The 142690-nt window shown below is 48.5% G+C and overlaps 5 protein-coding genes across 11 annotated transcripts; 2 read left to right on the top strand and 3 right to left on the bottom strand.

The window, feature by feature from the left end:
- Nucleotides 1-40044: 40044 nt before the first annotated feature.
- paqr7b (progestin and adipoQ receptor family member VII, b) lies at nucleotides 40045-51607 on the bottom strand. Of its 3 annotated transcripts, none has more exons than XM_062466592.1 (2): nucleotides 51467-51607; nucleotides 40045-43483 (listed from the first exon to the last, which is right to left on the bottom strand). In XM_062466592.1, the coding sequence occupies exon 2, from the start codon at nucleotides 43475-43477 to the stop codon at nucleotides 42419-42421; it is 1059 nt and encodes a 352-aa protein (XP_062322576.1). In that variant the 5' UTR covers nucleotides 43478-43483; nucleotides 51467-51607; the 3' UTR covers nucleotides 40045-42418. The 3 variants fall into 3 exon arrangements, with proteins under 3 accessions (XP_062322576.1, XP_062322577.1, XP_062322575.1); XM_062466593.1 differs by lacking the exon at nucleotides 51467-51607 and adding an exon at nucleotides 45276-45781; XM_062466591.1 differs by lacking the exon at nucleotides 51467-51607 and adding an exon at nucleotides 44592-45205.
- A 534-nt stretch (nucleotides 51608-52141) lies between these two features.
- On the bottom strand, nucleotides 52142-55236 carry stmn1b (stathmin 1b). Its single transcript, XM_062466590.1, has 5 exons — nucleotides 55097-55236; nucleotides 53593-53636; nucleotides 53236-53402; nucleotides 52889-53080; nucleotides 52142-52714 (listed from the first exon to the last, which is right to left on the bottom strand). The coding sequence occupies exons 2-5, from the start codon at nucleotides 53606-53608 to the stop codon at nucleotides 52655-52657; spliced, it is 435 nt and encodes a 144-aa protein (XP_062322574.1). The 5' UTR covers nucleotides 53609-53636; nucleotides 55097-55236; the 3' UTR covers nucleotides 52142-52654.
- Nucleotides 55237-61722: 6486 nt separating this feature from the next.
- Nucleotides 61723-65973, bottom strand: LOC134024132 (cAMP-dependent protein kinase inhibitor alpha-like). Of its 2 annotated transcripts, XM_062466587.1 has the most exons (3): nucleotides 65762-65973; nucleotides 63705-63922; nucleotides 61723-63012 (listed from the first exon to the last, which is right to left on the bottom strand). In XM_062466587.1, the coding sequence occupies exons 2-3, from the start codon at nucleotides 63841-63843 to the stop codon at nucleotides 62927-62929; spliced, it is 225 nt and encodes a 74-aa protein (XP_062322571.1). In that variant the 5' UTR covers nucleotides 63844-63922; nucleotides 65762-65973; the 3' UTR covers nucleotides 61723-62926. The 2 variants fall into 2 exon arrangements, with proteins under 2 accessions (XP_062322571.1, XP_062322572.1); XM_062466588.1 differs by lacking the exon at nucleotides 65762-65973 and having other exon boundaries at nucleotides 63705-65026.
- Nucleotides 65974-66493: 520 nt separating this feature from the next.
- Nucleotides 66494-75306, top strand: serinc2l (serine incorporator 2, like). The gene is made up of 10 exons (XM_062466586.1): nucleotides 66494-66673; nucleotides 68144-68305; nucleotides 68739-68926; nucleotides 69406-69485; nucleotides 69679-69816; nucleotides 70094-70263; nucleotides 70686-70776; nucleotides 71554-71704; nucleotides 72203-72415; nucleotides 73089-75306. Exons 1-10 carry the CDS (start codon nucleotides 66635-66637, stop codon nucleotides 73228-73230), a joined length of 1374 nt encoding a protein of 457 aa, XP_062322570.1. The 5' UTR covers nucleotides 66494-66634; the 3' UTR covers nucleotides 73231-75306.
- Nucleotides 75307-82913: 7607 nt separating this feature from the next.
- On the top strand, nucleotides 82914-138046 carry LOC134024130 (transcription factor HIVEP3). 4 transcript variants are annotated; one of them, XM_062466582.1, is made up of 9 exons: nucleotides 82914-83182; nucleotides 125294-127613; nucleotides 127719-127999; nucleotides 128200-130305; nucleotides 130692-130900; nucleotides 133458-133633; nucleotides 134121-134228; nucleotides 135454-136073; nucleotides 136437-138046. In XM_062466582.1, exons 2-9 carry the CDS (start codon nucleotides 125648-125650, stop codon nucleotides 137103-137105), a joined length of 6135 nt encoding a protein of 2044 aa, XP_062322566.1. In that variant the 5' UTR covers nucleotides 82914-83182; nucleotides 125294-125647; the 3' UTR covers nucleotides 137106-138046. The 4 variants fall into 4 exon arrangements, with proteins under 4 accessions (XP_062322566.1, XP_062322568.1, XP_062322569.1 ...); XM_062466584.1 differs by lacking the exon at nucleotides 82914-83182 and adding an exon at nucleotides 119943-120099; XM_062466585.1 differs by lacking the exon at nucleotides 82914-83182 and adding an exon at nucleotides 119943-120103.
- The last annotated feature ends 4644 nt before the right edge of the window (nucleotides 138047-142690 follow it).

Below are 142690 nucleotides of genomic sequence, written 5' to 3'. Positions count from 1 at the left end.
AGGGTGCGAAGGTAATACAAAAGCAGCAGGGGGAAAAGCGCACGGTGTATGTAATTGTGTTCTGTGTGAGCATGGGGCCTCTTTTGAAGAGATTTTAATAGATGCTTGTACAGGGCTTTGTTATTCCAGCTGCTACTGTTGTGCTTCCTCTGCCCAGAAAAACCTATTTTCAATGCTCCATTGAACTTTGTCTGGAGATGTCTGTTTTCTTAATGTTGACCCCCCCACTACCCTGATCATGTTCATTCCCTGCTCGAACTGGCTCAATCTCTGTGTTTAGCGAGTGAGATTCATGGGAAGGTTAAAGTGTTGCTGAATAAACGTGTTCCGATTCCCAGCACTGTATCCCCAGCCATCAGACAACAATGTACTGGATGTGGTTTGTGCTGCTGTAGTAATAACCTTGGCCTATTATCCAGAATCTACCATGAGGAGGAAGCATGTCAGAGACATTTTTCCCACAATTGGTGTACGATTGAACGAAAAAACCCATCCACCCCTCACGAAAATAAAAACAGCACAAACCACGTTGTTGTGACAACCAGGTTGTCTGAGACTGCGGTTCGAGAACGGAAACAATATCTCTAACCAGGTGATCTTCCCCAAACTTTTATTTTGAACTTATTGTGTTGAAATCCAGCGTCCAACCTGACTCCTTCAATGAAAAGACCACGGTGATAACGTTATCAAATCAGACAGCCCTGAGTTCCTCAAGGGTTTATAATATAAGCTATCCTGAAATCCCGATTTTTTATGAAATTCCTGAGTGCGCTGGCGAGGAATGGAGAGGGGCAGGAAGGGGTAATTATTTATGAATATGACCAGAGGCGTTTTGACATCCACATCTCTGCATATACTTCCAGTCTCATCAGACAGGAAGGAAACAACGAAACAGTGTTCCGGCCCGACAAGATAACAGCCTCGAGACGGCAAGCGACCAGCGTCATTGACCAGTTCAATCAGGAGAGACCTGGGATGAGTGAAAGATGTTTATTACAGAATAATAAATGTACTATGGTGTTTGGAGCTTGAACCCCACAGGGAATTATATAGATCAAAGGGCGCCTGCCCAACGCCCGAAGAAGAATCCCCCACGGAGTCCAGACACGGGTGGCGGTGGTGGCAGCCGACGACCAATCGAGCCGAAGACTGAGACAGGAACCGGGCGGCGACGGGGTGGTGGAGGGTCGCGCACTTGATAGCATGGACAAACTACACAGGGAGAGAATCATATTTAAAGGCACGGATCATGTGACACCATTAATTGATAGCGGGAGCGCTAATCGACCTGAACCCTAGTGACCGCCCGACCAGGGAACGGGGGAAGGTAGGGCGTTCTTAGCGGGGGGAGTGAGAAGTGTACACTACGATTAAGCCCGAGTGCAGAGATCGGTCTTGCCTGACTGAACTTGCGCAAGCTTCATTCCTCTCAGAGCCCTCCCGCTTGTAAACTCCACCAACGAGCACAGCGATCTCAGTCTCAGTATCTGGTCAATTCTGGAAAAACAAGGAACTGAGGTCTGAACATAAGGTCGTAGGCAGGCGATACACAGGTGAGGTTGAGTGGGGTAATATATACAACATGGTTTCATGGCGAATTTGTCTCCTGGTGCCGCTTCCAAAGGTGACCTTCCTCAGGTCACGTCTCAGGTAGTCATTTTGTGTTGATATGCTGCTGCATGCCTAACATATTTCCTGCATCGTGACCCTGGCTGGAACATTTTCCCTGCACCAAAGTCAAATCTGAATTGAATCTGCTTCCCTGCCGTCAAAGTCGATAAGTGATCTATAAATAGGCGGGTGCGTGTGTGCGTTCATGGGCGTGCGTCTGCATGTGTGATATACTGTATTGCTTGATATATGACAGATGTTTAATCAATGGGTACCATTAGAAATTAAATGCACTTTACTTATCCCAAGTACATACATTTTTTTCACACAAAATATTTGCATATTCACTCCAATGCACAATCGATACAGACTGTGAACCAGTGAGTCTTTTATGAGGATGGAAAGTAAGAATGCCAGCCCTGTGTCATCACTAAATCTTCCTTTCTCGCTGCGGTTGATAAAAAGGATCTTGGGTCGCCCTTGACCATGTTGTGAAGAACTCAGGCCTGTGTAAGTGCCGTGAAGCGCGGGTGTCATTAGGAGTTCATTACTGTTATTTGTTTTTTTGGGGGCGTGACTCCGTGCTGACTGTTAGTGACCGAACAGCAGCTGGCCAGGCTGGTGGTGAGAGCCAATCAGAGCTTAACCAGCTGTAGAAGCTGTGGGTCTGGGTCAACGCGGCCATAGAGGATTGGGGAGTCCACTAGAGAGATGAGCAGTCTCTCTCTCTCTCTCTTTCTCTGTTGGTCTGTGTCTCTCTCTCTTTTCTCCCTCTCTCTCTCCCTCTCTCTATCTCACACTGCGTCACCATCTATCTGTCTGTCTCTCTCTCTTTCTCTCCCTCTCTCTCTCCCCATCCATCCCCTCCCTCAGAGTTCATTGGCCATGGCCTGTCAACATGTGCCACAAACTCCCCTTTGGCAGTTTACATCCTGGTAGCAAACAGAGCTCAAAGCCATTTATCCGACACACATCATTATACCAACAGTCTGGTACACACAAATGGCCCTAATGGGCCATGTATAGTGGGCCTGCCTTTAGCATCCACAGTGTCTGCTGTGTCCCTGACAGACACAAGGGTATCCACCATGCAGCATGCTAAACAGTGACTGGACAGCTACGAGACGTGGGCGGGGTCTATCGCTGTATCATCCAATCGTCTCTCATCAGCCCATCCAGGATGACCCTTTGACCTAACAGACTGATAACATCGGCTGCTTGGCAGTGTCGGAGTCATAGACAGAGCGTATTTGTGAAATGATGAAAGTTTAACCATACCTCTAAATCCAACTCTAACCCCAAACTCAACCTTACCCCAACCCATGACCTGAACTCAAACTCTAAATCTCAACTCTAACCCCTAACCCTACTCATAGCCCCATTCATCAATTTAATAGGTAAGGCATCATTTTGTAAGTTGCTCAGGGTGAGTGCAAGTACTAAATTCCTAACTAGTTTTAATGTTAGGTTTGCAGGACGATAAGAAACCCTGAGCAGGTGTACAAGGGTACAAAGCCAACTCATTAATAGTCTCCTCAGTTCCTTTTCCTCCCAAAAAGCGTTCTCATCTCTAAAATATGTCCATTGCGTGCAGCACATTAATTACTCTCATTGAAACCAATTTGGGGCCGAACATTGGCAGGTCCAGATAGGACTTTGACAGTATCCAGGCATCTGATACACCTGGTTTCACTCGGCCTCACCATAGATCACAGTGCTTGGCCCGTCCCGTGGAGGCAGGGGAGGGAGGGGGAGGGAGGGAGGGGTGGTTGGGGGATGGGAGAGAGGGAGGGAGGGGAGGTTGAGGCAGGGGAGGGAGGGGGAGGGAGGGGTGGTTGGGGGATGGGAGAGAGGGGAGGTTGGGGGAGAGAGGGAGGGAGGGGAGGTTGGGGAGAGAGGGAGGGAAGGTTGAGGCAGAGAGGGAGGGGGAGGGAGGGAGGGGAGGTTAGGGGATGGGAGAGAGGGAGGGAGGGGAGGTTGAGGCAGGGGAGGGAGGGGGAGGGAGGGAGGGGTGGTTGGGGGATGGGAGAGAGGGGAGGTTGGGGGAGAGAGGGAGGGGAGGTTGAGGCAGAGAGGGAGGGGGAGGGAGGGAGGGGAGGTTGGGGGAGAGAGGGAGGGGGGTTGGGGTGTTGGACTCCTCAAATCCGTGGTGCTGAAAATAACCTCCAGCCAGATGAGAGTGAGTGAGAGTGAATTATCCGTGCCTGCTATCAGTGGTAGGGCTCTCTGGGCCTTCACAGTAGGCCAGCCTAAAATCTCTTCTCACATGGTTAGGTATGAGTGAGGACGAGGGCTGGGCGAGGGGGGGGGGTGTGGATAGACTGGAGGGGAGAGAGAGGGCTGGGCGATGGGGGGGGGGGGGTGGATAGACTGGAGGGGAGAGAGAGGGCTGGGCGATGGGGGGCGGTGGATAGACTGGAGGGGAGAGAGAGGGCTGGGCGATGGGGGGGGGGGTGTGGATAGACTGGAGGGGAGAGAGAGGGCTGGGCGATGGGGGGGGTGTGGATAGACTGGAGGGGAGAGAGATGGCTGGGCGATGGGGGGGGGTGTGGATAGACTGGAGGGGAGAGAGAAGGTCAGAATTTTGAGAATTATAAAGATTATTCTTTTAAGTGCTGTGGCCACCATGACCAAGGACAAAGAGTTGTGTTGAACATATTTAGGGAGGAGATCCAGTACCTGGCCACATGGTGCACCGAAAATAACCTGCTCCTCAACACCACTAAAACAAAGGAGCTCATCGTGGACTTCAGGAAAAAGTCTGGAGGCATGCACGACACCATCCACATCAATGGAATGGCTGTTGAGCTTGTCTCCAGTTACAAGTTCCTGGGGACCCACATCTCGGCGGACATGTCGTGGACGACCAACACCTCCAGCCTGGTCAAGAAGGCTCACCAGCGCCTCTTCTTCCTGGGGACACTGAGGAAGAATCAGCTCTCCTCGGCGATCATGGTGAACTCCTATCGGTGCGCGATAGAAAGCATCCTGACCAACTGTGTCGCAGTGTGGTATGGGAGCTGCTCTGTTGCGGAGCGCAAGGCACTGCAGCGGGTGGTGAAAACTGCCCAGCGCATTACAGGGACTCCACTACCTGCCATCGAGCACATCCAGAGGAAACGCTGTCTGCACCGAGCACGCAGCATCCTCAAGGACTCCTCTCACCCAGCCCACAGACTGTTTTCTCCACTCCCCTCAGGCAGGCGTTTCAGGTGCCTCCGGACCAGGACCAGCAGACTAAAGAACAGTTTTTTCCCCAGAGCTGTTTCTTTACTGAACTCTAACCCCCGTTGATCCACTCCCCTCATATACAGCTAACTCTCCTCTCCTACCTCACATCTGCCTTTCACTTTGTTATTTGCACTACTGGAATGTCAATTTGCACTACTGTCTGTTTATTACAGTAACAACTGTTTACTTATGAATCTTGCACTACATAACCTTAACTGGATTATGCTCATTTGCACTGCCGACTGTTATTTACAGTACCAACTGTTTACATTTGCATTTTGCACCGTACTTCTAACTGTAATATGCAATCACTTTCCACTGCACTTTTACACTTTTTTAGTATAGCTTCTGTCCATACTTTATTGCACTACACTGTATATCCTGCACTTACTGCTATTGCACTTCTGGTTAGACCTAAACTACATTTCGTTGCCTTGTACCTGTACTTGTGTAATGACAATAAAGTTGAATCTAATATTTATGTTTATGCTAATTATGATTACTAAATATTAACATTGCGGCTCATGGGATTAATCTTACGGTAATTTACCTCAATGTGTTTCCTGAGGTTGGATGTGGAGTTTTTGAATGCCAATATTTCAGTAGCTTTGGGTAAGCATAAGAGGCACTTCATCCGGTACGGATAATCTTTCACTCCAACATAAGAAAACATTTCTCGCAAATATGGCCACGGGTGTTGGTCTTCGTCACCACCCTTGTTTGTTGCGGGAGTAGCAGGTGCTTCCATTTCTGCTTCCATCATGAAATCAGTCATCGTAGAGTGGAAGTCTACTCATGTAGTCGCTCGCTAGCTAGCATCCTGGGCATCACTGGGAATCAACAAACCGCCGCTTTGAGAGCACTTGTTTGCAATTGCACATTAACGTGATCAACCAATGAATCACCTTGCAAGCTAGGACCACTGATTGGCCAAACCTGCTTGCTTGCAGTCTGTGTTCCACCAGTCCCCGACGTTAGTCTCATGATTCTTTTTTTCTTCTAAAGATAGATTTGATTTTGTAGCGAGTAACGATCAGTTTTCTTTGCAAAATGTAGTAAAGTAAAGGTGTGGATGGGGCATGGGTGGATGGGGCAGGGGGGATGGAGAAGGGGGGGATGGAGCAGGGGGGGATGGAGCAGGGGGGGATGGAGCAGGGGTGGATGGAGCAGGGGGGATGGAGCAGGGGGGGATGGAGCAGGGGTGGATGGAGCAGGGGGGGATGGAGCAGGGGGGGATGGAGCAGGGGGGGATGGAGCAGGGGGGGATGGAGCAGGGGGGATGGAGCAGGGGGGGATGGAGCAGGGGGGGATGGAGCAGGGGGGGATGGGGTGGTTAGACACTGATGTAGTGGAGGAGGAGTCCAGGCGTGTGGGACAGTGATGAAAAAGGTGGTGGAGGAAGAGAGGGTGAATTACAGGAATTAGATGAAGAGGAGGAGGAGGAGGAGGAAGAGGAGGAGGAGATGCTGAGAGGGGGAGGACTAGGGGGCGTAAACAGATGTGAGTGGAGATGGCACCTGGCAGTGCAGGAGTGTAGTATTGAATAAAGCTCCATATAACACGTCTGTCTGTGTTTGTTACGGAGAATCAGTTGGAGGAGAGGCGAGCGTGCGGCCTGGGAGGAGGGGGGGTGTGATCACACATTTGGCTAACATCCAATCCAGAGAGAAACCTGCTGCCCTGTGCATTTACTTCAACCTGATGAAGAGCTTTCTCCTTCTCTCTCTCTCTCTCTCTCTCTCTCTCTCTCTCTCTCTCTCTCTCTCTCTCTCTCTCTCTCTCTCTCTCTCTCTCTCTCTCTCTCTCTCTCTCTCTCTCTCTCTCTCTCTCTCTCTCTCTCTCTCTCTCTCTTTGTCTGTCACACCCCCCCACATATGCACACATATGCACACACGCAGACAATTGTATTATTTTTACCACCAAACGTTCTTATAGATTTCTGAGTGATTAACTACAACAGGCCAGCCCACTCCACCTTAATTAAGAGAGTTGCAATTTGTATAGTTGGGGAGAAAGTCTTTTTCTACACAGGTACTTTTCTTTTGGGGTTTCAAAAGCACCTCTTTAGCAATATGGAAAACAAAAAGGTCAGGCTACAGTGTACATTTTTAAAATCCTGGTTAGGGCTTTGGTTTGATGACCTTTAGTGAAATGTCAGGGTTGTTCATAAAAGCAATCCCAGCTGAATAAATATGCAGAGGATTCTGTCGGCCCTGGTTTGCTGTGAGCATCTTGATCTGCAACGAAAGAACCAGGAGGGCTGTGAGCCAGAGATCTGATGACACACACTCAACAAAAGGGGAATTTGTTAAACACTTTTGAAACAATTTCCGAGCGTTGGGTTCTGAAAGAACCGTTTACAGCTTCGATCAGCCTGCCCATGGGTTTTATCTTGAATCTCAGGTTCCAGAACATTCATTCAGAGAATTCTTCTATGGCTACAGAGGGTTCTTTTCAGCAGTTTGTATAGTAGAAGTAATATCTATCTGTAATATGTGACAGAAGGTTGGTGGCACAAAAATGAAGAAAAAAAAAATCAATGGTTGTATCGAAGGTTTGCTCACCAAATCAAAAAGCACTGCGAGGATGACAGTGAACTCAGCCAGTATGAATCGAGGCGGACCACATGAAAATACAATGCCCCACCTCTCCACAATGCTCAAACTCAGCTATGGGCGTCGGGTAGGGAATAGCGAGTGTCTCTATTCAAAGAGTACAGACAAAGGCTGGCTGGTCTCTGCTCAGACGGATGCCGTGTGGCATGCTGTCGTTTGTTTGAGCCTCGCTGCTGTGCCCTGAGCGTGTGCTTAAATATCTCTTCCCAGCGTAGAGTGAGGACTGTTTCTGAAGTGCCAGGTGGCAACTCGAGCAGATATAGCAGGAGACGTTGAAGTGTGTTCGCACCGCCGTGACACACACACACATTAGTGTTGTTTGCTGTTTGGGTCGTGTTTTTATTTATTTTATTTATTTTTCTGGTGGGGGCAGGTTGTCTGCATTAGTGTTGTTTGTTTTTGTTACAGTGAGAGTGTGAAAAAAATCTGAACGTGATAATTGCTACTTTTTCCTTGAAACCTTTTGAGAAGCATGTTCAGCTATTTTGCTTCAGCTGACCTGGATTTCAGGTGGTCTCTCTTCCTGTCTTTGTCTAAAAACCAGTGGTGATGTCCGCTACGTGATTGATGACGGGGCATTATTCGACGTGAGACCCTCCACCCATCAACCCCTGGCAGACCCACGGTCGAAGTCAAAGGTCACTGGGGGTATTGGCAGGGTGGGGGCAGTCAATGCAGCCCCCGCAGAGCCATCCCTCCAGACCCTGATGGTCTTCACCGCCCTCGCCTCTCACACACGTTTTAAAACCATACATCACCCCCCCACACACACACACAAACACAGGTTTGTTTTTCTATCGTAGTGGGGCCCGACCATTCACTCCCATTGAAAATGGTGTTATCTTGAACCACTAACTCTAACCCTAACCTCAACCCTTGGTGTGATTCTAACTCTAACCCTAAAACTCCTGAATGAAGCATTTCAAGCTGTGGAGCCCAGCAAAAAGGCCTCACATGGTCAGGTTTTTCATGTTTCTCCATACTTGTACATAGACATCTGGTCCCTGCAAAGGTACTTAAACAAGACCACACACAAACACATACACACACCTCTCCCCCGAAAAACGAAACCTCCCTGTACATTCAAGGACTGTCGTCCCTCCAACAGAATCAGTCGGAGACAGCGAAGTGTCCATTCTCCTGCGTTCTTGTGTCCCCTCAGTGAGCTCGGACTGGCAGGTCCTGCTGCACCAGGTTCCTTCTTAAATCCATGCATTTTTTAAGAGCTGGAGGGACACGCTCGCCTCCTCGTTCGGAACTCATTTCCAACGACTGCAGCCATATTGTAATAAGCTGGAGATAGTGCTGCAGTGGCTCTTTGTATTGATTTAAGCCAGAGCTTCCGGAGTTGTGATTCATTACAATACCTAGCAAGGCAAAAATAGAGTCTGAAAAAGTGATTCATTCCAAGGTGCGTGTGAACGCTTCTACGTTTGTGTGTGTTTCCGTGTGCGTGGTGTGAGAGTGTGCGTGTGTGTGTGTTTCTGTGGGTGTGAGAGTGAAGGTGTGTATGTGTGTGTCAGTGAATGTGTGTGTATGTACTGTTCATCTTGTGTCTCTGTCTGGCACCGTGAAACCTTCATGGTATTTGGTTATTAATGAACTTGTCATGAAATGTATGCCTGAACATTTATGAAAATAAAAGGCTGCCAATGTTATTACAGTATTCATCAGTGAAATTCTACTCTCAGCGGAGACCTTGATATTGTTTTTGTGAAATCACAGACTGCGTGTGTAACAAAAATATAACCCTCGTTCAGAGTAGCATATGAGTGAATATTGTTACTGCACCATGATTGTTGCTCATCCTACAATGCCCAGAGCACCACCATCTTCTCTAGCACACTTCCTGTTGAGAATTGGAGTGTCCATGGCATAGATTCCAGATTTGGCAATCTTTGAATTATTACAATCTGTGTCAGTTGCGAAAAACGAACTTTTTCCCCACTCAAAAACAAAAAGCTGTTGCACCAATGGCATTGGCACGAACTGCAAAACACATTAAAATCTGGTTCTCTGCTCTGTGGAAATCTAATTAGCAAGGTGCTGGAGTGTACAGACAGGGTTTCCAACACAAGTGGCGTGTTCGCTCTGGGCTCCTAGGCTTGTGATATCTGTGCAAAGATGATTCCTTTTGAGGTGAAAATAAAAAGCCTCAAATCAACTCAAACTGACAGCTCATTTAGAAATGAAAATCAGGCCCCATTGTTTTAATACTGACGTCGGAAACAATTCACTTCCTGCATTACTAGGAAAGATTCAGTTCTATGTATTCAGTTCTGTGAATCTACAGTCCCCGTTCAAAGAGGCCTTTGCAAGAAAATGTGCCCTTTTGTCATCTTGTTTTAGGCGATGATATCCAGCACATGCAAATCTTGTCCTCAGCATAAAATGAAACGCAGTGCTCTAGCAGAAACCAGCAGTACTCAAAACTACAATCAAGAGAATTATGTCATCCTTGTAAGGCTTCACGCTACATTATCTTGCTCTTTAACATATTCCTCCCCTGTCTTTCACAGTAAAAGTCCACTACATTAGTCTTGTGATATTAGTGAAGTAGTTCTTCTCTCCTGGGCAGGTGAGCTGTACGAGGGCCTGGCTGTACAACATCACACTACTAGCTCAGGGTCTGACAAGCCTGGGTGAACCCTCAGAGATGGAACCTCCTCAGAGAGGGGCTTTAAGAGCAAATGAGATTATCGCAACTATAGAATGAAGGAGGATCAATACAGGGCTGCTAATGGGCTGCGTGGACGCTGTGAAGTGGACGCTAGGGCTGAAATCAGCCCACGCCAGGCGAGAAAGCAACCGAAATGAAGAGCAACAACAAAGCCCATCCGAGGGGCCCCTCCATCTTTGGGGCGCCGACAGGGCAGTCTGGCGATGTGGCAGGCAGCGATGACAAGTGTATCTGGGCAGGCTCTCTAATGAGAGCAGGGAGCGGGCATTAGGGTTTTAATCTCAGACACAGAGCTAGAGGGACATTAGGACATGGCGGCCATGATGGAAAGTAATGGGATATTGTAATGAACTGACACAAAGTGATATTAATGGGGAAGTTGGTTGGAGAAGGAGACGTCTGAAGAAAGGGAGAGAACGGAGGGGGGGGGGGGGTCGCAGGGCGTCATGGCGACGAGACTCTTCTAGATCTACTCTCCCTCCCTAGACTAGACCAGAGGATGTGTTCTTTCCCCCTGTTTTAAAGGGCAGACGTGTGTGAGTTGACATGAGGGGACTCGGTTAGCCTTGAGTTTGTCATCATGAAACATCATTCTTCCTCGTTTGCGCTAGTTTCAGCACAGCTGTTGGGTTCAGCTGTGTTCAGTTTACTGTGTCTTGTTGGGTTTGGTTTATAACTGACCTCGCCGTGCGGTGCCCAAGGGTGAATTTGATAGTAATTGGTAGAATCACATAAAACCATTGTAGAAATGGGGGAGTAAAATCATCTACGCAAAACAGAAAACTGATTCCATTGTTTCAGTCCGCTAACGACACATCTCGGAGCCCTAGTGTCCTGACCAGATCCTACACTCTCTGTGAGTTTAGGAGTTCTCACATCTCCATCAGACACAAACAGAAAGTTGATCATCTAACTTTAATCTTATTTACTTGCACACTCAGGTTTCATCATTTATGATGAAACCTGGGAGGGAGTCTGTTGGCTGAGCGGTGAGGGAATCGGGCTAGTAATCCAAAGGTTGCCAGTTCGATTCCCGGTCATGCCAACTGACGTTGTGTCCTTGGGCAAGGCACTTCACCCTACTTGCCTCGGGGGAATGTCCCTGTACTTACTGTAAGTCGCTCTGGATAAGAGCGTCTGCTAAATGACTAAATGTAAATGTAATGTAAATGTATGAGCGTTTGGCAAAGCCGTCGGGTGCTGAAAGAGATTCCTGCCCCTCGCCTAAAAATATAACTGCTGCTGGAAGGAGAGTTGAAATGTATATTTGTGTTTTTGGATTCGTGTGGGAATTTCACAGGCGGGAAGCCAAGTGAGGCGGGAACAAGCCCTCTTGATAGTCTCCCAGGCCGTCTCTGACAAGTTCATTTGTATATAATTACTTAAGCCACCCGCCTGTGAAAAATAGACATTTGTCACCGTAACACAGACCGAGATTAACCTGTCATGGCTGTCTTTGTAGAGAACCTTGTGTTTGACAGTCGTGTCCTCGCCCCCCCCCCCTCCCCTGTTCTCCATAGCTCTACTCTACATTGGCGTGTGTTGGTGAAGGCTGTACGGTGTACACCTCCAGGCCTCTCTCTGTGGGAGGGAGGGTCTGTGTTCAGTCATATATCTCCTCCTGGCCCCTCAACACGGGTGACAACCCTCACCCACTGGCACTGGGGACGGCAGGATGTGGAAGGTCTGCTTCCCATCTCAAGGGCCCTTAGAGAAGGGAAGCCCCTACAGGGGACTTACCAGAACATACTGGGTCGTCAATGAAATATGTTCTGTCCTCTGAAGACTGGTTGCTTGGGTTACTTCCTGTTCCGAGCACATCCTGGTTCTGTTCTTTCTCTGAGGCCAGGAAGTTCTCTGTACAATAAAGGCGTTTGTTTGTATCTGAAAGGACGTCAGAGGGAATGTGTCCTGTGTCTGAATGAAGGTTCGGAAACTCAACTGAAGAACAGTTACTATGAGGATATTTACATATTTCAGACTATAGATGGTACTTTGACTCTTTATGAAAGCCCCACGGTTGCCCTGAGAGATTCCAAATGTGGTAAACGACAGCTCAAGAACACGGCTATCTATGTGAATTAAACAGATAAAGGTGTCTTGGAAGGATTTGGGCACAATTTTTTTTGTCAAATCCTCCGCCCCCATCAAGCGTGCTCTTGGGATTCTCAGGCAATAATGATAAATATGATAAGTGACTCAATGTTCTTTTCCTGGTTCTCTCTTTGCGCATTAGAATAATCGCCTCAACGCTCCAGGACAAATACTTGGTACCCATACTCTCGTCATTTCTGAGGGTAATTTATGTATTAAGTTCATTTTAAGTGAACTCTCTTTGAAAGGGTGCCAGAGACCTACTTGTTGCCCGCAGTTCTGGAAGTTTGATTGAGCACACTTACTAAGGCCTACAGTAAGTCCATACTTTGAGTAATCCTGGTCTTCATTAGGGAAATCGACTCTTAATGGACACTCAGGACAGCTATGAGTGTGATTAACACAATGGCACAAGCAGTGGGATTTCGGAGCCGCTGCCTCTGTGTAACAGCTGCCAATCTGACCCTTCGTTCCCAGGTGACAGAGAACAGCAGTGATTGTGAGAGGGAGACTAAGGTAATAGCTGAACGCCAGAGGCAGCTCCAAGAGACATCACACAAAGCACAAAGAAAATGTGAGAAACGCATCGCAGAATGGTCACTTCATATTGGATTGTTTTTTGCCTGGGTTTATTTACAGCAGAAAAACAAACAAAAAATACATTCTTCCCAGGTTTTATGCTCTTCGTCTTCACACCAAGTGTGCATTGCTACCCTTTGAAACCCTTTAGTAACCTTGGCGATAATGGTGGGGCTTCATCTTTTGTGTGACTCCACCACAACCAAGATAATTACATTAATCACAATAACGTTAGCATGTCTGACCTTGTTGTTTTGTTGCCCATATATGGCACTTAAACAAAGGCAGAGGCTGCAATTCAAATGCGTGATGCTACATACTGGTGCCTCTCAATATGAAGTGAGGGAAAGATAAGATGAAACCGCCTCACCCAATGAGAGAGAGACCGAGAAAGAGAGAGAAGGATAAGATAAGAGAGAGAGTGAGCGAGTGAGTCAACGAGATAAGATGAGTGAGCGAGCGAGCAAGCGCGCGAGATAGTGAGCGAGAGAGCATGAGAGAGAAAGAGCATCAGAGACAGAGAGACAGAGAGAAAGAGAGAGAAAGTGAAAGAGAGAGAGGAGCCTTGGAAAACGCGAGGCGCTCTGAGCTGGAGTGTTCCTACATGCTGTCATTGAAAGACGTCTGTGAATACAGAAGAGCACTCGGCATTCTCGAGACATGAAAGTGCTTCTCATGTCTGCTCACTAAGGAGAAGAAAAGAGAATGGGTCCTTTTGCCGCCATTAATCTGCTGACTCGCTCCTCTATCAAGCCCAACTGAAAGCAGCAGGCAGACACCAGGGACATTTTAACGTGACGTTAAGTGATGTTGAGGCTGTAGCTGCAATCAGCACTGATGGTGCATTGGTTCTGTGCTAAAGAGAGAACATTAGAACCCTTTTTTAATGATGCACGTCCGATAATGATATCCATTCGTCTCTCTGTGGCTCTCTTTGGAACCCAGGAGAAAGAGGAATGTGTGCTCTGGGTCATGAAGCTGCCACTGTGGTATCTATCATGGAGGACGAAATGTTCAGGAGTTACACGCAGCTGGGTCATTGGTGTCAGTCGGTTACTAGCTGATCCATTTTTCGAAGAAGCCTGCATTTTTTTTTCGGGGTGGGGGGGTGGCCGTCATGTGGCCGTAGCAAATGATCTGTCTAATTTGATCTCAGAAATGTCAACGGTATTCTCAGTTTTAGAAAGGCAGTTGGTGGGTGGATTTCAGATGTATACAGTGCACTTTTTTCCAGCAAGTTTATTCAGATTTTTGTTAAGAATTCTGCACCGGGACCAATTAGCATAAGCAGAAGGTAGTCTGTAAAACCATGGTTTGTAATAGTGGGTGTTTAGCACACCACTCACATAACTAATAGCTGAGAAACACTCCAAAATGTCTACAGCATTAACATAAGACTCAGGTCCGATCCCATGCAATATCTTCCATGCTACTCAAAATGCATACGGGCTTAAAGCTGTGTGCGTGCGTGACTTGTATAGCTATTCTTGGGGGGAACAGACGTCTCGAGTCAAATTTGAACTTGTGGGGAAATGTTCTTGTCCTGTCTAAATGTTGTTGAAGGGGTTTTAGGGTTAGTATTGCATATGGGGTTAGAAATTAGGTTTCGGGTTCAGGTTAGGTTTTTAGGCTCAGAGTCAACGTTAAGATCAGGGGTTGGGGGAAACAGGATTTTGAATGGGACTTGAGTTAGAGTTAGGGTTAGTCCCCACACGAATAACAATGCAAACTTGTGTGTGTGCGTGTTTAAATACCGTATGTGTGTCTGCGTGTGTGTGTGTGTGTCATAGGAAGTGTAATGATTTCAGCAGTCTATAAAATTATGGAAATAATAATCAAAGCAAATGTAAGTTTATAATGACTCAGTGCTTTAGTAAGATGGGCTTTCATGTAATGAACGGTTTTGTGCTGACATTTAGAGAGGGTGCACTTTACACTAATGCTGACAGCTCAGGGGGACATGCTGTTTAACGTGAATCTGCTCTTTATTTTCTCCTGACAGAAAGTCAAGTTTCAAACTCTTACCTTACCTCCTGCCACTGTCTTTTCTTTCTTTCTTTAACGAATTTTCACTTCGAAACTGATTTCTTCAACTACCCACCACTTTGTTCTGCTGCAACCTTGGCAGACACTAGCCCTGGAAATGGCACCGCAGCATGAGGCACTGCATTATGTGTTACGTAATGCCAAACAACCGGTTCCTGTCACAAACGTGGCTCTAGGACATCCTGAGCTCTGGTCATGGTGCTCAAACACCTCCAAAGCCCTGTGGCGAATCGAGGCTGTCGCTCAGCGCATATGCCTGAGGCTCGAGTCGTCTAGCTGAAGTCAGTGTGACTGGTCTCCCTCTCACACTCCTCGCTGTCCGTGCAGCATCCGTAGGTGTGGTTCATCTACTCCTACCAGAGTGTGGCTCGGAGCACACATTTCTGACCGGACCAAACCCAATTCCGACACAATAGTAATTAAGCCTGACCCCAACCTGACAGGCTTTCTGTTTTATCGTGTCCCAGCCCGACCCCTACGCAGTTGACGCGAGCCGAGGCATTGAGTTTGTGTTGCCGTGTCATGCAATTGTTGTTACCATGGCTACAGCTTACCTGTTATAGGGTGTGTGTGATGCTATATTTGCACAAAAAAAAAGTTGAATCGACATGTCAAGAAAGATCGAAATAAACCCGAATCTGAACATCATTTGCATTTTTTGGGCTCAAACCCGGACCAAAGTGTCGCTTTCTGACTGTCCCTGTTGGGCTTGGGTCAGCTAGACAGCCTCTAACTCACACCTCCAACAGTAGGTTGCAGCACAGAAACTTCCTCTCCCAGCATTGAGAAGCTGCTACTGTCACTTGTCTTGGCTGTGTGCATCATTTAAGCACCCCTTAGTATTAACCCGAAGCTGGGGCGTTGTTAGACCCTTTTTACTGGGGCACGTGCCCCAGTATAAATCTGATGTGCCCCAGTAAAATCTAAAGTTTGAGTTTTAACAATTTACTTTATTAGTCAGTCCATTTATTTGGATTAATAATCCCAGAAAAAAATAAATGCAGTGTCCGAATCAACGCTTGTAAAATCAAAGCAGTTTAACCGAAAACACAAACCGATACCCGCAGAATTCCATGTCAGCGCGCTCTTTTGTGTGCCAAATAGCCGGTGCAGCACCCACACAGCAGTCTAGGTGTCGGACTCTGCACACAAGTCAGAATTGAGGTAGGCTACGAAAACATTACAAAACTAAAGAAAGTTTCTAAATGATAGGCCTACCGATTATCGTATTTTGACTAAAACATCAAAACAGTATTACATGAAGCTAAAAAAACAGTATTTGCACTCAAATGATAGCAAAGAAAATATGCGCGCACGCATTAACTATTGATGTACCTGCCAAAGCTGATATCAAACTTGCGTCCCTGAACTGTTGTATAGTGGATTAAGCAAGGGGAGTTTCTATAGCCTAGTAGTGCATTGTGCGCAGTAAGCTTGAAAGAAAAAAAAGGGATATGAATAGGGGCCTGTGCCCCAGTAGAGCTTTATGTCTAACAACGCCTCTGACCCGAAGTCCAAACGCTTGTGGGAGAAGGTAGCCAGCATCAGACCAGCTTGTTTTTCTTCATGTTCGGTTAGCATCGTGTAGCATGGCAACAGCTCGTTTCGCCTCTACGGCGTACTGTTGCCGATGTGCCCCGACTCACCAGAAAGAGAGCAAGCCCACATGTATGTACTTACTATCACAAACTAGCTCCATCCACTTCATTTTCATGTTCAACAAAGCAATTCTTTCACTCAAGATCATGTCTCTGTGAGGGTTTGGTATGAGTTCAGTTGAAGAGGAGCAGATCTGGAGCTGGTGAATGGCGAGACCTCACAGTCTTGGGGGGGAAAAGAATGTGAATTCCTGCCCGTTTGAAAAGGCAGTGGTTGAAGTGAGTTCAGTTCAAACGATGCAGCTTGGTTTCTGGCACACCAGCGCCCCCTGTTGTTCCGGTGTCCAAGTGACTGAGGAACGGTGGAGAGACACAGAACGACTGATTCGATCAGCAGTCCAAACGCACATTTCTCTTGGGGGATATTTTTTTTCAAATGACATGAGGCAGTATATGGTGTGGAAAATAGCATTTCGTTTTTTTGCGAGCTCATAAATAAAGTTACCCCTTCCATTATGAATTTATCGTCTGTCATGTCCTCTCCAACATGAATGGTTTGACATGTCCAAAGTTCATCAAGTTCACTGGATTCGAGTGGCACAAGGCCAGTACAATTAACTGACAAAATGTGTGTTCAGTGAAAAAACATAAAATAATCCACTCCCTCAAATATTGATCTAAAACCGTATGTTAAATAAATGAATTGGTTTAATTTTAAAGGGTGTCAGTGTAACTTGCAAGTATCCAGCCCCTTAATGTTTAATGACTGTCTGGTTTTCAGAGATGAAGACAGAGGGATCTGTGCGGCAAAGAAGTCCTGTGAACGCTCCCCTTTCAGAGGAACGTCATTGAAATCATGCAGGGTCGTCCATAATTCGAGATGGTCAAAGCCATCGGTCTAGCAGTGTCCTTGACAATCAACAGCTGACACAATGGTGACACTCTCTACACCTGTCACGAGGGTCTCCTGGACTGTCCTGGTATCCAGGTATGGCCTGGGACTGTCCTGGTCTCCAGGTCTGACCAGGGACTGTCCTGGTCTCCAGGTCTGGTTTGGGACTGTCCTGGGCTCCAGGTCTGACCTGGGACTGTCCTGGTCTCCAGGTCTGACCTGGGACTGTCCTGTTCTCCAGGTCTGGTTTGGGACTGTCCCGGTCTCCAGGTCTGTCCTGGGACTGTCCCGGTCTCCAGGTCTGGCCTGGGACTGTCCTGGTCTCCAGGTCTGACCTGGGACTGTCCTGGTCTCCAGGTCTGACCTGGGACTGTCCTGGTCTCCAGGTCTGGCCTGCGACTGTCCTGGTCTCCAGGTCTGGTTTGGGACTGTCCTGGTCTCCAGGTCTGTCCTGGGACTGTCCTGGTCTCCAGGTCTGTCCTGGGACTGTCCTGGTCTCCAGGGCTGACCTGGGACTGTCCTGGTCTCCAGGTCTGACCTGGGACTGTCCTGGTCTCCAGGGCTGACCTGGGACTGTCCTGGTCTCCAGGTCTGTCCTGGGACTGTCCTGGTCTCCAGGGCTGACCTGGGACTGTCCTGGTCTCCAGGGCTGACCTGGGACTGTCCTGGTCTGGTCTGGGTTTCTCTGAGGGCTTCCAGGCTGGACTCCAGCAGATCCTCCCACTCCACATTGAGGAGAGCGCTTGGAGAGGTGGAGAAACAACACAGATTACCCGCGGCCCTGAACGTCTTAGCCTAGACTCGCCGTTCTCCAAATGTTTAATCTCCTAGTGATAAAAACATCTTATTTCCATAAGTGCCGCCCACAAGTGTGATTGCGCCCGTTCACGCCCACTGGAATACCACGAGCCTTCGTGTGTCACACTGTGTTGTATGTTTGCCCATATGGTGATGCGCTGCGCATAGCCTGCTATGGAACATTGTAGGGTGTGTGGGTGCTGGTTCTGGCAGCGTTTCCACAGCGATGCTTTTGTTTTCCTTTTCGCTTCATGTTCGCGAGTGTGTAAGCTCAGGCAAAGCAGCTCAGAAATGAGGAAAAGGGGGGAGTGAGAGCAGGATGTGAAGTTAAGCAGCTATGAGAGGACATGAAGATGGGTTTAAAGTGTTTATCGTGGGTAAAAGCTGTAAACCCAGCTAAAAAGCAGAGCTCAAACAGGGTCTGGTGTACGGATAATACTTTTATCTGTGCTTGTGGGACCAGTGGTAGGAACAGAGATTTAGTCCAGCTTCTAGTGAAAATTGTGTTGAGAGCGGTTCTGGTGTCAGTGTGTGAAGGATAATATTGTGTCTTGTTAAAATACAAACTGTTCCTTGGCACTAACCACTAAAATGCTGTTGGAACTGGGCACTTGTGATCCTTGATTATTAGCAGCCTGTATTTATATTTGTATGGCATGTTGGATAAAAGCATATGCTAAAGGAAAATACGGAAAAAAGTATCGTAGGATGGTAAAAGGCAGCCATTTTAAGGGACTATCATAGTCGCAGGGTAGGACTATGAAGCAGGTTTTGTTTTTGCTGGAAAAAAAGATGATAAATGAGCACCTCAGAGCAACAAACCCCTCCCCTTCTCTCTCCCTCCTTTCTCTCTCTCCCCTTCTCCCTCCCTCCTTTATCTCTCTCCCCTTCTCCCTCCCTCCCCCTTCCCTCCTTTCTCTCTCTCTCCCCTCTCTCCCCTCTCTCCCCTCTCTCCCTCCTTTCTCTCTCTCCCCCTCTCTCCCTCCTTTCTCTCTCTATCTGCCCTTCTCTCTCCATCCTTTCTCTCTCTCTCCCTCTCTCCTTCCTTTCTTTCTCTCTCTCTCCCCTTTCTCCCTACTTTCTCTCTCTCTCCCCCTCTCCCTCCTTTCTCTCTCTCTCTCCTCCTCTTTCCCTCCTTTCTCTCTCCCCCCTCTCTCCCTCTTCTTTCTATTTCTCTCTGTCTCTCCCTTTCTTTGTCTCCCTTCTCTCCTCTCCTTGCACCCTCTCTCTCCCCTCCCACTCTCTTCACACTCCTCCTCTCTCCCTCTCTCTTTCTTCTCTCTCTCCTCCCCTTTTGCTATCTCCATCGCTCTCTCTCTATTTCTCTGCCTCTCTCTCCCTCTTTCTAATATGGTGTGACAGCTGGTTTGGACCCTCCATCGTTCTGGGGCAAAAACTGTTTTAATCTGGTTTTGGGCCCATAATGAAATGAGCTGTTCATAGAGCCTGTAACTGCATTATTAGAGCCAGACAGAAACGGGATTTAGTGGAGACGCAAAGCCAGCAGGCAGGGACCTTGCGTGGAATGTTTACCACATTCTTTGGAGCCAGCGTACGGTGAAGAGCGGGACACACCGACCCAGTCCTCCTCTGATGAGTGCTCTCAGGAATGTGCATTTCAATTTCCCCTCCGGCCCTTCAGATCGACCGCACAGGATCAGGCTCCAGACCGAGGAGGAACGGGAGAGTGAGTGGTGGGGGTACTGCACGTACTGTACTGCACTCGACTGAACCAGTAGGACTGAAGCTATACGGCATGTCTGGGTCTGCCTGCGTGTGGGACTGTCCTCATTCACGTTGTGTGACAATGCAGAACCCAGCTTTTGGTTTTCCCTCCCATCCAACTCCCTTCTCCCCCTCCCTACCTTCCTGTTCTTCTCCCCTCCCTCGCTTCATCTTTTCCCTTGCTCTCGAGCTCGCACTTTCCCACTCCGTCTCCCCCCTCCTTCTCCCTCTTCCCCTTCCTTGATCTCCCCTCCCCCTCTTCCTCCCCCGCCTCCTTCTCCCTCGCTGTCTTCTGTCTGAACCAGCACCACCCAGGTCAAGACTCCCATCCTCTTCATGTCCTCCTCCCGTCTCAGGAAATGAAGCTTTAGAACGGCCAGCGGAGCCAGCGCACCAGACACTTCTGAAGTGCCACAGTGAGTGGACTGAAACACAGCCTTGCCATACTGAAAGGGAAAACTCAAGTCATCTGTTTTGTACTTCTCCTCTCCTCCCCCCTCCTCCACCTCAGAATGGAATATGCTCCGTGCAGGAAAAAGCCCTCCATTTCAAATGGGTTCTCCAGTGAGGTAGGTCTTCGAAAGGTTTCGAACAGAAACGGATTTCTTTGCAATGACACTTTCCAGTAACCCTTCAAAAAGCACACAAAGGGAAGAACATCTCACTGAGTCCTCATTAACTGACAGGTTGTTTAACAAACCAACACATGAACACGCTGGGGAACAAAGAATCGAGCAAACCCATATATGCATCTGTGGATATCAGATCGAGGAATTGAACCTTGCATCCATGGTCTCAAGCTTCTATTGGCATTCTTCTTCCAGTCGTCATGCTAATGTTGGGTCTCATCTCCATTGTGGACACCCATTCCATATATGTACATTATTTTGTCCCCTTCAAGAGCCTTGAGAGCTTTCAACACCAATTCACGGGAGCGAGAGTGAAGTGAGAACGGAAATATGGCCGCTGCAGTTGTGACCCCGTTCTGTGTACACGCAGGTTTACGTAAATCGACATGAATCCACCTGCTGACCCTCTGACAAAAGGGGTAATTGACGACACATTTCACCTCGAATCAACGGCCGTGATTATATTGTTTTGTGTATGACAAGCACGGATCACAGGTCAGCTTTAATCAAACCTCTTCAGCTCCTTCCTTGGCCCGGCGCTCCGCACCAACAGACAAGCTGTTTCTCTCCTCCTCGCCCGGCTCACCTTTACTTTCACCCTTCTGTTTTAACGTCGCCGCTGCACTCTCGCACGCCTCCGCAAGGACGCGGTTTGACGATAGCGCGAACGGGGACGAACACGTCCTCCCCGGTCTACTCACGTTGCCATGGAAACCTGCCCGACACAAACAAACGCGCCACAAAGCAACAGGAGGAGGGAAAAAAGAAAAGAAGCACGAAGATATTTGACCCCTTAATTCCCCTTTACAAGTTTACCCATGGTTTCTCTGTCTGCTGTTTGAATCAGCGCTTTCACATGTTCAGATGTATCAGATGTCGAAAGAATACACCTGTGGGTCTTTGTGTTGCGACGTACAAAGTAATGAACCAGGTGCACTAACACAACCACTTCAACTGCAAGTGTAAAAAGGAAAAAAAATCTGAAAGGCTAAGGTGACTCATGATGTCACAAATCCTATGTGACCTGACCTTACCAGCGCCTCTGTTCTCAAGAACCTTCTGAAACTTCTCAGAGTCGTAACTGAACGATTGCGTGACAATGATGATCTATCCTGCCATGTGTTATTGCAGACACTCCTGCCCAGCACACACACACACACACAAAACGCACACACATACAGTACACACACACGTACACACACAAAAGAAGAAGAAAAACCATTGCTATCATCTGGATCTTCCTTCCAGACTGTTCCACTGGGTCCTTGACACGCAGCACGGAAACACAGCACAGACGTTCCACCACTCAAGCACACATTACCTGTTCCGCTTGCTGTTCTATCGGCCAATAGGGGCCAGGCGTCGGGAGGAAGTCACATTAGCATTTTAATTTTGCATTTGTTGCCGTGGTCCCCGTCCAGAGTTTTTTACTGTGCAGTGCTTGTTTAATGGTCCTTGGCGAAATGAATGCACAAGTTTGTAATAAACAGAGCACTTCATTATGCAAATGAGGGCCTACATCACACCCCAGACGTATAAAAAGAGACGGAAGGATCCGGATATTATGTTAGGTGGGATTCAACACAAGACAAGACAACATCGAGGGGAAGGTTTTTATTAAATGGATTGCGTGTTTGTGTGCATCTATGTGCACATGTGTGGGTGTGTTGCCCCTTTAATATCACAGATGGCACCGACAATGAGACATGGTCTCATTATTTATCATGAATACACTATAGGCTACATTTACCTCCGACCGGTATTACAGTTTTTCTCGATTGGTTACACACATTTTCTGAATGCATACCTCATACTCTCAGAACTCTACACACAAATCACACACACACACAATGGGCAAAAACCCTCACTTCTCCTGCAAAATTAAACTTTACATTCAAAACAATGTTATTTCTTCTCAAAATGGTATTTTGTCTTCAAATGACACACACAACCCATCATATGAATCGACATTTATAAGAACCATTTGAACACTGGTGCTCAATGTAAAACCCTATCATCATAGTGATTTAGGCCTTTTTTTGTTCAGTGTTACATTTACTACAGACAGTACATACATAAGTGTGTTGTAAAATATTTGAGAATATTGTTTTTATACTCAGAACACAGAAATACACGGTAACAAATATATTTTACATATATGTACACAGTGTACATCCCAACCAACACAAAGTTGCACATACAGCAGTTTACATACAAAACAATAGTTATAGTGTATACAGTTACATTATTATTATTTTTCTTTGTATTTGCCGTAATGTTATGGCGTTATTTTCTAGGACCATGTTCATGATTTCAGTTTCCTGTTCAGGAGACAGAAGACGTTCCCGACCACCTTGGGTTGGTAATCTTTCAGTTCTGCCAAACATATAGTAAAATACTGTAAATACTGTGTAGGAATACAAAGTAGGAATACATTTTCCAAATACTACAACATACTTTATTTTTACAGTCCTACAGAACAGTCCACAGGCAATACTTTACTACTGTACTCATTGAGTACTGTATTGATATGCAGTAGGCCTACTGCAATTTTGTAGTGAGAGTAGATTTCTTACCTATTCTCATTTCGGAAAGTCCCGACGATGGATGCTACAGTGTACCTGCTCAAATTTGGCTGTACTCTTTGCCCAGCCTCCCTCATTGTTAGACCACGGTTGACTACATGGTCAACCAAAGCGGCTCGGATCTCATCAGAGATTATGGTCCTTGGCCTTCCTCATCCTCGTCCTCCCTGTCCTCCTCCTCTTACTCTCACTCCTCTGCCTCTGTTTCCAATGTTGGCATCCATTGCTCAAAAACATAAAAGGTCACCTGTTGCCCTTTTATTCTAAAGCTCTGATTGCTAATTGTAAAACTGTGTGACAGGTGTTTGTCCATGCGATGAGTCAGTGTGCGTATTTGAATGGCAGTGTGTTCTTTGTGAAAACAAAAGATTTTCTTCATGAAAATTGTGCCAAATGCAGAGAATTGTGTGTAGTGTTTTGAAAAAAGTGTGTGTTAGAACTGCAATTTGAGTGTAAAGCAGGAATTGTGCTTGTAGTTTAGCACAATTGGTTCATGGGGTTGGTGCATGAGTTACATGTTGTGGTCATTGTGTCTCAAGTACCAGTATTTGTGTGTAAACAATTGAGAAAAACTGTAACATGAAATATGACAACTGGACCCTGAGTACTGTGAGGATTGCTACTCCATGTATTTACACTGTTGTAAACAATGTTGAAGGTAAGGCAGCCATAGCTGTATGATTACGTCACATCAGTCGGGATAAAAGGCTGCTTGGAATGTCCTGCATCTGTCTACCTGATAGCACTTTTCAAGCCCTCTAAGTGCTATATTTCCTCTGCATTACTCTGATGTTTTAAGAGCTTTTTGCTCCTGCGGAAACACGTGTAAAGTCTGTCACATCAAGTCTCCCCAACAAACAGGCGCAACTCAAATACCTCTGCGTATTGCGGCCTTTGTTCCCATTCTAAACCAAAGAGGTTCATTAGATTCTGTTGTGATGCTGTGCAGGTTTCTCTTACACTGTGAGGCGGTAATATGCTACCATTCTCTTGGACAGGAAACCATTTTCATGCACGACCTAACTGACGGATAAGGACGGGACACAAACTCAGCCCATCTCCACAGACCAATCCAGACCTGAGAGCCAGCAGTCTGCTGAAACAGGCAGCACATCTCAGGCGCTAATAAGACTCGGGAAGGGAAACAAATAGACCTCTTTACAGACGAGTGAAGTACCAAACGGTAACTCCTCTTAGGCATGTTTCACAAGCCTCCACTAATGAGAACACGAACGGTAAAAAAAAAAAAAAAAGAATCAGGATGGAGAAAAACAGGTTTACCACCCTGTTGTTTTAAACGCCTCTCCAGAAGGGAAGTACAGCAAAGCCAACGGTTTTTCTCTCGGAGCCTGTAACCCCACTGTTTGATTGGGATGTAATGAGAGCTCCTCTAGGTGGATGTGTGAGTGGGGTTTACAGCGCAGTGGGGATGAATGAAACATGGCCGCTGTTTACTTCTTGAACGCGACGCTGTGAGCCACAGCCCCACCATCCCCTCCGTCAATAAAAAGCCAGGCCAGGTGTGCGCAAAATGATTCTGCGCTTGCGGTAAAATACACGAACCTAATTACATGTAAAAAAGCGCTATTTCTACGAAGCTATAACTCGTCAGGGTTCTTTTAAAGGAGTGATACGAAAATGATACATGACTGGTAATGCCTTCTGAAGGCCCATAAAAAATCTGCCATTGAGAGAGTGGGCAAACCCTAACCCATTGAGAGAGAATAGCTTGTTCATTAACAGCCATAAAAGTGCAGAGTCATCAACGATGCAGCAATAAGCCAGAATCAAAGCCAGGCCAAAAATACCGGTGATAACTTCAGCTTGATCTGTTTTCACACGTAATAACACACTAAAAAGGTCAGATTTCTTTTGAATTTGTTTATTTATTTATTCATGTGTCTGATAAATGTCACACACAAATACCGCTGTGAAATGCAAAAAAAAAACAAAGCCTTGAAGCTTAACCTTTTCAAAATCCTGTTAAATTTGCCTGAAAACGCCTAAACAGCATACCCAAAGTAAATTGAAAGCTGTTCTTGAACCATTTGGAGTACATGCATGTAAATGGTCTCTTTTGAAAGCTGACACTCTGAAGTGTTTCCCCTGTTGGACAGTAGGACAGGACCCCTGTCAGTCCTACTGGTGTTGATTAATAGAGGCTTGAACACAAGGAAATTGAAAGTTTCTAAGTCCGCCTAGATTTTGTTTTGAAAACAGAGGCCTGAAGAGGCCTAGAAGTGGTAGGTATTAGCTGGAAGGCAACATTGGACCACAGCTTGAAGCCTTACCCAATTCAACTCAAAAGTCGAATATAATACCACAATATATTCATATTTGACACATGTTTTTATAAGAGTACATCCAGGTGTTTTCTAAAAGGGCCTTTTGGAGACTCCAAAATGACCCTTTGTAACCAAGGTCAAAAATACCTAAAAAGGTATTATTTTTCATAATTGTTATCTCTAATGAAAGGTGGTACTTAGAACTATCATATATAATAGCTAAATCCCTAATTAGTATTACTGAAACACAAAAACTGAAGCATGAACACATTGGAGTGCTTTATCTGATTCCCAGGATTGGGGCACAAAGAACTCTGATTCTGTCAACCATATTGCGCAATCGACTTTTATTTTGAAGGTTCCACAGACACATACAAATGAGGTATTGGCATTTTCAGCAAGCTGTCAGCTACAAGGCTAACGAGCTAATTTCAGAGCCAGTCGAAGCCAGTTCGAGAAATTAGTTTAGAACGAGTGTGGGGGGGGGCGGGGGGGGGGGGGGGCAGGACGCACAGACCTAGTTGGCTTTAGAGGGCTGTCAACGGGGCATAGAAGCTCCTATTGGGTCAAACAAGTCAATCAAAAGGGGAGGGTTCAACGGACATTTTGATGCCTTCATATCGTAAATACTCCATTGCTAACCGGAGAAAAGAACACTTTTATGTGAACAAGTTGTTTCTTCAGTCGGCTAACTTGCATAATGAAACAAAGGATAATGGCTATTCATGAACGTAAAACATTGTATTTGGACGAATTACTTTACATGGTTAGATACTTTGAACCCTTGGGAATGTACGCAGATCAAGTTTTGATGTGTTGTTTGCATACCTGGACGACACGGAACCTTTGAGGGTAAGTAGAGACGTTTGGCTTTGTAAACAACACCAAAGTGGTGACTGGACAAAGACGTTGACTAAACTTGTTGTTGTGACTCGATCTTGAAATGGTTTACATATCTACAAGCACAAGAATCGTAGCTTTCCAATGATGTATAACATGTGTAGTAGTCTAAAAAATATATTTATTAACATTTAGTGCGTAGTAACAGGGGGAGTAGGGGGCAGTGTTTCGGTCCCGCGGGCGGGCCCGGACGAAAAACAGGTTTTAACCCTTGTGTTATCTTCGGGTCATTCTGACCCATCAGTCATTGTGACCCACCGTCGTATTGCGACAACTTTACCGCATACAAAAACAAAGTGAAGCATTTTCTTTTAACCGTCGGGTTGTCTCAGACCCCCCACATTGCAAAGGTTAAAAGAAATTATTTTTATTTGTTTTTGTATTGGGTAAAATTGGGTAAACACAACGATGGTTCGTTATGAACCTTTGGGTCATGTGACCCGAAGGGTTAAGAGGAACGTTCGAAATCTGGAATCTTAAGTCCTGCAGGATCTGTGTACGTTGTCTGTTCACCGGTATGTTTATGTCGTCCATTCACTCCCAGGTGAGCTTGACTGTTGAATCAGAAGGATGTGGGTGAGCAGCACTGGAGGACACAGAGAACAAGTTTGGGGGAAATACGGCTATTGCTTGTATCTTCTGAAGTACGAAAGTGTGCCTGCGTGTATTTGTGCCCGAGCAACGGACCCTCAATCAGGGTCAGTCCCACAGCTGCCTCTACTAACTGTAGGAGGACAATACTGCTGAAAGGTGCAATGCAAAAGCTCTGAGAATTGTAGCTCCAGGTCTACAAGCTAGGAGACCCTGTAATGTCCCTTCATATTGGGGCCGTGTGATTTCTGATCGTCAACAGACCTAGCAGACGACAACCCGGAGCTGGGACGGAAGGGTGGAGGAGGCGGGGTGAGGTGAGGTACAGCAGCCTCGCGTTGGGACGTCTGGGACTTTGTCCCTGGCTGTGGTGATGCCTGTGCCGGGCGCTGGTCTGTGTGTCTGTCCTCCATTCCGGTGCGGTTCAGTGGGCGCCTGTGCTGCCGTGGGCTGATTGATACCCCTGGTGCTGCCGGGAACAGGTTTTCTTCCCGTCTTCAAATGCTGCTGATGCAGCACTGAGAGCGATTTGAGACCCTTTAGGAAAACAGATGGTCGTCTCAAGCCTGCTCCCTCTAACTGCGCTGCCTCCCTCCCTCCTCCTGCCGTTCCCTCCATCTCCCTCACTTCCTCTTTTAATGTGTACCTGAACATGCTCCCCGTTTCCCACCTGCTCGACTGCTCTCTCTCTCTTTCTCTCCCTCTCATTCTCCCTCTTACTCTCTCTCTCTCTCTCTCTCTCTCTCTCTCTCTCTCTCTCTCTCTCTCTCTCTCTCTCTCTCTCGTCCTCTCGCTCCCGCTCTGTCTTTTTTTCCAAGCAGGCTCTCCATTTCCTTATGAGATAAGTAGCACACGGGTGATCTGTCTCTGTCCTGCCACCTGCTTCTCTTCCTGCTCTGGATGAGGAAGAGCAGCTAGGCCGATGCTTCCCGTCGCCTCCAGCATTTGTCAACACTTAATGGCATCTTCAACAGAGCCCGTGCCACACGGCCCAGGCTAGTAGGACGAGGAGTTGGCCAGGGAGGGACTGACCCTGATAAGGGTCCCGAGCATTTCAATATCTTCAAAATGGCCACATCAGACCCAGGAAATTGCGCATAAATTCAGTTGTGAAATGACTAGCGGTGTAACCATGGAAAAACTGGAGCGGACCTGAGACCCGACAGAGAAAACGTCCTCGTTTTGATTGTCGCTATCAGCTATATGTGGGGCACCCTTTGTGGAGCGAGAGTGAAGTTTGCTCTGGCTGTGTCGTTTTGGGCTCTGACAAACGACATAACTTGGTTGCTGTGTGGCCCACATGTCTGCAAGCCAGTTTCCATTGTCCTCCATCCCCAAGTCATTTGGAAAGGCTGATAATAGGTCAACCGACTTGGACAGAAACCCTGTGTGTCTTTCCAGTCATGAATCAACCATTTGCATGAATAGTCCTCATAAGATGAGGGCTGAATAGTTCAACTGAAGAGAGATTGGCTGAAAAGGCTGGCACATACATTGGCTAATGCTCAGCGGATTCGCTCTTGCACTCAGTTACGACAGCCAACAAAGCACGTCAAAATGGTTCAGTTTGTGTTTATGTAGTCCGAGCAGACTTCGCCACCTCAAAATCGATGCCCCCATAGCCGCACAGCTGCAGAATACTAAGGCTTAAAACAATAGTTTGCGTCCCCTGGTATGTTAAAGTTTCGTACTTCACAGCGCGTAGCATCAGTCACCCACTTCAGAGGCACCAAGTCAAATCCAGTTGCAACTGTACACATGAGAGAGAAGTTAACAAGTTGGATCCTGGATCAGCTGTGGAGTCCAGTAGGGAGAGAAACAGCACTTCAGGGAGGTTAACGCAGTCAGTCCTCCGGGTCGGGCAAAGCTATCACACCCGGCAGATGCATCCGCCCCCCCCCTTCATCTCTTCACCCCCCCTCGCTCTAACACCCCGTCATTAAGAGTAATTACTGGACACGAGGCCAAACAGGGCCGGATGAACGCAGATGAGCTTCTTCCGTTTGCGCCCCAAAACGAGCTCAAACACGACCTCGCTCCCTGGGGGGGTCAAAGGTCGGACGTGACACGACGAGTTCGAGGTAAACACAGGGGGAGGACTGCTTTGCGGTGTCGCGACCTGCGTGGCGGAACGCGGCCTGCCTCCCCAAAACACAACCCGCCGAAACGGGCCGCCGCTGTTGCTAGGCATCCACGGGAATGTCTGAGCGCCGAAGATGAATGTTGATTTGATCTTGAAGTTTTCATGACAACAGGTTGTTTAATTACTGCTGTTTAGAGCTTGTGAGTAAAAGAGGAAGGGGGGGCGAGGAGGCCACGGTGCATGTTTCAAGTCCACCGCACTAATAATGTCTAATGTCTGGGTACGTTCATCGCTTCAAGAGATAATGTATTTCGAAGCAGGGGAGAACACATAGGACTACCCCGTGATACATATTCGATGTGTGGCATTCTCTGTTGTGATGCAGCACCGAGATACCAAACCTACAAATGCAATCACTGCAGCATCAGTCACTAAATCATGTTGATGGTCTGTAGTAAGACAGGGGAAGAGGGGGGGAAGAGAAGGGTGGGGAAAAAAACATTTCCAGAGACAGGAAGATGAAACAGATTGTCCACCCAACGTGGGAGACAACGCTCTTGTCGACTTTGGGGATTGTCAGAAAGAGGTGAAATGAATAAATACATGTGATGGGAAACTTGTCGGCGTCCTTCCTTGCCATCCTCCTCTTTCCTTTGCTTCCAGCTCGACCATTGGCTCCCTGAAGGGAGAGAGCATGAGAGGAGTTGTGTTTCTGTTTCCATGTCTTTGGGTCTGTGTATGTGTGTGCCTGCGGGTGTGTGTACGGCTGTGTGTGTGTGTGTGTATGCATAGGTCTGTGTGTGTGTGTATGTGCGTTTGTGTGTATGTGTGTGTATGAATGTGTGTGTGGGTGTGTGTGTGTGTGTTAGAGTCAGACTGCATGGCGCAGCATACCAGGTTGGACTGGGGCATAACAGATGGTCCTGCCTGTTGAAAGATGAAAAACAGATGAACCAGTAAGCTAATTAAGCCTGGCTTATGAATCAATAGCACCCTGCTGGAACACAGAAATAGGACAGTTGACCAAATGTCTGTGCACCAAAATGTCAACAGGCAATATCTTTTTAAACCTGTTGTTAATTGAGACCTAACTTCCTGACTCATTTGGAAACCTGCGATTAAATGTGGACAGTTACAGTTCTCTAAGAGATGTGTGGGGTCATTTCTTGTAAACACAACATATGCGAGCGGATGGATCCAGGATGGATCCAGCAAGGCAAACAGGCATTGCTATTCCAAAGGCGTCCTGTCTGGACGACGGCTACTGTCGGAGCGGCGTGTTCATGGCCCCTCTCTATCTCGGTGACATTTTCTCTCCTGCTTACGTTCTAATAACTATGCATTACTGTGCTCCAATCCCCTGCTGATCACAGGGCTTTCATCAACCCGTTTGTAGCTCCAAAAGCTTCTCCCTGGCATTTATGTTAACGAGAACACAATGCATACATGATCAGGGTTAATTAAGCCTGGGAAGAACCTTTTGTGTCGCGTGGACTTTCCAGAAGACGTCCCTTCATCTGTCTGCGAGCATATACAATATCAAGCCCACTAAGTTTATTTCAGTTATCCCAAGTTTTTAATTGCATGCTAATAAGATTGACCCGGGTTCATGATGTGAAACAACAGTGCTCGTCCCACACCTCGGCTCAGCTCTCATCGAGAAGTCGAAGAAAATATGTTTTATTATTCAGAGCACGACGGCGAGATGCCTTTTTAAACGCTCTCAATACTTGAGAGCTTGGTGTGAATTGCAAGTACCCATTAGTCATCTGCCATTGGCTTGGGTCCGGTCCACTTTATTCTGTCTCGTTTTCTTTTCTCCCCCTCCATCCTTCCATCCAAGCCCATGAGTCTCTCGCCCTTATCACGGGAAGTCTGGATCCTCATCCACAGGGAGTCCTTCCAGCCCACCTTGCATCCCTCCCTCTATCCCTCCATCTTGACTCAGGTCAAAATCTGGCTCTCCTTCCCACTCATCCATCCCTCCATTCATCCCTCCCTTCCTCCCTCTCTCTACCCCTCCATCCACCAATCCATCCATCCCTCTCCTCCTTCCTCTCTCTCTCTCCATCCGTCCATCCATCCTTCCCCTCCTCCACCCTCCCTCTCCCTCCATCCATCCGTCCATCCATCCTTCCCCTCCTCCATCCTCCCTCTCCCTCCATCCATCCGTCCATCCATCCTTCCCCTCCTCCACCCTCCCTCTCCCTCCATCCATCCGTCCATCCATCCTTCCCCTCCTCCACCCTCCCTCTCCCTCCATCCATCCGTCCATCCATCCTTCCCCTCCTCCATCCTCCCTCTCCCTCCATCCATCCGTCCATCCTTCCCCTCCTCCATCCTCCCTCTCCCTCCATCCATCCGTCCATCCATCCTTCCCCTCCTCCATCCTCCCTCTCCCTCCCTCCCTCCATCCATCCATCCCACCCTTGTTCCCCTCCAGCCACCTGTCGGAGGTGGCCTGCTCTCCTCTCCAACCTCTCTGCCTGGGTCTGTTCTGGGGGAGAGCCACAGGCAGCAGTCTCTCGCGGGCGCTGGAGAGACTGCACGTGAAAGCGTTCAGCCGCACATCACCCAGCCTCTCAGACCTGTCACTACAGGGCCATCTGGGTCGTCTGGCGGCATGTCCAGTTGTTTTGCCATCGCAGCAACTCCTCTGAGCTCTCCTGTTGGTTCCGATGGGTAAACGAAAGTCTCGAAGCTCCGCACGGAGGCACGGTCATTAGGATATCAACCTCTGTATTCACACGGAGGTCCCACTGCTGTGTATAGCAATGATACTATTAACTGTAGACTTGTTCAAGCATGAATATCAGGGCTCTGGGGCTTGTTATGGGAATGATGTATTGATCCCTGTCGCACATCCACTTCTCTGCTCACTAGTCTCCGTTAACACCCCGAGAAGGCCGGGAAATAATTGTGAGGGGGAGAGGGGGGCTTGGTGTGGGGGTGTGGGGGTGGGGGTGGGGGTGTGGGTGTGGGGGTGTGGGGGTGTGGGTGTGGGGTGGGAGCAGGGGGGGAGGGAGGGAGAAGGCCAGGCCTGACATGCAGAAGAACATTAATCCCCATGTTGAATATTTCACAGAGGACCGATGGATACGAAGCAGCAATAACATTGTGAGCGCCGCCGCGGCTGTACAGGATATTGATCCACTTTCATTTGCCGCAATTTGTCTTCTCTCTGCCAAATTTTTCATTCATCTATTTCCCTGAGGCGCGTTCACCTTTTCTTCTGTGGTGCATCATACAGCTGGAGGAGGCTTCCGGAGGTGATGTCACATCCTCTAACTCCGTCCTGTGAGACAGAGAGACCAGATTAAAACCTGCTTGGCCTAAGACATCACTGTGTGGGTAGCGGTGTGGCAAGCATATACACGCATACCAATCATGACCAGCCTTTAACCAAGTGAGTTACACGAGTTCACCAAATCACACGTTCGGTTTCTTTCCAATCTTTTCGAGTTCAGGTGTTTGTGTGTCTTTGTTGTCTGTGTCGTTTTAAAAAGCAATTCTCTGTTTGGAGCGAGAGGAAAGCACTGTTAAAGTCGTTGTTTCTGTTGTGACTGAGGTTTGAATAAACACTCCCTGACCTTTACCACAAAAAGCTTCAAGGTAGATTCTTGCAGAGCTTAGAAACGTGTTGTTGTCCCAGAGATACAAACTGGGCCTAATTACATATTCTGTTTTAAATGCCCCTGCATTATCACCTGCAGACCCCTACTCCTTATCACCCCACACCAGTCTCCTCTATAAATATTTACCCCGAAATAAACTGCCGAAGAATACCAATTCAATGCCAGGGACCTTTTCGCCCTGGGCCCCTTGGGGGGGGAGGGGGGGGGGGGGAGAATGTGAGGCAAGTCAGAGGGTATTGGATTAACATTAAACAAATTAATTCAGCATCTGTTTTCTTTCATGTTCAGTGAGTTGTCATGCTTTTTATTATCGCTGAGAACCCTGTACTCCGCGATCTGACATCTGCTTGACAACATGCTCTGCCTGAGTGGAAAGTGGGAAGGTTCCGGCCATGGCTCATAGAAAGACCATTCGCTAAAACACCCCTTTAATCATTCGGCATCGACATGACAACAGCGAACGTGGGCTCCAAACACAGTTAGCATACATTAGCTAGGCTCATCCTCCCAACTGTTGTTCTGGAACATCAAGTTACAAGTAGTCGTGAGCTTTGGAAAATGCCCTTCAGATATATGGGTTGACGTACGATTTCAGATGCAGGAGGTCATTAGTCCTGGCTCAAGGAGATGACTCACAAGAGCGTGTGGGCGTCAGCGTTGTGGCGCTGCCTTTGTGGGCCTCTTTCAAGAGGCTACCCTTCTGAGGACTCTCAAGTCCGCACGGCAATGCAAAGGACTGCCATTTTGTTAATGGCCATTCTCTCTCAAGTGCGCATGTTATTAATCTTTCATCAAATTGAATGTCTACTCTACCTAGACGAGAGAAAAACCCGGTGCTTGATGGAACAAATTCTAAATCCAACCTTTATCTTCTCTTTAGTTCAGGTCGGGTGCAAGTGGCGGACTGCCGGTAATGTGGAGTGTTTGCAAGCCATTAGAACACCTCAAGTTTAGCATAAAATTACATCTGTGTGCCCTCACGCTCCGCTGCAAACTCAGTGCTTCTCCCAGGGATGGAAAGTGCTTCAAAGTATCTCATGTGTACGCCCTTGAAGGGTGTTTTTAAAGAACAACAGGTTTTAACATACAGTATAGCATGACAATGTTCATTACACGGAAATATGGGCTATGGGCCATATGGACGTCCGTCAGTGGAAAAGTTTGGTTTTCACTCACTGTTTACACTGTATTATGTCCAATCATGACATTGCATAACAACAAACACAAAACAAAAAAAGTCTTCCAGCCTCTTCCTAAAAACTATTCCTGGCCCCTTGCCCCTTAGCAAGGCTTTGACATCTGCTATCTTCTCACAGCGAGGGAGATGAAATTAACCCCAAAATCAGAAGAAGAGAGAGTTTGACAGTCCTGCGATTGTAATCAAAGCTATTCCTGCTCCCCTGTGTGATTTAGATAGCACGCCAGCCACATCAAGCCATGGCTCCATCCATCAGCCAGCGTCCCCTCACCAGGCTCCCAGACTCCTCGGCAATGGCCTCCATCCATTCCTTGTTTTCCCTCAGACGGTTCCATTTAGATGTTGTCAAGATACACCCAGCGCCTTATATGTATTGTTTCAAAGAGATAGGCATGGGTGTGTTTGTGTGTGTGTGTGAGAGAGAGAGAGAGAGAGAGAGAGAGAGAGAGAGAGAGAGAGAGAGAGAGAGAGAGAGAGAGAGACAGAGAGAGAGAGTGAGAGAGAGAGAGAGAGAGAGAGAGAGAGAGAGAGAGAGAGAGAGAGAGAGAGAGAGAGTGAGTGAGAGGGGGCATAGCTTTTCTTCTTTTCTATCTTCCCTCTCTCTTTGTAAACACTAAGCTCTCCTCTCTTCCCTGAAAAACAGGAACACAGTGTGTGTGTGTGTGTGTGTGTGTGTGTGTGTGTGTGTGTGTGTGTGTGTGTGTGTGTGTGTGTGTGTGTGTGTGTGCGTGCGTGTGTGTGTGTGTGTGTGTAACGAGCCTGCTTGGTGTTGAAAGCTATGCACTATGTCTATTTGAGAGCATGAAGGGGAGTTAACAAGTCTTGCTTCACACAATGTGAATATTCTGCAGGTGCAACTTACCTATATAAAACCCAACACAACTGTCAGTGAATTCAGTGTAATTCATCCACAAATGACAACATCAATTCTGAACTAGAAATGTATGCCTACATTGTTTGAAGAAATCACACATTTTTATAGTACTTAATTGTCCAAAATAAGCACTAAAAAAGGGAATGCTAATGGTATTGCATGGAATGCAAGCGAAAAATATATTATAAAGAGAGATAAATGACAATGAAAATGGACGGATAAGGAAATGGAGAAGGAAATGAACCAATACATGCACAATCTAGATTCAGAAGTGTGCGGTAATACGAGTAAAAAATGATTTGACATTGATTCCAGTTCTAGGATGAAGTAATCTTCTAAACGCTTTAGTTCGCCATTAAAGCAGTTCAGTTGGATTGGATCTACGCTGTCGACACGGGTGGGTAATTAAATGGCTTGTAAACAGAAATGGCAAGATGAGGGAAAAGATAGGAGAGGGAACATAATCCTTTAGTCTCTGAGCTATGGTGTCTGAAGTATATTGAAAAACCTGTATACCAATACACACTATAGGTGTTTAGCTTGGCAACGGCTTCTCAGACGTAAACAAAAGATAGTTTGCGAGTGAGTGTCAGGTTCAACAGACGAGACCTCGGCGCACGGACAGACGGAGACGACAAGAGGATCGGGGTCTGCACAGCTGAACGTAATTCATGAGTGGCATTCTGGGTAATTGAGGAGAAAGATACACTGCAAGGACGCGGATGCGGTAAAGTTATTACGCCGTGAATCTCAGAGCGAGAAATCAATTCAAACCGTGTATCGTAAAGGTCAAGTAAAAGGCCATGGCCAGAGTGAGCCAGAGGAAACTGAAAAAGTCTATCTTAAACTGATCTGGGAGAGCAGGTTTGAGGCCAAGGTCAAGGATACCGGATTTGTCATCATGTTGGGAAACCTGCAACAGGAATATGACTTGTTGACCTTCACATCTCAATTCATAGAGGAGACTGCAGCTGAGACTGCTCAAACACGCCCACAGACCAAATGCTCTATCGGGCCTTCTCAGCTTTGTAACGCACACACGACCAACAAACAGCTTCTAGAAAAGAACACACGGCTTCTTCCACACGCAGCGAGGCAAACGTTTCAGTGAGAGAGAGAGAGTTTGCGGCTTTTGATGTTATCTGGGCGTACGGTACGGGTCGTCGGCGACCAGGCGCGCAGCGGTGAGCGGGGGGGTTAGAGGGCGGACAGAGGGAATTCATTATCCTTGAGCAGGTTTGGGTTCTGGCAGGAGGGCAGGCTCTAGATAGGGCTGGACGTGCTTCCCACTCACCTCAGACCGGCGGAGAGCCGCTTTCCAGCACCTCATGATGAATAGGGTCACTTAGCCAAGCAGGCAGCTGATTAGCAAAACAGCTGGCATCCCAGTGGCTCGGAAGATGAGGTTGAGATACACAGGATTGTTGCATTTATATTTCATTGCCTGATCACCACTTGGCCTGTTGGAACATTTTCGTGCGGTTTTGGAATGTGCTGAGTGCCGTTCAGATCCCGAAAGGAAGACCTTGGTCTTAGCCCCAATCCGGAGATGTAGCCTACTACAACGTAGGATGGAGATTATTGTTCTGCTTGTTGTAATGGCTGCGTGTGTGGCTTTGTAACACATCATGTTGCCAAGCGTGGCCATGGGATGCACACACGATGGGTTGGCAGACTGGGGGGTTCTCAATCCTTGTCACCCATTCGTCTCTCATTCTCTTCTCCTCTCCTCCCCTATTCCTCTCCTCCTTTCATCCTCTCCTTCTCTCCTCTGCTTCTCCATGCCTAACAATAGCAGAGACGGTGGGTGAGCGCTGCTCGAACTGTGCGCTGCTAGTTTCTCGTAGGCTGAATATAAAGCTGTCTGTTCTCCAAAACAATAGTTCTTTGTTGGTTGCTAAATGTGTCTTTTCACCATTTGAATAACTTGCCCCCCTTGGATTGTAATCACACTGTCTATATCCTGAAAAATATGGTAAAAAGAGAGTGGGAAGGATGTGAGTATGACATACTGCTTGAGCTAGACAAACAAAAGCATATACAAAATCATTCACGTATTAAAGAGGAATAATGACTGTTACAGCCTTGAGACGGACACATGGAAGGAGCCAGAGAACAATACCCTTTTGGGGCTTACTTGGCCTGTTGTAATTTCATGTTTAATTAACCTCGCCAACATTGCTGTGGGTCGTTACTTCACAATTGCCGCTTTTAGGTAAGCCATGCCGTTCTATTCAGTTGAGGAATGTGTGACCTTTCATTCAGACACTTACAAAGAAAGCCACTTTATCGCTATCCGACCATTGCCCTTTGCTTACCTGCGTGTGAAGCTCAACACAACTCTCCTTTAAGTCATAAAAAAATGTGTCATCTGGCCAATCATTATGGCAGTAAATATCTGTGATGATTCACTGGGTGAGTGAGCAGCTGGAGGGGGAGTGGGGGGGGTTGTTGTATAACCACCAGCTGTTGTTCCTGATTCTAACTCCCAATCAGGCTGATAGATCAGATACTTGTGGAGATAAATGATCGTTTTTCCCAACTGTAGGTATTAAGACAGGATCACAGATTGTTATCTGTGCCATTGTCTTTAATCATAAGTGGGTTTCAGTGCTACAAAGACAGGTATTGAACAAATCATTCTATTCCCCTTCCAATTAACACTATCTGCTGAGGCCTTTGATCAGACTCGCTCCTTGGTAGATGACAATCGTCACAACAAAAGGATTTTGTGGCACGCTTTTCTTTGTGAGATAACAAGGGGAGAAAATGGATGAAAATGCAAGAATAGCACAGGCACGACAGAAGCCAGTATCCTGCCATGGAAGTGGAAACTTGACGGTGAGGGATGGAGGGGGAGATGCCGGTCTGGCGCGTGGTGAGAGGGGGGGGGGGGGCATTTAATAACTGTGAAAAAAACGGTCCTTCAAGCAAGTCCAATCTTTAATTATGGCGCATGATAGGAAACGGGAGTCCGACTGATATCACTTTGGCAACCTTGATACAAATCATTGTCTGACGGAGCAAATGGAACATTTAAGAGACGCCGGAGAGAGAGAGAGAGAGAGAGAGAGAGAGAGAGAGAGAGAGAGAGAGAGAGAGAGAGAGAGAGAGAGAGAGAGAGAGAGAGAGAGAGAGAGAGAGAGAGAGAGAGAGAGAGAGAGAGAGAGAGAGAGAGAGAGAGAGGTGGGGGGGGATCTTTGAATGGCCAGAGATGAATGGGAGAGAGAAGTGGAGTTGGGTGGTGGGGGGCAGAGGGCAGGGGGAGGGGGTTATAGCAGTCGAGGAAGGGGAGTATTTCAAGACCAGTGATTCGAAAATTAATTGAGACGTGGTAGCGAATTGAGCGTTAGAGGACAGGAAGCAGCCAGTGAGGTGCTTATGCCTATCTCCTCCTTTTGATTTAGGGCCCTCTAAGCATGTAATATACCACGACAAACTCATCTCAGCCAAGGTATATATACGACAGAAGCCAATTTACGTTTTAACTTTCAATGATTCCTCATCATCCCTCATGGAGATAATGCCTCGCTTCATTGATGTCTGTAACTTACACAACGGTATGGATTTTCACTCGGTCAGGGTGGGTACAGTATGTGTTGTGTGTGAGAAAGTGAGAAATAGATTGAGAGAGAAAGAGAGGGAGGGAGGGAACAAGGTTGAGACGGACAGAAAAAGAGATTTGAAAGAGAAAGAGAAAAAGGCTGCATATGCACAAACACAAACATAAAGTAGTGCTTACTCTTTTTGAAAGATGCAAACACAAACACCTTTCCAGATCTGTGCACACATCCCTCCCCAGGGGTTTGAGGGGAACAGAGAGAGTGTCACAATAGTGCTCCCATTGGAATATCTGAAGGGGGGGAACCTTCATAAGAATAACTACTCTTAATCGGTTCCTATTACCGTAAGCACATTCCTGGGGGAGGGGTTAACAGCATACACCTTTCAAGAGGAGTAAATAATACATGGTCTGGCTTTGTTCGAACTGTTTGGCTGTACAAGATTCTTATATACAGTCAACACAAACGCCATAAACCTTCTAAGATTAGTAATTCAATGAATTATTTACAGTCGTATAAGTGACGAGAATGGATCTCCCATGGACCCATTTGTGACCACGGTGATCGGATGCAGGAGGCAAGCATGAACCCCGTTGCAGTGTGTCCTCGTTTTCTCATCCTCATTGAATGCAGCCAGAACAATTTAGGAGACAGTTCACAACACCATGCAGTGAGTCTGAACAAGCTGCTCGTTCTACCTCAAATGACAGACGTCAGTGATGAGGAATGAGGGTTTACACCCTATGCTACCACGAGGCGCACCTCCGCTAACCTGAACACCCACAGTTTCCCCATTCAAATGATGTGCTTTGGAGGGATGAAGAGAGTTGTCATACTCAAAATAATTAGGTCACGTCTCGATTTGAAGCACCTAATTGAAAGTCCACAGACATTAAATAACTACAGTATTATTAATTACTATCAACTAACAAATTATCCATTGGTTAGTGTGAGCGCTGGAGGATAGTTCATTGAATATTCACTAAGAACTAGCTGAGGATCATGAAAGGCCTCCTGAAAAATACTTTTCCTGATTGTTAATGGAAGGTAGGTGTTGCCTGCCCCCTGTTGGATGAAAGCACACATGACGCAAAGTGCAGGGAATCACAGAAATAACACTGACATTACAGAGAGAGTCTAATACCACCAATTATGAGAAACAGCAACAACTAAAAGGGGATCAGTTAGTATGTTAACAATTCATGGATTTATTTTCCAGTGAGCTGTTTTGGTGGCTGAGTTTATTTGACTATGTTGACATCTTGTGGCGGTGAAAAAAAAGACAAAGGACCAAGGGAGTTCATTTTGTACAGGTCCTGTGCCTGACCCTATCAGTGAAACACACCTGCATCATTCCAGCAGGGCTACCAGTCACCTGAACAATCAATCATCTGCCAAAACACACAGAACCAGGCAGAGACCCGGTATTATCTGTTTGTTTAGTGGGTAGTGACTACATGGCTTTGGCTTTTGTTCGTTCCGCACATGCCTCTTATTAGCTTGGCATGTTCCAACACATTCCAACTGCCACTGGCCTATCTGGTTCAGGACACAAATGGGTGTATCTCACCTCCTCTTACCCTTGACCCTTGACCCACAGAAAGGAGTGGTCACTCCATCTTCTTTGAACATATTAATATATATTTTTTTAAGTAAAGGATTTATTTTTATATTGATTCAGCTGACCCATTTATCCAACGCAAGACACATTTGAATCTGTGCCCTGTTGATGTGCAGTAAAATTGCCTACCCCTGTACAATAACCACCCCTGGCAACAAAGGTTGCATTTCAACAAATGTACTCTTGTACAGATGACTCAAACACCAGGGAATAAGTTAACACTCACTTATTTACTTAAATATCACAGAATATGAATACAGTCATTGTCACACATTACAGGCATGTTTAACAGGCAAGAAATTCAGTTTCTTCTCACCAGAATCAGCTTCAGAATACACAAGTGAGTCTTGTTATCATTTGGAAACCAGTCTAATATGACAGTAGGGTCCGTGCAAGACAGTGAAATTCAGTTTTGTTACCAGCTGTAGGTTTCACATAAAGCTCAGAGTACAGTTAATTGTACGGTTGTTCTTACTTAGTGTAATAAGGCTGTAATTAAGGCTGTGTTGTAATTGTATTGATACATTGAGTTAGAAATAACTTTATGGCAACTTTTAAATACATTGTGTGGCATTACTGCTGTAGAACTGATCCATTTGACAGTGTAACATCTTATTAATAAAGTTATTTTAATCAATAATTGTGATAAATTACAGCGTTACTAGACATGAAAAAGAGCAATTTGATGTTAAGTGTGTTACCCAGTTAACCATAAAGTAACCATAAAGGCTACACCCTTTTTCTAAACGTGCTTCTCACCCAGTATGACATCATCAGTCTAACGCTAGCCATCTTTAGCAGTCGGTGCTGACGAACAACATGACTGAATCATATACATACGGTGGTGTGCAAATGCTATTGGTGCCTTCCTCATTCAATCAGTGCCGGCCAATGAGCACGCGTGGGTGACCCTGTCCTTCACGTCTCTTTGAGTGACATCATCAGCTAGCTGTGCCTGTCATTTAACAACAAAAGGTGTCACCTAACCTAAGAGAAAAAAGAGTGACCATTATCTGATGGCCTCCCAAACCTCCCAGTGTTGGTGTACAAAGTTGAGAAGAGCCGAACCGTGCACAACAGGCAGATGTTCCACTGCCAGGAGGGCCATCACTGCCTGGTATGCACTGGTGGGGATCTAAGACCACAAGACAGTACATCTCGTTTCACTTCTCTAGATGGACTTTTTCATGGCCACTATGTAACAATTGGCGCTGATGCACAGTTCGCAGAGTTATTCATATTTGAGTGTTCCGCAGTAAACAGAGCATTCCAACTTCAACCTAGAGTGTGTTCCAAGGTGAGGGCACCTGGGGAGGACTACAGTGACCAAATCAAAGAGAAATGCGAGGCCAGGTATTCAAACAGTGCACACTTTGAAACACACCAACATCAAACTAACCAAGACATGCTTCAAGGCACATACATCCCCAAACACACATACACACACACACATACATACACACATACACAGACATGCAATCGAACAGGTAATCACCATATTCAGACAGCCTGTTCGGTGCATGATGTCAAGTCAATGAACAATCAGTGACTGAACAACATGCCCAAAGGCATTGACATCATGGGGTGTCAAAGGCAAAAGCTGAGAGTTCCAGCCCTTTGAGTACAAAAGAAACATTATCACACAAAGAAAACGAAGAGACATCATAGCAAATCCTGGACAACAAATCCTATCTGTCTTTGCCCCCACCAGCCGAATTCCGAGTGCCAGCCTCATTCTGTCTATCTATCCCCTTTCAAAAGGAGGGTTTCAGATAAGAGGTCAGAGGTTTGGTTTGCAAATGAGGTGCTCTGTTTCCCCAGCTCGGGGCTGATGTTTGACAGGGTGCCCTGGCCACGGGCCTCGATCAAACTGACAACGTTACAGCTTCGAGGCCAAAAGACAAGCGTTGGAGCCCGAGGGAATAATGAAGGGAAACACTACACTACAGTGTTTGACAGCTGTGGGGGGAAAGAGCCAATCGATTGCAGCTTGCGGAGAAGTTTACCAGAGCTGGATAATCACAGAACTCAAACAAACTGGTTAAATTCTGGCACTACAATTTCATTGGGGAATCTAATTGCCTTCAAAATCAAATAGTGGTAATAGACCTTACAGCCTGATTGGTGGTTCTGTCAGTTCTTTCAGCATACATTAAGAGTTTATTGCATGCTTGGTGATGTCACTAAGTCCTTCCAGTTCTGGGTAACTGACCAGAGCGGCCATGATGAGTGATTTCACAGTGAAGGGTGGAAATACAGAAGACAGATTAACCAAGGAGAATTCTGGGACCATCGTTAAACTTCCTCTCTGAAGTGCAAAAAAAACGTTTTGGAGTGTAACAATCAGTGCTGTACAAATACCGACACTGTTCAGTCAAAACACGCTCTGTAAGTTGCCAGGTAAATGTAGTTTGGCAAGCCACACGAACAATCAAAAAAAAGAAGAGAAGTTGAAGTTAAAGATAAAGTCACTGTTATCATACACAGATATCTTTGAACGACACAAGCGCCTGGGTTCTTTTGGTAAGGAATCTTGTCGTCAAACCGATCCGAGCCACGCTTGACCTTTCGCCCGTCCTCCGCTCCTACTCCACCTTCTCGGTGAGTGTGGCGCGGACGCGCTTGCGCACGTAGAAAGCGGTGAGGGCGCAGCAGCACGCCGTGAAGATGAACAGCGCCACCGCGTCGTGGGCCAGGTCGCCGTGGAGACTCTCGTACAAGGGCCTGCGCGCAAAGTAGTCGATGCGGACCGCCTCGATCTGAACCAGGGTGCACAGCACCAGGAACACGTGGAAGATCTGGTGGCCCTGGCCGAAGAAGTCGCACCTGCCCTGGAGCCAGCGCTCGGGGTGCGGGCAGGCGAAGAAGTAGGCGCTGATCAGGAAGAAGAGGACCTGGTAGCGGTGGTAGGCCACGGCCGGGTCGGAGCAGCCCTTCTGGTAGCAGCTGTGGATGCGGTGGAGCACGGGGCTGATGTCCAGACAGTAGGCCAGGCCCGAGGGCACCACCTGGAACAGCTTGTGGGCGAACTTGGGCAGCCCCGGACTGGCGTACTTACCGTAGCAGCAGCCGAAACAAGACAGCCAGGCCAGGAACGCAGAGGCGGGCAGGAAGACGCCTTGCACCCGGCTGTGCCACTCCTCCTCGATGACGTAGTAGAAATGCACCAGGGCGCTGCCGTACTGGTAGGTGGCCACGCCCACGTAGTCCAGGAAGTAGAAGGTGTAGTGGGAGAGCTCGGACTTGGCGGAGAGCAGGTGGGCGAGGGCGCTGCACGACAGGTAGGTGAAGGCGGAGAGCAGGACGATGAACAGGGGCTGGGCGTGGGGGTCTCGGAGGAAGTCCACCGTCTCGGAGATCTCCCGGCACTTCACCAGGATGATGAGGGCGGCCAGGAGGTGCGTCCACACGTTGAGGGCCTCGTTGTGCCTCTGGAAGAGCGTGAGGAAGTAGTACCTCCAGCTGTGGTCCGGCTGGCGGTAGCCGCCGAGGATGTGCTGCTCGCGGAACACCCAGGGGACGTCGGACGCCTTGACGGTGCACGGCAGCGTGGGGAAGGCCGACTCCAACAGCCGAGGGATCTGTCGCAGCTGCTGGGCGTTGAAGTAGAGTCGACCGATCTGCTCCATCACCACTGTCGCCATGGTAAACTGGGGTGGTGTACAGGGGAGAGAGAGACATAGAATGAGCCCTGACAGTCAATATCTATCTGGCCTTGAACTGTGATTTGTAGTAGTCTGTGTGGATTTATCATCTAATATGCATTAGGGCACCCCATTTTGCTTTATAAAGCTTTGATGCCATTGAAAAGGAAATTATTATGAAATGGACTGGTATTTGCTACTGAGTAACCTGATTCTACAGGCACAGCAATCATACTGTAATGTTAATAATGTGAATAGGTTGAATGAGAGTGCACAGCAAAACCAAAACAATCAGGGCTCCACAAAAGCATGAATAATGAATGACAGTTCTGTATTAGCTTCTAATGCAGTAGGCTGCAAGGGGTTCGAGTCTATAGGAGACTGTAGCACAATTGTCTCAACTTGGCATTACCGGATCCTGAAAACCAAGATCAGCAACATTATTTTAAACCAGGAATTCGTTGTCAATGGTATGAAGAGCAATCAACAAATTAACCTCAACGAATTGAGCTGCTTCCATAACCAGAAACGTGAAGATAGCGATGAATGGGGACATTACGTAACATCTCTCCACCCAGTCTCCACATACCGTCCACACCCTCCGGTTTACAGTCGTTGCTCGCTGTTCAATAAAATATTAATAAGCGGGGGGAAATGAACGTCGAATATTCTAGACTGTAGCCTACATGTCTACGATCCATAGCCTATATTTTAGAATGGGAGGTAGATAGCATAACTATTAGCCTACAAATCGTCAGGCTTGGTTGGCTGCTGAATCGATATCCGTCCCGTCACCATGAGTTAATGAGTTTGGTATTCAAAAAATAAGCCATGAGAAAGCAGTAGGATTTTAGCAATGAAAATGTGATCATCAGTTGAAGCCGACACATGGTTTCAAAACGGAGACGTGGTGTAAAGAAATGCGAGCGTGATGAAAAGTCCTCTCATTCTATTTAAATTCCATATGAGAAAGAGACATGTCATTTCACAGAAGAAACGACAATTCCATAATGTGCCGACTGCAGTCTTGGCATGCATACAGTACCCCTATTTAGCGAGTAGTCTAGGATACCAAATGTTCACGCAAATAGATTATAATTTTAGATGAACCTACCTGTAGATTTAAAATCTGTACCAGCACCCAAAGAAAATCTCTCTATATTTTTTTTAAAAGATTCCAAACTAGGCTTATATATCAACGAAATATAAGCATTGTCTGATGAAATACAAATGTGAAATTTTACAGTGTAGCCTACTCTCATGCGGGAGGCGCGCCTGTCGGCTTTGACCCGGCGACGAAGGATTCACGAGCAAACGACAAACGTAATACTTAACCAATCAGCAGTTAGATTTGGTACCGTTGCGATGCCCTCGCATAAGAAATTGACCAATAGTATTGCATGATCCCGGTGAAATACAATCGCCTACACGGTAAGGAATCCACTCCCACGTAAATTCCCGATGCTTTCTCGAAACTGTGTAACTATGGAGTCGAGAAGGCCTACAGGTTAAGCAGGTGGTATATCATTCTTACATTACCAAACGAACATTCTCGCTTAAACATGAAGGTGGGGGTAGCCTACTCACCGGCAGGCAACTGTCACAGTCTCGTCTGAATCAAGCTCCACGATTGGAAAACAATTATCTACAAAAAACGGCGCAGAGCACAAAACGTTTGAGATGCTAGCACTACTCAGCTCCTACACAAGCAAAACACTGAAAATGTTTCGACTAGGCTACTAGTGCATGGATTTGCGTACTGTTTTACTTAAATTGGCAATCATAAAGATTAACCTACCTGAAGTTACGTTTGTCACTTTGCCTAATTTGATGGGCAGCAATATAGACTACTGGATGTCCCATTTTACTCTTATCGCTGTATATTTGAATATAATTGTTCAGCAGTTCATACTTGGCCTTGCATTGAAACCTGTCTGTGTCATTGGCCTGTAAGTTTATCAGCATGGAGTTCATTGTGTTGCAACTAGTTTTATCTCTGTCTTCCCAGTGTGGGATGAAAAGTGACAAAGTGTCTTTGTGGTAGAACACTGTGAGCATGTCGGTGAAAGAGCTTCATTGTACGCATGACCCAGCCCAGAGTACATGTTCCCACATATCTGGCAGCCTCACGTGTGTGTTTCTCCATGAAGTGATCTGAGACAAGATGAGACAGGTTCTAGACGATCTGTAGGACATTAGTACCAGGACAACGTGAACATGCAGCATTTAGATCAATACTGCAAACAGGAAGAACTTTAGACTGGATAATGGCACCAGAGATTTGACTGAGGGGACGGTTCTATTTACATGAGTACAGAACCTCAACGGAGGGAAACTCTTAGCTTTATCAGTCTCATGTCCCCTGGTTCTCAGAAAACAGAGACAGATTTAGCCGAAGGACAGGTTTAGCAAGGTGGTGAGAGAGGCTAAACGACTGTACACTAAAACACCAGTTCTCTGCTAACGACTCTGTCTGGAGAGGGCTCAGGCAGATTACCAACGACAAGCCCAGAGCCCCCCACTCCACTAACGACTCTTGCCTGGCCAACGACCTGAACGAGTTCTACTGCAGATCTGAAAGACAATTGGACTGTCCTGAACTACACCTTCCCTCCCAAGAGGCCTCCTCCCACCACCACAGAGACGACTCTCCATTCAGGAGGAGAGAAGCCAACAGACTTTTCAAGAGGCCGAATACCCGCACACAGCTGCGACGGACTCTGTCTCTCCAGCCACCCTTAAGCGCTGCGCTGATCAGCTGCCTCCGGTGTTCACCAACATCTTCAACACCCCCTTGGAAACATGCCATGTGCCTCTCAAGTCCTCATCTCAAGTCCTCCACCATCATCCCTGTGCCCAAAAAGCCAAGGCCAACAGGACATAATTACATTTACATTACATTTATGCATTTAGCAGACGCTTTTATGCAAAGCGACTTCCAAGAGAGAGCTTTACAAAAGAGCATAGGTCACTGATCATAACAACGAGATAGCCCCAAACATTGCGAGCAGCCAAAACATGAAGCATACATTGTGGAAAACCAAATAAGTGCCAAAGGGAAGAACCATAAGAGCATGCAGTTAGACAAGTTACAATTGAACAACATGAAACTCTTTCAACATGAAAGAGTGCAAGAGTGTACCTGTAGAAAAAACAATCAACAGTAAAATATTTCACAGCGAGTACAAGAATTTGAAAGCGTTACAATTAACCAACAAGAGCAACAAGTGTCTCAATACGAGTCATTGTGATCCTGGAGGAAACTAACATCAGGTCCAGCCAAGCATTCCTAAGTGCCGTTGTACTCCCGGAACAAGTGCGTCTTGAGCCTTTTCTTGAAGGTGGGGAGACAGTCAGTGTCCCTGAGGGGGACATCAGGTGGGGAGTTGATTCCACCATTGGGGGGCCAGACAGGAGAAGAGCTTGTGTTGGGACCGGGCGCTCTTGAGCGGTGGGACCACCAGACGGTTGTCAGAAGAAGACCGTAGGTAGCGGGGGGGGGGGGGGGGGGGGGTGGTGTAAGGCTGGAGGAGAGACTTGATGTAGTCGGGTGCAGACCCGTTCACCGCTCGGAAGGTCAGTACCAGAGTCTTGAATCTGATACGGGCCGTGATAGGAAGCCAGTGGAGGGAGATGAGGAGCGGGGTAACATGGGAGCGTCTGGGTAGATTGAAGACCAGACGGGCCGCCGCGTTCTGAATCCTCTGAAGAGGGCGGGTTGCGCATGCTGAATCCGCCTATAGGTGGGAAGCTGACAACCTGGTGACCTGGTGTAGCCAGAACAACTTAGAGCTCAATGCTCTTCAGACAGTGGAGATGGTTGTGGACTTCAGGAAGAATACAGCCCCGCTCACCCCCATCACCCTGTGCGACTCCCCAGTTAACACTGTGGAGTCCTTCTGCTTCCTGGGCACTATCCTCTCCCAGGACCTCAAGTGGGAACTGAACATCAGCTCCCTCACCAAGAAAGCACAACAGAGGATGTACTTCCTGCGGCAGCTGAAGAAATTCAACCTTCCAAGGACAATGATGGTGCACTTCTACACAGCCATCATTGAGTCCATCCTCACCTCCTCCATCACCATCTGGTGCGCTGCTGCCACTGCCAAGGACAAGAGCAGACTGCAGCGTATCATCCGCACTGCTGAGAAGGTGATCGGCTGCAATCTGCCTACCCTCCATCAGGACCAAAACCTCACGCCATAAAACAGTTTCTTTCCATCTGCTACTGGCCTTCAACAAGGCCAAGGACTCCCACTGACATTTAACTATTATCTATTTTAAGTCCATCCGACACCTATTGCACTACGCACAAGCCACCTTGATCTCATTTGCACTATGCTGCCCATTCATATTCATATTTTTACATACACTTTAAATTGTTTTAATTTTTTGATTGTTTAGTTCTTAGAATTAGACTATTGTACTTTTTTACTTTTAATTTAAGATACGTATATGTTTATTGTTTGCACCTTCCTGCCACAGTAAATTCCGTGTTTGTGTAAACCTACATGGCGAATAAACCACATTTTGATTCTGATGTCTGTAAAATACATTGTTTTTTGGGAGAGTTGTAAAGCCAGAGAGGGATCAGAACTTTCCCAGGACCTTGACCCCAGTCAAAAGGAGCGCTTGTGGAGTCGGGATGATGCTGCGAGGGTTCTCAGCTGTGGTTGCTCTACCGCAGGCCCACTGTGGGGGCCCGGGAGGCCCACTTTGGGGGCTCGGGAGGCCCACTGTGGGGGCCCGGGAGGCCCACTGTGGGGGCCCGGGAGGCCCACTGTGGGGGCCCGGGAGGCCCACGGTGGGGGCCCGGGAGGCCCACGGTGGGGGCCCAGGAGCAGAGCGACTGGGTTCCATGGTACCAGAGAGATAAGAAGTTGATCGTCCATTTGCTCTGCCAGGCTGACAAAGAGCGCTCTGTGTGGCGCACCAGTCAGCATACTGATGCTGGCTCTCCTCGGTACAGGGAGTGTCTGACAATCTATGCAAACTTCTGTCCAGCGCAGGTAATGCTTCTGGGACTGAGTCGTTACAATTTGAAAAAAACATGTGTCCGTTTCCTTCAGTTCTCATGCAGAACTGTCCTTCACAGTTTTTTGGACACAAAACTCACAACTGATGATCAAAATGCACATTTTTCAAAACGCTAACACAATTTTCAATTGCTTGGATACAATACACTATAATCGTCTATTCAAAATGACACAACTAAACATCACAGTATCACCATTTTAAAATGATATTCACACATAACATCTGAAATGTCTGTAATTTCCTTTCCTGTCTGTGTTCCTCACCTGGCTCCAAAAACAAACAAACAAAGCAAAACAAAACAAAGGATTTGATTACTGTCCTACATTTCCATCAACCCTGTATTGTGGATTCGGCCACAAGTTTTCATCCACATTGCAAAAAAAGTTTTTATTTGACAAACATCTCTGAAAGAATCTCTGGGCATGGTGAATCCAGGCCTGACACTGGTCTGCAGTGATGTAATTGCACACACCTCATCCATGGCCTGGAGAAGAGTAACTTGTTCACGAGGGTGCCTATCGTACAACTTCCACCTCCATGTGGAGAGAAAGTCCTCAATAGGGTTGAGGAAGGGAGAGTATGGGGGCAAGTACAAGGCTGTGAATTGTGGATGGGCCTGAAACCATGCTTGCACCAATTGAGCATGGTGTCAATGGATCTTGTTATACTGAAACTTTCATGTTCTAAACTTGGAATATTGTTTACTAGTTTCCATAAAACTATGCATTAAGAGTAATGCAACAGTTACTTATCATTTTGAGCAGTAGTATCAATTGACAGTTAGATCATTGTAATGTAAGGAAATGACAGACATTTCAGATGTTATGTGTGAATTGCATTTTAAAATGGTGATACTTTGATGTTAAGTTGTGTCATTTTGAACAGATGATTATAGTTCAATGAACAAATGATCTAAGGTGAACGTGTATTGTATCCAAGCAATTGAAAATTGTCTTAGCGTTTTGAAAAATGTGCATTTTGATCATCAGTTGTGAGTTTTGTGTCTAGAGTTTTGAAAAAGGACATCAAGGTTCTGAAATTAGTGTCAAAGTGATTGTAAAAAACTGTATGTTGATGTGGTATCTTATGAAACATGTATCACAGGTGTCTTTAAAGATATGAACATACAATGCTATGCTTTGAACATGTGACAGTCTGTGTTACAAGTAATGACTGTTTTGAGTTTTGTATCTAGAGTTTTGAAAAAGGACATCAAGGTTCTGAAATTTGTGTCCAAGTGATTGTAAAAAACTGTAATGAATTGTTAAGATTGTTGGTATTGGGGCGTCCTGGTGGCTCACTGGATAAGTGTGTACCATGTTGGCTGAGGCCTTATCGTAGAGGCCTGGGTTTGAGTCTGGTCCAGGGCCTTTTCTGCTAGTCTTGCCTTCTCTCTTCCTTACATTTCACTATGAAAAGTAACATCAATAAAGGCAGTAACAGGCAATAATAGTGGCAGAAATGCACCTCAAAATATATCTTCAAAACATTTGTGTATTGAAGTCTTGGTTGTCTGCAGAAATCTTAGTCATCAACCCAGTGCATGATCAGTAGAAAATAACGAAACGAACGTCCTCCAAATATCTCTGTTCCGAAACACCACTAGATGTCAGCAGAGTCCACTCATTACAGTTTTTTCAGATTGCTTAAACACAATTTTGAAAACAGGGCTCACCAGACATAGCCTGGCTCTGCCCTCCTACGTACTTCCGCTCAATTTTATTTTTGCTTCTGTAGGTCTGGCCATGAGGTACGTAAGTCAGATTTTTCAGGTTGATTTTCTACCGGCGAACAGAGGGAGTGGCTGAGAGCGATGACGTTGATGTCGTGAGCTAGTTTGTGTTGTAGTTCCGTAATGGCGGCGGAGAAAGATGCGAGCAAAGCCATTCGGTCCGTTGTGGCAACGCTGCCGAATATCCAACAGCTAAAGCCGGAGCAAGTTTTGCTGAGTTTTGTTGGTGGCCATGATGTTGTGGCCCTCCTCCCCACGGGGTTCGGGAAAAGTTTGATTTTCCAGCTACGGCAGCTAGCTCTGTTACAGTAGTGGTGAAGGAATTGGCTAAGGCGAACGCTAGCGATTGGTTATGGCAGATCAGAGTGGCTCTGGGCAGTTACGTGCAGTTTGAGGGGGTACATCATGCGTCCGGATTGGGGGGGGGAGAACCACCTCCCGGAAATGAGTCTCTGCAGGTTGGGATGTCTGGCTCACTTTGTCAAAACACAACACACGATTCACACAACCAGACACACAAGTAGCAGAACACCTCCAATCTTTTGCAAAATGAAACACTTTGTTCAAAACTATACAATCATTTATAAAAAATAAAACAAATTCTGTCACCGTATGCCACACAAATGGTTCATAAAATTGGGATTGTTTGAACAAGTTACACACTGTTGTGCACAATTTAAATCACTTTTACAGTAAGTATTCTTTTCTAATGATATAACCTGCTTGATTTTGTCAGAGATATTGTTAATTTCTGGTAGAGATAGGTGCATATCGCACGTCCTGATTGCGTCTGGGGGGGGGGGGGGGGGTACGTGCAGGTTGAGGGGCACATCATGCGTCCTGATTGCGTCTGGGGGGGGGGGGGGGGGGGGAACCACCTCCCGGAAATGAGTCTCTGCAGGTTGGGATGTCTGCAACACACAAGACCTGTACTGCACACTGATGAAAATATGTACTCTATTTCTCCACATTGAATACGTAAAGGTTGCATTTTGTGCAGAAGATCAGAACATATTTCAAATCAAATACTATAGTAGGCTACATACTGTAAACACAGCAAATACATTTGTGGAGACAAAAGAAAGCATACAGCAAATGAAATACAGTACATTGTTTCAATCATGGACTGCAGTGAATGGGTACAAAACAAATACTGATGCATATAGTAGGCTACATTTGACTGTACTGTACTGGAGACAGAAGAGAATAGTAGTTTTCACCTGTGCTATTGTCGAAATGTCCAAATTACTGTTGCAACAGTATATTTGCTGAGGTTGGGATGAACTCTCTGTCCAGCCTCTCTCGATGTTGCCCCATGGTTCACAACATGGTCAACCAATGGTGCTCGAATTTCATTAGATAATGTAAATTTGGCCCTATTCCTCCACAGGCTCCCCCTCTCATCGTCACTCTCCCTTTCCCTCTTCCTGCAACATTGCCTTCCATTTTTGACGAGGACAGGTACACTGACCTGTTGCCTTTTTATACAGTGCTTACAGCTGATTGGTATGTTTACAATTAAGCACGTTAGTGCTTGTACACCTGACGCTCGTGTTTGATCCATTCCATCCGTTCACATGTGTGGCATTTTACAAGGCAGTGTCTTGAAAAGGCAATTAAGTGACATGATCTTATATTTCTGTGTCTAATGTAGAAAAGTGTGTTTAGTGATTAGCAAAACGCTGTGAGTAGTATTTTTCAAATAGTGTGAGGCCGAGAATGTGCTTACAGTTGTGCAGATCTGGGTTGCTGTTTTGTTCCTTTAGTGTCAGGTTTCACTAACTGTGTGTTGTCTGACATTTTTGTGTCTAAGCGGAAAAAACTGTAACATCCAATTTCACACCCTGGTATAAACGTGCTGGTACCATCACAAGACCAAGCGACAGGATCCAAAACAGATTTGCTGCTCCTTTATTAAAGCATTTCGGTTGATGCCGTTTGCAGGTGATCGCTAACGCACAATGTCAGATACACAAATAACTTGATCAGTCAGTGGCATAGCACTACTTGTGACAATGACCCAAACAAAATCCCCCAAAGAATGACTCTTAAAGAACAACTGCATCTTTATTGAGATCAATGAACAGCAGTTTTGACTTACGATGGGTACATATTAACTGGCATTATGCAATAGACACTGTTAGGGACCTATGCACTGCAGTGGCATGCGTCCTCAAAGGTAGAAACACTGGCGATTACAAAGGTCAGAAGGTGCAAAGCACTCTACTCGTGGAGAAACGTTACTGGCGATAAACATCCAAAAACAACAACGATTAGCCTTGGGAAACCTAAACAAGTTGTGGCACACAACTAACAACAAATGACTGTGGCTGTGAACAAAAAATATATATTTTGACATGTACAAAAAAAAGTATATTCAAATGAAAGAGGAAAAGAAAAGTAACAAATCAGTTATCGCCTTCTTCTTTTGTTTCTTTGTTCTTTCGTACCTCCTCGAGCTTCTTATCCTGGAGAGAATCAAAACACAACAGACTTAAGTCCCGTCCACAGTACGTTACTTTAATACTGACATCCTCTGAACCTATCACAGGGGCACGCCCCGTTTTAATCAACCATATCCTCGCACTCCCCTTTCGTGTCGATATTTGAACGGAGAGATAGTCGGGGCAAACGGTCGTTACCTTCTCCTTGAACTTCTCGTTGAGCGCCGCCATCCTCGCCGTGCGGTTCTCCTTGTTGGCCTCCATCTTCTGGTTGAGCTTCTCCTCGGCCATCTTGCTGAAGTTGTTGTTCTCCTCCATGGCCTTCTGGAGCACCTCCTTCTCGTGCTCGCGCTTCTCAGCCAGGTGCTTCAGCACCTCCGCCTCGTGGTTCTGCCGGCGTCGGGACACACAAACAATGCGCAGTGAGCGGACGGGCGGGCGCGCGGCCGACAACTTGGCGAAAACGAGGTCAAGTAAGAATCCACTAAACCTGTTGCGTACGAGGCTCCTTCCCTCATACTTATCACTGTGTTTCTGCGGGGTACCTTGCGTCTTTCCTCCGCGGCCTCCAGCTTTCGCTGGATCTCCTCCAGGGACAACTCCTTCTTCTGCGGAGGGGTGAATGGGTTTTCCCCCTTGGGGTCTGACGGACTCAGGATGACCTCGAAGGCTTGGCCCGAAGCCCGCTTGTCCAGCTCCTTCACCTGGATATCTGCAATCCATCACAAAATCTATCGTCTTAACATCCCAAGCTGAGCACTGAAGGTGTTAGTTCACAGGCGTAGCGGCAAACCGCACAGCTGTCAGTGGCCTCAGCGGATGCTTTCAAATCTGAAATACAATATGCCTAGAGCACTCCATCCATCCGTAGAAGGCTACATGTCTGCATGGCTTCCACCTACCTCCAGAGGACGCCATTTCAGCAAATTTCTTTGGAGGACTGAGCCTGGAAACAAATTCAGACAAAGCATTAAAAGAAACTGATAGTACCACAAGCCAGCAATAGAATTAGATATATCGCTATATAGGTTCATTTGTACATGAACCAGGAGATATTTAAGTTAGTATTGATATGTTTCAAAGAGGAGAAGGTGTGGTTGTTACTGCAGTGCCCTGTCATGCCAACTGAATCAATAACGACATATACACACCAAACGACAGACGATGAAAATTAAGAATTGTTTCTACATTAAAATATTTAACTGAATAATTACTACCCCAAACTTAACTAAATAAGTATTGTATACAGAAAACGTGCATTATACAAATTAAGGAGGTTATGTTAAAAATAGACAAGCGATGGGCGTTGACACCGAGTCATTCCCACCCAACCGTTTGACGAGGAAAACAATAGACCATCTTAAAATTGTGCCATGTCATACGCAAGTCTTTGTTCCATGTTCTGCGATTTCAGTGTACGGACGAGTGCAAGATAGATATACAAAGAACCAATATTGGTGATAATTTCATTATCAGTTCGTTATACATATTTGATTGAGCTGTCAACTATGCAATCGTGGCATACGATCCAAAAGATTATCATAAGTAAATGTGGAAATGGGTGTGTCGACTTCTATTAAATCCGACTGTAAACTGTCAAACCAGACAACAAAGATCAACAATCAGGGCACACGTCTGAACGGTTCTCATCGAGTGAAAGGTTAACTATTGCAATAATACGAATCAAACACGAATGTCACAAATCCTGCAGTCGAGAGACCGTAGACAAAAACCACCGCACCGACATCCATGGCCATCTATTCTGCCCTACCCACTCCGAGAATATTGATGCAAGTTGCATCTGTCTACCTTCCAGACAGATGGGGAAGAGACAAAAGACTTGGCGGCTGAGCTAGTTAGAGCCCCAGGGCGCAGTGACCACACCTGATGACATCTCAAAAGACCATCCTCACACAAAGGCACCCAGCACAATACTTGGTTAGCTAGCTATCACAAAAAGACTTGAGGTTAGATGAATGCATTGTAGTAGAGCTACAGTACTGCCGCGCCCAACATACCAGACAATAAGACTTGCACTAGTGTCTCAATGAACTTCGGTGTTCTGGGACGAAATTAATATGATTATATGACATTCATGTACAAATTTAGTATGTACAACATTCATTCAACATGTCTAACCTTTCACTAGGACAAAGCAGTTGCTAACTCAGGTAACGCTAGCTAATTACGTAACGGTAGCGGGGATAACGTTTTGCTAGACTGGCTCAAAATAGGCTTCGAAGACATCGAGCGAAAAAGACACCCAAATGACATAAGATAACAAGCCAGAGAGTTAGCTGAACCCAAAGTAACAATCCATATCGACATTTTGATTAAGTTGGTCGATAAACATGCATCTATCTGATATCACAAAGCTGACGTAATTTCGTTATTGTTAACACCAACCTATAGTAGGGTTTGGACTCGATGAGGTGTGGTTCTCCTCGGTGATGGATACGCGCTGAATGCTTCGCCTTCAGTCCGCTGCACAGTACTTCTGCCTCAGGACCAGGACTATTAGCGCAAAGAAGGACTACAAAATCGACGTCACGTCTTGTTCTGAACTCCCATTGGTCTAACATAAACCTATCAAAACTCTGATTTAGCAAAACAAGAGCACGAGACATTTTCACCATTCTCGTCTTTTCGCCTTTGTTTACCGATGCATTTTCGGTCATCTTTATTGTAACATTTTGAACAGACAAATTTCATTGTGTTGATTATTCTACCCGACAATCCACAATCCAATTGTATATGAAGGAAAGTCCCGCCATTACATTGTTATTTTGTAGATTTGTTCGTGTGATTGACCTGTTTCTGAGGGTAACATGTTTGACATCGGAGTTACGTAACATGTTTTTTTTTTTTTTACTGGGGTTGTGATACAAAGTTGAACACATGATGCTCCTACATCCGACACGTTTCTCCCTGCCCTAACAATTTAAACATGTTCTCTCATCCAACATATTCTCTCACCATATATTGAGCCACACTGAGCACAATCTATCCAGTGGATCTCAACCCTGGTTTTAGATATTTCCCTGTTCCAACATGAATGGTCGTTACCAGGCTTCTGCATAACTAGATAACGACCCATTCATTTGAGACTGTTTGTGTGGCCAATTTCCACAGGCACTGTGTACTATAGTTATTATAAATTATATATATATATATTCTATAGTTCCAGTAACCTGCAAGTGTCTCACCGCAACACCGACTGCATCACGGGCACTGTGCACTAGTTTTCACAATCTTATTGTAAAATCAAATTGTCCCACTCCACTTCTCCTCGATTGACAATTATGAGATTTTGTAAAAGTATGTTCATTGATCTGGTCTGGATTGGTGGTGCATGAAAGCAAACAGATATTGAGCCATTAGAGGAGAATGCGGTTTTTACCACATCTAGTGACTATAAGTCAATTTTGGATGAAAGATTTAAGTGCTTTGTATTTTTAATGACCTGGACATTTCAACGTTCATTACAATACACTCCTGGGAGGCATTAAGACAATAGCTCCTAATGCACTGGTGTGCAATCTGGCCATCTCTTATCATCCTCAGTGGAATCAGTTGAGAAAGAGAAAGACTGTAAATTCGTAATCAAAGTATTTATCTTTTCATTTATTTGACTTGCTGTCCTCTTATGGGAAGTTATTTTAGGTGGAAGAGCTATAATTAGATGCAAACCAAAATAAACCTGTATGAACCACAAAAAAAAACGGAAAAAAACAAAGAAATGTAGCTCTCAAAAACAGATTCAGTATATATATATATTTAGATTTTAATCTATTTTTGAATGCTCAGGGGATTGACACAAACATGTATCTTTTGCAGCCCTCTACAGTAAAAGGGGATGCATTTAAGAGTTATTCCGGCAAAAACACACTTTAAGACACACTGTCAGGGTTCCGGAGTCCTGACACTTTCAGTATCTCCTTCTCTTTCACCATTTCACTCTGGGATCTTATACAGCATTTCTTCTCAAACCCGAGAACAAACAGTTCTTTGTTTTTGTAACGTTTTTTTCTTTTGTTCACCGCCGCGCAGCCGTTGCTGTAGTGGAAAACTACCAGCATCCCGTTGGAATGAGTGATGAAAGAGAGGCAATTGATCGAGACCTAAGCCGTAATCCTGGCAGCCTTCTCCGACCATACAATGGAGAGGCAGATATCAGCTTCCCAACCGTCACCCGGCAAAACTAACTCAGCCGCTCCAGGACAAAAGATCTGATTCTAACTGCCTAGGAGGAGTGAGAGGAAGACCCTCCCTGGGTGTTAGCAAGGGGTGGGAGGTGTGCAGAGCCAGGTCTGTCTGGGAAGTCTCTTTCCCCTTTAACAACCAGGCCTGTTTTCTGAAACCATTTGGGAGCCGAATCTCCTACATTTCTAAAGATACAATGTGTTAATACTACCCCCCCCCCCTCCCACTGTGTTAGAATTGTCTTTGTGTGCCTAACTGTAGTATTGTACACATTTCAAACATATGCTGCCTGTCCACGCGAGAGATGCAGGCCTGTGAGGGGGAGCCCAGGAGCAGGGGGAGCACAGGAGCAGGGGGAGCACAGGAGCAGGGGGAGCACAGGAGCAGGGGGAGCACAGGAGCAGGGGGAGCCCAGGAGCAGGGGGAGCCCAGGAGCAGGGGGAGCCCAGGAGCAGGGGGAGCCCAGGAGTAGGGGGAGCCCAGGAGCAGGGGGAGCCCAGGAGCAGGGGGAGCCCAGGAGCAGGGGGAGCCCAGGAGCAGGGGGAGCCCAGGAGCAGGGGGAGCCCAGGAGCAGGGGGAGCACAGGAGCAGGGGGAGCCCAGGAGCAGGGGGAGCCCAGGAGCAGGGGGAGCCCAGGAGCAGGGGGAGCCCAGGAGCAGGGGGAGCCCAGGAGCAGGGGGAGCCCAGGAGCAGGGGGAGCACAGGAGCAGGGGGAGCACAGGAGCAGGGGGAGCACAGGAGCAGGGGGAGCCCAGGAGTAGGGGGAGCCCAGGAGCAGGGGGAGCCCAGGAGCAGGGGGAGCCCAGGAGCAGGGGGAGCCCAGGAGCAGGGGGAGCCCAGGAGCAGGGGGAGCACAGGAGCAGGGGGAGCCCAGGAGCAGGGGGAGCCCAGGAGTAGGGGGAGCCCAGGAGCAGGGACCGCAGTCAGGTCAGGTCAGCTGTACGGACGCCTTCTCTCCAGCCTCCAGACTCTCAGCTGGAGACAAGCGATACCTGGCATGTGTACCCGGTGGGTGACAATGGTTTTTCACAGCACGGGCCTTGCTGTTACAGGCACTTAGTGCCCCCCCCCCATCCCCCCATCCCCCGTTTCTTTGAATAAAACATGGCCGTTACATAAGGCGTTTCCCGGCAGTCTGAGAGCTCAGAGGGTTCTTTGGCTCATCTTTCAGACCGGCAACCTCATCTAGCTCTCTCCCAAATCTGTCTAGCTTCGCCACCTGTTCCAAAAAACGGTATGTCCAAAAACAGTACAGTCGTTGAACTGTACAGTGAACTTATTCCTATTAGTAGGAAGTATATTGGTATCAGTATTACATTTTTACTGTTGCCAGGGATACTATAAACATTATATTATCGGTGACTTGTGGCCATCGATGCTTCGTTTCTAGGAGACTAGACGGCTATTCATACAGCCCCTCCTCCTCCTCCTTCATCCCTCGCTTTCTTCAGTTCTCCTTCAGCCAGCCAGGCAGACTGGCACGTTCTGTGGCATGTGCTCAGACCAACCCGCCCGGCGCCCTCCCCCCCACCGCTCCTCTCCCTGGCATTCCCTCCTCCTCCTCCTCCCTACCCTGGCAGCCGTCCCCCCAATCTCCCACACCCACATGCCGCCCCCTTCCTCACGCCCACCTCGCGACCCCTTGTTTGTTGCATCGCTTTTTAATTGGCTGTAATCGATGAGTGATCATGGCTGACGCCGCCTCTTCTCCACACCAGACTCAGAACACTGTGGTGGAGGAAGATCGATGTGCAAATCTGGATTTTCATACTGGTTTGTGAGGGGGACTGCCACTGTATCACACTGTGGCTGTTCCATTTAATACCCTTGTCTGATGGAAAGGTCAGATTTCAGTTGACATTACTCACAGCGTGGTACTTTGTACCCTGAGGTGAATACAACACAGGCTGAATGATTTTCTACGGATCGTACTACCTAATTAAATAGAATAGATGAATCACAGTTCACACCACACAACACTCAGTTAGGTCTAATGTGATAGGGGTGTAACACAATGCATCAGTGTGATCGAGATGCTATTCCCGTCATCCGTTTTGCTCAGTCTAGGCATGCTCTGTAAGACTGTGTTGTTACCATGGTAATTACGGCTTTTTATTTTTAGCTCAGGGTGACAGTGTTTAGAATGCATATCAAGCCCACCAGTACCACAGATTGAAAGATGCACATTTCTATTTCAACCTCCGACATTTCATCGAAAATGCATTCGTCCCAGTTGACGCGCTTCTTTGGAAAAAAACCCTCCTCTTGTCTCTGAGCTCAGGTCTGAATCTTGTGTGGTCAGCGCAACCAAGACAAACACCCGTTTGCATCACAGACTGAATCTCTCTCATCAGGCTCAGTAGCCATGGCAACACCAGAGACAGACAAAAAAACAAGTCAGATGGCGGTGACTGCACTGTCCCTTCGACTGGATCCAGGGGCGGGGTGGGGGGCGGGGTTAGGATTTGGGGTTTGTTATGGTTATTCGTTGCGGGCACAGATGGGGGACATTAAAAAGTATCTTACTGCGATTAAACACGCCTCTAATCTTAGCCACCAGATGCCAGTTTTCTCACCAGTCTACCCTGGCGTTAAGAATCAGACCACTGAAAGCTGGGGCACGGCTGGATGAAGGAAGCCAATGCTCATGACTTCATCACTCCCCTTTTTATGTTGAATATAATGCCTATTGACAGAGTAGGCTAATAGTATGACAACTGAAGAGAAGACGTGGCTATGGTGAATACTTTGAAAATAAAACAATGTGTGATCATTGTAACTTGTCAAGACAAATAAAGAATAAAGAAGGATTATTCTTTGTTCTCCAAGTTATAAATAACCCATGATAGTCGCGCCAGCAGTTTAGATCAAGAACATAACAACAGTTGGTCACTTATTTTCTCCCCACAGAAGAAGAGGCCTGTAGAGATCAGATGCGGACTGAAAGCAATCATTTGTGTTCCTTTGCTGACAGACAAGAACTGACTGATGTTGACTCTGACAGAATAACAGGCTCCATGCTGGGCCAGGCTGGGCACACAGAACAGACAAAAGCAGCATCGGCCCTGGATTTCAATAGTCACTGCAGTTTTCAATAGTCAGTGCAGTTTTCAATAGTCAGTGCAGTTTTCAAGAGTCACTGCAGTTGTCTAGAGTCACTGCAGTTGTCAAGAGTCACTGCAGTTGTTAAGAGTCACTGCAGTTGTCAAGAGTCACTGCAGTTGTCTAGAGTCACTGCAGTTGTCTAGAGTCACTGCAGTTGTCAAGAGTCACTGCAATTGTCAAGAGTCACTGCAGTTGTCAAGAGTCACTGCAATTCTAAATATTTCCCTATCCTGGACCCATAGTATAGGCCTACAGAACACTTTATAGAATACCGTTTTCCCGGAATGCAGGAATTTTAAGCGGAGTTTTAAGTTCATTACACCACAGAAGAATGTGTTGTTAACTACCCATCCAAATTCAAATGAAAAAAAACACAGACAAGTATGTTAAATTAGGCTTTGAAATCGTGAGAAAATCAGCAGTCTTCCCTGCCTGAAACTGGGGGGGGCGTGTCGCCTGAAGGAGCTGAAGCTCCGCCCCCTCGCTGCATGGCGCCGCCTGTCTCAAGTACCTACGACCCAGATCATTTATTTGTTCAATGAGTGAAACATACAGATGCATATAAATGAAGCTTGTTCCCCTGAGCTGTAGCACAGGAGTAAAAATGGACACCAGAGACAGCAGACAGTGAGCTCTCCAACTAACTCATAGCAGAGATACCTCTGGAAAAGTTATCTAGTATAATTATAACAAGCACACAGAACAGAGTGATGAACTGCTGGCGGCGGTGGATGGTCCAGGTGCGACCGGAGGAGAAACGGCCAGGAGGGCGATGCTCGGTACGGCTCCGCGCTGCAAGAGAAGCCGTGTGTCCGCGAACCCCGTCTGTCTCTGGTCCATGTTAAAATTATCCGCCGTGAAATGGTCACTGCAGAGGCGGCTGTTGGAGTTAATGCGAAGCTTTCCATCAGCGTGGCTCTTCACAAAATCAATCCACCTATTTTTCCTTTCCTCATCACTATGGAAATTAAATAGCTTTGCAGCGCAGCTGAAGTTCTTGCATCCAGGTAAGATGCAGTGGAGGGTGGAGGGAGACATCCTGATGCTAGCTAGCTAGCTGATGAAGGCTACAATAACAATACAGCAGGAGTCGTAACTGAAGTGGAGTTGGAGGACCTCTTATGCAAATGAGCTCCAGGCTTTTATACTGTTTCACCGGGTGAGAGGAGGAGCCATGCAGTGATCTGACGTAGATCGGTCAAAGTGACGTAGATCGGACATTTTCTGGCTCCGCCTTACGAAACCTGAGCTGAAAACAGAAGAGAAACTGTTCTACGGTCTAACTCCACATTTCAGCGCGACAAAGTTTTCGCGCTTTGCACATGCTTTCAGGAACTCATTTCACACGTATATAATGTACTGAGAAGCAAATCATGGAATTTACTTTACAGGATCTTTAAGGTTAGATGTAACTTGAATACTGTTTTCTACCGTTTTTTCAGGAAACAAATATGTCTTGCAAGCAGACAACATATTACTGCAGTTCAAAATGTGTAAGTTAAGCATGTTTTTAGATACAATCTTTGGGCTGGAGTGTTAGATGTCTACCAATGGCTGTTCTGTCTATACAAGATCAGAACGTGCAGAGAAAATGTCACCACCTGGTGGTATGTCAATGTACTGAGAAGATGAAAGTCTGATGACTGGTATAAACAAAATTAAGGAAATGTAAAACCTTATAACATATCTAACACATATATACTGAATGATAAAAATCAATTAAAGAGCGTAGAAAATAACGTATTTATTCAAAACATGTACAGTTACAATTGTTATATAAAATGCCAACACAGATATTGCACATACAACATCACAAAGACTACTGTGTTGTGGTATGAATGTGTGGTTTATCTGAGTGCATGGTCGCATTATCATTGTTATTACCATTAGTAGATGACAAGGTTATTATTAGGATAGAAATTACATAAATATACAGTTTCAACAGTAGAACATGATTCACTTAAAAACCTTCAGACCAATTTTGTTGTTTACTCTGAAGATGGCACAAAGTGAAACATGATTCACGAAATCCACAAGAAACAACAAATATGTCCTAATACTGTTACAGAACTTCCATGTATTTCCTCCATGTGGCCCATTTGGCTTACTGCATATCAACACATTTAGCAGCACGTTTAACATTGGCGTTGCCATCTACAGTCATTTGTGAAACCCCCTTAAACAAACTACATGATCGTGAAGCCTGTCATTGAAGGAGCTCATTACAGTAATAACAGCATTGGGATTAGGTTAGCAGTGCAGTGTCAATAATCCTGTCCCTGGATTGAGAGGTCGTCAATCAGGACATGATATTCATGGGATTAAGCTCTTAACGCTATAGCTTTTAGCAGACTGGGAGAAGGATTATGCTACATATTTGATGATCTCTGTTCATTGGGCGTGTAGTTCCTTTATTTTGCGTCCATCTTGTCTTCCCTTATTAGAAAGCCATCTTACTTAGACCACAGTAACGCAAACACACCACACAGACACGCTCACAAACAAATCCGTATAACAATACCGTCACAAATCTGCCGGGTTGGCTGACAAACCACAGCCTGCTTTTAATGATGTCATAGAAGCCTTCTTTGAAGGGGGCAGGTATAATCAACTCCAGATCTCCCCTCGTTCTCATGTCTAATTCAATTCTCCTTCTTTTGCTATCTCCTAAGCAGGTTTCATTTTTCTTTGGTCTTTAAACGATTTCTCTATACCTACTATCTCACCTCGCCATCTCTCTTCTCAGTGTTGGATGCCGTTCCCACATCCTTCAAACCCATGACATGATGACTGGTGCCAGCCACCAGCTCGGAAAAGTGAACAGCCTCATCAAAGCAGTCTGTTGATCGTTGTCGTTGTCAAATCCATACCGGGCCAAACGTGTTGGCTCTGACTCGGAGAGAGCAGCATTCTGTCAGGCCCTGGTCGCTAGGACCCCCCCCTGCTCTCCGTCCCTCCTGGGGGGGTGGGCGGAGGGTCCTCTGTGCTCGGGGACTGGGCGCCTCCGGGCCCATCTGAAAAGGAGTTTCAGTCAGAATACTCACATGATGATTTCACCATTTGTCTCAGCAAAAATAGGTTTGATTACAGGGGGAGTGGTTTTATCTGAGGGGAGAAAACTCCCTCTCTTGGAGCAGTTAGCGTAGCATGAGTACATACAGTCGTGGCCATAAGTTTTGGCAATGACAAATGTTGTGTTTTTCAAAGTTTGCGAGTTCAGTATTTAAAGAAAATGTTTTCACATTTTTCTATAGAAAACTAATACAATAAGGCACATTTTAAGCTTTTTGGGGGAGAACATTTTAAATATATGCAAATAGTCCCCTCTTTTACAGCAGTCAGTCTGCTCTTAAAATCCAATCAGAATGATAGTGATTTCACCTGGATAGAACTAGTTCACACTTTACCCTGTGCTGATGATATGACTTACTGAAATTATGTTCGCAGTCATTTTATGCCAAGGCCCAGCAAGCTTTGCACACACAAAATGTATGTCGCTACAAATACTTGTTACAATAACAAGGCAGGGAGCGTGGATTAGAGATCCCCCCCGGTGTGCAGGAAGTCAAATCAAATTTATAGCCATTTGAACATGCAATGTCACGACAAACACGGCAGAGGATGCATGTGAGTTCAATTCGATGTGTGTAGAAGTGAGGTATATATACAGTTTGTCCACATGCTCACACGTCGTGGGAAAGCTGACCTGTCAGAGACAGCTCAGCCAGCTTGAGGGACATGTCTGTGGGATTGAGCCCCACCGGGGAGCCCAGGATGTCCGGCAGGGCGTTTCGACGACCAGATCGGTCGGATAAGGAAAAGTCCAACACGGGCACTTCGGTCATCTCAATGTTCCACAGCAGACAGGAGAAAGCAGCACGACAGAAGTGGAGTTGGATGAGCAGAAATGGGTGAAAGATGAAGCTATGAAAGATTAGAGAAGCCGGACGTTCGGTGGAGCAGATGATAGGGAGAGGAAAATGAGGATTATTGCAGATTGGAAACGTTTCGATGTTTTTACTACCTTTGACATCCACTAGAGAGTGCTAAAATGAAGCATTTCATTGATTCCTCGCATTGTTTCTCCTCTGTGAAATGCTATAAAAAAAGATTTGTTACATAACCACTCCATCTTGACAATCGCTCTTTTTCTTTCAAGGAACCAGGCAACCAGGCACCTGTACTAACTGTGCTACACTATTCATGTCAAATCACTGATGTAATGTAGCCATACAGTTCAATCAGTTTGTCAAGATAACCCCCACATACAATACAGCATCTACTCGCCTTACACAGTCACACCCCTCCATCTCCATCACCATAGCAACCCCAAGGAGCTTAGCATAGAAACAGGTGGACAGAAATACAATGGCAATTAATGTGTTTCAAGCAGTTAACCAACCCCCAGATATTGTTAAGCAATGTAAAAAACACGAGCACACACGCACACACACACACACGCGCGCGCGCACACACAGTTTCTGAGCCTCTTGTTTGTTCATCCTGCTTCCAGTGAGTCTATCTATAATGTATGAGACCGGAGAGGATTAACAAGTGATGGGAGGCTGACGGCAGATCTCCAGCCCCCGTGCGCCCCCGTGCGCCCCCGAGCACAGTCTTTCTACTCCTTCCTCGGAGGCTTTGCTCGACTGTTTCTCTTCTCAGCCGGTGGACAGAAGCTCCTTCCCCGAACGCTTCGTTATTCTCAAGAACAGTATCTGTCGATATACAATGGGAATGAAATCGACTGCGAGGCCAAACAGCGGCCAACGATGGACAGACGGAGTTTGTAACTATTCTGTCGATGCGTTTTCTAGCACATCGCCAGCATCAGCACCAGCTCAACTGCAGACTTCATCAGAAAGAGTTACGCAAGAGATGAGGGATGGGAGAAGTTCAGGGTGACATTGTAAATAAACAGACACAGCCATGCCTTGAGGCTGTTACCTGTATACGTATGGCCCTGCATGGCCAGCACATGACTGTCCTCCAATGAAAACACTGCTGGAGTCCATTCAAATTCAGCTCCATCAGTTAAGAATTGAAACGCACAGAACAATTCCTTATCTGCAGTTATGGAAAACTTTGATCGCTGATCAATTGAAATTTGGAGGAAAAGTAATTTTTACAATGTTGCTTTTGAGCTCAATTTGAATTGATCCAACTGTCACACAAATCTGGGTGTTAGGTACATGACACCAGCCCTCAGGGCTTGTGTTAAATCCCATAGGTCAATCAGATTAATTAATGTTCAAATCCAACTGTATAATATATGATGACAGTCAGCTCTCCACTATTTATAAGACTATTACACTTGAACCAAACTATGAACTAGAAGTTTTTGTGTCACATAATTTGACATGTAGGCTCCTTGGTGTCAAAAACAGTTCCCTGTCAAATTGAGCCTTACATCTTTAGTTTGCATTTTGCTCAATAATAACATGCCCAAGACTATTCTTCAATTTAACGTGTTTCCCAGGTTCCTTCATTAGGACTTGACAGGCCGCGTTTCTCAGTTATTACTGTTTTGACTGCTGCTGCTGCTACAAAAAAATACATTGACTGACATTATGCTGACTACACACACATGCGGTTTCAATAACCCCAAGCATTTCATACGAATGTAAAATGTAAAAACCAAAACATTTCAAAGGGTGGTCATTTTGAGTTGAATTTAGCCTATAGAAAATAAAGCCTTCATGAGCATGTAATCCCCGTCGTTTCTGTGTATGAAGCAACATGTACAAACATGCTGAGACTCACCATATAATTAATCAACACCGAAAAGACAGCACCGTTAGATTATGATAATCCCGCGTTCATTTCTGTTATGAAATCTAACATACAACTGTGCCGGTAATTTCACAATACCGAGGCGTTTGGAAACCCGGTTATCTTAGCTGCTTCAATTGATGTGAAATAGAGCGTATTGTTACCAGAGAGAGGACAGTACCACAGTAAAACATGCGGGGGTGTTTACATTGTAACCATAAACAGTTCCTCTAAAAAAAACAAAAAGAAACATCGGGATGCTCTACTCAAACTAACTTGGACGAAAATATTTTACTGTGCTGTATCTATTTAAGATTGTGCATGCTGTCAGTTGGTGCACCGGCTTCTGTCCGTGATTCATAAAGATTCATCAACCATTCAAGTGATTTCAAATTTGGCGTGGGAAAAACTATGAAAGGCTTTAATAAGACATGCTCATGAGTCCTGATCAGTCCAGTGTAACAAAGAAAAATAGAAAAATAATGTTTTCCCCTAACTTGAAAATCTGGTCTGATTAACTGACAGGGACTTATGTGCGCTATCCAGAGTGCTGGTGCTGAAGGAAAACATCAACACCGACATACGCGACCGGGGATATGTTCCACGTTTTTTAACTGTAAACTCAGATGTAATACAATTCAATGAATATACCTGCTAAGTAAGATAACAGATCAGCTAGAACTGTAAAAACGTAACAAGCCGAGAAACACTAGAAAACGAGAAGAGAACGCTAGGGGGCGTGACAGAATGCGTCTTCTTCCGCATTCTCCATTGTAGTCTATGACCTGGTTAGCCAGACAACGGCTGGACTCTGGCTGAGGACGTCGACTTCTAACTGTTTGGTTTCAACCTATCGATATAAAAATGGGGGCTTGTATGGCCTTATGCTCGTTAGCCAGCTGCGTAAGTACCAGGGATTGACTTGCATGTTATGGTCAACTTGTTTAAAGCTAGGAAGCTACTTTACGTAGGTTAGTAGGCTAGTTTAGGCTACGTTAGCTGCTACTGTAGCCTTTTTTTAAACAAAAATAATACTGTAATTGTTGATAATGTAGTTTGGCCGTTGCGTATGCTAGACTAGTTATATAGCAAGTATTCATGCCCTATATCGGATTTCCAATAGTAGCAAAGTCATGTATTGTGTTGGATTAATTATTATCTGGCAACATTGAAGGAAGTATTCGTCACACTATTTATTTGCATCTGAGCTCAGATACATATAACTAGATGTGTTGACATTCTTGGGACTCGGGCAAGAAGGGAATGGGAAGAGATTATTCATTTATTATCTTTTATTACGTAAAATGGGTAGCTACTTCAAAAATGGTTCAGAGACGATTAATTGAACAATAAATTAGATTTGAAAATCAAGCAGAGTGGGTTTTACTGTTGTCACAAGATTATTTGCCTAGATTACAATTAAGTTACTCATAATTACTGTCTTTTCAATCAAAAGGGACAAAGGTCAGTTAGTTGACCTAGTTTCTTTATTATATTACCTGCTTCTTCTCTGCTTACTTTACAAACTAGCTTGAAGCTTATGAAACTGCAGTCTGTCATGAGGTAGCCATTCTCAATTGGCAAAAGCCAATTGAGAATGTGAAGGCAAAAAAACAGTTTGAAATTCTGATTGTTGCATATTAATGTTGGATTGGAATGTCTTGAATTGTCTGTGAGAAAGCAAGGCATATGGTCACAGACTGAGTGGGGCTTAATGACAAGTGGGACAGGTGACCATTTGGGATGGTCATCTCCTGGGGTTTGATGACCCTGTGACTTGGAGAGAGACCCACAAAGGTGTGTACATTAGGATATGATGAGATCTTATCTACTGGGAAGAGTTAATTTGTGGGTTTCATGTTGGTCACTAGCTGTCCAAGTGATTCATATTGTCTGAGACCAGATACAAATTCCAGGGTACTCCTTTAAATATCGAAGCTGAAGATAGGTTAGTCATCAGAAATGTGAGACACTGTTTGGGCGTGCGCTACTTCTGATGCCATCTGATTCATGGCCTCATAGTTTTGTGTTATGGTCTTATGTTTGTGTGTCAAAGATCATGGTTATGTTGGTGTAATGGTTGTTCTGTTTAATAACTAAGAGTATGAATGACATTTAACCAGTTTAACGATCGATTCTGTCAAACTTCCACCGCAAGAAAAAGCAATGTTATCTTTTTCTTTATTTCTGCTCCGCATTGCTCCACGGCACATGGTATACTAAACTCAAAGTAAACCTTTTTACATGTATTTGCCAAGGAAGTCCCAGTGAGATGCAAGATCTCTTTTACACCTTTTTACCTGGCCAAGATAACGACATCAACAACAAAATATCAACCCAACTTAACTCCTCCCCCTCTGTCGTCCCTGCCAGGCTTCCTGTCTGTGTGGTTCGGCCCCATGCCTCCTCTGTGGGTGCTGCCCCTCCTCAAACAACTCCACCGTCACCAAACTGGTGTTCTCCTTCTTCCTCCTGCTGGGCACTCTGGTGTCCATCATCATGATCCTCCCGGGCATGGAGACCCAGCTCCAGAAAGTGAGTAATCCTCCCTGCCTCTCCCCCCACATCTCACTCTTCCCCCGGGCCTGCCTTGCACTGCAGCAGGGCTGGCCAACCCGGTTCCTGGAGGTGACACTTTCTCCAGTTTCTGGAGTCTGATGTCGTGCGTTTGACTTTTAATTCCTAATCCGCACCCTGATACCAGATACACCTGGTTCTAAGAACAAGCTGCATCCTGTTTGTCACAACTGGGGTTGGAGTGTAAACTTTGGAGTGAACAACCCTGACGTTTGAAGCATTTTTCTTGTCTCTTCTATTATTATTTGTAGAACTTGATCTGTTATTATTACCTCTGAATGGCTTTCTGGTAGCATTGCATGATCCCGCAACGCCCCCTTTCTGCGACCGTGTGTGTCAAATGACGATCTTCTCAAGTAACTGATCTTCGGTGGTTCCGTGTCGCCTGCAGATCCCCGGTTTCTGTCAGGGCGGGAGCACCATACCGGGCATCGAGAACCACGTCAACTGTGACGCCATCGTGGGCTTCAAGTCTGTGTACCGCATGTGCTTCGCCATGACCTGCTTCTTCTTCCTCTTCTCCGTGATCATGGTGCGCGTGCGCAGCAGCAGAGACCCGCGAGCCGTCGTTCAGAATGGGTGAGTACACCAGGGGCTCCCTGGTGAGTACACCAGGGGCTTCCTCCCTGGTGGTTCACCGGGTGAGTGCGCGTGTCATGCAGGCTGAGGCTTGACCGCAGAGGCCCGGGGTTCAACCTGACCTGGGCCCTTTGCTGCAGGTCATCCACTCTCTCTCTCCTCTGCCGTTCCTGTCACACTTACCTGGAACTGTCCTTTGAGGATGAAAATGCAAAAAATTCTATCAAACAAAGAAAATACAAAAAGTTTAAAAAAAAGAAGAAAAGAAAATCTGGCCTGTTACTGTACTGGGAATGGGTTTAGCTCAGTGGTAGAGTAGATCAAGAGTTCCCCCTCTACGTCACTTTGATAACAGAGTCTGCTATGTAAACATGAATATTCTCAATGATCATGACTGTTCGTCATGTATAATAGTATCCACAGTAGCTTGCTATGTCAGACTGTGTCGGCGTGTGATTAAACTTGTGTTTGTTCCCCAGGTTCTGGTTTTTCAAGTTTCTGATCCTGGTCGGGATCACAGTGGGGGCGTTCTTCATTCCTGACGGAACCTTCCACACTGGTACTGTGCTCTTCTGGCTGTCCAGGCCTTGTTTGTATTTGACATCACTTCCTGTCAGCATCATTTCCCGTTGGCCATCGGGTTTCTGTTAGGCCTTCAAGGACACAGGAACTTGGAACACCACCGTGTGTCCACAGGCATGGGAGGATGAATACTGTATGGATCTGTCTCTCTTGTCTTCCTTCCTCTCCAGTGTGGTTTTACTTTGGTATGGTGGGGTCTTTCCTCTTCATCATCATTCAGCTCATCCTCCTCATCGACTTTGCCCATTCCTGGAACAAGGTGTGGGTGGGCAATGCTGAAGAAGGCAATAAGAACTGCTGGTTTGCTGGTGAGGTATTTTCTCATAACGTACAAGCAACGGACATTTGAACCTGCAACATTCTGCATTTGCAGTCAGATGCTCCACCACTGAGCTATGAGATGAGACGAGATTACATATGATATGAGACGAGACAATATGATACAATAGTGACTTTATAGTCAGACAAGGTCTGACATTTGTCTTGCGTGACAGTAGCATGTTCATTCACAATTATTATACACCCTTTAGTCATGGGCACAGCCATTTCTGAGCTTGTTTCAGACTGTGTGTGTGTGTGTGTCAGGCCTGCTGTCGTTCACCATCCTGCACTACGCCCTGGCCTTCACGGCTGTGGTGCTGTTCTACGTGTACTACACCCAGCCGGACGGCTGCACAGAGCACAAGGTCTTCATCAGCCTCAACCTCATCTTCAGCATCATCGTTTCCGTGGTGTCCGTCCTGCCCAGAGTACAGGTGCTGACACATCACTCTGTAATGACGGGGTGCAGGCTGTTCTGTATGGTGACCATGGTTATCATACGTACAGTTGGGAAGTTCTTTGTGTGTGTGTCTGACTTTGTGTGTGTGTCTAACTGTGTGTGTGTGTGTGAGTCTAACTGTGTGTGTCTGATTTTGTGTGTGTGTCTGACTTTGTTTGTGTGTCTAACTGTGTGTGTGTGTGTGTGTGTGTGTGTGTGTCTAACTGTGTGTGTTTGATTTTGTGTGTGTGTCTGACTGTGTGTGTGTGTGTCTAACTGTGTGTTTGTGTCTAACTGTGTGTGTGTCTAACTGTGTGTGTGTGTGTGTGTGTGTCTAACTGTGTGTGTGTGTTTGTGTCTAACTGTGTGTGTGTCTAACTGTGTGTGTGTGTGTGTCTAACTGTGCGTGTGTTCCAGGAGGCTCAGCCCCAGTCCGGTCTGCTCCAGGCCTCCCTCATCTCTCTCTACACCATGTACGTCACCTGGTCGGCCATGACCAACAACCCTGGTGAGCCTCGTCCCTCTCCTCTCAGCCGCCCCGCTCCGCCAGAGTCCACGGACTTCCCAGTACCTTCACATCCAATCACTTAGCAGATGTTTTTTTTTTTGTTCATGATTCATGCGTCATTGGACAGTTTTTTTTAAAGTGAAGTGTGTCAGGAAAGGCAGGGAGAGAGAAGGGGGTGAGTCATGCAGCAAACGGCCAAGGTCGGTTTCCTCTGCGGTAAGGCCTCTGCCTGCACTTATCTGGTGTCTCACCGGGATGCCCCTTACCAGACGACTTGATCCAAAACGGTGCATACAGTATGGAGAGCACAGCGGATATTCAAGACCAGGAGAGCATAGTTCAAACACGTTGTTTCAGAGGTTAGAGCCATGGAATGGCCTGTATCTCACTCCAGTGTTCCTGACCCATCTTTGCCCTCCTCACCACGGCAGCCTTGTCTTTGCTCTGGTGAGCCTGCTGTTAAAGCCGTAACGCTACTGTGTGTGAGCTGCAGCCCTCCGCTAGTCAGTTTCACCCACCCAGTACGCCTGGCTTGTGTGCTGTGATTGTTTTGCTCAGGTAGCCCAGGCACACCCCCCCCCCCCCCACCATCCTGCCCCTCATGTCTTGTGTAAACACTAGTTGGCCCTGTGTTGATGTAGTAGGGTTAGAACTCTGCAGTCCTCACCACTAAATACTTACTGTTGTTCAATGCTGTCGGTGTTATGTTATTCATTATTATTGTATTGTTGTGTATCATATGATAATCTTGTGTGTGTGTGTGTGTGTGTTTTTAAGACCGTAAGTGTAACCCCAGCCTGCTGAGTCTGGTGTCCAACACCACCACCATCACCCTTGACCCCAGCGCCCCGGCAGAAACCGTCCGCTGGTGGGACGGACAGGGCATTGTGGGGCTGATCATCTTCCTGTTCTGCACGCTCTACGCCAGGTACTCTAACAGATCCCTGATCCCAGTCCTCGGTGTCTTAAACATCTGTTGTGGTGAGACCTTGAGAGATCTGTTCCGGAACATTCTGGCTCGCTCTAACCTATTCTTTCTATTTTTCTGTCTTTCCTCTGTCTGTTTCTCTCTTTCTCTCTGTATCTCTCTCTCTCTCCACCCTCCCTCTGTCCTCCCCTCCTTATCTCCATCTCTCTCTCTCTCTCTCTCTCTCTCTCTCTCTCTCTCTCTCTCTCTCTCTCTCTCTCTCTCTCTCTCTCTCTCTCTCTCTCTCTCTCATGCTCTCTCCTGTCTGTCTCCTCTCTCTCTCTGCCTCCCCGACCTCGCTCTCTGTCTCTGTCTTTCATTCTCTCTCTTTCTCTCTCTTTCTCTCTGTCTCTCTCTCTCTCTCTCTCTCTCTCTCTCTCTCTCTCTCTCTCTCTCTCTCTCTATGTCTCTCTCTCTCTCCTCCCTCCACCTCTCTCTGTCTCCTTCCCCCTCGTCCAGCATCCGTTCGTCCAGTAACAGCCAGGTGAACAAGCTGATGCATACCGAGGTGGGCGGGGGCTCCGGGGGCAGTGGGGGGGAGGTGGGGGAGGACGGCCTCCGCAGGGCCGTGGACGATGAGGAGGAGGCCGTCACCTACAACTACTCCTTCTTCCACTTCAGCCTCTGCCTGGCCTCGCTCTACATCATGATGACCCTCACCAACTGGTATCAGTAAGTACCTCACACACACACACATGCACACACTCACCTGGGGCCAGTAAGTTACACACACACTCACCTGAGGCCAGTAAGTTACACATACACACACACACACACTCACCTGGGGCCAGTAAGTTACACACACACTCACCTGAGGCCAGTAAGTTACACACACACACACACACACTCATCTGGGGCCAGTAAGTTACACACACACACACACTCACCTGAGGCCAGTAAGTTATATACACACACACACTCACCTGGGGCCAGTAAGTTACACATACACACACACACACACACACTCACCTGAGGCCAGTAAGTTATATACACACACACTTACTCACCTGGGGCTAGTAAATTCCTCACATACTCAACTGGGGCAGTACGTTTCTCACACTCTCACACACACACACACACACACACACATCTGAAGGATTCACAAGCATGTATGGCCCGAGGAACAGATTTAGTACTAGAAAAAAGAATACATTTTGACAGTTTAATTCCAGATGCTTACGGAATGAAGTTGTTTACTTTTCTTGTTTGCCATTTCATCTGTAACACCACCAATTCCCTCACTTTGCCTATATTTGGAGGTCTGCGAAGTGCGAAAGTGACTTCATGTATTTCGCACCATCTTAGTGTGTCTCCTCCACCCTTGTTCCCCCCTCCTCCACCCCAGACCAGACACAAGCACCCAGGCCATGCAGAGCTCCATGCCCGCGGTGTGGGTGAAGATCAGCTCCAGCTGGCTGGGTCTGGGCCTCTACCTCTGGACCCTCCTTGCCCCGCTCATGTTCCCCGACCGGGACTTCTTCAGCTGAGCGGGCGTGACCCCGGGCTGGAGGCTGGAGGCTTCACTGCCGTCTCATGTGAAGGGATTTGGAATTTAAATGTATGCAACGACGTGTTGTTTTATTGATTGTCTTAATACATTTCTGTTTGGCTAGTCTTTGGTTACTTTTTGTTATTTTCTTTGTATTTGTGTGTCATATTTTGTGATATTTAATTTAGTCTTGATACGTTGTACGATTTAGACATGTCAAGGGGATTTTGATAATCATCTTGCCACAAAATGAAGTTATAACACTTGCCAATGATAACCTGCACTAAATCCTCCCTACCTTTCTGACATATAGCACCTACTAGATATTATGATATGGATCTTATTGCAGTACCATCTATGGTCCTATCTAGCAACTGTACATCTAGGGTATCAAGCTACTGTAAATATAGGACATCTAGCTCCTCTACATCTAGGGTACCTAGCTACTCTACATCTGTGGCACCTAGCTAGGGTAGGGAGCTACCATCTATTTACTGTACATCTAGGCTGTGATATGTCGGAGTCCATGGTGGTCAGGTTTCCCTGCCCATGGATTGGCTGAGAGCTCTGCCAGCGTTGGGGCTTCCAGGTTGACCCCGTGCAGAGCCCCAGAGAGGTGGTGTGTGAGGGGGAGATAAGGGCCGGGCGACACACCCTAACCCCCTCCGCTGGGCTCCCTGTCCTCGCTCTGCTCTCTCGCTAGTCCCTGAGACGTACGCCACAGCTCAGAGCCCCGGAGGGGTACCTCAACAGACCCCTGGTGAACATAGCAACCACCCCCCTACACTACACACATGCTTCTAGATGCAAGATCCTGCCACCCGAGGACTCTAATGGACGTTTGTTCCTCTGTCCTTATAACTAACCCTGGATTCTGGCGTTCTAGCATGGGGTACCCATATTTTGACCGATGCTTACCCTGTCTGTCACCACCCTGAAGCATACCTATCTCTGGCCCTCACCATGCCCCATCTCTGGCCCTCACCATGCCCCATCTCTGGCCCTCACCATGCCCCATCTCTGGCCCTCACCATGCCCCATCTCTGGCCCTCACCATGCCCCATCTCTGGCCCTCACCATGCCCCATCTCTGGCCCTCACCATGCCCCATCTCTGGCCCTCACCATGCCCCATCTCTGGCTCTCACCATGCCCCATCTCTGGCCCTCACCATGCCCCATCTCTGGCCCTCACCATGCCCCATCTCTGGCCCTCACCATGCCCCATCTCTGGCTCTCACCATGCCCCATCTCTGGCCCTCACCATGCCCCATCTCTGGCCCTCACCATGCCCCATCTCTGGCCCTCACCATGCCCCAAGTCAGAAGGTTTTTTTCTATTTATTTTTCTGTGTGTTAATGCAATGAGTCTGTGTGTGTGTGGATCTGTTTGGCACAAATTCAAAATATATGTTTGTAAGCAGAAGTTAATGTAACAATGCATTTGAACATGGATATGTCGGTGTTGTGACTTAGCTCATTATAATCCACAATAGTTTGTTGTTGGGAATTTCTCTGAAATTGGAACATTTCACAGCGGTTGATTCATATGTTTACGTCTCTGGATGTGGCAGGGTAGATGAAATAGGATAGATATTAGTTTTGCAGGTAGTAAGACAATGTGAGTACTGGCAGAAGTCTCGTTCAGTTTCTGCCTCCATCATCTCCTGCATGTCAGTTATCCATCAATGTTCAGGACTTGAACTTGCTGTACTGTGACACGTTGCTGAGTATTGTGATGGAAGTGTTTGAAGGTGTACGTTGGAATTTCACCTCGTGATTTGTAAATAGCATCGTGACAATATCTTCTACCCTGTTGGGGTTTGCTCTAAGGATGAGTTAATCGATTTGAGCGATGATTCTTCAGTATTGAGTGATGAAGTGTCAATGCTGTAACCAATGTGCCTTCAGTCACAGTCTAAAATAATCCGTACAATACCTTGGGAGGTCAGTAGTGCCTTCTGTGCAGGTGGAGCTGTGGTTGCATGTGCAAGATATACTGTATGTGTTCAGAGAGGATCCAGGAACTCTTATCTAATCTGTTATTCTTAAATAAAGTTTCCATGCTGGTGAATAATTATCTTCTGACAGTCTTATATCTGTTCTACCAGAACCATTATGGATGCCTAATCCCTCCTTCACAGAGATTTGCTTTGTCCATCATTGCCCACTAGGTGGAACTAAAGATCCTCCAATGATCTGATTGCCCAAATTGATAATGGAGAAACAATAATGAACACAAACCAAGATAAGGTATCCAATAAAAAACATTCTTATTCAAATCTAATTGCAAAAACAAGATGAGGGAGAAAAAAATGGATGTGACAGTGAATGAATTTCATCAAACCCCATCTGAATTGTCATTGGCTCCACATTCAGAGATTCCCTTTTTAATAAAGCTTGCCCTCACCAACACTGCCTGCGGTTATAGACAGAGGGGCTGTTTCCTGCCTCCTAGCCCGCCCTGGCCATCACGACGGCCCCCCTCGTGATGTTTTCATGTTGTCGATGTGTTTGGAGTCATCAACTTTCTTCACCCCGGCTGACTTGTTATCTTGTGCAGTTCTCTCGCAGCAGCGCGGCTGTTATCTGGGTGCAGGGTCTGGCAATAACATTCCCATCAGATTTCAGTGGTGAGGGACCTCGGGGTTCCGACAGCACCCAGACAGAGATTAGTGTGGGGGAGACGAGGGGCTGCGGGGACACCCAACGTGTCATTCACAGCTGGCCCTCCACATGGGCCTCTGTGCTACGCTGGTATGATGTGTTGTAACCTACGGTACAACCTGCAAATGCTCCTGAACAGAAGTCACAAACTTCTCCATTTTAAATGGGTGTGCGAACAATGCACATACTTTTAAGTGGTCTACCTTTCCATGCAAGGATAATATATATAATTTTTTTTATTACTGAAAGCTTGAGATAGTGCTTCTTCATCAAATCATTTCACTGTCTGGCCAAATTGTCTTGCCATCTCCACTAAACCACTAGGGTAGCAGTATATGTTTGTGCAAGGTAGGAGTCTGTCCGGACCCAGGCTGGTTCTAGGGTATATCTGCCCCCAGCAGAGGCTTCTGTTCTGGGATGGTCTGTCACAGGGACTGGGTGATCCCTCTGGATGACTTATTACCTTCTCACCTCGCTGGCAGACAGGGCCTGTTGCATTTGGCCGCTCCAAGTTGGCACAGTTTGGAACAGTCTGGACACCCAGAGTCCTGTCACACTCCCCCCCCTCCCCCCCATCACCTCACCCCACCACCACCATCTCCCTGCCTGTCTCCCCCTCACCTCACCCACTCCCTCTATCCTCACTCACCCCCCCCCCTTCCTGCCTGTGGCTCAGCTTCTCTCTCCCCCCCCCCCCCCCCCCCCCCCCAGACACAGAGATAGCTAAACAGTGTTATCACAAAGTTGTCACAGAACCATGGCAGCATGCGATGCGGTACGTATGGAACAGTGCCATGCTGGGGGGGGTGGGGGGGGGGTGCAGGGTTACTGGTGTGAGGGGTGCATGCGAGCATGTTTGTCTGCTTGGGTATGAACTCGGGGCCTGCGTGTGAAGCTGGTGACCCAGTGTGACCAGCAGAGTGGAAGTCCTGTCTTGTCTCTCAGAGGAGGTGCACACCGGCGTGACAGTTAGCCCTGCTTGGTGGGTCAGCTGGACAGGGGGTCTGTCAGGTCTTATATCATCACACACACACACACACATGCGCTCAAAGACACACATGCGCCCACACGCACACTTAACACGCACGCACACGCACCCCCACCCAAACACGCACACTTCCAGGTAGCGGAACGTCCACTGGGCCCTTCCGCTACACACTTTCCACATTACCGCCTTGCCCTCTGCAGTACACAGAGCGTGCCCATGTGAACGACACAGAAAGATCCTCTCATCCAGACCTTATGACCCAGTCCTCTTCACTAACCCCATGGTTTTCCATTCCTAATTGCTTCAGTTTGTCTCACCAGCTGCTTTCCGAGCCCATTCCCTGCCGTCCTACATTGGTCTGACTTACACAGGCCTGTACACAGTGTTCCTCTCGCCAGTGTCCTCACCAGGTGAGAAAGAGAGCACAGTTGCTATGTGTGTACTCATGTCTGCGTACTCTGGATGTGTACTCGTGTCTGCGTACTCTGGATGTTTACTCGTGTCTGCGTACTCTGGATGTTTACTCATGTCTGCGCACTCTGGATGTTTACTCATGTCTGCGTACTCTGGATGTGTACTCGTGTCTGCGTACTCTGGATGTGTACTCGTGTCTGCGTACTCTGGATGTTTTCTCGTGTCTGCGTACTCTGGATGTTTTCTCGTGTCTGCGTACTCTGGATGTTTACTCATGTCTGCGTACTCTGGATGTTTACTCGTGTCTGCGTACTCTGGATGTTTACTCATGTCTGCGCACTCTGGATGTTTACTCATGTCTGCGTACTCTGGATGTGTACTCGTGTCTGCGTACTCTGGATGTGTACTCGTGTCTGCGTACTCTGGATGTTTTCTCGTGTCTGCCTACTCTGGATGTTTACTCATGTCTGCGTACTCTGGATGTTTACTCATGTCTGCGCACTCTGGATGTTTACTCATGTCTGCGTACTCTGGATGTTTACTCGTGTCTGCGTTCTCTGGATGTTTACTCATGTCTGCGTACTCTGGATGTTTACTCATGTCTGCGCACTCTGGATGTTTACTCATGTCTGCGCACTCTGGATGTTTACTCGTGTCTGCGTACTCTGGATGTTTACTCGTGTCTGCGCACTCTGGATGTTTACTCGTGTCTGCGTACTCTGGATGTTTACTCACATCTGGCCACTAAGCGTGTGTACATCTCTGCCTGTATTTACTATATTTCTATTCAGGTGAGTGTTACAGTGGTTTTCTCTCTCTGGCTCCCTCTCAACACCTTGTCCCAACAGAGAAGTCAGCTCATCGCCCCGTAGAAAGACCCAAAACACACCTAGAACCCGTCATAGCACACAGCAACACACCGGGCGTCTTCCACGGCTGCAGCACCTTGGACCGACATGCTTCCACAGGACTGACGGGGCCAGAGTTAGGGGGGCCAAGCAAGCGTCCTGGAGGACCTGCAGGTTCACATGGAATCCCTTCTCCTCAGGGCACCTCCTCTATCAAACAAGCTATTAAACAAGCTGGCACCAATCTCACCTTCATTTCCTGGGTTGATAATGGGTGTAATTTGTCGTTGAAATGAGAGTTGGGGTGTTATAATATATTGGTAATTGAACCGTCGGGTGAAACAGCCGTGTTCAGCCGACCAGCATGGATGTTAATTACATGCTGTTAATTACAAAGTCCCCATTGGCTGCTGGGCCCCTTTCTCCCCTCTACATGAGAGAACTCCTCCAAACAGCCTCTAAGCTGACCAGCACTGATTACTACAATGACTGGAAATGCCTGTCTAAGGTATAATCGCATTTTAAGTGTGTGATCCAGGCACAGTGAATTATGCTGTGCATGCATGGAAGCTAATTGAGTCTGGACCCTGCTGGCATATACGCACTGGAAACATTTACCAAACATTAAATCCAGGATGAAGACGCTGTAGGGCCTGCGATGGGAGCGGTCTGATGATTGGTGGTTGGGGTCTATCGCCTTCTCCAGAGGTGTTTCCCCCCATAGCCAAACTTAACAACTTTGCGATCTTTCCGTGTGTGGCTCTTCAAGCCATCTTCCTGTGTCTGCATCCTCTACACTCTCATGGTCTGCCTCCTCAGAGAGAGAGAGAGGGAGGGAGGGATGGAGAGAGGGAGGGATGGAGAGGGAGAGAGAGGGGGAGGGAGGGAGGGAGGGGGAGTGATTAAGAGATAGAGGGGGAAACAGAAGGACAGAGAGAGGGGGGAAATGGAAAAATCGAAATACAAAGACAGGAAAAGACAGACGGTAAACGTGACAAAGAGACGGTGAGAGAAAGAGAGAGAGTGTGTGAGGGGGGGGTGAGTGCGGGCTGCAGCAGTGCGGTGCAGTCCCTCTCCCTCGCAAGGAGGCTGGCAGGCTGCGAGAGCAGGCCCATGCGCATGCTCCCCTCCGCTAATGCGGTTATATAACGAGGCAGCGCAGCCGACGTCTGCTGTGAGACGGGTGCCAGGTTGCTCTGGTTACGTAAGGCAGTCAGAGTTGGACGGGAGAAACACGGCCAACTCGCACCACTCTGTGTCCCCCCGTTCCACCAGACCTGTCTTTCACCCTGTCTCGCGCTGCTCCCCTCTCTCTTTGTGGGCCTCCCTCCCTCCCTTCCTCTCTTCCTAGTCTCCCTCCCTCTCTTTTTCTTACCTGCGCATGTCTCTCCTACTTGGCTGATGTGCTGCTGGCGTGAACTCAACTCTGAGGACACTGAACATGCTAGGTGCAGATGCACTGAGCCTTCTCAGCGAGACAATCCTTTTTGCATTTTACAATGTTATATAAAAAATATAAATAGAATTTTAACAATAATGTGAATACTGTTTATATACAGTATATGTGACATCAAAAAATTGCAGATAGAAGATAGATCAGAAAATCAGGATGAACAGTATACCATTTAAGCTTCCTGAATGACTTGAATTATTCCCTACCTTCATCTAATTGCTCGGAAATAAACCTGTTACATGTTGTGTTATGTGTGTTACATACTACATGTGCTGACTGGTCAGGCTGTTTGTTGTTTCTATGCGCCTGTGTGCATGGGTTGCGTGTCATGAATCAACACCTGAGATCTCTGATGCTCATTGACCTTTAGAGCACCACTGGGTCTTGGTCAGTGAGGTGGTGTCCCTCCATGTGTCCCTGTCACCTCCAGACACCACCATGACTGTCACCTCTAGACCCACCATGACTGTCACCTCCAGACACCACCATGACTGTTACCTCTAGACCCACCATGACTGTCACCTCTAGACCCACCATGACTGTCACCTCTAGACCCACCATGACTGTTACCTCTAGACCCACCATGACTGTCACCTCTAGACCCACCATGACTGTCACCTCTAGACCCACCATGACTGTCAGCTCCAGACCAGACCCACCATGACTGTCACCTCTAGACCCACCATGACTGTTACCTCTAGACCCACCATGACTGTTACCTCCAGACTCCACCATGACTGTCAGCTCCAGACCAGACCCACCATGACTGTTACCTCTAGACCCACCATGACTGTCACCTCTAGACCCACCCTGACTGTTACCTCCAGACTCCACCATGACTGTCAGCTCCAGACCAGACTCCACCATGACTGTTACCTCCAGACTCCACCATGACTGTCACCTCCAGACCCACCATGAATGTCAGCCTCAGACCAGACCCACCATGACTGTCACCTCCAGACCCACTATGACTGTCACCTCTAGACCCACCATGACTGTCACCTCTAGACCCACCATGACTGTCACCTCTAGACCCACCATTACTGTTACCTCCAGACTCCACCATGACTGTCAGCTCCAGACCAGACCCACCATGACTGTCACCTCTAGACCCCACCATGACTGTCACCTCTAGACCCACCATGACTGTTACCTCCAGACTCCACCATGACTGTCAGCTCCAGACCAGACCCACCATGACTGTCACCTCTAGACCCACCATGACTGTCACCTCTAGACCCACCATGACTGTCACCTCTAGACCCACCATGACTGTCAGCTCCAGACCAGACCCACCATGACTGTCACCTCCAGACCCACCATGACTGTCACCTCTAGACCCACCATGACTGTTACCTCCAGACTCCACCATGACTGTCAGCTCCAGACCAGACCCACCATGACTGTTACCTCTAGACCCACCATGACTGTCACCTCTAGACCCACCCTGACTGTTACCTCCAGACTCCACCATGACTGTCAGCTCCAGACCAGACTCCACCATGACTGTTACCTCCAGACTCCACCATGACTGTCACCTCCAGACCCACCATGAATGTCAGCCTCAGACCAGACCCACCATGACTGTCACCTCCAGACCCACCATGACTGTCACCTCTAGACCCACCATGACTGTCACCTCTAGACCCACCATGACTGTCACCTCTAGACCCACCATGACTGTCACCTCTAGACCCACCATGACTGTTACCTCCAGACTCCACCATGACTGTCAGCTCCAGACCAGACCCACCATGACTGTCACCTCTAGACTCACCATGACTGTCACCTCTAGACCCACCATGACTGTCAGCTCCAGACCAGACCCACCATGACTGTCACCTCCAGACCCACCATGACTGTCACCTCTAGACCCACCATGACTGTCACCTCTAGACCCACCATGACTGTCACCTCTAGACCCACCATGTCCCTGTCACCTCCAGACCCAAAATGTCCCTGTCACCTCCACACCCACCATGTCCCTGTCACCTCCAGACCCACTATGTCCCTGTCACCTCCACACCCACTATGTCCCTGTCACCTCCAAACCCAAAATGTCCCTGTCACCTCCACACCCACCATGTCCCTGTCACCCCCAGACCCACTATGTCCCTGTCACCTCCACACCCACTATGTCCCTGTCACCTCCAGACCCACTATGTCCCTGTCACCTCCAAACCCAAAATGTCCCTGTCACCTCCAGACCCACCATGTCCCTGTCACCTCCAAACCCAAAATGTCCCTGTCACCCTGTCGCTCTGGATAAGAGCGTCTGCTAAATGACTAAATGTCACCTCCAGACACACACATGCTCTCGCACACACACAGGAACGTACACGCACACACACATGCTCTCGCACACACACACGGAATTTCCGGTTCATCATTTACATTGTTTCCAGGGTAACTGTGTATCTTCTTATCTCTGGGTCAGACGGCTGTTGAAGTGCAAATCGCTGTTTGGGTTTGCGCACACACACACACACACACACACACACACACACACACACACACACACAAAGAAACAATAGACAACCTATGCTGCATGCACAAACACAAATATATATGCAAACAGAATTAACCAAACATACACTGACACACTCACACTTCCTGTTTGTCTGTCTCTCTCTCTCTCTCTCTCTCTCTCAACTCCTCGTGTGTGTTCTACCTATGCTGGACTGACCCCCAGTCTGGGATATTGATCTGAGGCCAGAGCCCGTGGTTGACCCCTGCCACAGTCCCTCTGTGGGTTATGCAATGTGCTAGCATGACTGCTGGGTTAATTGGATTGAACTGGCCAGAAGAGACAGACATTGAGTCAGCTGCTGCTGGCTGCTCTCCTCCTCCCAGAGTCCCAGGTACAGTCACCGTAACTGTGTGGCTGAAGCTGTGTACCTCTGGCTGGACAGCTGGGACAGTATTTGATGAAGTCCTAGACTGGATTGTGTGTGTATCCTAAGTCGAGAGCTTCTTACATCTCAGAGGTGGCTTTCCTGTGGTATCCCCGCGCACTCTTGCCATAAACTGACTAGTATGGCGGCAAGAGAGTTCTGTCTATTAAGGTGTGTCAGCAACCGTTACATGTCTTTCAAAAAACAAACCGCTTCTTTACCCAATGAATACAGAACGTCGCACTTTTAACAGTCGTCACGTCACATGATTGCGGCCATAGTGAATTAGAAGGAAGGGACTGATCAGGAACTAGTCAGTTTTTTTTAAACCAATCATTCTTTTCTTTCGCGCGCACAACCTCATTAATATTAATGTTAAAATATTAATATTCCACAGAAAGACGGGAAGGGGGCGGGGTCCTCAGTACGTCTCGTGTGGGTTGGTGCGGTGGCCAGGAGTCCTTGCGTAGAGCGAGATGGTGTTTTTGTTGTGCTGATCAGCTGAAAGTGGCGTTTGTAGTCCCCCTGTTTGTCAACGCAGAGGGGGAGATGTAGCTAACCTTTTCAGTTTGGTTTCAAGGAGCACTCGCGCCAGCTCTGCTCTACACTCAGCGAAACATTCCAGGAAATGCGGTCTTCTGGCCCGTTCGCTTGAGGATAAATGGCTGCAACACGCACAGAATAGAAACCGTAAGTACTATTTTACTCTGACAGTAAAGTTATATAGCCTATACGTATAAGTGTACTGTATTGCATATGTTTCTATATGTAATTCAGTTTTGTAATAATGTTGCCTAGTCCAACTCTGAGACTATACCGCCCTGTTGAAAATGACTTCAAACCAATGTGAACTTGAGGACGTCAGGTCTGAATATAAGTAGCCTATACTGTGTACATTTTAACTGTTGCCACGACAGATATGCGTAGTCAAGCATATAAGACACTTGTGCCACCTGAAAGCAGATTATGTCACTCTGTTATTTTGTCAGAGACATGGATTCATTTGATTGTTTTATTACAGTTTTGGGTAAATTCACGAGATTATTTACTCGCGAATACAGTGTGTTGTTGGTTTGCACTAGGAGTTCTGAGAACAGCCGATTCTTCGATCGTACAGCAACCTAATTCTACATAGTGGGACTGAACTAAAACCTAGAGCGCACATACCTTCCGAAATCCTGGCCAGCGTTCACCAAACATTCTTTTTTTCCAGTCGTTCACCATCTGATTAATCACCTTGTAGACTACTCGGCTTTCAGTCGAACGGAAAATTGTCACATGTTGCCTATTTTAGCATCGGGACATGTCTCAATAGGACAGATTATGTATGCCGACTGACGATTTCACAGAAAATTAATTACATCATACTTTTTAAGCGACCTTTCATTTAGTTTTGGTTTAGCAATCCGGGCATCTGTTTATGCACGCAGCTATGCTCACGTTATTGCGCATCAACACATCTCTGAGTTATAAAGCAGTCTCTCTCTAAACTGTCTATGGAAGATAAGATATCCGCCGGACGGTCTACTCTTAGATATGCGGTGGCCAGTGGGCTAAGGAATTATCTGTTTGTTTGGTAAGAGACCGCTGCCTTATTGCGCGCGGCAGTCGCGGACAGACACAGATGTTGAGGCGTGCAAGGACAAAGAAATAACTACTGTTCAGTCTCTCTCTCTCTCTCTCTCTCTCTCTCTCTCTCTCTCTCTCTCTCTCTCTCTCTCTCTCTCTCTCTCTCTCTCTCTCTCTCTCTCTCTCTCTCTCTCTCGTCTTTCTTGTACATATATATATAAAATGTGATGACCTGACTTGACCTGGCTTGCCTTCTATCCTCATCGGCTACCATGCAGGCATGAAATATCAAATACATCTGCGTGTGTGAATATTCTGGTTGTGATGTCACTGAAGTCCTCCTTCTTCCCCTGATCAAAGTTGTTCCTTCTCCGGTCATATGACAAAGTAGAGGGGAAACACACTGAAAAGGTCGAAGGGCAACAGAGAACATACAGCATCAGTCTGACAGTACACAGAGCTGCGGAGAGGGTAGTCAGTTTTCACAGATGAAACCTTATGAATCCCCCTACCAAGGAACCGAGGTCTTGTCATCTCTGCTGCCTTACTCAACACGGCAGCACAGTAAACCAAAGGACTAATGCAGCTTCCTCTGCACTTCAACAGTGTTATTGTACACTACAGTGGTCCAGTCCAGGACAGCAGGGTATTCTACAGGGGTGGACTCCAGTCCAGGACAGCAGGGTATTCTACAGGGGTGGACTCCAGTCCAGGACAGCAGAGTATTCTACAGGGGTGGACTCCAGTCCAGGACAGCAGGGTATTCTACAGGGGTGGACTCCAGTCCAGGACAGCAGAGTATTCTACAGGGGTGGACTCCAGTCCAGGACAGCAGGGTATTCTACAGGGGTGGACTCCAGTCCAGGACAGCAGGGTATTCTACAGGGGTGGACTCCAGTCCAGGACAGCAGGGTATTCTACAGGGGTGGACTCCAGTCCAGGACAGCAGAGTATTCTACAGGGGTGGACTCCAGTCCAGGACAGCAGGGTATTCTACAGGGGTGGACTCCAGTCCAGGACAGCAGAGTATTCTACAGGGGTGGACTCCAGTCCAGGACAGCAGGGTATTCTACAGGGGTGGACTCCAGTCCAGGACAGCAGAGTATTCTACAGGGGTGGACTCCAGTCCAGGACAGCAGGGTATGCTACAGGGCTGGACTCCAGTCCAGGACAGCAGGGTATGCTACAGGGGTCGAGGCCAGTGTACAGGCCAGCGCAGCCCACTGCAGGACAGCCCGTTTTTAAGACTCCTTTGGAGAGAGCTGTCTGAGGAGAGAGGCCAATATGCAATTATTTCTTATTGAATCAGCACAAAGTGACGGCCTCACAGAGCCGGGTGTTCCAGTGGGGCTGGAGGTGCTGGGGGGGCTGGAGGGGAGTGGGGCGGGGGAGGGGGGGGGGAGAGGGGGACCACTTGTGGCGCAGGCCGAGGACAGCCGTGTCAGCCCCAGCAGAGAGGAGCTGGCCAGCTCCACGGCAGGGATGTCAGGACTGGTCCAAATCACCGTAAATCATTTTGATGGTCGGGGAACGAGCCTTTGAGCGCTCCCAGCAGCACGGCTGTAGAGTCCCACCACTGTCCGTGGGGTGAGTTTAGGTTCGCTGTTTATTGTAGTGACTTGGCAGGAACACTGAGGGAATACTGGCTTGTTAAGCATCATTACTTTGGTATAAAACTCAAACTCATGTGTTATTATTTTTAGAGCCTGTCATTACAGTGGCCAGTTTCATCGTTGGGGATGGAATTCCAGATCCTGTAAGGCTGGTTGTTGAGTGGCCGTTGGTGCGCTGTAATGTAGACATTTCCCCAGCCTGTGAGCCCAGGTCAAATTCATGTGGTGCTGTGCTGACACAGGCCTCTGGAGAGGAGGTCACTGAGTTTATCATGTCAGTAAATACGTATGGTGGTTCACGCAGGTTCAGGTTGTGGTATACTGTACAGTAATACTGTGGGTGTGTGTGTGTGTGTTTGCGTCTCCTGCGGATCCTGCCTGCTTGGCTCACAGAGCCCTCCAGATGGGAGCGGCCAATTTCCTGCCAATTAATGCAGAGTCGCTTGACAACACCTCTCATCCCCCCTCACACACACACGCACACACCTTGTATACTACCTTCCCCACCACCACCACCACCAACCCTCCCTTCCATCTCTAAAACACTGCCGTAGCCCAGCGGGTGGCTGCATACTGATTTGAACGCCCGAAAGGTGTGCAGACTCCAAGATGGCCGCCGAAGCCGGCTCTGCTGTCCTGACCTGCAGCGTCCGGCCGCGTCCGGCCGCGTCCAGCAACGCCCTGAGAGGCTAAGGACTGCAGTTCTTGAATTCACAATAAGGAAAAGTATCGGCGCATCAAGTCTTTGCATTTCAATGACTCACTGTACGTATGGTACCAGTGAGGGGCTGGTACAGGACTTCAAGCTCAGACGACTCAGTCAGGGTTGAGGAGGAGAGGGATGACTGGCTGATTTACACACCTAATTGTGTGCTGTGCATGTAGGGTTCGCCGTGCGTGTGTGTGTGCGCGCGCGTGTGTCTGTGTGCGCGAGTGTGTCAATAGCTTTTATAGTTGGCATTGTAGTTGTCAATTGTCCTGCCAGTGCTTGCTTTCCCCTGCCAGTGGTCATTGACACACATACACACACACACACGCGCACACCCACACACACACACACACACACACTCTGTCTCTCTCTGTCTCTCTCTGTCTCTCTGTCTGTCTCTCACTCACTCACTCACACACACACACACACACACACACAGGCTGTGTGTTTCCCGTGGCTAGTCCCGGGGACAGAAGTAAACAGGCGGACACAACCGTTTCATGTCCCTGCCGCTGGTCATTAATCCTGTTCTCTGAAACACCAGGGAATAATACAGGCACTGTAACCCTTAGAGAGCGGAGAAAGGGCGAGAGAGTCAGGAACAAGGCCCTCACACACACATGCACACACACACAGATGTGCAAGTGCACACACACACACATATGCTCACACACACACACACACATTCACACATAAACAAACACATGGTCGCTTGACCCCTGACCTGCCGAGTACCACTCTGAAACCTTCTCCACTGGTCCCTACAGGCCCAGGCCCAGGGCCCAGGCCCAGGGCCCAGGCCCAGGCCCAGGGCCCAGGCCCAGGGCCCAGGCCAAGGCTAGTGTGTTGGCTGCTCCTGTAGAGGTGGATGTGATGATCTGGCACCTTATTAGCACACGTTGTTGTGTGTACATCTGTGGTTGACTGGTGTTTGATGTTGTTTTTGTGGTCGTGGATGTCTGTTGCTCGTCTGCCTGTATGGCACACAACAACCGTACGCCTCACAAGGAATTTCCGAAAGGACAAACTAATATCTACAGTATCTCTGTCTGGCGTTTCCTTATCATTCCGGATGGATGTGTGTTAGCCAGCCCTGCTCGGTGCCAGCTGTGGTTATGTAATACACCCTCTCACAGGGCAGCACGAGCAGACAGGCATGGCTGCCGTAACTCTAGCACTGGCCCCGCCTCTGGTTAATGATTACTGTGTTGTTCGGAGCACTCTCTCCGCCAACCTGCAGCAGCTAACAGGGTTCCCCTCGGGCCTATTCTGTTACGGCAGGGGTGTCGCGTTCAGACGGCGGTCCAGCTAGGACCGGAGGAGCCCGCCACCCTGGTCCCACCCAGGTAGGGACGAGAGTCGGGGGAGTGTCGACTGAGGGCAGCCGTGGGGATTCCTGATGTGTTGGGCAGGGGGTAGGGTTGGGGCTGGGGCTGGGGCAGGGTCTAGGATTAAGGCTGAATCTAGTACTGGGACTCAGGCTGAGACTTAAGCTAGGGCTAGGACTGGAACTAAGGCTGGCGCTGAGGCTAGTGCTGGGGCTGAGGCTAGTGCTGGGGCTAGGGCGGAGGCTGGGGCTAGGGCTGGGGGTGAGACTATGGCTATGATTCGGTTTAGGGTGGGTGAGGGCTGGGAACTGAACAAGGGCTGGGGCTGAGAATGATGGGCAGTATGTGTACAAGTTGTTTAGTCTCTCCCAGGGGTGTTCAGGGGCCTGGTGGTCAGGGTTGGGCAGGGGCCAGGGGTCAGGGGTGTTCAGGGGCCAGGGGTCAGGGTTGGGCAGGGGCCAGGGGTCAGGGGTGTTCAGGGGCCTGGTGGTCAGGGTTGGGCAGGGGCCAGGGGTCAGGGGTGTTCAGGGGCCTGGTGGTCAGGGTTGGGCAGGGGCCAGGGGTCAGGGGTGTTCAGGGGCCTGGTGGTCAGGGTTGGGCAGGGGCCAGGGGTCAGGGGTGTTCAGGGGCCTGGTGGTCAGGGTTGGGCAGGGGTCAGGGGTGTTCAGGGGCCTGGTGGTCAGGGTTGGGCAGGGGCCAGGGGTCAGGGGTGTTCAGGGGCCTGGTGGTCAGGGTTGGGCAGGGGCCAGGGGTCAGGGGTGTTCAGGGGCCTGGTGGTCAGGGTTGGGCAGGGGCCAGGGGTCAGGGGTGTTCAGGGGCCTGGTGGTCAGGGTTGGGCAGGGGCCAGGGGTCAGGGGTGTTCAGGGGCCTGGTGGTCAGGGTTGGGCAGGGGCCAGGGGTCAGGGGTGTTCAGGGGCCTGGTGGTCAGGGTTGGGCAGGGGCCAGGGGTCAGGGGTGTTCAGGGGCCTGGTGGTCAGGGTTGGGCAGGGGCCAGGGGTCAGGGGTGTTCAGGGGCCTGGTGGTCAGGGTTGGGCAGGGGCCAGGGGTCAGGGGTGTTCAGGGGCCTGGTGGTCAGGGTTGGGCAGGGGCCAGGGGTCAGGGGTGTTCAGGGGCCTGGTGGTCAGGGTTGGGCAGGGGCCAGGGGTCAGGGGTGTTCAGGGGCCTGGTGGTCAGGGTTGGGCAGGGGCCAGGGGTCAGGGGTGTTCAGGGGCCTGGTGGTCAGGGTTGGGCAGGGGCCAGGGGTCAGGGGTGTTCAGGGGCCTGGTGGTCAGGCAGACTGGTGGAGGTGAGGTCAGGGAGATGAGTAGGTTGGGTGAGAGGATGGTATCCCTCAAAGCATCAAGATGGCAGCACTTTATCTTGTTTTCATTAATGGCCTTATGTGTACTTGCAGGCTTAACCTTCTAAACCTAGCACTGTCTGGATCAGTCCTCACTTTATGTGTGTGTGTGTGGCGTTAATGCTAGTCTATAAATATGTATTTAGCTAGGGAGGTTTCCTTTTGCCTTGAGAGATCTTAACGCAGATGCATGGCTCGCATACTTATTGATCGATGTTGCAAGCAAGGTATTGTATTTCATTGCTAGAGCTCTCTCTCTCTCATGCACACACACACTGAACAGACACAGAAAACACACACAACACAGAGGCACACACACAACACACATGCAAACACACACACAAACAGACACACCCAACATACAGCCCCCACTTACACTAGCACATAACCAACACTCAACACACACACATACACACACATACACACACACATGAAGATAGAAGGCGGGATTTGACTGGTTTCATGGCTACCACACCCCTCCGTGCGGTGTGTGTTAAAGGTTTTGTCATGTTTTGATAACCTCCCTGTTGCATCGCTGTTGCAACTTGCAACACTGGGTTGTTCATCCTTGTGTGTACCATTTCCCACCCACGCATTCCTCAGTGGGAAGGTAGTGTGTTCTGCCCCGTGTGTTGTGACTGACTCACTGCCGACCACCGTATGTGTTCCTCCTCAACCGGATACTTTCACTTTCTGCTGCCTTTCATTGTTTGTGATACATTCTGGGAATCACTGCTTGTCTCTCTCTCTCTCTGTCTCTCTCTCTCTGTCTCTCTCTCTCTCTCTCTCTCTCTCTCTCTCTCTCTCTCTCTCTGTCTCTCTCTCTCCCCCCCTCTCCATGCATATCTGAATGTCTCTCCCCCCCTCTCCATGCATATCTGAATGTCTCTCCCCCCCCTCTCCATGCATATCTGAATGTCTCTCCCCCCCTCTCCATGCATATCTGAATGTCTCCCCCCCCCCTCTCCATGCATATCTGAATGTCTCCCCCCCTCTCCATGCATATCCGAATGTCTCTCCCCCCCCCTCTCCATGCATATCCGAATGTCTCTCCCCCCCTCTCCATGCATATCTGAATGTTTTCTCCAAACTCTGCCTGGTCGCATCTCACTGGTTAAAGGTGGCATGTGTATATACACGTGTGCATTTGTGTTGATCTACTTTGTGTGTGTGACTTTGTGCACCTGTGTGTACTCCGAAATGGGAACAACCGCACACCTAACACACACCAAACAGCTCCTCTTTTCCTACCTCCTCTCCTCATCTTCTTCTCCTCTCTTCTCCTCTCTTCTCCTCTGTCTTCCTCTCTTCGCTCTCCTCTCTTCTCCTCTCTTCTCCTCTCTTCTCCTCTCTTCTCCTCTCTCCTCCTCTCTCCTCCTCTCTTCTCCTCTCTTCTCTCTCCTCCTCTCTTCTCCTCTCTTCTCTCTCCTCCTCTCTTCTCCTCTCTTCTCCTCTCTTCTCTCTTCTCCTCTCTCTTCCTTTCTTCTCTTTCCTCCTCTCTCCTCCGATCCTTCTCTTCGCCTCTTCTCTTCCTCTTTCCAGTTCTCCTGTCATCCTTTCATTCTCACCTCCTCTCCTCCTCTTAGCACACTTCCTAGTGATGGCACTCATTTCATTCCTTAGTGACACTTGGGGTTTGAAAACCCTCGATTGAGGATATAGGTGAGCTGTGCTCTTACAGCTAGCAAGGCAGTGTCCAGACTTTCCCACTGCACCATCAGGTAAGGTCATAGAAAGAACATGCTATTTAAAATGCTTTTAATTATGCTCGAGTGTAGCGTGACCTGCTATTACCGAGAAGGCTATTCCCTCGACACCCCTTTCAGAAGCGAGCAGAAATAGTTCCTTGTGTGTGTGTGCATGTGTGTGTGTGCATGTGTGTGTTTCTTCGTGGGGATTTCCAGTATATTCGGGGGGTTGTTTATAGACAGCCACGTCATGAAGGCTCAGCCTAAGTGATTGTGTTGGGGGGCAGTATATTTCCACAGCGCCTGTGTGTGTGTGTGTGTATACTCGGCCTCCAGGTATGTGTGTGTGTGTTCCCTGGCTGTTCGTGTGTGCCTCTGGTCCTCCTTCTGCAGACCCATGGGGAGAGGGGGTGGGGGGGGGTGTGTGAGCGGGGTGCTGCTTGTGTGAAGGGGAACCTGGCTATGGGGAGGACTTGGTGGTCCTCTGTCAGAGCCCAGTTGTACGCATTCTCTGTCTTATCATGAAATTCACTGGACACACACATTCACACACACACATTCACACACACACACCTTCACACACACACATTCACACACACACACCTTCACACACACACACACATTCACACACACACACACCTTCACACACACACACACGCACACACACACACACACACACACACACACACACACACACACACACACACACACACACACACACACACCTTCACACACACACACACACACACACACACACACACACACACACACACACACATTCACACACACACACATTCACACATTACAGTTCCCAGAGCCCCAGTCAAACACACACTCGGAGGCTGGCGCGCACATGCCTGGGCTAATCTCTCAACACACTGTCACTGTGTCCCTGTGTGATGCTGCGGGAGCATCCGCCAGCAAAGCTGCTGACCCTCAGGGGAGTCCCCTCCCCTTCCCCCCTCCCCTTCCCCCCTCCCCTTCCCCCCCCCCCTCACCCCCCTCCCCGTGCCTAACCTCAGAGCTGCTGACGAGGGGTAAGCAGCCGTAATTGAGAAAATAAACAGCAGAGACCAAACATAATGGTTGCCTCTTTGCACTGAGCGTGTTTGCCCAGCGCCCGTGGATATTAGAGCCCTCTCAAACACACACACTCTCATATACACACACACTCTCTCTATCTCAGAAATACACACACACTCTCATATACCCATACTCTCTTAAACACACACACACATACACTCACACACTCTCTCTCAGACAAACGCGCACACACACACTCTATCTCTCTCTGGGCCCGAAATTGCACCCAGCACAATTGACTTTGTCAACGACGCAAGTATCATTCCTAGTTTGCACTCGACGCAAAGCGGACTTTTCCCTCCACAGACGCACGTCGAAATGACCTTGCGCTCCCGTGGGCGGTTCAGCGAAAAAGGAGGCGTGTTCCGGCGCAAACGTTCCCTGGTGCTATTTTGCAGTTTCCGAAAAACAATTCCGCCACAGACCAGGAAAAACGTGGTCTAAAGTCAATGCCGCATTATTCAGATGCTATTTTAAGGGCACAAGCTTGGTCCTTGCACACTGCTGGCGAGGCCAGGGTCTTCTTTCTGCAAAGCTACGTTACATTGTTTTGATTTATGGCGTGTTACATTTCTTCAATGATTATAGAAAGATTTTCATGAGAAATCTCTATGTATGTGAACATGATTTGTAACAATTGTGGCAATTTTCTCCCACGCCTGTTTAACCGAAGCTAATTTGGGTGGGTTTCTTCTCCCATCTCCATCAGAATCAGAATTCGGTTTATTCGCCATGTAGCCTATGTTACACAAACACGGAATTTACTGTGGCAGGAAGGTGCAAACAATAAACATATACGGGTCTTAAATTAAGTAACAAAGTACAATAGTTAAACTAATTCCAAGAACTAAACAATTTAAAAAATAAAATATAGGATAGGCTATATAAAAATAAGAATAAGAATTTGAATGAGCAGCATGAGCGGGCAATTTCGTGCAATGAGAAAACTGCTCTGCCTTTCCCATACAATGTCACTTATCTATCTGTTACGGCCCTGACGAGAACGTCGGTCTCCTTGGCTGTGAACCGCTCCTGAGGGGTTCAGGGGAGGAGGGGTCCAGGGAAGGGGGGGTCAGGGGAGGAGGGGGCCAGGGGAGGAGGGGGCCAGGGGAGGAGGGGTCCAGGGGAGGGGGGGTCCAGGGGAGAAGGCGGCCAGGGGAGGAGGGGGCCAGGGGAGGGGGGGTCCAGGGGAGAAGGCGGCCAGGGGAGGAGGGGGCCAGGGGAGGAGGGGGCCAGGGGAGGAGGGGGCCAGGGGAGAAGGGGGCCAGTGGATTGGTGGTGATTGGCCTCAACCTGCTGGAAGTTTCCAGGTTCCCGAGGCTTTCACACTATAGAAGTGAGCCTCTGAGGGTCTGGATGGATTATTGGGTCATGAATCACCACGATAGGACTCTCATAAGATTATCAGCTGCACTCTCATACTGTAAAAGAGAGGCATGATGGAGAGGCATGAGAGAAAGGGAGTGTGTATCTGTGTGTGTGTGTGTGTGTGTGCATGCGTGCGTGAGTGAGAGAGAGTGTGTGTGTGCATGTGTGAGAGTGTGTATGAGTGAGAGTGTGTGTGCGTGTGTGAGTGAGTGAGAGAGTGTGTGTGTGCGTGTGTGAGTGAGAGAGAATGTGTGTGTGCGCGTGTGAGTGAGAGTGTGTGTGTGTGCGTGTGTGAGTGAGAGAGAGTGCGTGTGTGTGTGCGAGTGAGAGAGAGTGTGTGTGTGTGTGAGTGTGTGAGTGAGAGAGTGTTTGTGTGCATGTGTGAGTGAGAGAGAGTGTGTGTGTGCATATGTGAGTGAGAGAGAGTGTGTGTGTGTGTGAGAGAGAGAGTGTGTGTGTGCTTGCAAGACACTCTGCTGTAGAAAAGGCTGTGTTCGCTTGCAGTGTGTCAGGAGTCCAACAGTCTCCCTTCATCATATAGGCTGCTCCCTAGGGGGTTTCTGCCATTACGCAATACCACTGTCCCCCCCGTCCCCCCCCCCCTCCCCCCCGTCCCCCCAGCATACTGAGGTAGTCAGCAGAGTTTGGGCTCAGGTAGTCTACCCCCTCCTCCCATCCTCATTTCTCCTCTCCTCTGTTGTCCTCTCCTCTCCCCATCTCTCCTCCTTTCCTCTCCTTCCCTCCATCCTGTCCTCTCTCCTCTCTCTCCTCTCTCTCCTCTCTTCTCCTTCCCTCCATCCTGTCCTCTCTCCTCTCTCTCCTCTCTTCTCCTTCCCTCCATCCTGTCCTCTCTCCTCTCTCTCCTCTCTTCTCCTTCCCTCCATCCTGTCCTCTCTCCTCTCTCTCCTCTCTTCTCCTTCCCTCCATCCTGTCCTCTCTCCTCTCTCTCCTCTTTTCTCCTTCCCTCCATCCTGTCCTCTCTCCTCTCTCTCCTCTCTTCTTCTTCCCTCCATCCTGTCCTCTCTCCTCTCTCTCCTCTCTTCTCCTTCCCTCCATCCTGTCCTCTCTCCTCTCTCTCCTCTCTTCTCCTTCCCTCCATCCTGTCCTCTCTCCTCTCTCTCCTCTCTTCTCCTTCCCTCCATCCTGTCCTCTCTCCTCTCTTCTCCTTCCCTCCATCCTGTCCTCTCTCCTCTCTCTCCTCTCTTCTCCTTCCCTCCATCCTGTCCTCTCTCCTCTCTCTCCTCTCTTCTCCTTCCCTCCATCCTGTCCTCTCTCCTCTCTTCTCCTCTCTTCTCCTTCCCTCCATCCTGTCCTCTCTCCTCTCTTCTCCTTCCCTCCATCCTGTCCTCTCTCCTCTCTCTCCTCTCTTCTCCTTCCCTCCATCCTGTCCTCTCTCCTCTCTCTCCTCTCTTCTCCTTCCCTCCATCCTGTCCTCTCTCCTCTCTCTCCTCTCTTCTCCTTCCCTCCATCCTGTCCTCTCTCCTCTCTTCTCCTTCCCTCCATCCTGTCCTCTCTCCTCTCTCTCCTCTCTTCTCCTTCCCTCCATCCTGTCCTCTCTCCTCTCTCTCCTCTCTTCTCCTTCCCTCCATCCTGTCCTCTCTCCTCTCTCTCCTCTCTTCTCCTTCCCTCCATCCTGTCCTCTCTCCTCTCCTTCCCTCTGTCCTCCCTCAGGGCTCAGCTGAATCAGCTCTCTCCACCAGAGTCTGAGAAGGTCGGGGCAGAGGCTTAGTCACTGCAGGGCGTGATTTTCTCATCCCGCTCCGTGCCACTTTAATATCCTTAATGCCCCCCCCCCGCACCACACACACACACCTTCCCTCCCTGGGCTGCTCCCGCCCCCTCCCTGATGACTGACAGGGCGGCCGGCCAGTGGGAAGGAGGTGTGTGAGAGAGCGGGTGGGGCAGCGCGCCAGGGAGCGGAGTCGGGCACATTGTGTTCCTGGTGGGGCTCTGTTCGGGGTGGGACGGTGTATTCCACTCTGACACCCGCGCCTTTTGGGAGGCTGGGAGGGGTGAGGTTGAGAGGGGGGAGGTTGAGGAGGGAGGCTGGAGGGGAAACTTTGAGGGGGGAGGATGAGTTGGGGGAGGAGGCAGAGAAGGGGGGAAGGTGTGAGGGGAGGGGGAGAACAGCCTTGTGACAGGCAGTACAGTACTGTAGGATCTGCTCCTCCCTGTCGCCATCCCTCCTCCCTCTTCTCTTCACTTCAACATTCTCTCCTTTATCTCTCACCCCCCCCCCCTCTCTCTCTCTCTTTCTCCCCCGCTCCCCCTCTCTCTCCCCCCTCCCCTCTCTCTCTCTCCCCTCTCTCTTTTTTTTATTATTTTTTATTAGTGATATCCGCCGTGATAGTCTGTCCTGTCCTCTGACGACCCCCCCCCCCCCCCGCGCGCGCGTGTGTGCGCGTGGTGTCACGCTTAGTTCTGTACACAGTGAAGGTAAAGGCAGCTCTGTCTCTCCATGTATGGCTCATCTCTCATATGCTGGAAGAGGATCTGGAGGATGTTTACAACATCCCAGTCAGCAACATATCACGACCGTCACCAAGGTATCTCTCTCTCTAACACACACACACACTCTCTCTCTAACACACACACACACCAGGGCTCCAGACTAACTTTTTGCCTTGTTTGCACTGGTGCGCCTAACTTTTTTATTTAAGTGCACCAGCACAAAATTTAGGTGCACCCACAGCCAATCAGAGTTAAAGACCCACCCCATCTCTGTCTCTGATTGGTTTAGACCACGATATGATCCAATCATGAGTGTGAGTTCCATCACAGGAGAACACACGCTACGTTCGTGGAGAGGCAGCAGATGTGAGGAGGTTAGGTGCACCGGTGCGACCTAGGAAGAATCTTAGTCGCACCCGTACACATTTTGGTCGACAAATTGGTCGCACTCTAGAGCCCTGCACACACAAGCACACACTCTCTCTAACACGCACACACATTGATATGGGTGAGAGCATAATAGCAGGGCACACATCCCCCTCCCTGGGCCCGTATGGAGGTATCCATTACAGAGACCCAGGGAGGGTGGCAGGGTGGAGGTGGGAGGGAGGGAGAAATGGGCTTGCCTTTGGTGGGAAGGATGGAGAGAGATGGATGGATGGAGGGGTGGGGCAGTGGGTAGGAGGGGAGTTCCCATGGGACACTCTGGTCCAGACATGCTCTCACATACACACACACGCACACTCACACACACGCCCCCTAATAGCAGTACTGGGTGTGAGAGGATCAGTCCTTCATGCCCTCCCTCGTTTCTGCACACTCAGCCACTCACACACTCACCCCCACACACACACACACACACACACACACACACACACACACACACACACACACAGGTTTGTCTTGCTATCCTAGTGAGGATTGACTATTCACTCCCATTCAAAATCTTCTTTTAATTCGATTCAAGCATACTCTTATTCTACTCGGGGTACTAGAGATATGTAAGATACATTCTGGCTTTTTGTTCCCGGTGTTACACCTCTGGACCGAAATCCCTCGAGATCGCAATTAAAGCATTCAAACGTTTGTTTAGATGGGTAGCAAGATGTGTGTGTCTAACTCTGTGTGTGTGTGTGTATGTGTGCATGTGTGTGTACGTCTTTGAACAAACGCGTCTGCCTACGTGTGTCTTTCCGCCTGGTTGTCTTGCTGTGTGTGTGTGTGTGTGTGTGTGTGTGTGTGTGTGTGTGTGTGTAGAGAGAGGATGCCAGGCTGCACGCTCAGTGGGTCTGCAGGAGCTGTCATGCGAACTTCCTTGTGTTCTCCCTCCTCCAGACATCCTCCGTCCTCCAGACGTCCTCCTCCGTCCTCCAGACGTCCTCCCTCCTCCAGACAGTGGGCTGTGGAGCTATCCACTTCATGATGTCATACTGCATTTACCTAAAACTGGACTCATTTCGCGGACGCACTTATCCAAAGTGACATACAGGGGGGATTTGAACCCGCAAACTCTTGATCTTCCTTCAAGTGCTCCACCACTGAGTTAAACCTATACCCACTTCAAACACAAAGAGTTCTGTATGATCAGCTCTCATGCAGATGTGGCCCAATTGAGTTTACGGTTGGAGTGCTGGATTCTTAATGGACGCCGCTACTTCGCACAGTGGAACTTTTCATATTTGCTCTGGGGGTCAGATGGCTGAGCGGTTAGGGAATCGGGCTATTAATCAGAAGGTTGCCGGTTTGATTCCCGGCCTGGCCCAAGGACGTCCTTGGGCCAGGCACTTCACCCTACTTGCCTCGGGGGAATGTACCTGTACTTACTATAAGTGGCTCTGGATAAGAGCGTCTGTTAAATGACTAAATGTAAATGCTCTCTAGGTTAAACGTCCTTCCAGTAGTCACGCACGTAAAACGGATTCTTCCCCACCCTCTTCAAGTAAAACATAGAGGCTTTTTCCAGAAGACTGTACACAGAGAAGCATTTTTTGATGCAGCCTATTTCGGAAAGTTCTGGAAAAACTCCTTCAGAAAACAAGTATACAGAACAAGCATACACAACAGTAAAAATAAATATATATAAGTACCGTTGTCCGTGGTCTACTGGCCTGCCACTTCCCCCTGGTGGAGTTACCTGGTGAGGCCCCTGGTGAGGCCCCTGGTGGAGATACTCAGTGAGGCCCCTGGTGAGGCCCCTGGTGGAGATACTTAGTGAGGCCCCTGGTGAGGCCCTGGTAGAGATACTTAGTGAGGCCCCTGGTGGAGATACTTAGTGAGGCCCCTGGTGAGGCCCCTGGTGGAGATACTTAGTGAGGCCCCTGGTGAGGCCCTGGTGGAGATACTTAGTGAGGCCCCTGGTGAGGCCCCTGGTGGAGATACTTAGTGAGGCCCCTGGTGGAGATACTTTGTGAGGCCCCTGGTGGAGATACTTTGTGAGGCCCCTGGTGGAGATACTTAGCGATGGGTGGGGGATGGAGGGAGGGAGACCAGTGGTCTGGAGGGCAGTGGTTCCTCCCAGGCAGACTCTTTGCAGTATTAGGTGACAGCTGCTCCGTAGGTAACCAGGTAAGAGCAAACACAAAATCAATTGCGTGCGACCACATATTCAACATTGATACTCTCCACCTCTCTCTCTCTTTTCTTTCCTTTCTCTTCCCCTCCCTTGGATTGTGGTCATGTCCTGGCTCTGGTGTTTCCTGTCGTTCTCTCTCTACTCTTCCGTCTGGCTGTAGAGATGCAGCTGAGGGTTCAGTTAGTGGGATGAAGGGATGGAGGGATGGAAGGATGGAGGGGTGAAGGGGTGGAGGGGGTGGAAGGGTGGAGAGCCAGGGAGGTGGAGTCAGGTTTCCCCCCAGCAGATCTTTATGAGGTGATGACAGAAGGAGGAATGCAGTGTTGAGCCCCCTGACAGAGACATATGACCTCAGCACTTTACCAGAGCACTTCTGGAAGGTCCATGTGATCATCAGGGAAGTGTGTGTGTATGTGTGTATTTAGGTATTGTTTCTTGGCCGACAAGCTGTGCGTGTGCCTGTGTATTTGTGTATTGTTCCTGGTCCAGAAAACTGTGTGTACCTGTGTGTGTGTGTGTGTGTGTGTATTTGTCTATTGTTTCTGGTCCAGACATACTGTGTGCCTGTGTGTGTACCTTTTGTGTGGGTGTATTTGTGTGTCGTTTTTGGGCCAAACAAACTGTTTGCATGTGTTTGTGTGTTGTTTCTGGACCGGACAAGCTGTGTGTGTGTGTGTGTGTAGTTGTGCCAGGCCAACCAGACTAGGCCAAACCAGCAGTCAAGAGTGTGTGTGGTCGCTGATATACTTCTGACAGGTTGGCCACACTGCAGTAATTAGGCCAAGCAGTGTGCAGAAGAGCACATAGTCAGTCACATGATGCCAGTCACATGGTAGTCCCCCCCCTGCATTTGAGGAGACCATTATGGATGGATGTAAATCAGTGGTAAGAGAATTTGACTGCAAATCAAGAGATTGCAAGTTAAAATCTCCCCTGTACGTCGCTTTTAATTAAAAAAAGTAGGAGTAGGAGTAGGTTGTCATTATTAATAGGACGTTATTCATTTATTTCAAACTGCCAGGTATTAGTAGCCTGGTCCTAACCGGACTCTCATACATTTCATTTGTACAGAGAGTCTGTGCTCACTCCATTAACAAGCATTAACTTCCTTGAAGGCGGGTAGCCTACTCTGTTGAAGTTTAAAACTATTGGGTCTGCCCAGAGCCACTCTGGATCTGCCATAACCAATCGCTAGTGTTCGCCTTAGCCAACTCCTTCACCACTAACGGAGCTAGCTGGAAAATCAAACAAACCCCGTGGGGATCAAAGTTTGTTCTTGCTCCGGCTTTAACTTCTGGATATTCGGCGTTGCAGCGTTGCCACAACGGACCGAATGGCTTTGCTCGCATCTTTCTCCGCCGCCATTACGGAACTACAACTCAAACTAGCGCACAACATCAACGTCATCGTTCTCAGACACTCCCTCTGTTCTCTGATTGGACCGGTAAAAAGTTTACCGGAGACATCTGACCAATACACCTCAAGCCTAGACGCAGTACAGAAGCAAAATGAAAATTGAGCGGAAGTACGTAGGAGGGCAGAGCCAGGCTAAGGTATTAGCACCACTCTGTTAAAACAGTGTCTCCCCGTAGATAAGGTGCTGGGCTGGAGGTGAGACGTCCTTGTGCTTGCTTGGGCTTGGCAGGTTGTTGCTAGGCAGTGCAAGGTGCCCCCAGCCCTGACACCTGGAGGCTCTGTGGATCAGGAGGGTCTGAGAAACGCTCTGCTGCGACGGTCCTGCTGTCATAGACAGAGGCTCTCGGGGTGAGAGGAGTGTCCCAGCTCTGTCTCGTAACATGTAGATTAAGGTGTTGTTGTGTGTTACATATAAAATAAGGTGTTGTTGTGTGTTCCATGTAGAATAAGGTGTTGTTGTGTGTTACATGTAGAATAAGGTGTTGTTGTGTGTTACATGTAGAATAAGGTGTTGTTGTGTGGTACCTGTAGAATAAGGTGTTGTTGTGTGTTACATGTAGAATAGGGTGTTGTTGTGTGTTACATGTAGAATAAGGTGTTGTTGTGTGTTACATGTAGAATAAGGTGTTGTTGTGTGTTACATGTAGAATAAGGTGTTTTTGTGTGTTACATGTAGAATAAGGTGTTGTTGTGTGTTACATGTAGAATAAGGTGTTGTTGTGTGTTACATGTAGAATAAGGTGTTGTTTTGTGTTACATGTAGAATAAGTTGTTGTTGTGTTACATGTAGAATAAGTTGTTGTTGTGTTACATGTAGGATAACGTGTTGTTGTGTGTTACATGTAGATCAAGGTGTTGTTTTGTGTTACATATAGAATAAGGTGTTTTTGTGTGGTACAGGTAGATTAAGGTGTTGTTTTCTGTTACAGGTAGATTAAGGTGTTGTTACAGGCAGATTAAGATGTGTGTTACATGTAGATTAAGGTGCTGTAGTGTTATAGGTAGATTAAGGTGTTGTTGTGTTACAAGTAGAATAAAATGTTGTGTACGGGTAGATTAAGATGTTGTTGTGTTACAGGTAGATTAAGGTGTTGTTGTGTGGGACAGGTAGATTAAGATGTTGTGTTACAGGTAGATTAAGGTGTTGTTGTGTGTTACATGTAGATTAAGGTGTTGTTGTGTGGTACAGGTATATTAAGATGTTGTTGTGTGGTACAGGTAGATTAAGGTATTGTTTTCTGTTACAGGTAGATTAAGGTGTTGTTACAGCTAGATTAAGATGTGTGGTACAGGTAGATTAAGGTGTTGTTGTGTGGTACAGGTATATTAGGATGTTGTTGTGTGTTACATGTAGAATAAGGTGTTGTTGTGTGTTCCATGTAGAATAAGGTGTTGTTGTGTGTTACATGTAGAATAAGGTGTTGTTGTGTGTTACATGTAGAATAAGGTGTTGTTGTGTGTTACATGTAGAATAAGGTGTTGTTGTGTGTTACATGTAGAACTAGAGAGGGTACAATTTCTGGGGAAATTGTAGGGTGTGCTTGCTTGCGTCGGTTGCACAGGGGTCCGTTTTTGGATGACATTTTTAGAACTGATATTTCTGTATATTTTATATAAAAATGCATACTTAGTATTCATAAAGATTACATAGATTTAAAAGATTTTTTTTGCTGCTCATTTACAACTGAAAATACGAGTGAAGTGTAGAATGAAATAGATGTCTTCTCATTTCCCCTGCAAGAGGCAGCCTCATCGTTGAATCAAAACGAATAAATTTGGCAGACCGGTGTAAAAATTGACCTAATCTCTATGACTTAAACGTCCTTTTAAGTTTTTCCCTTCTCGTGATATTTTAAGGCATTTAGCCTACTCATATTGCATTCATTCATGAATAAAGAACCCCCTTTGAAGATTATTCTACGACGTTACCGGCAGTAGAAGATGGAATCGCGATTCAAACAGTACCATCTGCTAACTGAAAATATGCCCCCAAAAACGTAAATAAGCTTGACATTTATTTAGTGGAAAATCGCTTTCATAAAAAGCTCACTGGTAGCGATCATTGTCAGTAACAACGCCAAGTGCGATATAGCCCTGTGTGGAGAAGCTGCCCCGGTAAATTGTACAGTACAGTACACTACTGCTGTGTTCGTCTTGGTAGCGATTGCGTTGGTTGAATTTGATTTAACATTCCGTTGTACGGTTTAGGCTGAAATTAATTATTTTCATGAACAGATTGACAAAGTTTAGGCTGTGGCAATGAAGTTAAGGTTAGTAGTTAGATAGACTTTTGATTTAAGTAAGGGGAGTGCCGAACATCTTCTGTCGCAGATGTTGTGTTACAGGTAGATTAAGATATTGTTTTACAGGTGTTGGCGCAGCCATTCTCACTAGGCTAATGTAGGGATAAACTTATGTCGTTTACGGAGGAAATTGATTCACACAGCTCACATCGGTTAATGGTAGACCGGAATAAGAGAAAGTCTTTATTTGCGTAATTGCATTTATACTGAACATCACGCATAACGTATGACGTATGTGGTCACATGTTAACACTCCCACTTGATCACATACTTTTCAAATCATAAGCTTACAAATGATAAACAATTTAGTATACAGACTTCTATACTAATATACTGTATAACAGAAGACACTATCTTTTCTTTATTTTGATTGAGTTTACCCTTTTACATACCAAACATAAATGTCATAAATCTCTCCACCTTGAACTTTGTCATTGGCTTTGTCATGACATCTGCCACCATAGCAACTGTTGGACAGTACTCAATCAATATTTTACCATCAGTTACTGCAGAACGAATACAATGGTACCTAATATCAATGTGTTTGCATCTTTGGCGGCAAACTGGATCTTTAGACAGAGCAATTGTACCTTGATTGTCCTCAAAGATTTTAACTGGTGCATACTGACAATCATTATCCATTTTGTTCATTAACTGTACAAGATAGAGGCTCTCTTGCGTGGTTGCAGCCAGCGCCATGTATTCAGCCTCACATGTTGATAAGGCAACTGTGGCCTGCTTTTTGGACTTCCACGAAATCAGTGGACCATCATCCGTTAGACTAAAGCAGTATCCTGTAGTGCTTCGTCTGTCATCTATATCAGCAGCCCAATCAGAATCACTGTATGCCACAAGTTTTAGATTTGTCTCCCTTTTCCTGTAACATAACTCAAGATCAATTGTACCTTTCAGATACCTTAGCACATGCGTAGCTGTTATCCAGTGTTGTTCATTTGGTTCTGACAAATACTGTGATAACTTACTCACAATCCAACTTAGATCAGGCCGGGTACAGGTCATTATGTAAATCAGACTTCCAACCACTTCACAGTAAGTTTTAGCATCAACAGTGTCAGCATCACTGTTGTACTCCAGTTTCTGTTCACATGGGGTTGACCTCGGCTTACAATCTGACATACCAAATCTTTCCAGTACCTTTGATATGTACTTTTTCTGACTCATTTTAACAATTCCATCACTCTGATCAAAATCAATCCCTAGGAAATGTTTTAGTTTTCCAAGATCTTTCATCCTAAATTTCACAGCAAGTGTTTTCTTCACATCACTCAACAAATCATCATTACTAGCAGCAATAAGTAGATCAACCCAAATTACCACTATTGCTCTTTCTTTTCCAATTTGTTTAGTGTAGACACAATGATCTGCAGGGTTTTGCACTAAATCATTTTCAGTCAAATAATCACTCAGCATTTTGTTCCAATTTCTACCTGATTGCTTTAGACCATAAAGTGACTTGTTAAGTCTACAGACTAGAGTTTCACCTGTGTCAGATTTCACCTCGAATCCCTCTGGTTGGCCCATATACACCTCGCAATCGATAGGAGCATGTAAATATGCCGTCTTTACATCCATTTGGTGTAAGTCAAGATCATATTGTGAGGCCATTTGCATCAGTACACGTATTGAAGTCAGATTAGCGGTTGGAGAGAAAGTCTCCTTGTAATCTATTCCCATCACCTGATTGTAACCTTTGGCAACGTATCTGGCCTTGTAGGTTTCTGACTGATCTGCATTCGTTTTGATAGCATAGACCCATCTACCTCCCACTTCTTGTTTGCCCTCTGGTAAGGTAGTCAGTGTGAATGTGTTATTTTCTCTAAGAGAATCACTTTCCTCATTCATAGCTTTAGCCCACATCTCTGCCTTAGGTGAGCTCATAGCTTCTTTGTAGGTTTGCGGTGCATCACACATTCTATAGCAATAGTCAATGTTAATTGACACCTGGTCATTAGACTTCACATCAGTAACATACTCAGAGAGGTACTGTGGGGTTCTCCTGTCTCTTTTAGGATAACGAGGATCATTTCTCTCAATCTGAGCTGCATCAATAGAATCAGGCCTATCAAAAGTTTCCTGAGATACATTTACATTCCCTTGATTCTGTGCCGTTACACTTTCACTTGATCTGGGTGACAGATATCTCTTCTCCATTAAGTCATCGTCAATCATTGGGTCTGTTTGGGTTTCTTTCTCCACAACATTCTTTGTGACAAACCTCACCAGCCGGTGTTTCGATACTTTCTCAGTATCAGGGTAGTACACTAGATATGAAGGGCTATTCTTGTCGTATCCTATGAAAACTCCCTTATCACACCTCGAGTCTAACTTTTTCTTGTCGTGCTTGTATGTGTAGCAGACAGATCCAAATACTCTCATTCGAGACAAGTTTGGTTTCTTGCCTGTAAGCATGTAGTATGGCGTTTGGTTTGTTCTGTTACAGTAGCATCTGTTACGAATCACTGCAGCAGTCCTTACAGCATACGTCCACAACTTCTTAGGTAGATTACTCTCAATTAACATGCATCTCGCCATGTCAAACAGTGTGCGCCAATTCCTTTCTGCCGTACCATTTTGATGTGGCGAATATGGTGCTGAGAATTCATGTCTAATGCTATGCTTGGTTAGCAGAGACTGAAACTCCTGCCCTGTGAACTCCGTGCCATTATCTGACCTAATGCACTTCACACTCCCATAAGGGGCTACATCAGCAAGAAATATCTCTGTTGCTTTCACAGTATCACTCTTAGCTTTCAGGAAATACACTGACACTGTACCTGAGTAGTCATCTGTAAAAGCTAGAGTATACTTGAATCCCTCTTTTGTTACTGGGTCAATAGGACCGGCCAAATCAGTGTGTATAAGTTGAAGTGCTGCTTTTGCACGAACGTCTGGTTCTCTGTTTCTGCTCTGGACGAATTTACCTTGTGTGCATATCTCACAATTCAGTTTTGACTTATCAAATTTGCTCTTAATCTGCATCCCCTCTACTACATCTTGCAATCTGGAAACATCCTCATAATTGCAGTGGCCTAGTATTTCATGCCAGGTTTGAATGTCAAAACATCCATTACAAGAATCACAACCTTCTTCACTTTCATCACTAACCAAGTAATAAAGTCTATTGTGTTCTTTAATGTCAAACCTTGTACCACTCTCGTGGATGAGTTCGTCTTCTCCTTGCTTGAACTTAACCGAGGCTCCGTTGGTCGTTGCTGCTTTTACCGAGAAAATGTCCTGAGGATATGTCGGGATGAAGAGCGCATTCTTCAGTGTAGCCTTCACTCGCTTTACCTCGCGGTTCACCAGGTTCACCTCCGCGTCGCCCCTCCTGAGCGCCACACCGTTTGCCCTGGTGCCGTCAGCCAATTCGATGAAGTGCTTCTCAGACTGGAACGTGTTGTCGAACTTCTTAAACTTCCCGATATCCGTAACGATATGCGACGTTGCTCCCGTGTCGACCATAAGCCCTCTGTGGTTCCATCCACTTTCCTGGGAGTCGCTCATCTTGAAGGCATATTCATTTTCTTTACCCTGTTCGTCTTCAGCAGCTTGTTTGACGTTGTCCTTTCTTTTCCGTCTGCAAAGTGCATCTGTGTGTGTCGAACTCTTGCAGTATCCACACCATTGCTTTCTCTGTCGTTCGTTCGGACATGCCCTAGCTTTGTGTCCCTTCACTCCGCAATTGTAACAGACAATGTCGGGGCCTGGAGCGATCTCTCTCCCCCTAACTGTAGCACTCGCCCTCATCACGTTGTCTTCTGAGCTAGCACGATATTTTTCTGTGTCCTCAAAACTTCTCAATTTGGTCTTAAATTCGGCAAAACTCAGATTCTCGTCTGCTTGTGTAACGTGAATAACGAACGGTTTGAATGATTCCGGTAAACCTTTCAAAATCATGGCAATCAAAAGTCCATCACTCAGTCGCTCTTCAGCATTTCGAAGTGCTGTAACCGTTGCTTCTGCCCTAATGATATAGTCTGTGACGCTTTCATCTGTACTCTTTTGCAAAGACGTTAACTCTGTATACAGGCTAATAATTCTTGGTTTGCCTTTACCTGCGTAATAGTCCCTCAGTATCTGGAGAGCTTTTCTTCCGTTGTCGGTAGCATCTCTCATTATTAGCGACAGGCTTTTATCGTCCAAGAACTGTATCATTTCTGCATATACCTTCATTTTTCTTTCTGTCATTCTCGATGTCGTCGTCCTCACCGTCGGAGTCAAGCACGTTGAGGAGAGTATCCTTCAGCCCCAGCAGGCGCATGTGTCCCAAAAACTTTGTCTCCCAAATTTCGTACTTTTTCTCATCTCCGTCAAAGCACAATCTACACCACCTACTTCCTACATCTCGTGGCCTGGGCCCATAACCTGTTGGCGCAGCCATTCTCACTAGGCTAATGTAGGGATAAACTTATGTCGTTTACGGAGGAAATTGATTCACACAGCTCACATCGGTTAATGGTAGACCGGAATAAGAGAAAGTCTTTATTTGCGTAATTGCATTTATACTGAACATCACGCATAACGTATGACGTATGTGGTCACATGTTAACAACAGGTAGATTAAGGTGTTGTTGTGTTACAGGTAGATTAAGATGTTGTTGTGTTACAGGGAGATTAAGGTGTTGTTGTGTAGGACAGGTAGAATAAGATGTTGTGTTACAGGTAGATTAAGTGTTGTTGTGTGGGGCAGGTAGATTAAGTGTTGTTGTGTTACAGGTATATTAAGTGTTGTTGTGTGGGGCAGGTAGATTAAGTGTTGTGTGTTACATGTAGGTTAAGGTGTTGTTGTGTGTTACATGTAGGTTAAGGTGTTGTTGTGTTACAGGTAGATTAAGTGTTGTTGTTTTGGGGCAGTTTGGGGCAGACTACGAGATCGTGTCACAGGTAGACCGTGATGGTGTGTGTTAGGGCAAGACTGATGTGTCGCTCTAATGGGATTGCAGCAGGGTTCTGGAAGAGACTGGATATATTCTACGTTCATATGGATGGATGCCGCATAATCGGATGGTGCTGTATGGAAATCCACAGATACGCATCCACACACACGCAAAGGCACCCAAACACAAACGCTGCCAGATACGCTTACACAGACATGCATGGGCACACAGACACAGACACGCATACAAACACACACTGATAGTCATGCGCACACACACACACACACACACACACAAACATGCGTATTTACGCTCATACACACATACACAGCTCTGTCCCAAGACAGGCTAGATGGGGTGTTGACAGTGGTCTCTTCAGACAGTCCGGGACATGGCATGGTAGGGGGCAGGGCTTGGCAGAGATGGGTGGAGGAGGGGGAGGTGGTGGAGAAGAAGCAGGAGGACAAGGAGGAGGTGGTGGAGGAGAAGCAGGAGGACAAGGAGGAGGAGGTGGTGGAGGAGGAGAAGCAGGAGGACAAGGAGGAGGAGGTGGTGGAGGAGGAGAAGCAGGAGGACAAGGAGGAGGTGGTGGAGGAGAAGAAGCAGGAGGACAAGGAGGAGGTGGTGGAAGAGAAGCAGGAGGACAAGGAGGAGGTGGTGGAGGAGAAGCAGGAGGACAAGGAAGAGGTGGTGGAGCAGGAGAAGCAGGAGGACAAGGAGGAGGTGGTGGAGGAGGGATGGACAGAGCTCTGAGAAGCAGCTCGAGTGTGAATGGAGGTGTTTGTCTAGATCAGTTAGATTGGTCTGGCCTTGCGCAAACTCCCTCCTCAGCGGGGTGCCCGCTCTGCCAGTCTGAGGAAGGGGGGGGGGGGCAGCCCCACATCCTACAGCTTGGCCCGGGTGTTTTAACAATCTCGGAACGCAGCTCCCACCTGGGCCGGTGTTTGGACAGGCCGGGCACAAAGCTCCGGAAGCTCAAACCTGATTAGAGCGGTCACCGGTTCCAGAGATCAGCTGGTTGGGCGTGGCGGCCCGTCCCTCGCTCTCAAGCAATCCCTGCTGCTCCACGGAGCTGGCACTGCATAGTGGGCAGAGAGAGAGAGAGAGAGAGAAATATTGGAGGGAGAGAGAGGGAGAGGAGAGGAGGAAGAGAGAAAGGAGGGAGAGATGGGGGAGAGTATAGCTCAGTGGTTAGAGCATTTGACATCAAAAAAAGGTTGCAGGTTCAAATCTCCCTCATCTGTTGCTTTGCAGAAAAGCATCTGCTAAATGAACACATTACGTCAAGGACAGGGGGACAGAAGCACACATCAGATTGGAACTCTAACGTTATATCAGGTGGCAGGTGTTTGTCGTCACGGTGATAAGATGTTCTCCAGGTAGTGTTTATGGTCTGCAGGTGTGTGTGTTCACCTGGTCATGTGACTCGGGGCCACCTGCCTGGGATGACCTCAGTGAGAGTTCATGTCCTGTCTGTGGGGTGTGCCGAGTAACGCCCCAGGAAGGGTGTGTGTGTGAAAGACACACAGCGTAGCGTGGGAGAACTGGCTGAGGAGAGCACAGTGGAGTCTCCACGCCCACGCATAGCGAGTGAAACCGTTGGGTGAAGAAGGTGTGTGTGTAGGGGGGTGGGAGGGCGGTTGACAATTTTTCGAAAATGTCACTTTGCTATTTTGGTCCTCTCTCTCTTTCTTCTCTTACTTATTTATTCCGTCTGTCTCTCTTTTTATCCCTCTCTCTCTCTCTCTCTCTCTCTCTCTCTCTCCCTCTCTCACTCTCTTTTGTGCCTTGTCACTCTTTGTTGCAGGGACAGACAGACAGACAGGGACAGACAGACGGACAGTTAGGGACAGACAGACAGGGACAGACAGGGACAGACAGACGGAGAGACAGGGACAGACAGGGACAGACAGACAGACACAGACAGACGGACAGACAGGGACAGACAGACGGACAGACAGGGACAGACAGACGGACAGACAGGGACAGACAGACAGGGACAGACAGGGACAGACAGACAGACAGGGACAGACAGACAGGGACAGACAGACGGACAGACAGGGACAGACAGACGGACAGACAGGGACAGACGGACAGACAGGGACAGACAGACAGGGACAGACAGACAGGGACAGACATAGACAGACAGGGCTGCTTGTCGTGGGTCTGTGTCGTCTGCTCATTCTCTGCTGCTGTTTCTACGGATACCGTTGTTGGGTCTTTCACCAGAGGCAGCTTCACTCTGATGTTTAAATTCACCAACTACAGCTGCTGTAATCCTTTATTTTGTAGACTGGAGGAGAGTTGAGGGGGGAAATGAACAATCTGTGCCTGGTTACAGTACGCTGTGTGTGAGAGTGGAGAGTGAGTTCCATGTTAGCCCAAATATGATGTTTATTCCTGAAACAGAGAGGGGTGAGTCAGAGGAGTCCAGAGGACGCCAACCGGAGAGGCAGAGATGGAAGGAGAGAGGGAGATGGGGAAGAGATGGGTAAGGGTTGGGGGGGGTGGGCAGAGAGGGAGGGAGCTAGGGAGCAGAGTGAGAAGGGCGGGTAGAGAGGGGAAGAGAGAGAGGAGAGAGGGTGGTCAGTCTGTCAGTGTTTCACAGGATCAGATTTCTGATGGAGTGAGGATCTGTATTGATCTGCATTAACAAAGGACTCATGCTCGACTCCATTACCTGGCTGGCTGGTTTACTGGCTGTCTGACTGACTGACTGGCCAGCTGGTTCGCTGGCTGGCTGATTTACTGACTGACTGGGAGGATGACTGACTCTTTCCATCTCCTTTCCCTGCTGCTGTGTGGCTGGTGGGTAGATCTACAGTATGTTTGTAGATCTATGAATTCACCCTTTTGTGTTTGTTCCCTCCTTGCCTTCCTACTGTAATAAAGTGCAGTATTAAGAGAGTGTGTGTGGTGTAATATGGTATGTGTGATGTTTGACGTGTGAGCTGTGTGTGGTGTGATGTGTGTGAGTGGTGTGTGGGTGTGTGTGTGTGCACGTGTACGCCCCAGGTGGCTTCCTTGTGGAAATGAAAACTGTTTCTGTCACAACACCTCTGTCTGAGCACAGAGAACTGAAATACACCCCTGCCCCCTCTGAAGCCAGCCTTAAGACACACTCTCTCACTGACCTCTTTATGGCCTGGGTCTCTATGAAAGTCCAGAAATATGCCATCTGTGTACTTGTCTGTCAATTCACGGGCCACTCATTTAGTCCAAATTATAGTCTAGAGACACGCCGAAACTACATGATTGCTCCCGTAAAGTCTGATGTTCACATTTGAGGTGTCGCCCCCTGTACGTTTACGCGTGTGTAACCTTACATATGTGTGAAATTGCTGCATTTAACCGGTTATGACTCGCTTGAGGCTGTTTCAGCGAGAAACTTTTTGCCACAAAGTGTCAGTTTGGGTGTTTAAAACGCTCTGGGTCAGTGGCTATGGCAATGGACTCTAGATTATAGTGTTGTCACGGCTTGCTCTCAAACCAACTTTCAGACTCGCAAACGTTAAACGTCTAGGTGCAGACAGAGCATAGCCCTGCTCTCCAGGTAGTCCAGTCATTATAATAAGAACATTCATTTAGCAGACGCTTGCATCCAAAGAGATACAGAGGGGGATTTGAACCTGCGACCTTTAGATCTGCTGGCAAAATGCTTTACCACTAATCTACACATATGCCAAGGAGAATGTGATATTTTCACTTGGGAAGGGTATAGGTCAGTGGTTAGAGCGCTTGATTGTAGCAGGTTCAATTGCCCCCCTTTCCTGTATGTCACTTTGGATAAAAGCTAAATGAATACATTATTCTTGTTATCTGCAGTCTGCTTCCTCCGCCTAGAGAGAGAGAGAGCTCACACGCTAGTCTACAGCCTGCCTAATCGTCATGTCAACAGCTTCCCTGTCAATCACCGCCACAGAGGCAGTGTTGTGCTACCCCATGCCCCCCGCACGCCCCCCCCCCCCCCTCCCCCCCCCCCACGCGCCCCCACCCTGCCCCCTGAGTGTGAAGGAGAACAGAGGACAAAGGGATGACGGACAGCTGGGAGCTTCCCTCACAGGGAAGTACAGTATGTCAGGTGTCACAATGGGCCGTATTCACGACTAGCACAATCCAGGCTCCAGGCCCCTGACGCAGCTCCAGCACCAGACCAGCGCTGTCACCCAGACTGGCCCCACAGCTAGCAGGCTGGGCCTGGGAAGGACAGCTAGCAGCCAGAGAAGGACAGCTAGCAGGCTGGGAAGTACAGCTAGCAAGCTGGGAAGGACTGCTATCAGGCTGGGCATAGGAAGGACAGCTATCAGGCTGGGAAGGACAGCTAGCAGGCTGGGAAGTACAGCTAGCAGGCTGGGCATAGGAAGGACAGCTAGCAGCCAGAGGATGACAGCTAGCAGCCAGAGGATGACAGCTAGCAGCCAGAGAAGGACAGCTATCAGGCTGGGATGGACAGCTAGCAGGCTGGGCATAGGAAGGACAGCTAGCAGCCAGAGGATGACAGCTAGCAGCCAGAGGAGGACAGCTAGCAGCCAGAGAACAACAGCTAGCAGCCAGAGAACGACAGCTAGCAGGCTGGGCATAGGAAGGACAGCTAGCAGCCAGAGGATGACAGCTAGCAGCCAGAGGAGGACAGCTAGCAGCCAGAGAAGGACAGTTATCAGGCTGGGATGGACAGCTAGCAGGCTGGGCATAGGAAGGACAGCTAGCAGCCAGAGGATGACAGCTAGCAGCCAGAGGAGGACAGCTAGCAGCCAGAGAAGGACAGCTAGCAGCCAGAGAACGACAGCTAGCAGCCAGAGAACGACAGCTAGCAGGCTGGGCATAGGAAGGACAGCTAGCAGCCAGAGGATGACAGCTAGCAGCCAGAGAAGGACAGCTAGCAGCCAGAGAAGGACAGCTAGCAGCCAGAGAACGACAGCTAGCAGCCAGAGAACGACAGCTAGCAGGCTGGGCATAGGAAGGACAGCTAGCAGCCAGAGGATGACAGCTAGCAGCCAGAGGAGGACAGCTAGCAGCCAGAGAAGGACAGCTAGCAGCCAGAGAACGAAAGCTAGCAGCCAGAGAACGACAGCTAGCAGGCTGGGCATAGGAAGGACAGCTAGCAGCCAGAGGATGACAGCTAGCAGCCAGAGGAGGACAGCTAGCAGCCAGAGAATGACAGCTATCAGGCTGGGAAGGACAGCTAGCAGCCAGAGAAAGACAGCTATCAGGCTGGGAAGGACAGCTAGTAGGCTGGGAAGTACAGCTAGCAGGCTGGGAAGTACAGCTAGCAGTCTGGGAAGTACAGCTAGCAGGCTGGGATGGACAGCTAGCAGGCTGGGAAGTACAGCTAGCAGGCTGGGATGGACAGCTAGCAGGCTGGGAAGGACAGCTAGCAGGCTGGGAAGGACAGCTAGCAGGCTGGGATGGACAGCTAGCAGGCTGGGAAGGACAGCTAGCAGGCTGGGATGGACAGCTAGCAGGCTGGGAAGGACAGCTAGCAGGCTGGGAAGGACAGCTAGCAGGCTGGGCCAGAGAAGGACAGCTAGCAGTCTGGGCCAGAGAAGGACATCTAGCAGGCTGGGCCAGAGAAGGACAGCTAGCAGGCTGGGCCAGAGAAGGACATCTAGCAGGCTGGGCCAGAGAAGGACATCTAGCAGGCTGGGCCAGAGAAGGATGGCTAGTAGGCTGGAACAGGGAAGGACGGCTAGTAGGCTGGAACAGGGAAGGGCAGCTTGCAGGCTGGGAAGGCCACAGTGGGGCCTGGGGCTTACCTCCATCACCAGAAACAACTATTGACTAACACTGATAAAGACTGAGAGGAACCGCAGACCAGAGAGTGGGAGAGAGTGGGAGAGAGAGAACGAGTGGGAGAGAGAGAGAGAGACACAGAGAGAGAGAGAGAGGGGGGGGGGTGCAGAGGGGGAGAGGAAGGGGGTGAGAAAAGGATAGACAGTGAGAGAGAGAGAGCGAGAGAGAGAGAGAGAGAGTTAGAGAGAGAGAGAGAGTGCAGAAAGGAAGTGAGGAGAAGGTGGATAACAGGGGAAATGCCAGTGGATAAAGAAGTGGAAAGGAGACCGAGGAGCAAAGAGAGGTCATAGAAAAGGTAGCAGCAGAGGAGGAGAGAAAAAGCACAGACAAGACAAATGACCAGAGAGATATGAAGCAATGATCTAACCTCCCCTTCTCCTTTACTGACTCCACTCCCCTTAAACACACACACACACGCAACCAACCAAATCTCCCCACCTCCCACACACAAATCCTACCCCCCCATACATACACACACACACCCCATTACCACCCCCCCCCCCCCCCCCCCAACCCCCCTGAACCCGGGTCCTGATCGGACGGCCGTGTTGCGGGGCCGCCTGCCGGTGTTTATTTTAGAGCGTGACTCACAGTTCCTGCTCGCTGCCAGCGAGAGAGACTGTACCTCTCTCAGGTTAGTTAGTGAGTGGGAGAAAAGCCAGATTCAGAGAGAGAGAGAGAGAGAGAGAGAGAGAGAAAGAGATAGAGAGAGACAGAGAGAGACATATATATATATAGAGAGAGAGAGAGGTGTTGTTGTGTTACTGTAGGCACGTACAGCAGGGGTTTCCAGCGGACTCCAGAGCAGTCCGTTATCAATGAAGGATGAATCATGCTATCCCAACCTCGTTTAGACAATAGCTTGGTTGATGGTGATTGATTTCTGCTGTCCCGTCCCGCACCCCCCCCCCCCCTCCATGTGTCCCGGGCTCTTGGGGAAGGCCCTGTGTCACATGGAGGCCTGTTTGTAATCTAATCTGACTGTGTTCACGCCACGCTTGCCCAGTGCATTACAGCAGCAGCGTCACTTATCCACACTTCCTTGACTTACAGGATTTGGCAGAACCCGCCCTTAATCAGCGCTGTGTTTTGGACGCACCGTCCCCGCCACGATGACGCCGAGCATGGTGACAGATTGTGTCTCTGTCTTACTTCTGTCGCCAGCCTACATCTTGTTTGTTTCAGTGGAAAACATTTTTCTATTCTCTTTCTCTCTCCATCACTTTTTTTTATTTTTTACCTCACCCCCTCCCTCTCTCTGCAACACACCCACTCAAACACTCATATCCGTTCTCGATCTCTCTCTTTCCCTGCTTGTCTCTCAGTGGCTGAGAGACTCTACTGAGGGGTAAGACCAGACTGCTCTCAGGCAGGTAAACTGCTCTCTCTCTCTCCATATCTCACTTTCTCTCTCCATCTCTCACTCTCTCTCTCCATCTCTTTCTCTCTCTCGATCTCTCTATCTCCCTCTCTTTTTCGCTCTCTCGCTCTCTCGCCCTCTCTCTCCATCTCTCATTCTCTCTCTTTCCATCTCTCTCTCTCTGTTTTTGTATCTGTCTTTCTGTGTCTCTTTATCTCGCTCGGTTTCTCTATCCGACATTGTCTTTCTCTCTTTTTTTCTGTCTTTTTCTTTCTGTATTTCTGTATTCTTTTTCTCATGCACACACTCTCTTTATTCTGTCCTGCCAACCCCCCCCCCCCCCCACCCCCTACTTTTAACTCAGTCGTTTTGTGTATGTTGACAGAGTTGCTGTGATGGGAACGTTTTTGCAGCCTCTTGCAACCTTATTTACATCTCGTCTGTGGTTTTGTCAGAAAAGGAACATGATATAATTGTCTCGAATGTCTGAATCAGTCCTGTTCGTAATCTACATTATTTGGCTACCTGAATTGGAGAGTTTATTTTTCTTAAGATGAAAGCACGGAGGGAGAAGTGTGTTTAAGAGCATGTAAAGGGTATGGCTGTAAGACTCATTACTCATTATCTAGCTTTGTTTTTGAAGGGGGAGCAGTGGAAGCCAAGAGGATGACTAATCAAAGCTTTCCATGAAGTGTTTGTGAGTGAGTGCCTGTCTGTCTGGGTGTCTGTCTGAAACTATCTGTCCATGTATGTATGTAGGTGTGCGTGTAACCTTGCACTGGGCTTTCAATTAATTAATTTAGGCAAAGTCCATTCACTTTCTCAAGTGGTGGAGTTGCCTTGAGTATCCCAAAGGAAGGGAGAAGAAGATGGACAGACTTTGATGTCATGACAATCCCCGAGGTGCTTCTCTTCAGCTGAAGTTTGAGTCAATTTGTAGCTACAGCTAGTTATGTTACCAGAGGGCTCTCCGGAACGTTATGTAGACTCAACCGCTCGTTAAATTCTCTGTGTTGTCTAGCCACAGCCCGGCCACAGACGCTAGTTCCATCCCTTCGTGATTTACACGGCAGTATTGACCTGTAGTTCAGAGGGTTGTCTTTAATCAAAGGGAACACAGGAATGGCTGTGAACTGCCTGTCTTATCAAAGCTCTGTAAATCCCTCCTTGGACTAGAGCTGTCTCAGAGGTAAAGCCAGCCACATCCAGGCAGTCACAACCAGCTACAACAAGGCAGCCACAACCAGCCAGCCACAACCAGGCAGTCACAACCAGCTACAACAAGGCAGCCACAACCAGCCAGCCAAAACCAGCCAGCCACAACCAGGCAGTCACAACCAGCTACAACCAGCCAGCCACAACCAGGCAACCACAACCAGGCAGCCACAACCAGCCAGCCACAACCAGACAGCCACAACCAGCTACAACCAGCCAGCCACAACCAGGCAATCACAACCAGGCAGCCACAACCAGGCAGCCACAACCAGGCAGCCGCAGGCAGGCAGCAAAGGTGGGTATGTGGTTGTTTCAGACAGCTCCCCCAGTGAGTGTCTCCCCACCACAGTGGTAATGACCCCGGGTGAGTGTGCAGCTATCCTCCATCTGGTTCTGAGAAACTCCATCCTCTGGGTTCTGTTAATAGTACGGTGCGACAAAATGGCGGTTTATGGTGGTTTCTCCCCCCCAATCCTGAATCTGCTTAGCATTATAGCTGAAGGGTTTGGACTGGAGCTGCTGTGGTCCACAGCCCAGAGTGCCGCGAACCACACAAGTTTCTGTTTCACACCGGGCGCTGTGCTCAGAGCTCCTCCGATCTCCGGTGTGTCTCTCTGCCAGCGCTCAGAGCTTCTCCTCTCCTCAGGGAGATGTGCAGAAGATCGTTCTGACACGGATACAGACACGGACCCTTTGACCTGTAGCAAACCCTTGAACACCAGGAGGTCAGAGGTCACGATTTTCAGCTGGAGCGTGCGGACGTCAGGCTGTTCCGCCACTTCCTCTTGCCAGCGTGCGTCTGTACTCAGAGAGGATGCTGGGAGATAAATTTAGAACCTCCAGCTCCCCCTCCATCTGCCGTTGCTCAGAGTAGGCTGGTTTCCATGGGAACCAGCACCAGGCTACCGCCAGTTAGAGGGAGAGGGGGGGAAGAAGACAGCCGATTTTTTAAAGAAGCACTTAAGTGGGTTTATCTCTTCTCCAGGCACTAGCTAATTTCATGTTTAGCCCATATTCTTATCCATCATTACCAGCCGGAGAAGCACAGTCAGTTGTTGATGAGGAAATGAGAACAAACTAGGCTGGGACTGTTCATCTATCATAGTGTCTGCAGACGTTCATTAACAGTTGTGGCTGTACAGTACAGCCTAGGGGAGTGCTTCACAGCTCCTAGCTAGCTACCTACAGATGGGTTTGCCGTCAAATGCTTCACATTTTCGTAGATCTCACCTTGACAGAATTGCGGCTGTGTTTAACATTGAGGTACGCCGCCCCATAGACAGACCCCTTATGGTTTTCTCCTGAATGGCGAGGCTTTCAGCAGACCGCAGCCAGTGTGTTCATCAGTGGGAGTGGAGAGAGGGAGATAGAGGGTGAGAATGGGATAGAGAAACACAGGAAGAGAGAGGGAGAGAGAGAGAGGAAGAGACTGAGAGACGGAGAGGGAGAGACAGAGTGAGGAAGAGATGGAGAGAGGGAGATGGACTTTTTGCGTGGGTTTGCTCACTCCCCTGAGTACCTGCATCACTATTTGTGTTTCTGCTGACGGAGCAGCCCCCTCACGCACACGCACACACACATCACATACACACACACACACAGTTACGCACACACAGACACACACGCACATACACAGATACGCACACACAGACACACAGATATGCACACACAGACACACATGCACACACAGACACATGCACACACACAGATATGCACACACAGACACACACTTACACACACAGATACGCACACACAAACACACCATTTATCTGCTGTGTGTTCTCCACAAACAGATGGAATCCATGGACTGCTTCCCATCACACACCTGCATAAACACACGTTTGAAACACAAACCAGCAAACCAACATCACTATAGACACTCATCCAACACCCTGACTATACTACGTGAGGCTGAAGTAGTACTACACCGATACTGGAATTTGCTTGAATACAAACATAGATCTAGGGGCGTGTTCAGGGGCGTGTTCAGGGAGTGGCCTGGAATCTGATTGGCCACCCCAGGTGCCACCCCGCTATCGTAACCTATGATCATTATCTGGCAGAACTTGGAATTGGAATTGTATGACGAGTAACCAACCTGCCATTTATAGGTGCATTTCAATCTTAAACCTGAGCGGCAGTAATATGACAGAATAGTGTCTAGCCTGCCAACAACCCAGAGAAAGTTTGGGATTTTGAACAGGGCGGTAATCGTTGAGTAACAGCTACCAATAAATCAACAGAAGACGAAGGACTGTCGACCACATTTCAAGGAGTATGGGGATTCCACATTTGTCACACCTGGTCTTATTGCGTTAATAGATATTTGTTAGCTATTTGTCTGTTGGCCAGTCAGAGGATCAGGACAGCAGTGCTAGCCAGTCAGAGGATCATGAGAGCAGTGCTAGCCAGTCAGAGGATCATGAGAGCAGTGCTAGCCAGTCAGAGGATCATGAGAGCAGTGCTAGACAGTCAGAGGATCATGAGAGCAGTGCTAGACAGTCAGAGGATCATGAGAGCAGTGCAAGCCAGTCAGAGGATCATGAGAGCAGTGCTAGACAGTCAGGGGATCATGAGAGCAGTGCAAGCCAGTCAGAAGGGGAGCAGTGCTAGCTAGTCAGAGGATCATGAGAGCAGTGCTAGACAGTCAGAGGATCATGAGAGCAGTGCTAGACAGTCAGAGGATCATGAGAGCAGTGCTAGACAGTCAGAGGATCATGAGAGCAGTGCTAGCTAGTCAGAGGATCATGAGAGCAGTGCTAGCCAGTCAGAGGATCATGAGAGCAGTGCTAGCCAGTCAGAGGATCATGAGAGCAGTGCTAGACAGTCAGGGGATCATGAGAGCAGTGCTAGACAGTCAGGGGATCATGAGAGCAGTGCAAGCCAGTCAGAAGGGGAGCAGTGCTAGCTAGTCAGAGGATCATGAGAGCAGTGCTAGACAGTCAGAGGATCATGAGAGCAGTGCTAGACAGTCAGAGGATCATGAGAGCAGTGCTAGACAGTCAGAGGATCATGAGAGCAGTGCTAGCTAGTCAGAGGATCATGAGAGCAGTGCTAGCCAGTCAGAGGATCATGAGAGCAGTGCTAGCCAGTCAGAGGATCATGAGAGCAGTGCTAGACAGTCAGGGGATCATGAGAGCAGTGCTAGACAGTCAGGGGATCATGAGAGCAGTGCAAGCCAGTCAGAAGGGGAGCAGTGCTAGCTAGTCAGAGGATCATGAGAGCAGTGCTAGACAGTCAGAGGATCATGAGAGCAGTGCTAGACAGTCAGAGGATCATGAGAGCAGTGCTAGACAGTCAGAGGATCATGAGAGCAGTGCTAGACAGTCAGAGGATCATGAGAGCAGTGCTAGCCAGTCAGAGGATCATGAGAGCAGTGCTAGACAGTCAGAGGATCATGAGAGCAGTGCTAGACAGTCAGAGGATCATGAGAGCAGTGCTAGACAGTCAGAGGATCATGAGAGCAGTGCTAGACAGTCAGAGGATCATGAGAGCAGTGCAAGCCAGTCAGAAGGGGAGCAGTGCTAGCCAGTCAGAGGATCATGAGAGCAGTGCTAGCTAGTCAGAGGATCAGGACAGCAGTGCTAGCCAGTCAGAGGATCATGAGAGCAGTGCTAGCCAGTCAGAGGATCATGAGAGCAGTGCTAGCCAGTCAGAGGATCAGGACAGCAGTGCTAGCTAGTCAGAGGATCAGGACAGCAGTGCTAGCCAGTCAGAGGATCATGAGAGCAGTGCTAGACAGTCAGAGGATCATGAGAGCAGTGCTAGACAGTCAGAGGATCATGAGAGCAGTGCTAGCCAGTCAGAGGATCATGAGAGCAGTGCTAGACAGTCAGGGGATCATGAGAGCAGTGCTAGACAGTCAGAGGATCATGAGAGCAGTGCTAGCCAGTCAGAGGATCATGAGAGCATTATTATCATTATGACGGCAACCCTTTGAAAGTGTAGTTTTTTTGTATGTAGCCTACTATTAGAAGTACAAGATATTTAAATAAAGTATGGAACATGTATATTACATTTGTATGGTGCCATTGTGTTGTGATTGGTAGGTCTATTTATCTTTTAAAGATCCCATGACATGCTGTTTTTGGATGCTTTTATATATGCCTTAGTGGTCCCCTAATACTGTATCTGAAGTTTCTTTCCAGAAATTCAGCCTTGGTGCAGAATTACAGACACTACGAGCAGTCCCACAATGAGCTTTCCTCAGGACGTGCTGTTTCTGTGTCTGTAGCTTTAAATGCAATGAGGAAGAAAGAGGCGGGGCTAACTGCCATGCTTCGGTCGTTTGCAAGCCATGATGTCTCCAGGAAAACCAAAATCGCGCTGGCACGGTCGTAGCTCATTTTCTCATTGGTGGGCCAAATTATCTGTGCTGGCAAAGCAGAGAAAGGGGAGGTAATTTCAAAACCGAGCGTTTCAGCTTTCATTTTCTCAAAGGCGGAGAAGAATACCCAGGGCTTGGTTTACACTATCGAAAATGTCTAACCACTGGGGGACCAAAGGCAGGCTAGGGAAACTCATTAATGTTAAATAACCTCCTAAAGTGAACATTTCATGTCATGGGACCTTTAAAATAGACTAGAATTGAGACACTGTAATGCTAGTAATTAAAGTAGATATGGGTAGTGGAGACAAATAATAAATTAATGCTATTCAGATGTGGTGTGTGTGTGTGTGTGTGTGCGTGTGTGTACGTCATGCCACCCCTGCATAAGTCAGTGACCCAGTTGGGCCACCCCAGACAAAAGTATGGACACGCCACTGACACACTACGATTCTGCCTGGATCAGGACTCGCCATTACACACCCGCAGGCTAATATTAGCTACAGGGTTTCGCTTTGACAACTCCTTTCTGAGGAATGTGCCCCTGCTACACAGCTGCATCGGTGACTTCACTAACTGTACGTTCGTACCGCGGAGCTTGTTATCAGAACGGTGTCAACCACCATGCCCTACCCTCACTGATTACAGCGGGGAGGAATTCACGTCGTCCAAAATGTTCCGTCTCCTGTCGCGACTCACGTAGACAAGTAGAGTGCCTCGGTTCACTGGTTCTGTTTTAGCCAGACATAATTTACAGAGGTACGGCTCTGTTTGAGACAGTTTGAAAGCTAACTAACTCGGTTACTGTAGCAACACTGTCAGTTAGGCTATACTCCTTGTAACAAATGATCCATAGGTCCAGCTAAATATTCGACATGGTTTAGTTTCGCAACGATAATGTTTTTTTGGGGGAGTTCAAAAAACTCATAAATATTGATTCTTATTTATGTTGTAGATTGTTTGCCAACCACTATTGACCATTTTGGTGACAGTTTTATAAATTCAATGGAACCTTAGCCAACTTTTGTTCCCCTCTTTATTGGAAACCCAATTTTTTGGTTTGCTGTGACAAACCTAGCTTGCACTGTAAAGTATGTAGCCTACTGTCTGTCTGAAAGAGAAAATAGGGCAGGAGAGAAAGAGAGAGAGAGAGAAATGGGGAACTTCCTTGTGAATGAACAGGAAGTATAATGTCACCTCATGGTCTAATTGGCTGATATGCTTTGTGTCAGAGTGGATCTGGACTGATGTATGATGTATGGGAGAGGAGAAAGTTCTACGCTCTTACATACAATACATCTATACTGGATATAGGATAACGTGTGTTTGTGTGTATGTATATATACTGTGTGTGTGTATTGTATGTATATACTGTTTGTTTGTGTGTGTGTGTGTGTGTGTGTGTGTGTGTGTGTGTGTGTGTGTGTGTGTGTGTGTGTGTGTGTGTGTGTGTGTGGCGTGATGTGCTACCTTAGTGCAGACTCTGGCAGGCATTCCCCTGATCTTCCTGGCAAAGCTCAGATGGCGTGTTTCCCTGTTCCGAGCTGCTAGTCTAGACTCCCATGAATAATGCACACGGTGCTCTCCCCCTCTGGAAAGCCTTCTAATCGCCCTGTTTAAGGTCTGCATCAATACCATGCCAGAGATCATTAAGGCTTTACACTGTGATGGCCTGCTTGTGCTCACACACGAAACAGGAAGAGGAGACACTCGTTATTCCCTTCTTCTCCGCTCATCTGCTCTAATTCTGCTCTGCTCCCCTCTCCTCCCCTGCTCTGCTCTGCTCCACTCTTCACTGCTCTGCCTGTCCCTCTGCTCTGCTCTCCCCTTCTCTCCTCCTCTGCTTTCCTCTCCTCTGCCCTCCTCCCCTGCTCTGCTCTCCTCTCCCCTCGTCTCCTCTCCTCCCCTGTTCTCCCCTCGTCTCCTCCCCTCCTACCCTCTGCTCTGCCCTTCTCTCCTCTCCTGTTTCTGTGTGTTTCTGTCTGTCTACATTCTATCACCCTCCTACGCACTTGACTTCTTTTTTCACTTCCTCCCACTCAACCTGTCTTTTCCTGTCTCCACTCCACTCATTATATCTCTCCGTCTCGCACTCTGTCATCTCGTTCCCGCTCTCTCTCTCTCCATCTCTTTTTTCTCCCATGGCTTATTCATGCTCTCTCTCCCTCCGTTCTCTCTTTTTGCATTTTTCTGCTTTTGTCGACTCACAAGTGTGTCTCATCTCATTTAGCTGCTGGTCCATGCTAAACATGAACGGCTCAGGGTAGACCAGTAGTAGCTCTCTATAGTGCCTCAACTTGTTCAGTAGTCTAGCTTTACATCAGAAAGTTAGTTAAAGGGACACAATTTCTTTAAAAAAAAGAAAGGTTTTGTCCTCTATAAACAAGTTGTGTAAGCTAATGAGGTCATGTGAAGGTTGTTTCGCTACACGGACAGGTCAGTGCCAGTTTCAAATTTTGGGACCGATCCGCTACTTTCCAGCCAATTATGTTCCAGCAGTCCTGTTACAGCCAATCGCCTTCGACGAGGCGGGCTTTCCTAATTGGCTTATTTTGTGAAGCCACTTTCAATCAAACTTGAGCTGAAGGAAAGCGCAGAAGTTCAGTCCAGAATTGGAGGCGCTATTTCCCATATTTGAATTTCTATGATTATGTTACGTATTGCAGCTTTAATTCATGTAGCTAGCCCTCGTATGTCTAGCCACGAGATTCTCTATGACGGAGAAGAGATTTCTTATGGGTACAGTTTTCTGTCCTTTGTAATTGCTCTGTGGTGTGTCTGTAATCAAAGCATGTTCTGGCTGTGCTGTACACACCAAATAAACTCCTCAAAAAAAATTCTGAAACGTTATTTCGGTCGATTATTCCTCCCCTTCAATAATACCAATTGGTATTGTATTTTATATTGTTGGAAAGCCTGATTAGTCACCTTTACAACGAGGTACAACTTGTAAGGATTGTGCATTCGTGGAATGAGCAACACAGCTAACTGTGTGGGTAGTGGCCCAAAAAAATGTGTGCCAAAATCCCCTGCAATATTCTTCTGTTGGTATTCACTCTCGTTTTGAGTAGCTTGGTGGATTGGATGATTGCACTCTCCCACAGTAATAAGAAAAAAAACCACACATATTGTCCATTTTTATACTTTATTCATTTTACACTGTCAGGGACCTCAGTAGCGTGTGGAAGATCCATACGCAGCCACAACAGCTTGGCACCTCCTCCTCATGCTGGTCACCAGCCTGGTCACACACTGCTGTTGGATGGCATCCCATTCCTCAACCAGGATTTGTCGCAAGTCAGCCAACATGTTTGCGTTGGTCACTCTGGCACGTACTGCACGCCCAAGCTGATCCCACTTGAAGCTCAAAACGAGAGTGAATACCAACAGAAGAATATTGCAGGGGATTTTGGCTTTTATTTGGGGGCCACACGATTAGCTGTGTTGCTCATTCCACGAATGCACGATCCTTACAAGTTGTACCTCGTTGTAAAGGTGACTAATCAGGCTTTCCAACAATATAAAATACAATACCAATTCCTACTATTGAAGGGGAAGAATAATCGACCGAAATAACGTTTACAAACTTTTTTTTGAGGAGTTTAGAAGATCAGCCCCCAGCAGATGTTGGGGGAAGGGGGGGGGGTGGTTTGGTGGAAAGAGACCCGACAATCTGACAAGACGTTCCCAAAACAATAGTGATAGCATGTTTCTTTCCCCCGTGTGTGTGTGTGTGTGTGTGTGTGTGTGTGTGTTTTTCTCACTGTAAACCTGATTGATAATGAAGGCAGATTGTGCTGTATTCTTTTCCAGCAACATATGGAGAGAGAAACTGTGGCTCATTAAAAACCTGTCTGGGTTTCCACGCCACAACTGGCACCTCCGCTGCTGTCTTCAGTTAGAGCTGTTTACCTAGCAGCCGGAACACTGAATCACTCCCCAGGTCTCTCTCCATCTCTCACTTTCTCGTCTCTCTCACACCCTTGTATTTCTTTCTCTTTCTTCATCTGATTTATCTCTCTCTCTTTTTCTCTGTCAGTATCACCATCTCATCTGTGAGCTTTCTGAATATTACTGTATACAGTGCTGAACTATGTTTGTGGAAATTGAATTACTGAAGCACGTTTTTTGTGATCGTATATCTAAGTATGATGTTGCTCTCACATATCTGACATACACATAACTTACCTCAGCTACAGCTGTCCACACACAGAGACACGCACACACACACACAGACATACACACACAAAGTCACAAACAGAGACACACACATACACACAGAGACACACACTCAAACAAACATAGAGACACGCACACAAAGTCTCAAACAGAGAGAGACACACACACATCATACACACACATACATACACACACACAAGCACACACACATAAGCCCTCACGTAAACACAGACACACACAGAACTAGGAGCTGACAGGGCGAGTAGGAGAGTGGAAGGTTCTTATGATGATTGAGTCAGTAGATGAGCTTCAGCTGGGGTTGTCTGCGGCTGGCTACGACAGCTCAGCGAAAATGTTTTGATTGGCTCAGGCTGCTCCCTGAATTGGTTTTTATTGGCTGTCGCACTATAATATTTGTGTGGATCGCTGGAGTTCTTGTAAGAAGGGGAAAACAGTGTTTAGTAGAAGATATGTGTAGATAAGACTCTGTCCTCTCCTCCCGCTCTGATACTGCCCCTAGTGGCTGTGTGGAGCACAGCAGTTCACGAGGGGTTCGCTGAAAGCTACTGGCTGTCAGGTCTCCTAGATTCACTAAACGACAGCCTATCCTCCTCCCCTCCTCCCTCTTGTCCCTCAACGTCGAGCGCCAGATCAGACAAGCTCAGGCTGTATTTCCAACGTTTGCTTTGACTCGGTGCCATGACATTGCGGTCTTCTTTGTGGGTGTTCCTGCTCCGTAGCTCCAGTCTTCCCAGCGTAGAACGGCGTACCGTAAACCCTGTCTCGACCCAGAAGGGCGAGGTCAGACACACACACGGCCCGTCGGTAGCAGGAAACAGTTAGAGAGGCCAGTTTCTCAGTGTGGAGGCTGTGTGCGAGACTGAGATCCTTTTACTTGTGTAACCTACTGGAGAGGCATATCTCAGTGAGGGAGAGTGTCGGACATGCTTATTTGTACAGCCCTGGTGGTGTTTGTGTGCGAGAGGATGGAGGTCGTGGGTTTTGTTCTGGGTTTGTTCATCCGTGGGGTGTGTGTCTGTTTGCTAAGGTATTAGCATGCTAATGTATTAGCATGCTAGCGGTTTGAGTCTAAAAGTGCTTTTTCCCCCCTTCAACACAGAACGGGTCTTTGAGCAGAGTTAGATAGAGCGGTCTTACCCGCTGAATAGCAGCACACTGGAGTGTATCGCCGGCCAATCTCAGGTAGAGCCTGTCCTGATGAGAGCAAGGCAGCATTAACACGCTGCTTATGCTACCTGACTAACATTCTCATTAGAACACTCAGCCCAGCACTCTGCCTGCCGTATTAGTCAGCGTGGGATTCGATTGGATACTAATGACTGGAAGCTCCCACCTTCATCGGGACGTGTTTGTTCGCACGTCTTTTTGGGAGGCATTATCTGACACTCAGAGCGTGTCGTCGTGGGGGTGGCCTAATGTGGTATACGTGCCTAATTCATCCGGATCTTCCAGTCAACAGTGACACACTGTCATGGTACGGTGGTGATAACGAATAGTGATGCAACAGATGTATGAGCCTTTTGTTTCCCTTCTCCGGCTCACAAGTGCTCGTCTCTGTGTTTGTGTGTGCAGACGCAGAGCCTCAGAGGAGCCGTGGAGAGAGGAGGAGCGGAGAGAGAAGGAGCAGAGCAGAGGAGAGAGAAGCCCAGCAGAGCTGTCAAGATGGCTCAGGGCGCGCAGAGACACAGCTGCCCGCCTATCGCTCAGCATCTATGTTTACCTGCATCCACGCCGCTCCAGGGGGCTTTTTAATGATGTCTTATTTGGTCCTCTTGAATGACTTTTGGCCTGCACCAAAGAGGTCCTCTCCCGCGAAACCTTTCTCTGCGAGTAGTTGTTCCCCAGCCCCAGGCCTCCATGCGTCTCCCAGGCTAGCTCCATGAGGCCCCTCGACCCCCTGTGTCCGTGAGGCCCCCTCCCCACTCTATGGAGGCTGAGTCCAGCCGTCCGTCCGATGGGGAACGCTCCGGAAGGCAAGAGCAGCCTCTCTCTGATGAGCCCCCACCGGGCTCCCGTCCACCCCACCCCCCTCCCCCCAACCCCCAGCCCGTCCACGGGGCCCTGGGGCGCCCCCACCACCGCCAGCCCCGAAGGGGAGACCTGCTGCTCCGGATGCAGCAGCACCGAGGTCCTGCCCCAGCATGGCAGGCCTCAGACGCCCCAGGGCCCTCTGCGGGCTGCAGATTCCCCTCCCCTTCGCCCTCCTCCGGTTCCCCCGTCCCCTTCTCCACCACAGGATGCCCCCCCCACGGGGGCTCCTCCCAGATCGGGCAGGAGGGCCCGGAGGGGGCCAGCCAGCCCAAGCGAGGAGACAAGAAGCCCCCGAAACCGGGGAAATACATTTGCACTTACTGCGGGCGACCCTGCGCCAAGCCCAGCGTCCTCCAGAAACACATCCGCTCGCACACGGGCGAGAGGCCCTATCCCTGCGCCCCCTGCGGCTTCTCCTTCAAGACCAAGAGCAACCTGTACAAGCACCGCAAGTCCCACGCTCACCGCATTAAAGCCGGCCTGGCTTCCAGCCGTGACGAGCCCAGCCTAAGCGGGCCCGAGGCCCAGGGGGAGGACCCCGAAGAGCCCACGGAGGGCGAAAGCACAGACTCAGAGGAGGAGACGGGCCGGCACCAAGCCTCGTCCGCCGCCAAGGAGAGGCAGGGCCAGCAGAGGAGTGGCAGTGTGGAGCAGGGCCCCGAGGAGAGCCACCGGCTGGAGGACTCCCAGGCTGTGAAACAGAGGTTGGCCATGAGGCTGAGCGAGAGGAAGCGCGGGCCCCTGGCCTCTCCGGACGATCCCCCCTCGTCCTCTTCCACCTCCTCCTCCTCCCTGGGCCCTGGCAGTAAAGGCAGCACAGAGTCCGGCTACTTCTCCAGCTATGGCAGCGCCGAGCTGTCCCAGGTCAGCCCCCCCAGTGCCAACGTCAAGACCTACGCCGAGATCATCCTGGGGAAGTACGGCCGGCGCAGCCCCCACCAGTTGCACCCCCATCCCCACCCGCACCCCTCATCTTCAGGCCCGGAGGAGAAAGGCCTCCCCTTCGGTGTACCCAAGACCCAGGTCATCGAACACATCACCAAGCTCATCACCATCAACGAGGCGGTGGTGGACACCAGTGAGATCGACAGTGTCAAGCCCCGACGTTCCTCCCTCTCCAGGAAGAGCAGCCTGGAGTCGCCCAAGTTCGCCTCCCCTTCCAAAGACCCGTACGTCTTCGAGCCCAAAAGCGACGCCCCTGGCCCAAGCGGCCTGGGGACCCCCGGCGGACCGGATGGCGAGCCGTCCGGGATCCAGGTGTGCTCCACCGCGGTGCCTCTGCTGAGAAGCCACTCCATGCCCACCTGCGCCAGCCAGGGGGACCCCGCCAGCTGTGCCATCCCCCCGAAGGGCTTCCGTCTCAGCCAGTCCTTCGACGAGCAGCAGGCGATGGTGGCGGAGATGAGGGTGGGCCACGCCCAGCGCATGCTGAGGCGCCAGCCCGCCATCGAGATGCCCCCGGGTGCCGAGCTCACCCAGGAGGAGGCGGGCCCCTCATCCTCATCCCCGGGGACAGGAAGCGAACCATCTCGCAGGCAGCAGGAGCCAGAGGGCAGTCGGGGCCCCTGGCTGTATGAGTGTGAGGCCTGCGGGGGCCGCTGGAACCAGAGAGACAGTTACGAGGCGCACACCAGGCTTTGCCCGGGTCAGCCCATCCAGGAGCAGCCGAAACAAGACGCCGGCGGCAGGGCAATCCGCGGGGACCGCCCCCAGATGATGCACTATAAATTCCGGGCGCTGGCCATGGCGGTGAGGAAGAGGAGGAAGGAGGAAAGCCTGGAGGAAGACCCCCCGAGCCCCTGCAGTCCTGCCCCCCCCACCTCAGTGCCAAGCAGACCGGAACATGGCCAAACCTTCTCAGGCATGTATTTTAAATCGGCCGATCGGTTCTTTCACTGGAAACTTTGCATTGATACCTCCGCCCTGTGGCGATAGCATGGTAACCCCCGTGGTTCTGTCTCCCCAGGTGCCCCCTCCCAGGCCGATCCCCAGCAGCAGGACAGGAAGGGAGTGTCCGTCATCCAGCACACAAGCTCCTTCGAGAAGCAGGAGAGCTTCTCGATGGAGAGTCAAGAGGCGGAAGCGAAGGGGGGCCAGCCAACGCAGCCGCCAGAGCCCAGGCACTCGCCCGCCACATCCCGCCTGGTCCGCCAACACAACATACAAGTGCCGGAGATTCTAGTTACCGTGGAGCCTGATGCTGACATGCCGTCCGTGTCGCCCCCGGCAATTGCGTCCTCGTCTAAGGTGTGGTAAACGGTTGTGTGGTGTGAGTGCTTGGGAAATTGAGTTTGAGTGAGCAACAGAATTTGCTTGGTCCCTCTACGATTCTTTTTAATTTCTTTTTAATAGCCCTGTTATATAACAATATTATGTGACACTGTAGATGTCCTAAGAAGATTATACTGATATGAGATGGATAATTTCTCTCTCGTCCTTCCTTCCAGGAGATGGAGAAAGTAGAGGAGTTCCAGTGGCCTCAGAGGAGCCACAGTCTGTCCCAGCTTCCCGCAGAGAAGCTGCCACCAAAGAAGAAGCGTCTCCGCCTTGCCGAGGCCTCTCAGTCCTCCAGGGAGTCCAGCTTCGAGTCGGTGTCTCTCCCCCGCAGCCCCAGCCAGGAGAGCAGCATCTCTCACGCCTCCAGCCGCTCTCCCTCCCTGGAGGACCCGGGCAAGCCTGAGGGGGCGCCCTGGGGCTCCGGAATCCAGGGCTCCCACATGCTGACAGTGCCCTCGGCCTCCCACCCACACCACCTCCACCAACCCTCCAAAGAGATGCGACGCTCTGCCTCGGAACAAGCCCCGGCCAGCCCCGAGAGCCAGGCGCCGGTCGTGGAGACCAGGAGCAAGTCCTTCGACTACGGCTCCCTCTCCCCGCAGCAGTCTGCATCCGCCTGGAAGGAGAGGAGGAAGTGCCTGCTGGTGAAGCACGCCACCCTGGGAGAGCCAGAGCAGGACGAGGGGGCCTCCGGGGGTCAGCCGCCCAGGAGCGGGAGCCCCAAGCCTGGGCCCTCCTTCCCCGGCCACCTTGGCCTCTTCCAAGCTGAGGCCGGCACCTCCAGACTCAGCACGGAGGCCATTGGGAAGACGCTGCAACTGCTCCAGCCCCAGATCTTGCCTCTCCCCCAGGCCCTGTTGCCCCTGCGGCCCCAGGGCCAGGACCCGCTCCCCCCAGGGCCTCTGGCCCAGCTGCTGCCTGCCACCACAGCCATTACCGAGGTCTTGTCCACCCAGATCATCCACAGAGCCTTCCTGCACACGCGCACCGGCCCTCCGCCTCTTCACGTCCACCCGGCACAGCTCCACATGGCAGAGCGCGTAGGCATGCCTCTCCACCCATTCTCCAACCTGCTCCCCGTGCAGTTCCCCAGTGGGGTTGGGACCAGCCAGGCCCTGTACCTCCCCGTCCCGCCCGGACTCACCATCCAGATGCCCTCACACCGTCCCGCCCTCCGAGAGGCCAGACCCTCCACCTCCTCCATCTCTCCCGCCCCCGTTTCCCACTCCCTGGTCCCCCTCCCCTACAACCAGCACGCCGCCATGCCTACCATCGCCACCTGCATGGAGCAGCTGACCCCCGTGGTGTCCCTGGTGGTCCCAGTGCGTCTCCAGACCCACGTCCCCACCTACACCAGGGCCGTGTACACCACCCTGTCCCAGATCCTGGCCCGCTCGCAAGACCCCATTGTCTGCACGGCCATGGTCATCATGGGGCAACTGGAGCAGGACAAACTGCAGAGGTCCTACCTGAAGCTGCCCAGTCCGGACTTCAAGAGCTACTTGCCCCTGTCTCTGCCCCTGGAGCTGGTCCCCGGCCCTGGGGAAGACTTCGGTCCCCTGGGGCCGGGGGGCAGCAAGCGGATGCTCTCCCCAGCCGCTAGCCTGGAGCTCAGCTCTGAGGCCCAGCGGCAGCAGAAACGAGTGAAGGAGGAAGAGGCCAAGGAGGAGGAGGTGGAGGAGCGGGAGGTGGAGGAGCGGGAGGTGGAGGAGAGGGTGAAGGAGGAAGAGAAGAGTAAAGGTTCTGGGAGCCATCTGGAAACAGGGGATCACAAGGAGGAACTTCCGAAGAGGGTGGAAGGAGGGGTCGCAGCTGTGAAGGAGGAGCAGGAGGGCGAGGAGGTGGTGCCAGAGCAGGCGGACGTCGCCAGGGAGGAGGAGTTGCCTGGAAAATCTGAGCCAAAGAAAGAAAAGGAGGAGGAGAAGGTAGAGGAGGAGGTCACCCAGCAGGCCAGCGCCCCACAGCCCCGGAACCCCGAGGCCCAGGAGCCGCCCTCCTACCCCAGCCTCCACACCTCCACCTCGGTCAGCTGGTGCTACCTGAACTACGTGAAGCCCAACCCCTCGGCCCAGAGGGAGCCCCAGGACTCCGTCTACTCTTCCTGGAGCGTCAGCGTCCACAACCCCAACCTGCCGGGCGTCAGCACCCGGCTGGCCCTGGGCCTGCTCCGCTCCAAGCAGCAGCACAGCTCTGAGACCTACACCACGGCCACAGCCCCGGGTGATGCCTCCAGCAAACTGGTCCCCGCCAACAGCAGAAAGCCACGCGTCTCAGAGGTAAGTATATCAGCACTATGGAGCCCACCGCAGGGAGGGGAACGAGCTTGGTGCCTTGTGTATTTTGTAGCTGAGATGGTGTTACTTGGCTGGGACATTCAGAACGTTCCTTGACTCTGACCACTGGAACACTGTTACAACTATGCACTTTTGATTCTTGATCTTCTGCGGTACTTTGTACACGCACTATTTGTCTTTCGGTAAAAGCCCAATGAAAAACATGTAGAATGTAATGGAAATTATATAAGAGGGGAAAAAAACGAAACGATATTTTGTCAAATGATGATATGGAGTTTTGACATGAACTTTATTTTCCCCTGTCGTCTGTTAATGTGGTGGCCGTGGCTCAGCCTTGGTGAATTTGCCTGTGTCTGTCTCGAGTGTAGGTACAGGCTACCCCACCCAGCGCCTCCCTCGGAGTGAAGGAGCAGCGGAAGCCCGAGAAGGACGAGAAGAAGAAAGAGAAGAGAGAAGAGGAGGGGGCCTCCACGCACAGCGAGGCCCCTCCCCCTCCTCGTCACAGCGGGGGAGGGGCCTCCACGTCCAAGCACAGCGAGGCCCCTCCCCATCCTCGTCTCCGCGTCTTCGAAGGCGGGTAAGAGAGAGACGTTTCCTGTTTATTTTTGTATGTATTTTTTTCATGATAAACACGCATCTACATGTCAATGAACAGCATATTCCTCTCTTCGTTGTAACCTTGAAAAGGGAGCGTTTGAGTTCCTACTGCCCTCAGGGACTCCGCAGAACATGTTCCACTCACAAAACGAACTACCTCATCTTCAGTTGCTTCTGGAATAGGGTTTGGAGAAACATGGGGGGAGGTTGAGTGGGGGGAAGGGGGTTGGGGGAGAGGGAGGGGGGGAGAGGGGGCTTCAGACAAGCCGTGAGTTTTCCTCCAGACTCGTTTCAGGAGATCCTCATTAGTGTGTGGATCGCTTCCTCACAGCTGCAGTTTAGCTTTGGAGATGAGAGAGTCCAGCACCTCTCATCCCGGGGGTGAATGCAATAATTGGGTGTGAATATTGATCTAATTGCTGTGTGTTTGTGCGTGCGTGTGCCTCTGTGTGTCTGCATGTGGGTGTAGGTGCGTGTAGGTGTGTATCAAGTATTCCTCGTTGAGAGCCGATCTTCAGTCTTTCCTTTGTCTGACTGCCTCACACTATTTCCTGCTCTCTCTCTCTCTCTCTCTCTCTCTCTCTCTCTCTCTATCTATCTCTATCTCTCTCTTTCTCTCTCTGAATCTGGCTTTTCTCCCACTCACTAACTAACCTGAGAGAGGTACAGTGTCTGTCTCTCTTTCTGTCTCTGTCTGTCTGTCTCTCTCTCTCCCTGTCTCTCTCTCTGTCTCTCTGTCCTCTTTGTCTGCTTCTCTTCATGTTCTGTGTGATTTAGTCATGCAAACAAGTGCACCTACACTTTCCAATCCGCCACCATCGATTTCCCACACATCTAAACAGCGTTCATTATCTCCAGGCTGCCTCTCATGTCCACTCACAACCAGCGACAGGAACTGTCCTTCACACTGTGTTTTTCAGACACATGCCCGGTGGCAACACTAAACACGCTTCTGGTAAATTACTGCACACGGCAGACAGCTCGCCCGAGTGTTTTTAATCACTTGTATGTTTTCATCCTGAGCCAGTCCCCGCTGAAGGAACTGGAACACAACAGTTGTTCCTCACTCAATCTGCTTCTCTTAGAACCGAAGGAACTGTGAGGGGACTATGTCGGTGTCTTACTTACAGGCTAAGTTTGTAGGACGCTGTTAGCTGAATGCTCTCCTTTTCCTTGGTTTCCCACCAGAAAAGACTGATACTATAGTGTAGGTACTTTTCCTTTTACAGTTTGGACTTGTCTCACAGTCTTTGTGAAATAACATCTATCTGGGATTATAGATTTTATCTTGTGTGTACATTCAGTACATATATAAATGATATAGTGTCATAGACATTTGGCCCAGCTTGCACTTGCATGGACGTGATTGACTCCAAATTGTGTTACTTCACTGTTATACCTGAAAATAGCACATTAACTGCCATGTGTTTCTTGGTTACTGGCCCTATAGATAAACGTTCTCATCACTGTCTGCCTTGTGACCGTTGAACAAGGGCATCAATCTTTCTGCAATCTGCATCCTCCTAGGGATGCTTTGAGTGTTCCCTGATCAAAGAGGAAATGTGTGGAACTGGAGTTTGACTGTACCTGCGCGGCGAGAGGGATATTTTTAGCTGTGACACCAATTGTATGCGAGTGTGCGGCTGACTGCTTGGACTTGAACGCATTAGAAGCGTTCTCCTGAGACACACAAGTTTTCTCTGTTTTGAAATGTGATGTTGTGGCTGTTTCTGGATGGGTTTCTGTCTCCTCAAACTATGCTCACAGACACGTTCACCGCAGAGAAATCGTGCAGACAGGGAAATAGTGCAGCATGTATTCGTTATCTGATGGAAGACAGACGCTGCAGTTTGTGTAGAGGACAGCCCGTCTGGATGCAAAACATGGCTTGTTCCAGTGTCTTCACAAATAGCCTTTTTCGGTAAACATTAGCAGAGCGTATAAACAACAATTTAGCAGAGCTAAATGTGGAGTCTGATTTTTATGTACTGCTGCCTATTTCGAGCCATTGGCTGAAACCAGGCTTCCCTTCCTTCATTTTCGTGGGTGCTGTTGTTGGCTAAGGCCACCCCCAGGCTGCCGCAGACAGGCTGGTGTTTGTCTGTCTGTGCTGGGTGGAGCTGGGATGGTGGGGACTGCAGAGGGAAACACAGGAAGTCGGTTTGGAGGGACTACCCCTTCTACTGCTGCTATAAAAGAAACCTTTGTTTAAAGATGCTATCTTCACCCATCTCTCTCTCCCTCCCTCTTTCCCTCCTTCTCTATCATTCATTCTCCATCCCTCTCTCTTGCTGTCCCTCCTCTCTCTTGCGCTCTCTCTCTCTGTATTACTGCTTTGATTTTACTCCCTCCTCTTTCTCCATCTCTCCCTTCCCATCCTCTCTCTCTCTCCCTCCCTTCCCTCTCTCTCTTTTTCTCCCTCCCTCCCTTCCCTCTATTTTTCTCTCTCTCCCTCCCTCCTCTCTCTCCATCTCTCCCTTCCCATCCTCTCCCGCCCTCCCTTGCCCTCTCTCTCCCCGTCCCTCTCCCTCCCTCAGGTACAAGTCTAATGAGGACTATGTGTACGTGCGGGGTCGAGGCCGAGGGAAGTACGTGTGTGGCGAGTGTGGCATCCGCTGCAAGAAGCCCAGCATGCTGCGGAAGCACATCCGCACGCACACGGACGTGCGGCCCTACGTCTGCAAACACTGCAACTTCGCCTTCAAAACCAAAGGTGAGCAGGATCCGGGGCTAACCACACACAGATCGTCCTCTGGCTGTGGATGTGGGTATGGCTCGGTGGTCATAGGTTCAAATCCCCTCCCCAACCCCCCCTTTCTTTTTTGTACTTCACTTTGGATGAAGGCGCATGCGGAATCCTTACGTTACGTAGTATTCGTGCTGCACAAACGCCTGTGGTCCGACTGAGCGTCCTTGCTGGTGTCCTGGGAGGGGCTGTCTGACTGACAGACGAATGGACGGTCTCTAGTACATAGGCTCCGTACACTCTGCTGTTTGTCTCTGGCTGTCAGTCCTTCCTTGCATCCATCCTTTCTTATCCAGGGTCTATCTAGGCATTGATCTCCATTGCTGTTGCTAAGGTAGTATAATACAGTGTTTATTGCTTTTGTTGCATTGTATTGTACTTTTGAGTGTTGAGTAGTGTTAAGTATTGTAATGTAGTGTAGTGTAGTGTCACATCTCTGTGTGTCTCCCTCCAGGGAACCTTACCAAACACATGAAGTCGAAGGCTCATGGGAAGAAGTGTCAGGTGATGGGCATGTCCGGATCATCTATGGAGGAGGAGGAGCCAGAGAGCGAGACAGCAGGTACTGTGGAGGAGGAGGTGTGGGAGGGAGGGGGGGAGGGGGAGTAGCAGAAGAGGGAGGTGGAGGAGGAGGAACCAGCGAGCGAGACAACAGGTACAGTGGAGGGGGAGGGGAGGGGGAGGAGGTGTAGGAGGAAAAGGTAGAGAGGGAGGGAGGAGGAGGTGGAGGTGTAGGAGTGAAAGGAAGAGGAGCAGGAGGGCAAAGTGGATGAGGAGGAAGAGGGTTCTTCTCTCCAAGCCAAGATTGACAGTTTACGTAACTCTCATGTCCTGGTCTGTTCCTCGCGACAGCCTTCCTGAAGACAAAACGGGAAAAAAAACACATGAAAATGCCTTCCAGACAAAATATGAATAAATTATGAGTGTGTTGCATTGCTTTTGTCCCAGTTGCTGCTGCCGATGGGCTGCTGAGCTGTGTTCTCGAGGCTCTTGTACTGAGCAGCATTTCAAACAGACAGCCATGTCCGCTCCCTCTCCCTCTCCCTACAGACTCAATGCCACCCACCCATCCCTTCCTCTCTCCCTCTCTCTCCCTCTCCCTACAGACTCAATGCCACCCGCCCATCCCTTCTTCTCTCCCCTCTTCTCCCTCTCTCTCCCTCTCCCTACAGACTCAATGCCACCCACCCATCCCTTCCTCTCTCCCCTCTTCTCCCTCTCTCTCCCTCTCCCTACAGACTCAATGCCACCCGCCCATCCCTTCCTCTCTCCCCTCTTCTCCCTCTCTCTCCCTCTCCCTACAGACTCAATGCCACCCGCCCATCCCTTCTTCTCTCCCCTCTTCTCCCTCTCTCTCCCGCCCCCTCTCGCCAGCAGACTGCACTCAATGCGACCAAGGACACGCCATTCAAGCAGCCTTTCATTCAGAGAGCTGTCGACAGAGTTTGTGAATGAAGGCTGCCTCACGATTTCTATTCGATGACAACCTTGTCGGACCCTTCGCTTGCTATTTTTAACGTTGGTTTGATAAATGGCCGACTTTGTTGTCCTTTGTCTGATTTCTCTTCTTTGTGCACTTTCAGCTTGTGTTAGGGAAATGTGGTGCTCCGTGTGTACGCATAGGTGTGTGTTTGCGTAGCTTGGCAAAGCTTCAAGGGCTTCGGTGTCGTCTGACTTTGAGCCGAGTTATCGTCGAACGGAATTAAGTTGAGGGAGGAGTTGGAACAATATTTCTTGCTGAACGTTTACTGGGGGTTCTGAAGGACGTGTGCTTCTGATTGGTCCAGGAGGAGACAGGGAGGAGCCTCCGGGCAGGCCCGAACACCAGTTCTCCGACGTGGACGATTCCGACGGGGAAGAGGACGACGACGAGGAAGAGGAGTCCTCGTCCCATGACGACCCGCCCTCCTCCAGCTCCTCAGACACCCGCCCCTCCACCGGGGGGCGCTCCACCAGCAGCGGGCGCTCCCAGCATGGCCCCCCCGGCCCCACCCAGGAGCGGATGGGCCCCGGTCCCAGCCAGGAGCCCTCTCCCCGGCGACTGTGGCCCAGCGGACGTGCTTCCTCCCCCGGGGGCCAGAGGGCGCTGTTCCCCCGGCGGGGCTGGAGCCCCTCCCCCAGGGCCTTCTCCCCCAGCAGCGACAGCTGCTCCCCCGCCCGCAGTCTCTCCCCCAGGCTGGACCTGTCCTCCCCCAGCCGGCACCCCTCTCCTTCCCCCGAACGGGGGCCGTCCCCCAACAGAACCCTCTCTCCCTTGCACCCGCTCTCCCCCCTCCAGCCTCTGTCCCCCAGCCGCTACCGGACAAGCCTGCGGGCCCGGGCCACCCCCTCACCCCTGGGGGGGAAGCCCAGGCCGTCAGCCTGCCTTCCCTGGGAGAGCCCTCGGACCCTGGGGTGCCTCAGCCAGGTCAGTCCTTCTGGGTCTTTCTTGGGTTTGGTTATCTTGGTATGCTGTTGGTCAAGGCCTATTCTTAACACCCCAATTGTAAAAATGACGTGCGATTATGCCCAAGCACGATCCAAAGTGCCTTGTGTGAAGGTAAATACTCATTTTAGGGGCTGCTGATGGTCTGAAGCTGTAACTACAATACTCTTCTCAGCGTTGTGTTTACCAAATGTTTTTCTCCTCTTCTGGAGGATGTATGGAGTTGAATTCTCTGCTGGCAGGTCCGGTTTGGTCTGCTGCCTGTTAAAAACTGCAGTGGAAGCGGCACAGTTTACACAAGTTGAGAAAGTTGAGGTAACCTTGGTGTTCTTGCTCCCCCTGCAGGAGGGATGCGGTACTCCACAGCTGATTCCTCCAAAGGCCTGCCTTTTTCCCCCGGCCCTCCGCCTGTCCCTCAGCGAGAGCCCCGTCCCTCCGTCCCCCCAGACACTGTCCACCTGCCACCTCTTCAGCCACCTGCCCATGCACTCCCAGCAGGCCAGGGTCCCCTACCTGATGATACCCATCGGAGGCATCCAGATGGTCCAGCCCCGAGCCTGCTCCCACCCCACCACCACCTCCCCTTCCTCCCCGATGGAGAGGCCGTCCCTGGGCCTGGGGTGGAGGGAGGCGCCCTGGGGCGGGACCTCCAGGACACGAGGGCTCAGGACTCCCGGGGACCACTGGTCAGAGAGCCAGGAAGCAGGAAGCAGCCAATCAGGGCTGCGTGTCTCGGGCACAGCCCCGAGACGATCCAATCCCGAGACAGAGACCGCAGACACGAAGCAATACGGCAGCTTGCATAGCTCTTCCCACTCACACAGGTCAGCCGCTGAGAACACGGAACCCTGGCCATTAGGTAGCCCGGTAGAACCGCCCCCTGGCCAATCACAGGTGGGACTGTCTCAGGGGGAGGAGCCTCCTGGGGTGTGGCCCAGATCAACCGGTCCAGGATTGGCGGAGGGAGGGAGTGAAGGTGGAGCCTCAGACAGTCCAAACCAGAGCACTTACTAGTCTTTACCCTTCGATACATTGACCATTCTTTTTTCGCTTTTTCTTTTGGTTGCTACACTTGATTTTTTTGTACAGCTTTGTTTTTTATACAGTTTTCAATACAATTGTTAACTTAAAAGTTTGTTGTTCTGCAATATTCAGGTTTGGTATATGATGCACTTTTTTCTTTTTTGACAATAATATTTCTGTTAATCTATATATATAGATATATATATATATATATATACCGTCTCTCTAAGTATCTTTATTGATACTGCTATCTTAATATATATTTGAATATATTATGTAAAGACAATACGAGTACATTTGTAAATGACCAAAATCTTTAATCAATAATAATATTTCCATTTTTGTTTGTCCCTTTGTCCAGTATTACTCAGACTGTCGTGGTTACTTGTGCCTTTATGTCAGGGTGTGTTGGAGATGTTGACAGCCTGAAGGGGCTGTTGAGTTGAAAGACGAGGGTTGAGAGGGGTTGCTGTAGGGGTGTCAGGATCCTGAGGGTTGTTGGTCGTCAGGGGAGACGAGGGTTGCATGATACCGCTTCACAGGAAGCATTAGCTGGAGAATTTCGCAAAGAAAATGCACTGAAGTCATATTTTGTATTGGAAAGATTGAATTCAAACTTATATCTCTGTACAGAGACGAGTACTCCATATTTATTTGTTATGTGAGATGATTCACTGTATTATTACTGTTGTTGTGTTTTTCTACTTTTTCCGTGGAAGGGGAGGGGTAGAACCATGGCATTGTTATTGAGTCCCAAATCTGTGTGTTTTTATTGTTTTGTTCTCTTTGACTTGAAAAGGAGCGGGAGACATGAAAGGTCTCAGTGTGTTCGTCACTGTAGGAGGATCAAGTGCCCTGTTTCACACAACGCAAATTTCTACGTCTCCCAACTAATAAAAAAGAAAAAAAAGAAAAAAAGTGCACTAAACTTTCCCGGCAAGTCCTCTGTGTCATAACTGAGTTTCAGTGTTTTGAATACTTCATTCATTTCGAAAAAATAATATTTCCAATCTTTGCTGACCCGTTGCTGACCTGATGCTGGGGCGACAGACTTCCTGTATCCTGGGTGAGTGTAGTGGCGTGGGGGGGGAGCGAGGCCGCGGGGAGAGTGGGAGTTCTGGAGGCAATGTTCTGGACACATTTTATGGTTTCCCTGTGTTATCAACCCCCTTGTGTGGATCAGCAGAGCTTCCGCGGGCAAAGAGATTTCCTCCAGCGAAGGCGTTTGGAGGTGGCATGCAGGAGATATTCAAAATATGCCATGACAAAGGTAGATATATTCTCTAGTTTTTTTATTATCCTGATCAGAAGAAGAAAACACATCATATTTACAGCACAAGTTTTGTTTCTCAGTTTAAGTCTCTCAGCATCAACTAGACGTCCTTTCCTTTACCGCTCTTCACTGACTGAAGGCCTTGGCAGATCATTGCTGACTGAAGACCTTGGCAGATCATCACTGACTGAAGACCCTGGCAGATCATCACTGACTGAAGACCTTGGTAGATCATCACTGACTGAAGACCTTGGCAGATCCATGCCCGTCACCATCTCTGACTGTAGCGCTACATCACTAGGTGTCTCCATTGAGTCATATGACTTCCTGGAAGAACATGACTGGCACAGGGCTGCGGTACAGCCTGTCCAAGACGACGCTGGTGTCCTGGAGAGATAGTTGATGGTTTGTCAAGAACAAGAAGGTCCTTCTCCACAGCGAGCAGTCCTTCCTCACAGGGGCATCATAATAGAACGAGTCACCCAGGAGCTGGAAACTGATCTCAAGTGAGAATCTGATAAACCCCGGTGTGAATGTGTGTTTAAATATGGCTCAAGTTCACCCATACTAATCATTTCTGTTTGTATAACCTGAAACACGCTCTATTACAAAATCAAAGATCTCAGATAATACGCTTTGATTGGGATAAACATGAACCCTTTCATCTGCTCTTTTACACAGCAATCATTTACCAAACTGCCGTTGCCGTCCAACCAATTTCCATGCCGTTGTCTGTTCATATAAAACGGTGTGTGTAGCCACCTCGCCTTCTGTTGTCTAACAGTTTCTGCTGTCGTAAAATGACAGTGCATAGTACACACCAGGGCCTCGGTTGGATTATGTAAAGGCCGGCACAGCAAGCAGGTTGTGTGTGATGACAGCGCCCATCAAAGGTTCGCTGGGGGAGGCTGTTGTGGCTTCACATTCCTCAGAAAACATCACAAAGCCATCTGGAGGAGCTCTATTTAAAGTGTCCTCGTGTCACAAATAGAAGAAGGGAGGAGAGAGAGGAGAAGGAGTTGATTGGCCTGGCGGAGAAAGTGGGGGGTTGCTTACTAACGATGCGTGGAGATCACGCTTTCCTAATGAAAGATAAATAGAGTCTTCACCAGCAGAAACAAGGGGAGGGAAGATACCGAGTCCACTGCCTGCTGTGGCGGTCCCACAGAGATGGGAGTAGCTGCATCAAGTGCTTGTCTTGCTCTTCTGCTTTTCCTCTGCCGTTTGTCTTTGATATCCTTGTTTTGTAGACGGCTGACTTCTGGAATATGCTGTGGGTGATTGGGGATGTGCTGGGGTGATCGGGGATGATCAAGGATGTGTTGGGGTGATCAGGGATGTGCTGGGGTGATCGGGGATGTGCTGGGGTGATCGGGGATGATCAAGGATGTGTTGGGGTGATCAGGGATGTGCTGGGGTGATCAGGGATGTGCTGGGGTGATCGGGGATGATCAAGGATGTGCTGGGGGATCAGGGATGTGCTGGGGTGATCGGGATGATCAAGGATGTGCTGGGGGGATCAGGGATGTGCTGGGGTGATCGGGGATGATCAAGGATGTGCTGGGGGATCAGGGATGTGCTGGGGTGATCGGGATGATCAAGGATGTGCTGGGGGGATCAGGGATGTGCTGGGGTGATCAGGGATGTGCTGGGGGGATTGGGGATGATCAAGGATGTGCTGGGATGATCAGGGATGTGCTGGGGTGATCAGGGATGTGCTGGGGTGATCAGGGATGTGCTGGGGGGATTGGGGATGATCAAGGATGTGCTGGGATGATCAGGGATGTGCTGGGGTGATCAGGGATGTGCTGGGGTGATCAGGGATGTGCTGGGGGGATTGGGGATGATCAAGGATGTGCTGGGGGGATCAGGGATGTGCTGGGGTGATCAGGGATGTGCTGGGGTGATCAGGGGTGATCAGGAATGTGCTGGAATGATCTGGGATGCACTCTGGTGATCTGCCTAGCTGTGAAGGCTGAAGCAGCTGGCCTTCTGAAGGGGTGAACTCGTAACCTCCGGGTCAGGAATGTGACAAGGAATCTTTGCTCTCGTGCTCCGGAGCAGTGCGTAGATCTCATCCTCTTGTCACACATTCCACATATTTCCCAGAAGGGAAACACAGTGAAGGTTTTTTTTCCCCGTCTCACATATCTCATAGGTTATCTGCATCTCTGACAGGTGATTCTGTAAATCCTGATGGATGGGCGTGATAATCTCCCATCCCCTAACTGATTTAGACGGAGAGGATTTCGGCTCATCTGTGAGGATTACAACGTTTTTAAAGATGACTTTATCATCCAGTTAACTACAGTACACATTTGACAACTGTGTTTAGTCTTCTGCCCTGCTTCCAACCCCTGCTCTTACATTAAACTGCGCACATTGTTCTTTCGTGAGTCACTGTTAAACATGACTGAGACGCAGGACTACAATGTCTAGAAGGAAAAGTACCAGTTCGTGAAATCAGTCTATACTCCGTAGAACTCCACGCCGGGTGTCTCGAGTTATTTTCCAGCTTGTCCAGAGAACATCTTTAAAGATGGGACAATAAATAGCCGTACAGTTAAAAACTGTTTGCTTTTTGTGAGGCAAGTTCCCATGAACGTGCAAAATCCTTTTTATACGTCTGGAACACAAAAAATACACAACCCAGTTCTCTGACAAATGACTGTATAGTGATACCAAACCAAGTATTGTTTGAATCTTTATTCAACTTCTTCATATTAATATAATTCTATTTCTTCCGCAACACCTTTCAGAGCCTTCAAATCGTCAGCTATTAAAACCGTTCAGCTATCAAAAAATTCAGCAGTTTCAGGCCATGGGTGCTGTGACTTTTCAGCTTTGTACCTCTTATGCTTGAATTAATATAAATCAATATTCATAATATTTTTTATATGGTTTTCCAATGGAGTTTTTTTTTTCAAATCCTCTTAAAACTTCTGCAACTTTCAAATCCTTCTTCTTCCTCAATCCTTCAGCTACAGCCACCATTTAAACTTTAAAATGTTGAAAAAACCCTAAACTATTTTTTGAAAAATTCAGACTTACACATTTGTTCAGAGCCCCACGAAAGCGAGAGAAAGTCCAACTCTCGCCCCATAGAGACCAAATTGGTGAAAAATTCGTCAGAGAAAGCAGAAGGAACTAGATTTTGAAACTGCCGGTAGAGTCGTATTTCTGACCGCACAGACATATAAAGGACATCTCTGGTTTCAATAGTCTTTGGTCTCGGAAAATATCCTTATTTCTTGGATTGGACGTATAGTTTTGCGTCTCGGTTAACTTGTTTGAGGTGTGGATGCTAGGTAAATGTATGTTATTCTCTCTGCCCAGCTCGTTAGCGATCACAGCTGCGCCATCACCGTGGCAACCAAACAGACACGCACCAGGAAAGCAGAAGGAACACGTTTTCGAAACTGCAGGTAGAGTCGTATTTCTGACCGCACAGACATATAAATAATATCTCTGGTTTCGGCAGAGTCTTGGGTCTCGGAAAATATCCTTATTTTTTGGATTGGACGTACAGTTTTGCGTCTAGGTTAACTTGTTTGAGGTGTGGATTCTAGGAACATTTCTGTTATTCTCTCACCCTCAGCGCGTTAGCAATCATAGCTGCACCATCGCCGTGGCAACCACACAGACACGCCACTCAGTCTCTTACACAGGTGATTGGTATTAGCTGATTAGTGACACAAGACAGAGCTATTCAGTCAACTCGTCTCATTAAAAGACTAAGAGCACTATACTTTCAGCTAGATGATGCAGTTCAGTTTCCACACTGCCTCTTTTGTGTGAAATTCATTTCAGCTTGCGGTTATTTTCTCATTTCTGTATTTTCAGCAATTTAAAAATTTTTTTTTCACCTTTTAGCATTCCAACGCATTTTCTGCAGGAAATGCACTTTCTAGTTGACTCAGCCCCTGACTCATCCCCAGCCCGTGACTGGCAGCTCCATGTACAGTTGGCTCATTTTCAGAGCCATTTGCCTAATTTTCCTATCGATGATTGAGAGGCTCAACCTGTCAGTCGTGTCCCAACTTCACCAGAGAAATCCCGAGTCCCGGCCGGCTCCACTCCCCTCCCGGTGAACCGGGCTAATCTGACCACGCAGAGGAGATTAACATCCACCGCCATTTGCATGAGTAAGAGCTGCTATTTGGCTATCGGGCCGCCCCTTGCATTGGACCTCAAGCGGAAAAGTATACGCTTAAATCTCGTGTATTGAATCAGCGCCTAATCCATTTTCATTATTTCATTAAATTCTATCAATCTTTTCCCACACCATTGGAAGTGTACTTAA

Source organism: Osmerus eperlanus, chromosome 7 (genome assembly GCF_963692335.1).
Source record: "Osmerus eperlanus chromosome 7, fOsmEpe2.1, whole genome shotgun sequence".
Classification (NCBI taxonomy): Eukaryota; Metazoa; Chordata; class Actinopteri; order Osmeriformes; family Osmeridae; genus Osmerus; species Osmerus eperlanus.
Note: the sequence above shows the minus strand (reverse complement) of the source record. Positions and strands in the feature narration are given on the sequence as shown.

Coding starts and splice junctions, on each gene's coding strand:
- stmn1b (XM_062466590.1), bottom strand. Junction 53,081..53,235: donor CCGCGGAGGAAAGACGCAAG/GTACCCCGCAGA, acceptor CGACGCCGGCAG/AACCACGAGGCGGAGGTGCT. Junction 52,715..52,888: donor ACGAGAAGTTCAAGGAGAAG/GTAACGACCGTT, acceptor GATTCTCTCCAG/GATAAGAAGCTCGAGGAGGT.
- LOC134024132 (XM_062466587.1), bottom strand. CDS start 63,843: ATGACCGAAGTGCCCGTGTTGGACTTTTCCTTATCCGACCGATCTGGT. Junction 63,013..63,704: donor GGCTGAGCTGTCTCTGACAG/GTCAGCTTTCCC, acceptor ACTCCTTTTCAG/ATGGGCCCGGAGGCGCCCAG.
- LOC134024130 (XM_062466582.1), top strand. CDS start 125,648: ATGGAGGCTGAGTCCAGCCGTCCGTCCGATGGGGAACGCTCCGGAAGG. Junction 127,614..127,718: donor ACATGGCCAAACCTTCTCAG/GCATGTATTTTA, acceptor CTGTCTCCCCAG/GTGCCCCCTCCCAGGCCGAT. Junction 128,000..128,199: donor CAATTGCGTCCTCGTCTAAG/GTGTGGTAAACG, acceptor CCTTCCTTCCAG/GAGATGGAGAAAGTAGAGGA.
- paqr7b (XM_062466592.1), bottom strand. CDS start 43,477: ATGGCGACAGTGGTGATGGAGCAGATCGGTCGACTCTACTTCAACGCC.
- serinc2l (XM_062466586.1), top strand. CDS start 66,635: ATGGGGGCTTGTATGGCCTTATGCTCGTTAGCCAGCTGC. Junction 71,705..72,202: donor TTCTGCACGCTCTACGCCAG/GTACTCTAACAG, acceptor CCCCTCGTCCAG/CATCCGTTCGTCCAGTAACA. Junction 72,416..73,088: donor ACCCTCACCAACTGGTATCA/GTAAGTACCTCA, acceptor CCTCCACCCCAG/ACCAGACACAAGCACCCAGG.